The 101,080-nt window shown below is 36.4% G+C and overlaps 1 protein-coding gene across 1 annotated transcript; it reads left to right on the top strand.

Moving 5' to 3' along the window:
* The first annotated feature begins 336 nt into the window (after positions 1–336).
* On the top strand, positions 337–96,783 carry LOC150086310 (ER degradation-enhancing alpha-mannosidase-like protein 1). Its single transcript, XM_090373826.1, has 12 exons — positions 337–1,060; positions 20,849–20,921; positions 26,669–26,772; positions 35,438–35,609; positions 46,350–46,533; positions 53,883–53,974; positions 54,104–54,186; positions 62,558–62,678; positions 71,219–71,463; positions 74,365–74,461; positions 87,656–87,838; positions 96,608–96,783. The coding sequence occupies exons 1-12, from the start codon at positions 687–689 to the stop codon at positions 96,698–96,700; spliced, it is 1,821 nt and encodes a 606-aa protein (XP_090229952.1). The 5' UTR covers positions 337–686; the 3' UTR covers positions 96,701–96,783.
* Positions 96,784–101,080: the final 4,297 nt, after the last annotated feature.

Below are 101,080 nucleotides of genomic sequence, written 5' to 3'. Positions count from 1 at the left end.
ATGTTTAACATACTCCAAAATCATCATCTCGATCTCCCCCTCAGAGAGAGAGAGAGAGAGAGAGAGAGAGAGAGAGAGAGAGAGGACGATGGTGATTCTTAAGTTAATGAATTCAGTTTATTGCATTTTGCAAATTATATACAAACTGATAAAAAATAAATGAATGAAAACTCGTATTGGATTTCCAATTTTCTGGTTATTGGTACGACTTTTTCATTCATTTTTTCTGTTGAACTTTGATTCGTTCTTAATTTATATAATTTAGCTCAAAAATTTCAACCCTCCTTCGCCTTCAAATCATGAAGGCGCATGGTTGCTCATTTAGAATTTGCTTCTATTAGGTCATGTTACGTGTCATATGGTACTTGGAGTAGATTGTGCGTGTGTCGTGCAGAGCTGTAGTATGTGGCAAAGTTGTATTTGTTGTGATGGCTCATTTTAATCAGGTGGTAGAGAAGATCATTCATTATGCGAAGTGTAGTTGAAATCAAGATCTTTCTAATTGAAGTTAGGCATAAAACGTTACTTTCCTTGAAATCTAGGCAGAATGTATTCCAGCTGATATTTTGATGATTGTCCTTTCGAACCTGTAAATGTGGAGTACGAAGAATGTATTTGTTATATTCATAGGGCTACTTTTTTCTGGAAGTCTCATTGAAAATTGGTGTCAGAAATGATGAACGACTATGAAGGCTTACATTTTCTCTTCCAACTTTTTCCCGCTGTTGTTATTAGCTGTTCTTAGCCGTTTTGTATTAATTTTTCAGCTTCAGTGCCAAGATTGCATGCTTCACGTTGAAGCCCGATGTCTTGCCAAGTCCACAACTTGTATGCAAAAACATATTTTGAATACCAGGTATGCATACGATATCTTCCTAAGCAAGCCTGGAATTTACGAAAAGAAGTATGCAAAGTTTCCAGAAGAATTGCGGTTATACATGTTAGATGAAACTCGAAAAATGTTCCAGTTTGGGTTCGACAATTATATGAAGTATGCATTTCCTAAAGATGAATTGAATCCAATTCACTGTAATGGCCGTGGGCCCGATTATGATGATCCGTAAGTCCACAATGTATTATTTGCAAATTTTTCGTCGACATTTAAATTAAAAATACGTATTAATATTTTGGAAGTTTAATTTGATCACCAAACAGTGTATATATACACTGGTGTTCAAAGAAGGTGCATCACTAGGAATTTCACATTTGTAACCATTTTTCACGATGTTATGTTACATTAATGACTAGTATCACAAATAGAAATATAAACAAAAGGTATTTATTAATAGTTAAGGCAAAGCTAAGTAATATTTGACAAGTGCTCTCAAAATATTCCAAAATGAGCATTTCCAGCCATACAACAGTTTTGGTAAACACAATATCTATGGCTGAAACGTTATCAGAAGCCCCAATATGCTTCGGTTTATTGTTTTAAATGGAAAACAAAATGAAAAGTTCACCAGGTGCAAACTAATATTAATTGAACCACCTCTGGCCCTGATGACAACAGCAGACCGTTGAGGCATTGACAAGATCAGTTTCTGAAGATAATCAACTGATAGTTAGTGGTTCCAAACACGAATTATGGCTTCCTGAAGTTTACGAAGGGTCTTTGGTTTCTTTCTGTCAACTGTAGATTCCACACGATGCCAACAGTTCTCTGCAGGATTCAGGTCTGGCTGGGCTAAGAGTTGTAATGGACTGTTCTTCCAACCATTTTTTCACCTGTAACAAATGTAATCCCATTACTGTCGAACCTCTAATGCAGAAATGAAGCTAAAGTAACTACAGAAGTGCTACTTACACGTTTCACCCGATGACAAGGAACACAGTCGTCCTGAAAGATGCAGTTACTTGGCAGGTTGAAATGGTCTCTATTATGGTTAGCAGCAATTTGCCTTCCAATATAGCCAGGTATCCATTGGCATTTACGTAACTTTTTATAAACTGCAGGTGACATAATCCGCAATACGAAATGCACCTCCATGTCATTTGGCTGCTAGGAAATTTCACTGTAGACACCATACAGTCTGGATAGTATTCTTCACATCTACGGCAAATAGTTTGTCTCCCATCAGAGCCATGCAGGTTGAATTTCTTCTCATCCGAGAAAATAATTGACTTCCATTGCTTGGGGGTCCATTTGACATGCTCCTTACACCAAATTAATCGGGCCTTTTTCATTTTTTGTGTGAGGAGGGGCTTCTTTGGACAACAGGCTACAAGTCCATTTTTGAAGAGGTGTCTTCTGACTGTTACTGCACTTGCTACCATTCCTGTATGTTCTTCCCATCCTCTTTTCAGCTCAGACGAAGAATCTTTACAATTTTTAAGGCATAAGCACTTCAAAATGCAGTCCTGTTTTGGTGTAGAGACTCATTTACATCCAGTTTCTTTTTTCCTATCACAGAACCAGTATTCTTGATTTAGGAAAGAAATCTACTCACTATCGACTGATTACAAGACACTATAAACAATGTGACAGGAAGAATATCCTTCCTCACCTAAAGCAACAATAGCACTCTTTCTTCATGGTGTCAACTGCACGTAGCTCGCCATCCTGATACAAGCAAGGAATGACTGCAACTCTTGCAGTGTGTGCTTATATAACTGAAAGTAACAGCTGATGCAATATTATGTCATCACCTACGCGTGCCAATCTTATCTGATGCAATCTGTAAGAAATTAGCATTTTTTGCATTAGCATTAGTTGAGGCATATAATGCAAGAAACCAAGTATATAGCATCGGCCAAGAAAAAAAAAAAAAAAAACCTTCCCATTTCACTCATCTGGCCACTCCAAATGTTTGTCTATTTCAGCCTTAAATTTATTTAAGCTATCAACTACCCACTGGCTAAAGGCAAATTGCCAAACATCTATTCTACAACTGTCTTTCTCAGTTTGAATCTATACCCCCTCAGGTTCTTAATCTGAGCAAGCGGAAGTATCCCGTCAGCATTGAGCCTGCTCAAACCATTCAAGGTCTTATACACCTCGATCAGATCACCTCACTAATCTCCAGATGCTGCAGCTTGCAGAACTTAAGTTTTTCTTCATAAGTGCACCCCTTTGTTCCTCTCACCAATCTTGTTGTTGTCTGTACTTGTTCTAGCAAATCTGCATCCTTCCTAAAATGAAGCCTCCAGACCTGTACACAGTACTAAAGATGTGGCCTGACCATTGCCTTATACAAAGGGATAATCACCACCTTGTCTATGCTAGCAAAATTCCTATATATCATTGACAAAACTCCATGACCTGCTCTGGCAGCCTGTCTGCACTACTTAGAGAACTTCATATCTGACTGCACAATTACCCCCAGGATTTTTTCATTCTCCACCTCCCTGAGTGTAGTACCACACAGTTGGTACATTTTTCTTGGGTTACTGTTACCCATATGGAGCACTTTGCATTTGTCAATATTAAACTTCAGTTGCTACTTCTCAGCCCATCTGCCTAACTTTTATAGTTCCAGTTATTATTATTATTAATATCCAGTTGGAGTAGCATACTGTCTTCACTGTCATTAACACCCCTGCCAATCTTTGTATCATCTGCAAACTTGGACATTAAGCCTGATATATCTTCATCGATATGATTGATAAATATACAAAACAACAATGGGCCCAGAATAAAGTAAGTATATGCCAAATATTGCCATATACTTAAGTTATTCGATGGCAATTACAATTTTAAGGGGTGATGCACTTTCTTTGAACACACACTGGTGTGTTCAAAATATGTGTTCAAAGAAAGTGCATCACCCCTTACAGTACCAGCCAAAAAAAAAAAAAAACCATGACACCTCCCATTTCACCTATTCATTCCCTCCAATTGTTTGTCTAGTTCTTCCTTTAATTTATTAAAGTTATCAACTTCCACAATGACAGATGGAAGTTTGTTCCAGCAATCAACCACTTGCTGGCTAAAGGCAAACTTCCACACATCTAAATCTGCAACCTTCCTCAATTTGAATTTGTGCCCTGCCCCCTTGTGTGGTCTGAGCAAGAGGAAGAATCCCATCAGCATGCCCTCATGAGTAGCACTGCCTTCCTCCCCACACCTGGTGGAAAATACCCGAGTTTGAGTCCCATCGATGACATGAGGAATTTTTATGGGACTTTTTCACAACATTGTTGAGTTAGTTGGTCTTAATTGAGGGTAGTATGTTTCTTCTCCCGGAAACTTGTGTTTTTCGTCAAGCAAACAGAAAATTGACCATAGAACACATGCAATTTATAGGCACTACACATGGAGCAATATGGCCTTAGTTGCTAATGCTCATAAAACCCCACTATAACAACAGCCCATCAGCATTGAGCTTGCCCAATCCATTCAAAGCCGTAAACACAATCAAATCAAATCGCAGGTGCCTAGTCTCCAGATGGTGCAATTTGCAGAACTGAAACCTTTCTTGGTAAGAGCACCCCCTTTGTTCTGCTCACCAATCTCGTTGCCCTTCTCTGTACTCATTCCAGCAGCTCTACATCCTTCCTAAAATGTGGCCTCTGGATCTATATGCAGTACTCAAGATGTGGCCTGACCATTGCCTTAAAAAAAAAAAAATTCCCACAGATGTGGGAAGTTTTTTTTTTTTTTTTGTCTGATGCTTAATAATCTTTCCCTTTTGCATCATACTGCTACTACCAAAAGTAATGGAGCAATCCTTCACTTTCAGGAAACTGCAGTGTGATTATTAAGTATGCAAATCCCATAAGGATTGAGCAGGCTCAATGCTGATGGGATTCTTCCTCTTGCACAGACTGCAAACATGATGGGGAAAATTTCAAATTCAATGAGGATGGTTGCAGAACAGATTTGCGGAAGTTTTCCTTTAGCCAGCGGTACTTGATTGCTGTTGGACAAACTTCCACGTGTTGTTGTGGAGGTTAATAGCTTAAATAAATTCAAGAAAAAACTAGACAAACTATTGGAGGAAATGAATAGGTGATATGGGAGGTGTTATTTTGGCCTATAAAAGTAATCGGCAATTAGCTTGGAATTCATTTCAAAGGTGTATTCTAGATAATGAGCTCATGCAAAGCTTTATCAGAGGGGAAACAGTAACTGGATGTTATGTGGGAAAAATGTGTGTTGTTTTCACAGGAATTAAACATTTACAAATCGACAGTTAACAGTAAGCTGAAGAAATAGAAGCATGAGCTGATGGCTTTGTCTGGTACATTGCTGTACTAGACCAGGCCCATCAGCACACCAGTGGATGATAGAGGCATTGGATGGACCATTAATCCCGAGCCAGGTTGATTACCATTAACCTAGGAGCATGTCAACAATTCTTTATGAGAGGAAATCACAAAGATTCCCTTAATAAGTTGACCTCAGACAGTTGGCAGAACTGGGTCAGCCATAGGACTAAGAGCCATCACTGAAACACCTGACATAATGGGTTAATATGCTCTTAAGCCTGACCCAAATGTGAAAAAAGAAATGTCACTCATTACTAATGCAGATAGTGGGAGTATTAGATATTGCAGTAGTGGCGGAACATGTACCCACACACACACACACACACACACACACACACACACACACACACACACACACACACACACACACACACACACACACACACACACACATAGTTCAGGCATAGTCAGATATATGCACACATCTGTCTCAGGAATCCATCTGAGTGTGCCTAGAGGACAGTTTCATTCTGATTGTATTGCTCCATCAATGATGTTTAGTGGTAACAGTGTAATTGTATGGCCTTGGTTTACGTGGTTTGTACTTGGTCCAATGTCATTGATGAAACCGTGAATGCAGCTGGCTATTATGAACATTCTGTACAGGTTTGCCTAGCCTGCATTATGGAAGTTCTTTGGAAAATTGATGACTTTGTATCAACACAAAGCCATCAATTCTCCAAACATTAAATTGTAACGTGGTTCCATGTCATAAAGCATGTTCACAACAATGGTTTAAGGAGAATAATGTGGTGAACCATTTCTAGCTCAGATCTGAATTCACTCAAATCCCTTTGGGATGTTTAAGAAAAAATTGGATGGGGAGGAGCAATCTAGGCCTGCTCCAGGCCTGGATATTGTGGGGGCAAATCTAAAAGGAAAACAGGAATTCGAGAGGAATGGGTATAGTAAAGCTGTTTGCCTTAGTATTCAAGGCAAAATGCTTGCTCTGGTATCCTGTCCCCGATTGTCTGTTAACTCTTGAACTTCATATTTGTATTCTTTTGCATTGTTGAACAAGGTATTCTAAACTCTGTGGACCATTTACAAGATCTAGTGATTTGGCAGTAGGTTCCTTGGTGAATTGAACTTCTGATTTCTGGTTGATGACTTTTTAGTCTTTTATGTTGCATTTTGCAAAGAATTCCTTCTCATTGCAGATGCATCTTCTTTGGAGGGTCTTCTTGTCTAAATTATTGGTGTAAATTGACTTGTACTCTTTGTGTCATCCTTGTTTGTAGATGGATCCAGACACTGTCAACAATCCATCATTCCATGATGTAATTGTGTGTATTATTACATTCACCCAACATGAAAAAAAGAAAATAAATTCTCACATGCATTTCAAGGGGTAAAAAAAGGAGGGGCACTAAGGTATTGTGGATAACAAAATTAGTTAAAATAATTAATTAAATTAGTGTATCATGGGTAACAGCCTTTGTGTTGTCATATCACAATATGAGATACTGCAGTTATATGGTAACAATATATTTTGACCACACTTTTCTATTATATCAAACTTATATAGTGTACTAAAGCTTAATTAATCAAGCTTATATAGTGTACTAAATGTTAATTAAGTACACCATATAAGCAGCATATATCTGTTAAATATTTTATGCTTTTTTTTTGCCATATTTCGGCAACAGTAATTCTTTCATTCAAATAGAACATAATTTCGTGTTCATGTTTTACCATTGGGAAACCATTATCAGAAAATCTTTCTTCTATTCTTTTAGTTTCTAACCAAACAAAGAGAGCAATATGCCTGGTTTCTAAAAAGATTTTATATGTATTAGCTGACTGAAGATATAGGCCATCAGCGTCCGAAATTGTAACATTAACAATGTGTGTATCATAAGCTGAGTGATTCTGTCATTGCAGAATTATATAAATTCTATCAATTTACTTATTTATAATAACCCACTGACAAAGAACCATGATGTTGGTTTATAACACACAGTTTTTAATTTAATCAATCAATAAATAAAACTCTAGTTAATGTGCATTGGAATGTCTTTGTTTTGTTGTGCTTATTATTGTAATATTGTTAGCAATGAGAAATTGGATATGCCAGTTAGTCTGATAATGAATAGTAAAATAGAAACAAATAAACATGATCTATTGACTTTCACGGCATTTCGAAATTCTTGTGGATTTCGACAATATGATTCACAATGTTTCAAAATATGATTTCACCATGTTTCAAAATCCTGGCAGAAAAACACCATGAAAATTGGCGTCTAAATGGCTGGATTATTGGAATTTTTTTGTAAGGTTTTCTTTCTAACTTGTTTCAATAAACTTGACCATTTTTTTCCTCAAAAATTTACCTGGAGTGTAGTATAATTTAATCTCTTATTAGAAGTAGAAATTTATTTTGTTGCTCTTTTACAATTTGCACTATAATGAGGGATGGCTTTGGAGCACTGGGAGAGGAATTTACCAATGTACCATGGTAAATGTTATCATGGTGAGCAGTACCTGTTAGAAGGTGACAAAAGGCATCAAGGGATTGGATTTTCCAACAAAGGACAGCTGAAGTGGGGTGGAGGTGCTCATATGGTTGTTCTGTTTTTTTATTTTTAACGAAGCCCCATACACAAAAGGTATTTTGTGTAAGGTAAGCCCCATACACAAATGTACTACTACTACAATAGTAGTAGTAATGGCAAATGATGCAAGGAAGCAAACTTTACATAGCATCAGCAAAAAAACAAAAAAAAAAACTAGAGTTCACCCATCAATACCCTCCAAGAATTTGTCTAGTTCTTCCTTCAATTTATTCAATCTGCTTCCACAACAACAGATGGAAGCCTGTTCCAACAATCAACCATCCACTGGCTCAAGGCAAACTTGCGCACATCTGTCCTGCAACCATCCTTCCTCAACTTGAATTTTTGACCCCTCATGTGGTACCTCCGTAGCCAGGTGTGCAGGAGCAGCAGTGCGTAGCACACGCTTCTTGATTAGACTGCGGTTCGAGCCCATGACCACCAAATATGGAGGATGCAGAAAGGTCAGGGAATGACCACCGCATATCCCCGGAGCAATATGGCTTTAGTTGCTAATGCTCCTAAAAACCAAATAACAAACAAACAGACCCCTCGTGTGTAGTCTCAGCAAGAGGAAGAATGCCATTTTGCAGAACTGAAACCTTTCTAGATAAGAGCAGCATTTTGTTCCCTTCACCAATATAGTTGCCCTTCTCCGCACCCATTCCAGCAGATCTGTATCCTTCCTAAACTGAGGCTTCAGACCTGTATACAGTACTGAAGATGTGGCCTAACAATGGCCGTGAACAAGGGGATAATCTCCTCATCCCTGCTAGCAAAGTTTCATTGACAAAATCCCATTATGGTAGCATGTTTGCACTGCTCAGAGATTTCATATCTGACTGCACAATTACACCAGGTCTTTTTTCATTTTACACTACCCTGAATGTAATACCATACGGTTGATAAGTTACTCTGGGATTACAGCTATCCATATGCTATAACTTGCATTTGTCAATGTTAAATGTTTATTGCCATTTCTCAGCCCATTTGCCTAATTTTTTTTTTTTTTTTCCCTTGACCTTGTTGCAGTAGCATACCTACACCACTGTCATTAACTATCCTGCCAACCTTTTTATTTGTATCATCTGCCAACATCTTTTATTACTTTATGTCACTGGTTAAAGAATTACTTCTTTAACCAGTGACATTAAGCCTGATATAACTTCATTAAAAAAATATTTTAATGATTAAAAATTGCTTCGTATTTTATTGAAAACAACAACAAAGGGCGCAGCACAAAACCCTGGAGGACTACACTAATAACATTAGTGCACGAAGAGCAGTGCCCATTGATAACCACTCTGTCTTTTAGCATTAGTAGAGGCATATGATGCAAGAAAGCAAGCTTATACAGCATCAGCCAAAAAAAAAAAAAAAAAATTCCAATTTGCTCCAAAAGTTTTGTCCAATTCTTCCTTGAATTTATTTAAGCTATCAACTTCCACAACGACAGATGTAAGTTTCTTCCAGCAATCAACCACCTGCTGGCTAATGGCAACGGCGTAATCTGAGCAAGAGGAAGAATGCCATCTGCATTGAGCTTGCTGAAACCATTCACAGTCTTATATGCCTCAATCAGATCACCTCACAATTGGCTAGTCCCCAGATGCTGCAATTTCCAGAAATTAAGCCTTTCTTGGTAAGAGCAACCCTTTGTTCCCTGCAGCAATGTTGTTGCCCTTTTCTGTACTCATTCCAGGAACTCTACATTCTTCCAAAAATGAGGACTCCAGACCTGTATGCAGTACTCGGGGTGTGGCTGGACCATTGCCTTATACAAGGGGATAATTGCCTCCTTATCCTTGCTAGCAAAATTTCTGCATATAATTGACAAGACCCCATGTGCTGCTCTGGTAGCCTGTCTTTACTGCTCAGAAAACTTCATAGTTGTCTTCTTCCACTTAACCATCCCTTTATCCATAGCAGTAACTTTCCCTTAATGCCACACTGTTCCTTTTTGCACACATGCAGTACCTTGCATTTGTCAATGTTAAACTTCAACTGCCCTTTCTCACTCATTGACCCAATTACCTTAGATCATGTTGCAGTAGCTCACCCTTATGACTGTTGTTAACCACCCTGCCAAGGTTGGCTGGGTGGTTAACAATCTGCAAACATAAACATAGACATTAAGCCTGATATACCTTAATCAATATCATGGATAAATATTGAAAACAACAATAGACCCAGCGCTACTTCTAGCTAACAATATTAGTCCACGAAGAGCAGTGCCTATTAATAACCACTCTGTCTTCTTACACTTAACCACCCCTTTATCCATAGCAGTAACTTGCCCTTAATACTACATTGCTCCAGTTTGTACAGCAGTCTTTTAAGTGCAACAGTATCAAAAGCCTTCCTGAAATCCAAGTAACCTCAGGGGCTCACATCTAGTGAGTATGGGCTTGGCATACCCAGGGTCCTGAGCTGGATATCTTCATTCTTTTCTTTCTTGGTGATTCCCTTCTACTTCTGACCCCCTCTCTCTCCCCCAGGGCAAAAAAAAATTTTGGCTGGTGCAGCAAAAGCCTCAGGCTTCCTTGCACCATATGGCTAACAATAATAATAATATGATATCAAAATTCTTTTTTGCATCCAGTTTCTTGGTCACTGCAACATAGTAACCTATCAGATTGGTTAGACAAGACCACCCCTTAACACACCCATGCTGTGCCTGAATTATTACTGCAGTCTTGTCTAGATGATCCCGCATTACTTCTTTAACCAATGAATCCATTATTTTCCAAGGAACAGACATTAAGCTAACAGTTATGTATTACTCTTGTTTCCTTTTGATCCCCCTTTATGAATTGGGGATACATTTGCACATCTCCAGTCTATAGGGATCTTCTCTGAACCTAAGAATGTGCTGATAATTATTGCTAAGGGTTTGTTTATCTCCCTTACTGTCTCCCTTAATATAAGTGGATAGATTCTATTGACTGTAGCCACCTCTTTTATGTTCAGCTTCAACAATTTCTCTTCCACTGTCCTTTCATTTATAACAGTCATTTAGCTCCCACATGTGTGAATGTAGATGCAAAGTACTTATTTAATTTATCAGCAACCTGAGCAGCCATCTATCCTGCAACCCAATGTGATTAGATCCCTTCCTTCTACTATTAATATAAGCATAGAAGTCTTTGCTGCTTTTGTTTGCATTCTTTGCCAGAGATTTCGCATAATGTGCCTTATGTTGCCTAACCTCCTTTGTGATTTGATTACAGATTAATTTATACATACCATAGGCATCTGTATCACCTGATAGTTTATATGCATGGCATGTACTTTTCTCTGCCACATGTCTCAGTAGTTCATCTGATATCCATTTAAGTCTAAGCCTTGAACAGTATTTCTTCCTTGATATGATAAGCCTAGTAGCTTCTATGATTACTTCCCCGAATGCCTCCCATTTAGAATTTGCTGTTGGTAACATCATCAGTTGCTCCCACTGCATAGAATTTAAAGACTGCCTTATAAAAGCAAAAACCCTTCCCTTTACCCTTGATGACAGTTATATCTTTAAGTAAATCCCAGATCAGTGCACTGTAATCACTGCCACCTAGTGGTTCTTTTATTTGCAAATTCCTAATACATGAATTATCACTGCTGATAACCAGATCAAGGGTATTACTTCCTCTTGTTGCCTTTCTAACATGCTGCTATAGAAAACAGTTATCCAAGAAACCTACAAGTTTTGCTAGTGTGTGAGTGATCAACCCACAAATTCTAGTTAACATCTGGACATATAAAATCCTCCACGTGTGAGATATTCTTATTTATTGGTCCACTATTTCTCTGTATAAGCTCTTTGGTATACTCATCACAGTCATTAAGCAGATAACACACTCCAACTGTCAGTTTTGTTTTCCCAGTGCTTACATCACATCAGACCGATTCGACATTGCACTGATCACCCATGTTGACTGGATGCACTGCCTTAGATTTAATATGCTTCTTAACCTCTCACCCTTCCTGTCTGTCTTTCTTTTATACATTGTACTCCCCTCATTCAAATTCATGTCTGAGTGATACCATGTCTGTGCTGTCCTTACGTCTGCATCTGATGACTTAATCAGTACTTCAAATTCATCAGATTTATTTACAATTCTCCTATCATTAGTTTTCATGCAAGTATACATGCACATATTCTTACTCTTATTTACTAACACAGCCTATGATGTATTTACTTGTTCCATGATGAACCACAGCTGGGCCAGAAATTTCTGACACGTTGCTTTCCAGGCTGCTGCATGTTCCAATAAAAGCAGTGTAAGAACCACTTTCTCCTCTGCTTGCAGCTCCAGTTTATCTATTAGTCTGTGTATCCCCTCCCCACCAAGCTAGCACTTTTCTGACCCACTTGTCACTGCTTCTGAAGTTGAAGCAGTGGGAGCTGGTGAGATCACTGCTACTGTGGAAGAGGAAAAGTTGGTTCTATGGGTATGAAATTCGACAGTGAATGGATGCTGATTGGTTGAAACATGTTCAGACTGGTTGAATATAGTTCTATAGAAGAGGCATGCACTAGAAACTGTTTGTGAGACAGAGTGGAAAGACTGTAAGAGATGGGTCATTAATTAATCAGGTCATTAATTAGTCATTAATTAAAGAATGAAAAGAAAGAGGACAGCCTCTTTTGAATGGAATTTGGAAGCTTGAGAAAGCTTTTCGGCGCACACATCCTAGATGTGTGAACAGTATTCCTTGGTAGGGCAAAAAAAAAAAAAAAAAAAAACACTGAGTTTTCCTTTTCACTCAGTGTTAGTTTTTAAGAAAAGTAACACTGAGTGAAAAGGAAAACTCAGTGTGTGTTTTTGATGCAGAGGTTGTGATATTTGTGATGTGCTTATGGAGAGAGAGAGAGAGAGAGAGAGAGAGAGAGAGAGAGAGAGAGAGACTCCATTGGGGAAAAAGCCATTACCAAATTATGATCAGAGGTGCCTAGAGAAGGGTTGCTGGTAAGAAAAAGATCAAGTATCAGGTGTGTATTTAGAATTGTCTGGTATTCTGCTAAGTAAATGAAGCTATGTGAGGTCATTAATAACTGCAAAAGCCTCAGGTAGGGTTCCAAAGGAAGTAAATCAAAAATTTCTGAATGATTAAGAGAGTTTGGAGAATGATAGAGGTAACAGATGAATTTGAGGTAATAGGGGGAATGAGATTTAAAGTTGCAAAGTCTCTGAAAAGAAATCAGAGTGGACATACACATATCACCTTTGAAGTGAAAGGAATCATAGTGCCGATACTTAGGGCAACTGAGATGAGCAGTGGTTGAGGCAACCAGTAATTAAGATTCTGTCAGAAAAAGTAAGTTTGACTTGGCAGATTGTAGATAGGATGGATATCATTGAGACTGGAACTGAGACCTTATATATTTGTGAAACAGATGAGAAAGTTTTTGGGAGACTTACATCATTTTTGCAAATGAATTTATCTATGAATTTCAACATTTGTGATCCATTCAGTAGATAAAGTAAGAATGAGGGAGGGAACGTGTTATGTGAATGATTGGACATAGAAACAGCAAGATACATCCAGCTCTTTGATATAAAGCTGCTTTCACAATGTCTCCCATACACATACTGCGTGGATTCCCTACAGTCAGGCACCTCCGTAACCAGGTGGGAAGAAGCCACAGTGCATAGCACACGCTTCTTGATTAGACCGGGGTTCGAGCCAGTCACCACCAAATACGGACGATGCGGAAAGGTCAGGGAATGACCACCGCATATCCCGGAGCAATATGGCCTTAGTTGCTAATGCTCTCAAACAACAAACAAGCAAACCCTACAGTCACCAGCTGGCAGATTTGTGGAAGCGAGATTATTACAGTAAGTCCCTGACTTATGTAATCCCAAGTTAAGTAACTTCGGACATACGTAAATTTTTTTTTCACCCAAAAATTTTTTTTTTTTTTTTTTAGGATTGTAAAATTTAAAACAGTAAAAAAAAAAAAAAAAAAATCAGTAATGACAAACACAGCATGCACAAATTGCACAAGTGAGACACAGAGTAAACAAGCTTAAAAAATAGGAATGAAGAGAAGATTCTGAAAATTTGTTTTTTTATATGATTGAAGATTTCAGTGAGGGTTACATTTTATCATAATAACATAAAAACCCACAGAATTCCAGCTATTGGTACTATTACAAATGCAGTAAGATCGAGTTTACTACCTGTTTATAATAGATTGCAACGGGAAAGCCCAATGAACCAGAAACTGCAGTTTGTTTTTATTGTTTTATGGTAGTGACTTCCAGAAATGTGCTTTAGTAAAATGTGAGCTTGTGTGAGGTGATAACCTTGTGAAGTTCTTTACAGAAAATTTCATTTTGACCGTTATCATAGTGCTGACCAAGAGAATAAGTGACAGCAGTACTAGTAAATCTACCAAGAAAAGGAAAGCAATCGATTTGGATCAGAAAATTAAAATAATAAAGGATGTACAAAAATGGTCAAACATTAACGAGTATCGCACAGAATTTAGATTTGTCATTGTCAACAGTGAACACTGTTGGCACTAACAAATCTAATAAAGGACAAAGACAGAATACGAGAAGCAGTGAAGGGACCGGCACCAATGAAGTTAATCATAATAACCAAAGCTGCAAAATACTTTTTACAGTACAATAACATGCTTTTTTTTCTTATTTTTATGTTTTCTTTTCTTATGTGCCACCCTGGCTACTTTCACTGCTGTCCCCCGATAAAGTTTTAATTGAACTAATTAAAAATATAACTGTTTTTCTTCTGAGGATGTTATATGGTTTTTGTAATTTTGGCATATCAGGGATATAATAGCAGCAATATTTTATTAGCCATTCCAGAGTTACATAAAACTTGACTTACATAAGAAGTCCTGGAATGTACCTCTTACATATATTGGGGACTTACTGTATCTAGCTGATCCAGATGCTCCTAGACAGCTATCAATAGGTTTGGTCCAGTGGGCACTCTAGTGGCTGGTCTGCAAAAACAATTTTAGAGCTGTACTTTATGCAAGTTTTTGCTGGCCGGTGCAAACTTAAAAAAATCGTGGAAACATATTTTGCATCCCGTAGGAATAAATGGAAGTATCATGAAAATATCGTAATGTGAGCCCAATAACACATTGGTTTTTTTTTTTTTTGGTAATTCGTTCAAAGACCTTGGAAGTTGAAAATTTCGCTATATAACTAAGTTATTTATCTCTCTAAAAGGTAATTTTTATAATAGAAATTGCACTACACTTTCATATGTTCCATTATAAGAATCAATTTTGAATGCCTTTGCGATATTTTTCTAAAGCATATTTCTGGAACTCACTACCATAAAACAATTTGCAATTTCTGGTTTATTGGGCTTTTCTGTTGGCACAATCTATTATAAATGGATAGTAAACTCAATCTTATTGCATTTGCAATAATACCGATAACTGGAATTCTGGGGGTTTTTACATTACGGTATTATGGTGAAATGAGTTCCTCTTCACTGAAATCCTCAAATCATATAAAAAAACAAATAAATTTTCAGAATCTTCTCTTCATTCCTATTTACTTATTACAATGGTGACGGGAAAGGGACCAATGGAAAGTGCAAGTGCTGGCAGTGCTAGGAAACAAAACAAAATTGATTTAGAAATGAAGATGAAAATGATTAAGAAGTATGAAGCAGGACAAAGTTTGTCATCTATTGTACGGAATTAGGTCTCGCTGCTTCAACAGTGAATACTATTTTAAGGGACAATGTGCATATAAAAGGACATGTTAAAGGATCAATGCATTTAAGATCAGTGATCACAAAACAGCGTTCAGGTGCTATATCGAAGAAGGAAAAGCTATTAATAATATGGATGGAAAATCAGATTCAGAAGTAAGTGTCCCTGAGTCCAATGGGCATTCAAGCAAAAGCAAGAAGTATCTATGAAGATATTAAGGATAAGTACGGCAAACTTCAAGCCAAGTTCGTGGCAAGCAACGGGTGGTTTAATAGGTTCCAGCATCGCACTGGTTTCCAAAACATTAAAGTATGCAGTGAAGTTGCCAGTGTCGATTTTGCAGCTGCAGAGAAATTTTGTGACTTGTTGGAAAAAACCCTTCTAAATCTCTACATCCCTTAACTTCCATGGCTGCGTGCTTATCAGCTAGAGTTAATTCTGGCAACAATGCTCAAAAGGTAAAACTTCCTGACATTATGCCTGTCTCCTCTCTCTTTTTGTAATTTTATACACTTTTGTAATTTTTCCTGCGTATGAACAAAAAAAAATGAATAAATAATTCTATTTACATGTTTGTTGAACATTTCTTTTTTGCTTCAATCAAATTTGTGAGTGCTGCATAAGCATTTAGATTTAGGGAAATTCTGACTTACGTAGAGTTCCATGGAATGCAACCCTTACGTAAGTCGAGGAGTGGCTGTATTATCCTTAAATTCTCATAAGGAGTAATCACATAGATTCAAAAATGAGGAGTATGATGACCACAAATTCTACTCTAAAACATTCATTTTTTTAAAATCAGAATATCAATTTGAGATTATACTATCATGAAAATATTCAACCATATGTTACAGTCCCCTGGGAACTGTAACATATGGCTGAACATATGGTTCAGTGGTAATGACAGGAGAAATTAAAGTAGCTTGCATAGGGGGGAAGGGGAACACTTGACAGTACACATTAAAATTATCTGATCCAGCCTGATACAGAGCTCTGCACGTTATACTGTATGTGAATCAATGACTAACTGCACACCGAAGCTTAACAGTGTCTAAAATTATCACTCTAGATTGGCTATGTCATACTTCATTATTAAATGGATGGAATCCTATGACAGAAGTTCTTCCTCAGTTTCTTTTTGAGTGAAATGATACTGCTCTATAGCATATTCCATAATGCTATAGGACAAGGCAAAGGTGTGGCCTTTTTATTGTTGCACTATACACTTTAACATTTGGTGACCTTTGCTCATCATAGGTTTCTTCCAAATTAAACTATTATTGATACACAGTATTGTATTAAGGTAGAATGGCACTGGAAATAGTAAAGACATAGAGTTTATAGTTGTATTTCTCAGATTTTTTTTTAACCTACTGATCTGAGGAAGGAAAGACTAGCAACTTGTGCATAGGAAGAAGCTTATGAGCTGTTACTATCAGTTATAGCAGAGGAACATTCATTGGATGTTAAAGGAGGATTATTTAATCTAATAATCTTCATTTTTCATTCATATTTAAAGAATGGTATTGTTAGCGGGGATGAGGATCTGTCATTGACAGAAGAGGGTGGGTGTAAGGTTGAGAAAAGGAAAAAGTTTGTGTGGGAGGGGGGGTAAGCCTATCCTATTTTAATTGTAGTTGGAAGTTCTTCTGTTGGAAACAGATCTCTAAATATGATGTAAAGGCCACTAGATTAGCCAGGATTACATTTAAACCAGTACAAATACTACTACACTTCCTCTTACATGTGATGCTGGGTTAAATTTATTCCTGGATAAATCAGTCTATTTTTAAATCAGGTATGTGTAAACGGTTGCTTTAGATTGCAATACACTATACAGAACAGTGTTTTAAGGCTTATTATTTTAAAATGTTTTCCTAATATCATCATCATCATCAGCCATTTTCAATCCACTGCATGATGAAGGCCTCTCCAGCAACTTTCCAGTTCCTTCTGTTTTTAGCACTGGCCATCCATTTACTACCCACAAACTCATGAATTTCATCTACCCATCTCCGCCTTTGTCTTCCAGGTTTTCTTCTAGCTCCTCTTGGGTACCATTCTGTTATTTTCTTAGTCCATCTGTCATCATGTCTTCGAGCTGTGTGTCCTGCCCAAGACCATTTTAGTTCTTTAGTTTTGATAAGAATGTCCTTTACTTGAGTTTCTGCCTAATCCATTTGTTTCTCTTCTTATCTAACAGTCTGATTCCCAATATAATTCGTTCCATTCTTTGCTGTGTAGTTCTCAGCTTCTCTTCCATTCTTTTAGTGAGTGCCCAAGTTTCACTTCCATAAGTCATGGTGGGGAGTATACATTGGTTCATTATTTTACATTTCGACAAACTGGAATATTGCTCTTCAGTATGTGACTATATTTCCTGAATGCTATCCATCCAAAATTTATTCTTCTCTTGACTTCCAGCCATTTATCATTATTACAGCTAATAACTTGTCCCAGATAAGTATATGACTCCAAGTTTTCAATTACTCCTCCTTCAATCATAATTTTCCTTTCTGTGGCATACTTGTTCATCATTACTTTTGTTTTAGCCATATTCATCTTTAGTCCAAAATCCTTACTAACTGTTCATAACTGATTAAGATTTTCATGTAATTCTTTGGGATCATGGCTTATGACCACAATGTCATCTGCAAATCGTAAATGGTTTATGTACTCTCTGTTCACATTGACTCCTTTCTGTGACCAGTCTAATCTTCTGAAAGCTTCCTCAAGGGCAGCAGTAAACAGCTTCGGAGATATTGTCTCCCCTTGTCGAACTCCTTTCTCGATTTTAAATTTCCTACTGTCTTTGTCTAGTCTAATAAAGGAGGTAGCATTCTCATATATTTTCTTCAAAATCATATGTGGGGTATCTATGCCTTGTCTTTCCAGTGCCTGAAACATTGCCTTATGCTGTATGGAGTCAAATGCCTTTTCATAATCCACAAATGCCAGGCATAATGGTGTTTTATATTCATTTGCTTTCTCCATTAGCTGTGATATTACGTGAAGGTGATCCATAGTTGGGAATCCAGTCCTAAAGCCAGCTTACTCTTTCAGTTGATTCTCATCAGATATTCTTTCTAATCTGTTAGTAATGACCCTTGTGAACAACTTGTAGATGTGGGATAACAAGCTAATTGGTCTATAATTTCCAATTTCTGATTTATCTCCTTTCTTATGCAGCAAAACTATGATTGCATTATTCCACTGCTTAGGCATCACACTTTTTTAATGCACTTTGTGAAGAGCCTTGCCAGTTTTGTGTTATGTCTCTTCCTCCTAATTTTAACAACTCTACAGTAACTTCATCATCTCCCAGGGCTTTCTGATTCTTCATTTTCTTCAATGCATGTTATGTCACCTTGTGTGTGTAGTGTGAGCATATTCCTGATGTTCTACCTCATCAGGAAGAATATTGGGTATGTCGTATGTGTTGCAATCCATCTTCCCCACTGCTGGCATCATTCCCTCGCTCCTTGTATAATTCTCTATAGTAGTCTTCTGCTATTTGAATTATGCCTTCTCTGCTGTTTATAAGTACACCATCGCTATTCTTCAGTTTCAGTATCATTTGTCTTTCTGTATTACTGCTCATGGCTGCTGATTTAAATCCTTTGTTTTCCCTTAATGCTTGTTCTACTTTTCTTGTGTTAAATCTTCTTATGTCCTCTCTGAGTCTCTTTCTAATGGCTTTGCATAACTCAGTATATTCAATTTTTTCCTTGTCAGTGTTTATCTTGCTCTTCATTTTTTGCCTTCAGTTCCATCATAACAAGTGTTTCTTGACCAATTTTTTCTTCTTTGGATTTCTTTTTCCCTATAGGTTTCTTGGGCTTTATCACTTTCAGAAAGTTGTTATATTCCTCGTTGATATCTTGGTCGATTTCCTAATATACTCTGTAAGAAACTGCACATTTTGTCTAAGGCCCCCAAATTTATAAATTTATCTGACCCAATAGGAGCTCCTCTATTATGATTAATTTTTGAGCATGACAGAAACAACAGATTTCCTGCTTTCTTTATGTTGGGTTTCTATAATTACTTTAATTATCTTCATGAAAGATGGAGCTTATCACCTGCTGCTACTAAAATCTCCCAGTGAACTGAGAGACAGGATTACTTTCACCGTTGTCCAATTAACTCCTAATATGCTGCTTAAGATGCAGCAGTGAATTGAAATTTGTTGGTAGTCTGCCAGATTATCTATGCCACTGTATTGAGATCTATAAACCTGATTTACTTCTCTTCGTTTGAATGTTATTTTCTTCATTTATGTCATGCTTCCTTGGTCATCAAAATGATTCAAGGAAGATAGTTACGTAGTAGCATCACCCCCACTCCCAAAAAAAAAAAAAAAGTAACCAGTATCACCTTTCATTTACATATTTCTCTCAAGTATTTGTTTAGACTTTAAATTTAGATAAACTTCCAATCCTTTTTAAAGAAAGGCAAAAATTTTTGGATATTATTTTACAACATTCCCTCTTAAAGATGCCCTCAGCATTTAACATACTCAACTCTTTTAAAGCCTTGGACAACTATGATGTCATTGCATAGATGCTTGCTTTCCAAACAGTAACTTACAAAACTTCAGATGCCTCGTTTAATAAACTTTGCCGTATGCTTAGAAATTTACAAAACTGCTTTAGAGTATTTGTTGTTCAGCAATATCCCAAGCTGGGATGTTGTTGAGTGACAAATACTCTAAGCTTGGAGGGTACAGCCTGTAATGTTAAATTACAGAGGTAATGAGAGAAAGTATAATTTTAGTATTAATATTGGCAATGATGCAAGGAAGCAAGCGTATACAGCATCAGCAAAAAAAAAAAAAAAAAAAAAAAAAATGGAGAGATGGCCACATCACCTGCTTATTCCTGACAATATTTTGTTCAATCCTCCCTTAAATTTATTCACACTGTCTACTCCCACAATGCCAGATGGAAATTGGTTGTAAACAATCAATTGCTCTCAAGCTAAAAGTAAATTTTTGCACATCTACAATACATCCTATCCCACTTTATGCCTCCTTATGTGTATTGTCTAAGCATGAGTAAAGATGCTATCATCATTTATTTTACTCAATCCATTCAAAGCCTTAAACACCTCGTTCAGGTCTCCTCATAGGTACCTAGTTTCCATACACTGCAATTTCTGGAATTGTGACAAAAAGGGCACTGGTCTAAACTTATCTCCCCATTTGATGGTTGTATATTTAATTTGAATAACCTTTGGGTACTTTTATTAAAATTTCTAGTATTAAATGGATTCTGAATTTGAGTTTAGTAAAGCATGTTCTGTTTGGTAATAAGGGATCAATTTTGTTGCTCAATTATATTGTAAATATAGAGCATAATTTTATTCATTTTTTTGCCCCTAGGTCCAACATCAATATAAATGATGTTTTGGGAGGGTACAGTCTAACTCTTATTGATTGTTTGGATACTCTTGCTGTAAGTATAATACTTTTCTCGTATTCAAAACAGATAATGATAGAAATTATATAAAATGATTTAATTGCTGAAAATTTTTATTTAAAGATTGAATATTTATATATGACACTGATCTGGTAATTCTGTAACACTTTAATCTAGTGACATTCATACAAAAATCTGTAGTGGTGAATCATCTTGATCCTTTTTTGATGGAGATTTCTCAAGTTTTTGGTGGAAAAACTAAAAGCTCTTCTTCAAATATATTGATATCATATACTTGGATTTCAGGAAAACTTTTGATACTACTGCTCATAAGAGGTTGCTGTATAAATTGGAGCAATGGGGCATTAAGAGCAAGTTATGGCTATGGATAAAATGATGGTTGAGTGGGAGAAGACAGAGTGATTATCAGTGGACACTGCTCTTCATGGATTAATGTTATTAGTGGAGTTCCACAGGACTTGATGCTGGGCCCATTATTATTTTTTATTTATTAATGATATTAATGAGAGTATATCAGGCTTAATATCTATGTTTGCAGATACAAACTTTGGTGGTTAAGGTATACTGCTGCAACAAAGTCAAGAAAAACAATTAGGCAGATAGGTGAGAAAAGGCAATAGAAGTTTAACATTGACGAATGCAAGGTACTGCATGTGGGTAGCAGTAATCCCAAAGTAATGTATCAACTGTGGTACTACACTCAGGGTAGTGGAAAATGAAAAGGACCTGGGGTTAACTGTGCAGTCAGATATGCAGCTCTCTCAGCAGTGCAGACAGGCTACCAGAACAGCCCATGTAGTTTTTTTCATTGGAATTTTGCTAGAAGGGATAAGGATGTGATTATCCCATTGTATAAGGCAATGGTCAGGCCACATCTTGAGTACTGCATACAGTGTTGGAGACTCATTTCAGTAAGGATGTAGATCTGCTGGAACAGGTACAGAGAAGGGCAGCGAGATTTGTGACTGGAACAAAAGGTTGCTCTTACGAAGAAAGGCTTAATATCTGCAAATTTCAGTGTCTGGAGACGAGGCACTTGCGAGGTGATCTGATGGAGGTGTATAGAGCCTTGAATGGTTTCAGCAAGCTCAATGTTGATAGGATTCTTCTTGCTGAGAATACACATATAAGGTGGTATAAAATCAAGTTGAGGATGGTTTCAGGATAGATGTGCAGAAGTTTGCCTTCAACCAATGGGTGGTTAATTGCTAGAACAAGCTACCATCTGTTTTTGTGGAATTGGACAGTTTCAATAAACTCAAGGAAGAATTAGCATTAGCAGAGTCATATGATGTAAGAATGCAAGCTTATGCAACATCGGCCAAAAAAAAATATGCTCCCATTTCACTCCTCCGTTCATTCCAAATACCTGTCCAGCTCAGCCTTCAATTTATTCAGGCTATCAACTTCCATAACAAAGGATGGAAGTCTGTTCCACCAACCAACTACCCACTGGCTAAAGGCAAACTTTCACACATCTATCCTACAACTGTCTTTCCTCAATTTGAATTTATGACCTCTCAGGTGATTATTCTGAGCAAGAGGAAGAATCCCATCAGCATTGAGCATGCTCAAACCATTCAAGGCTTTATTCACCTCAAACAGATCACCTCGCAGGTGCCTGGTCTCCAGACACTGTAATTTGCAAAATTTAAAGCCTTTCTTCGTAAGAGCAACCCTTTGTTTCATTTACTAATCTTGTTGCCCTTCTCTGTACTTGTTCCAACAGCTCTACATCCTTCTTAAAATGAGGCCTCCAGACCTGTATATAGTGCTCAAGGTGTGGCCTCACCATTACCTTATACGAGGGGATAATCACCTCTTTATCCTTGCTAGAAAAATTCCTGTATATCATTGACAAGACACTATGAGCTACTCTTGCAGACCATCTGCACTGCTCAAAAAACTTCATATCTGCTTGCACAATTACCCCCAGATCCTTTTCATTCTCTACCACTGTGAGTGTAGTACCACAGAGTTGATACGTCCCTCTGGAGTTACTGCTTCCCATATGCAGTACTTTACATTTGTCAATGTTAAACTTCATTTGCCACCTCTCAGCCCATCTGCTCAACTTTTCTAGATCCTGTTGCAGCAGCAGCGTACTGTCATTAGTGCCCTTAACAACCCTGCCAACCTTTGTATCATCTGCAAACTTGGACATTAAGCTTGATACTTTCATCAATATCATTTATAAATACAGAAAACAACAATGGACCCAACACTGAACCCTGAGAAACTCCACTAATAACATTAGTCCATGATGAGCAGTGTCCATTGATTACCACTCTCTGTCTTCTCCCGCTCAACCACCCCTTTATCCATAGCAGCAATTTGCCTCCAATGCCACACTGCTTCAATTTGTGCAGCAGTCTACAATGTGCAACAGTATCAAAAGCCTTTCTAAGATCCAAGTATATAATATCAAAGTTATTCCTTGCATCCAGCTCTTTTGTGACTGCATCATAGTATCCAATCAAATTGGTCAGGCAAGACTTTCCCTTAGCAAAATCATGCTGTGTCCGAGACCTTGTCTAGATGATCCTGCAGTGCTTCTTTAACCAGTGCCTCCATTAATTTTCCTGGAATAGAAGTTAAACTAACAAGTCTATAATTACTTGTGTCGCCCTTTGATCCTCCTCCTTTGTGAATTGGAGTCACATTTGCACATCTCCAGTCCATGGGCACCTCCTCTGAGTCCAAAGAAGCTCTCATAATTATGGCTAAGGGTTTGCTTACTTCCTTTGCTGCCTCCTCTAATATAACTGGATAGATCCCGTCCACCCCGGGTGCCTTTTTATGTTTATCTTCAGCAATTTCTCCTCCACTTTCCTCTCAGTTATTACAAAATCATCTAGCTCACTGCCAGTGTTTAACTCACCTCTGGCATTCTCCTCCATGAATAACTCCTCATGGGTAAATGTAGATGCAAAATACTCATTTAGTTTGTTAGCCACCTGAGCAGAATCATCAATAGTTGAACCATCAATATCCATTGGACCAATCTGATTCATCCCTTTCCTTCTAGAGTTTACATAGGTAAAGAACTCTTTGTTGAGTTTCTTTGTATCCTTTGCCAAGGATTTCTCATAATCTGCCGTTGCCTGCCTAATCTCCTTTGTGACTTGGTTACAGACCAGCTTATATCTATCGTAGGCTTCCATGTCATCCATTAATTTATATGTATCCCATGCATTTTTCTTCTCTGCCGTATGTCTCATTAGTTCATCTGACATCCATTTGGGCTTAAACCTTGAACAATATTTCTTAGTTGGTATGTAAAGCCTAGTAGCTTCCAAGATAAATTCTTTGAATGCTTCCCATTTTGAATTTGCTGTTGGTAACATCGTCAGTTGGTCCCACCATATAGAATTTAAATACTGTCTCAGACCACCGTAATTGCTTTTACAAGAGCAAAAATCGTTCTCTTTACCCCTGATGGTAGTTACCTCTTTGAGTAAATCCCACTTCAGCACACTGTGATCACTGCCACCTAGTGGTTCCTTTATCTTCAGATTCTTAATGCATGAAGAATCACTACTGATAATCAGATCACAAGTATTACTCCCATTAGTTGCCTCCCGAACATGCTGATGTAGAAAACAATCATCCAATAAATCCACAAAAGCTTTGCTAGTGTGTGAGTGACCAACCCACAAATTCCAGTCAATATCTGGGAAGTTAAAATCCCCCATTATAAGACTCTGTGATTTACTGGCCTACTCTATTTCCCTATACAGTTTCTTATTATACTCATAAGTGTAATTAGGTCTATAACACACTCCTACTCTCAATTGTGATCTCCCAATGCTTATGTCACACCAAACTGACTCGACACTGCACTGCCCAGCGATGTCGAATGGCTTCACTTCCTTGGATTTTGTGTGTTTCTTAACTAATAGCATAACCCCTCCTCCCTTTCTATCATGTCTATCCTTCCTGTACACATTGTACTCTCCAAATTCCAGTTCTGCCTTCCTTATATCTGTGTGACACCACGTCTCTGATATCCCAACAATATTTGCCTTTGATGTTCTTAGCAATACCTCAAATTCATCAAATTTATTTACCAAACTCCTAGCATTGGTGTACATGCAAGTATACATGCACCTGTTCCTATTCTTAGCTACATTAACACAACCCATGTTTACTTGTACTGCAATGACTCCCAGCAATCTCTGAAATATCCTGCATCTTGTTTTCCAGGCTGCTGCTCATTCCAATAGAAGCAGTGCAAGAATCACTTTCACCTCTGCCAGTGGCTACTGTTAGTCCTTGTATCTTCCCAAGCTAGCAGTTTTCTGACCCACCTAACGCTGCCTCGATAGCATCAGCAAATATTCTTGCACCCTTTCTATTTAAGTGTATTCCATCCCTGTAGAAGCAGTCTCTCCTGTTAACAAGTACAGACCAGGCTGAAAAAAATTCTACCCCTTGAGCCTTGTACAATCTTTCCAGCGCCGAATTGATTGACAAGGCTCTCATCATATACTCCCTCCTATCGTGTCTGGGCAGAATTGCAGTTACTTTCGAATTGAACCCTAATTCACGGCTTTTTTTTCAATGGTGACCTGTAATTGTGCCAGTCTCCTACTCTTAATATCATATATGCCGTGTACAACAATATCACCTTTTGTGCCATTGAAAGATGATATCTGCTCTACAACGTCATCACCTTTGCCCCTGACAGACATACCCTGGTTCTGTTCCACCTATCCCTTTTACACAGCATGTTCCCTGTTTCCCTGACAATAGAGTCACCAACAACTACTAGTTCCTGTGGGACCAGTGTATTCTACCTTGGGGGTTGCCACTGTGTTGCGTGATTAAGTGCAAGCTCTGGCATTGATGTGGGCAGCTGAGAGCTTAATGGGCCCCTCAATTTAGATCCTTCGAAGGCATCCACCCTGTCCTTCAAGCTGTCATAAAGGCCCATAATAACGCTGAGTTGTTGCCTCATTTCCTCACACTCCTTACATCATGCACACACAGACATTCCCCCCCCCGGCAATATCATGTCCCATATCTGATTGCTCCACAAACATCAAGCAAGCAGTGCATTTTGAAAGGCTGTGATTCAGAGGGCAACTGCCCCCCACCCCAGTTCTCAATTAGAAAAACTATTGGAGAGGATGGATAGGTGAAATGGTTTTTTTTGGCTGAATCTGTATAAGCTTGCTTTCTTGCATCATTTGCCACTATTAATACTAAAATACTTTGTTTTATTGTTCTCAATGACAAAACAAATTGGCAAATAGAAATATTTCTAACCAACCTTAAATTTTTCCTTCCAATTTTTTTTCCTGTCTAGAATCTTGACTTCCTCAGATTTATTATATAAATTATTATATTAAATAAATATAAAATATTATATTTATATTATTAATTTATTATATTTTAGTTTATTATATCCACTTTATTTTACTTAAATATCAACTTTAAAATAGTGATAAATGCATATAACAGCAAAATATGTTCTATTTAACTATGAAAGTATATACGATTGCACAGGGGTTAGATTAGTTAGGCTGATTTATTGCCTGAAAACCGGAGAAATCCAAAAACTAGCAACTTTCAACTCCTGAAGGTTGCTGGTTTTGGAATTCTGTACCTATACCTACATCTTTTTGTTTTCTTAATTAATTCTATAGCTATATCTTGAATCCTGTAAATAAACTGATTTTGAATTCAGTGTATCGATTTATGCATAATTTTCACAAATTCTTCATATATGAATTTTTCTTACCATTCCTCAATTTTAGGTAATGGGCAATGTTAGTGAATTTCAAAATGCAGTCAAATTAGTGCTGGAATATGTCTCGTTTGATAAGGATAGCACTGTTCAGGTCTTTGAAGCTAATATAAGGTAAGGAAATAAATTGCAGAAGTAGACTGTTTAGGGAAGGGACTGTTTATACTTGCAGCCTTCATTAAGGCTGCAAGTATAAAATGCCTTGTTCCTATATTCAATTAGATTGGTTGCTTATTCAAATTCTTCCAAAGTTTTATTACAAGACATTTATTTCCATAATGCATAGAGCTTAAAATTAATTCATCCGATAGCAAGAGCTTGATTTAACATCTATAAGATGTGTGGGGATACATTGTTTTACCAGCCTTTTTTTGTGTAGAAGTATAACAGCCATAACCCAAGAAAATCCCATATACAGTAGACTTGCAGAATAACGGCACCTTTGGGGATTCAGGGTGCCATTATTTTTCCATTATCTAGAAAGTTTTATTTTTAATATATTTAATGCAGAAATAATGAGGCAATTTTATTAAGTGCACATAAAAAACATAAACATATTGACGATCCAATGGTATATTCTATCATTAATACATTCCTGCTTACTATTTTCTTTATTATATCAAGTTTGGTCAGCACAGTGGTATATCACCATCTTCTCCACACCAGGTGGAAAAGCCCTGGTCCGAATTCTATCGATGAAGTGAGGAACTTTTATGGGCTTTTTTCACTCCATGGCTGAGTTAGTCAGTCTCGGGTGTAGATAGCAAGGTTCCCCCCCCCCCAGAAACTGGGGTTTTTCGTCCAGCAAAAACAGGCAAATCGAACAGATAACACATACAATTTACAGACCCAATACACATGGGCATACGAATTAACTTTCCAGGTGACCCTAATATAATTCACTGGTGTGCAAAATTTAAGAACCAGTCAGGTTTTCACCTGTAGCTTCTCATAGGGGTGGCCTGGATATGGGAAAAGCATACCAAAGGAACCTCGTGAAGTACAGAAATAATGAAGGAAACAACACCGACACAAAACAGAAACAAAACGGTACAGAGGGACTTCATTCAAAAATGGCAATATAGCACCGGCTGCCATGATACAGATGCATCATTGCCAAAGATGGAACAAAGGGAAGAGATGGTCCTCAGTAGGAGATCTGGCCACCCCTAATGTCTATGCAGCTTTGCACCGCCTGTCCATACTTAGAACAATGTTGTTGATAATTTCTTGCAGTAACATCATCCATTCCTCTGTCAGTGGCGTCTTCAGCTGGTGAACATTTTCTGGTGGGTGTAGACGTGCCGCTAGGTGTCTCCCCAGAGCGTCCCATATGTGTTCGATCGGATTTAGATTGGGAGAAATGGGCAGGCCAATCCATACGAACAATGTCCTCACTTTCCAAAAGCTGCAGTCAACAGCATATCAACAGCTGCAGTGCGATGGGGTGTGGCGTTATCATCCATAAACACGAACTTGGGGCCAATGGCACCTCGGAACAGATGCACATGGGGAAGGATTACCTCAGTACAGTAGCTTGCACTGGTTACAGTATTGCCTTCCAGTATCTGGAATTGTGTATGTCCCTCCAAGATAACGTCTCCCCAGACGAGAACACCTCAACCACCATATCGATCCCTTTCAGTGATGTTTGCGGAGCGATACTGTGTGCCAATCTCTCACCAGATTAGCTGATGTCCAGAATCGCTGCTGAGACTGAATCTACTCTCATTACTAAAGAGTACCTTAAGTAAAGATTTTGTGTTTGTAACCTTTAGAAATAGTGTCGTCCTTAAGTTTTGCATACCAGTGTAGTTTGGATTAGCATTAGTAGAGGCATATTAGTAGAAAGCAGGCTTATACAGCAACGGCCAAAAAAATAAAATAAATAAAATAAAATATATCTGTATGATATTTATTAACTTTAGGAGCCACAGTAAGGGGTTTTTAATTTAAAATAAATGTAAAACAGCAGTATAATCCGAGATATAAGTACAGAATTCACTTTCAAAATGGCAAACTTAAACAAATACAGTAATTGCATGAATTGCCGTTTTCTTTTTTCGGCTGTGCTGTTTGTCTTGCAATTTAATGAACTAATTCATAGTTAAAGAAGCCTTGTGCTTCAAAGCAATCTTAGTATTTGCCTATACGTGCACTCCTGTTTTCTGTTCTGTTCTGTTTGTTGTATTGCATACTCCAGTTGATCTTTTGTCTACAGAAACTTGAATCCATGCTTGTTGACTTCCCACAGAGACTAAATAGTTACTGTGAAAAAACAAGAGAAAACTGTTCTAAGTAGTTTGTATGTTGCTCCCTTGTTCTCTTTCATAGGAAATTCATAGAATTGTGATAAATGAATTTTTATAAGAAAATTGTTGGTTTTATAGAAATTCGCTGAAAAATAATTTGTAGCTGTGAACGTAAAACTTCATATTCTTTTTCTTTTTTTTCAAAAAAAGAAAAAAATATTAATACATGACTGCTTTATAAACGTTTGGTAAAATTGTGAATAAATGCGATGGTTTTATAGAAAATTCTTTAAAAAATAACTTCTTCTAGCGTTATAACCCGAGGTGGGTCTTAGCCTTCTCAACGATGTTCCACCAGTAAGCCCTCCCAGAAGTCAAAGTTCTCCAACGTCTTATTCTCATGGTCTTTAAGTCCTCTTCTATGTCATCCATCCATCTTTTCTGTGGTCTTCCTCTATCCCTCCTACCGATAGGTTTCCATTCCATTATCCTCTTAGTTGTTCTGCTGTCATCTATTGTCATAACATGTTCCAACCAGGCAAGTCTCTGGTTCTTCACAAATCTGATGTCTACACCCTGAATAAGATTGTCAAGTTCGTGGTTCATTCTGATCTTCCAGGATCCATCAACATCTTGTATGGGCCCAAAGACGTTTTGCAAAATTCTACGCTCGAACACTCTCAACAACCGCTCATCTTTACTCGTTAATGTCCAAACTTCACAACTGTATTAAAACTGTATTAAAAACTTCATAGTTTTTAATACAAGATTATTAAAAAAATATTGGTTTTTTCATATCTTCTATTATTATTATATTGGCGCCTCCGTAGCCAGGTGGGAAGGAGCAGCAGTGCGTAGCACATGCTTCTTGATTAGACCGGGGTTCGAGCCCGTCACCACCAAATGTGGAAAGGTCAGGGAATGACCACCGCATATCCCGGAGCAATATGGCCTTAGTTGCTAATGCTCCTAAAATCCAAAAATAACATAATATAATATCTTCTATTAAGCTGTGTGGGTCATTTTTTGTAATGCACTAGGAAGTTTTTGGAGCATCTGGTGTATTATCTTGTTGCTTCTGTTTTACTAGCTGTGACTGGATGGCTGCTGAGGCTATGCTATTAGTATTAGTATTGTAAAATTATGAGAGGAAACAAGGTTTTGCAGTGTTAGTGGGGTGCAAAAGGGGATGTAAACAGTGCCCACCTTCATATTATATGTCTATTTCTTTTAAGTATTTGTCCAATTCCACCTTAAATTTAGATACAATTAAGACCATGGGAACATGATGAAGAACTACTATACAGAAAGTTGTAGAACTACAGGAATATCCTATTAGAAAATCCCCAGAGAAAAGAAAGGCCATAAGCAATTATGTGGAATGTGTTGTTAGGGTTACAAAAAACTTCAAATTCTTACTTTTTTTTTTTGTATGCTAATGCTGCTAGGAGTATAGTCAATAAATTTGGATGAATTTGAAATACTGATTAAATTAACTATGTTGGCATAATAGGAATATCCCCATCTCTTCCCTAATGCCCATCTCTTTCATCATGCAGTATGACTGATGACTTTTGAGGTTATGATGAACATCATGGCAAGATCCAATCTTCCTTACATTTCTAAGGTATACAGCCCTAAAACGGTGTTCGCAGGCCAGCCGCTAGTTAGTACACCGGACCGAACCTATTGGTAACTCTCTAGGAGGCTTCCGGATCAGCTAGTGTGTAATCTTGCTACCTCTACTCTGCCAGATAGTGACTGGAGGGAGTCCGAGTAGTGTATATGTGGGGAGGCATTGTCGAGGCCACGCTATGTCAAGGATCTGGGTATATTTTTACCATGTAAACGCCATATCCAAAAATTTCATTACTTCATACAGCTTGCCCCACCCACTTTTTCTTACTATTGAATACACCATGAATTGTCAAACTAATAGAGCAAGCTTATCTGCGAAAAGATCTAAACCTCCTAAACACTTCCTAGTTCATTTCACAAATAAACGTGGTCTCAATTCTAATCTCAACGATGTTCATTTCCACTTGCAGTCTGCCAAACCCCATGTACTTTTTCTGACAGAATCTCAGTTATTGGTTGATTCAACTACAGCTTATCTCAGTTGCCTAAATTATTCACTGTATGATTCCTTTCACCTCAAAGGTGGTACTTCCTAGTTCATTTCACAAATATACGTGGTCTCAATTCTAATCTCAACGATGTTCATTTCCACTTGCAGTTTGCCAAACCCCATGTACTTTTTCTGACAGAATCTCAGTTATTGGTTGATTCAACTACTGCTTATCTCAGTTGCCTAAATTATTCACTGTATGATTCCTTTCACCTCAAAGGTGGTACTTGTGCATATGTCCGTTCCGATATTCCCTGACAGAAATTTGGTAATTTGGAATCTCCTCATTTCGATCTTCTCTGGCTTAAAATCTCTCTACCTCATTGTGTTAAATTCATCTGCTGTCTCTACCGTTCTCTCAACTCCACTAATCACTTGGAGCTCTTTGACTTCCTCTTTGCAACTTGACTTTCTCCAGTCCAAATTTTCTTAAGAGTGAGATAATTTTCCTTGGTGATTTTAATGTTCACAACTGCAGCTGGCTTCCGTTTTCTAGTCACACCGACCCAGCTGGTCAAGATGCTGAGGCTTTTGCCATTTATAATGACCTTGCACAGATTGTACATTTACCTACAAGAATACCAGACAGTCCTAACCATACAGCCAACACCCTTGATCTTTTTCTCACAAACAACCCTTCTAAGTACACAGTCGAATTAAATGGTCCTTTAGGTACCTCAGATTACAACTTGGTGATTGTCTCTTCTCCAATGGAGCCTTTATCTCACGGCTATTCCCAACCTTGTATCGTTTGGCATTACAAGAATGCAAAACTTCTGATGCCAACGTTTGCTCTGATCGTGTCAGAAATTATTCTTGTAGGAATGGAATCCTTTATTCCACACTCCACTTTAAAATGTCGTCCTTTATCTAAACCTTGGTTTTCCAATAAATGTGCTAAGGCTGTTCAAGAGAAGAATGTTGCATATCGTAATTGGCTTGTTTCTAATTCTTCAGTTTCATTTTCTGCCTACACCAAAGCTCGCAACAATTGTAAAGCAGTTATTAATCAGTCCAAACTAGAGTTTGAACAGGCGAGCATTCTGGTCTCTTGCCAAAGCTATTGGCCGCAACTTTTGCCCATCTCTGCTCCCACCTCTGTCCAAACCAGATGGTTCTGTTGTCACTTCAGCCAAGGATAAAGCATCCCATTTTTCTTCCAACTCATGTATTAATGATCTTCGTAAAACACCTCCCACCATTCCCAACACGCTCCATTCAATGCCTCCTGTGGTCTTCCGTCAAGAGGATGTCAGAAGGATTTTGACGAATCTTGATGCTAAGAAAGCTCCAGGTCCTGATGGTATTTCTCTGCTTGTTCTCAAAACCTGTGCTCCTGAACTTACTCCTGTTGTTTGCCACAAATTTGCTCATATCCATCCAGTTCCTAAAAAGGTGACAAGTCCCTCCCATCCAGTTATCGTCCCATTGCAACTACTTCTATTCTTTCTAAAGTAATGGAGAAATCAATTAACCACCAACTCTTAAAGTACCTAGAAACTGTCAGTGTTGATCCACTGGTGATATTCTGGCTTGGCTTATGTTACCCATTTATGGACAAATTCAATGGAAAAGTTCGGTAAAACACAAGCAGTTGCTCTTGACATCTCAAAGGCTTTCGATCATGTTTGGCATAAAGGTCTTCTAAACAAGCTTCCATCTTATGGTTTGCCAACTGTTTTTTGTAATTGGTTATCCAGTTTTCTCTCTGATCGCTCAATGAAGGTGATGGTAGATGGCTCTGCCTTCTAACTTCTCTACTACTGCTGGTGTCCCCCAAGGTTCAGTTCTTTCCCCCACTCTTTTCCTCCTGTATATTAATGACCTTCCATCGACTGGAAATCCTATCCATAGTTTTGCTGATGATAGCACATTGCCTCCCACTTTTCATTTTGAGAAACCTTGTCCTGTTCAATCAGCTTCAATTTCTCGAAAATCTGCTACCAATTCCTTAAATGCCGATCTTCAGGTAATTCTCCAGTGGGGCAAAGACAACTTGCGCACATTACAATATTTGTAATGTGCTCTGCATATAAAAAACTTGGTTTCCTCTTTTGATCTCAGCGTTACTTTTCTTCCAAACAGCTGTTCACTCTGTGAAAATCTGCCCTACCATGGAATATTGTTCCCACATCTGGGGTGGTGCCCCCAAAACCTCTCTCAGTTAGGTTAATTAATGACTCCTCTCTAATAGAGTCTCTCCACTCTCTGTCTCATAGATGTACTGTTTCTGCTGCATGCCTTTTCTACAGATACTTCCATGGGCACTGTTCTTCTGGATTGGCTTCTATAATTCTTGCTCTTTCTTTCAAAACAGTCCGAACACGTGCCGCCACCAGCCAACATCCATTTACTGTCCAACTTCAAACTCACTGAAGCAACTTTTCATCTTCCTCATTTATTCATTCAGTTGCCGTCTTCTGGAACAACCTTCCTTCTTACGTATTTCCTGAAAATTAGTCTACAGAAGTTCAGGTCAACAAATATGTTCTTTCATCTTCTCAACTCCAATCCGAGCACGGTACTAAGTACTATAGGTTCTAATACCTCTTGTGTTTGGGGTTTTCATAAAATAAAAAAATATATATCAGAAATGTGGTGTCATTCTAATATATATTGGATGCACAAGTTCATATGATAAATGCAATGTTTACAGGAAAAATGCCCATAACAGAAGAAGAGGAACCATTATGTTTTTAATTGCAAAGCACATAGGTTCAATAAGGGGATATCCTATAGATATAAAATATTTCTATAGTACTAAAATATTGATTCTGTCTGATGTGACCTTATGTGACAGGGCAAGCAAAATTGATAATGTGCCATAGACCAATTGAGTGATGAATGAATATGATGATAGTTTATATAGATAAATGTATCTATATTATTATGGGGTACTTAAAATTTTCCAGCGAAAGACTGGGACCTGTGGGTGAGTCACTATCACATCAGTAGTATATTTCTTGATCAATTAGATAACTACTTCTTATATCAACCTGTGAATAATACCACTTGAGAACAGTATTGACCTTGTTTTTATTAAGGATTCAACTGATGTTGAGAACTTTTTCATTATAATGGTTCCTTAGGACCACTAATGGGTAGTAATCATAATGTGGGACATTTCTAAAGGGATATCTGTTGCCAAGGGTAAAAGGGAAAGTTTTTTTTTTAATTTTTACGGGACGTTGATGGTCATGGCCTTAGGCAGAATAGTTGGAGAATTTAATAAGTGCATATGGGAAATGCTCAAAGAAGTAATTGTAGAAGCTATTTGTACTTTTATACTTTTAAAGTGGTAACTGCAAAAGCCACCTATTCTCATGACAAGAACATGATTGCCCATGTACTTATTATATAAATTTTTTGCAAAAATTAATATAATTAATAAAATATAATTATTATATTGTAACTCACTGTTTTTAATATAATTTACCTGTGGAACTTTTGGATTTTATAAACCACTGTAGCTTTCTGTTCAGGAATATGCCATTTTGTTATTTTTGTTTCTTTCTGTTGGCAATAAAGGAATTGAAAAAAAAAAAAAAAAAAAAAAAATTACCAACTGTGAATTATACAGCATTGTGATTTTTATTCGAAAATTTGAATTATTTGAACTGCATTCAAAAATTGAAACTGACTCTATCGGTTTCTTTGGCAGTAAATTTTCTCATTAGAATATTCCAGATTTTTCATAAGGTATGAATTACAGAATATTCTGACCTACTGTAGTGTTCACACAGTAATAAGAAATAGTTGTATTATGAGGTGCTTGAGCCTTATTCTTTAGCTTAGGCCATGGTTTCTCAAACTAAGGATTGTGATAATGGGCACCGGCAGGATATTTTGCAAGGTGGTGTATATGGGAATGTGTATGATGAGTTTACATAGAAAAAGAATTGATGGCAATGAAGATTTTATGAACGCAACTATATTGAAATTTGCAGAGAAGCTGAGAATATCGCAATTTTTATTTAAAGATAATGACAAAAATTAATAGGGTCTAATTTTTTTTTAGTTTTGATAAATTATTCGAATTAATGTTTTACTTTTTTTGTAAAATTTTGTATTGTTTTAATGTTTCAATAAATTAATGAAAATATTAAATTGTGTATTACTTCGAAATCCAAGGTGATGCACTTGGACCACCTTGCACCATGCTGCCGTTTTCCATGGTTGTTACACCTCGGATGATTGTGAACAGCTTAGAAGAGAAGGATCATATATTTTTTTTAACATTGAAGTGTAACTTCTGAAGACTTCTTAACATTAAAATCTGACTGAACTTCTGCAATAACATCTTTACTTTAAATAAAAATTCACTTTGTTACAAATTGTTGATGATTTGATTGAATACAGTGTTATTTGATTGACTGTTTTTTTTTCTCATTTTTTTCAGAATTCTTGGATCACTTCTTTCGGCTCATTTATTAATGACAGATCATAACCAGCCATTTGGAGACCTCATGCCAGATGGTTATAATAATGGCCTTTTACTTCTAGCTCATGATCTGGGGAATCGTTTACTCCTAGCATTTGAAAACACAAAGACAGGGATACCCTATCCAAGAGTAAGTAGCTTTATGCCTTTTGCAGAAAATAATGATAGGGAGTACTAGATTTATCTCTTTGTAAGATTTATCTCAGAAGATAATATTCCCTATATTTAATTTATTCAGTAATTAATCTCCAGTGTTAGCTCTGTTTAGCAATGTAGACAATTTCGGGCCAGTGCCAGTAATAGTCAGGCTAGTGGCACTAGGACACAGTAGAGTTTAGAGGGGATGAGAACAACTCTCAGTTCTCACTCCTCTAGACTGAGACTGTGCACTACTAGTTTATTTTTAGTTTAAATCAGTCATCATCATCATCGGCCATTTTCAATCCACTGCAGGATGAAGGCCTCTCCAGCAACTTTCCAGTTCCTTCTGTTTTGAGCACTGGCCATCCATTTACTACCCACAAACTCATGAATTTCATCTATCCATCTCTGCCTTTGTCTTCCAGGTTTTCTTCTAGCTCCTCTTAGATACCATTCTGTTATTTTCTTAGTCCATCTGTCATCATGTCTTTGAGCTATGTGTCCTGCCCAAGACCATTTTAGTTCTTTAGTTTTGATAAGAATGTCCTTTACTTGAGTTTACTGCCTAATCCATGTGTTTCTCTTCTTATCTAACAGTCTGATTCCCAATATAATTCGTTCCATTCTTCGCTGTGTAGTTCTCAGCTTCTCTTCCATTCTTTTGGTGAGTGCCCAAGTTTCACTTCCATAAGTCATGGTGGGGAGTATACATTGGTTCATTATTTTATGTTTCAGACAAACTGGAATATTGCTCTTCAGTATGTGACTATATTTCCTGAATGCTATCCATCCAAAATTTATTCTTCTCTTGACTTCTAGACATTTATCATTATTACAGCTAATAACTTGTCCCAGATAAGTATATGACTCCACCTTTTCAATTACTCCTCCTTCAATCATTATTTCCCTTTCCGTGGCATACTTGTTCATCATTACTTTTGTTTTAGCCATATTCATCTTTAGTCCAAAATCCTTACTAACTGTGCATAACTGATTAAGATTTTCTTCTAATTCTTTGGGATTGTGGCTTATGACCACAATGTCATCTGCAAATCGTAAATGGTTTAGGTACTCTCCATTCACATTGACTCCTTTCTGTGACCAGTCTAATCTTCTGAAAGCTTCCTAAAGGGCAGCAGTAAACAGCTTCGGAGATATTGTCTCCCCTTGTCGAACTCCTTTCTCGATTTTAAATTTCCTACTGTCTTTGTCTAGTCTAATAAAGGAGGTAGCATTCTCATATATTTTCTTCAAAATCATATGTGGGGTATTTATGCCTTGTCTTTCCAGTGCCTGAAACATTGCCTTATGCTGTATGGAGTGAAATGCCTTTTCATAATCCACAAATGCCAGGCATAATGGTGTTTTATATTCATTTGCTTTCTCCATTAGCTGTGATATTACGTGAAGGTGATCCATAGTTGAGAATCCAGTCCTAAAGCCAGCTTGCTCTTTCGGTCGATTCTCATCAAGTATTCTTTCTAATCTGTTAGTAATGACCCTTGTGAACAACTTGTAGATGTGGGATAACAAGCTAATTGGTCTATAATTTCCAATTTCTGATTTATCTCCTTTCTTATGCAGCAAAACTATGATTGCATTATTCCACTGCTTAGGCGTCACACCTTTTTTAATGCACTTTGCATTAGCATTAGTAGAGGCATATGATGCAAGAAAGCAAGCTTATTCAGCATCAGCCAAAAAAAAACAAAAAAAAAAACAACCACTACTCCCATTTCACCCCTCCGTTCGTTCGAAATACCTGTCCAGCTGAGCCTTAAATTTGTTTAGGCTATCAACTTCAACAACAAGAGATGGGAGTCTATTCCACAAACCAACTGCCCGCTGGCTAAAGGCAAATTTCCGCACATCTATCCGACATCCGTCCTTCCTCAATTTGAATTTATGCCCTCTCAGGTGATTATTCTGAGCAAGAGGAAGAATCCCATCGGCATTGAGCATGCTGAAGCCATTCAAAGCCTTATACACCTCTATAAGATCACCTCGCCGATGCCTAGTCTCCAGGCTCTGTAATTTGCAAAACTTAAGCCTTTCTTCGTAAGAGCAACCCTTTGTTCCATTCACTAATTTTGTTGCCCTTCTCTGTACTCGTTCCAGCAGCTCTACATCCTTCTTGAAATGAGGCCTCCAGACCTGTATACAGTACTCAAGGTGTGGCCTGACCAATGCCTTATACAAGAGAGTAATCACATCCCTGTCCCTGCTAGAAAAATTCCTGTATATCATTGACAAGACACCATGAGCTACTCTTGCAGCTCGTCTGCACTGCTCAGAGAACTTCATATCTGCCTGCACAATTACCCCCAGGTCCTTTTCATTCTCTACCACTGTCAGCGTAGTACCACAGAGTTGATATGTTGATGTGGGGTTACTGTTTCCCATATGTAGTACTTTACATTTGTCAATGTTAAACTTCATTTGCCACCTCTCAGTCCATCTGCTCAACCTTTCCAGATCCTGTTGCAGCAGCATAGTATCAGTAGTGTCCTTAACAACCCTGCCAACCTTGGTATCGTCTGCAAACTTGGACATTAAGCCTGATACACCATCATTAGTATCATTTATAAATACAGAAAACAACAATGGACCCAACACTGAACCCTGAGGAACTCCACTAATAACATTAGTCCACGTTGAGCAGTGTCCATTGATTACCACTCTCTGTCTTCTGCCACTCAACCATCCCTTTATCCATAGCAGCAATTTGCCTCGAATGCCACACTTCTCCAATTTGTGCAGCAGTCTTCCATGCGCAACAGTATCAAAAGCCTTTCTAAGATCCAAATATATAATATCAAAGTTATTCCCTGCATCCAGTTCTTTTGTGACTACATCATAGTATCCAATCAAATTGGTCAGACAAGACCTGCCGTTAACAGAACCATGCTGTGTCTGAGCTATAACTGAATTCTTGTCCAGATGATCCTGCAGTGCTTCTTTAACCAGTGCCTCCATTAATTTTCCTGGAACCGAAGTTAAACTAACAGGTCTATAATTACTTGTGTCAGCCTTTGATCCTCCTTTGTGAATTGGGGTTACACTTGCACATCTCCAGTCCATGGGTACCTCCCCTGAGTCCAAAAAAGCTCTCATAATTATGGCTAGGGGTTTGCTTACTTCCTTTGCTGCCTCCTTTAATATAACTGGATAGATCCCATCCACCCCGGGTGCCTTTTTTATGTTTATCCTCAACAATTTCTCATCCACTTTCCTCTCAGTTATTAGCAAATAATATAGCTCACTGCCAATGTTTACTTCACCTACGACATTCCCCTTCCTGAATAACTCCTCATGTGTGAATGTAGATGCAAAATACTCGTTTAGATTGTTAGCCACCTGAGCTGGATCCTCAACTGTTGAACCATCAACATCCAGTGGACCAATCTGATTCATCCCTTTCCTTCTTGAGTTTAAATAGGTAAAGAACTCTTTTCTGTTTTTCTTTGCATCCTTTGCCAAGGATTTCTCATAATCTGCCTTTGCCTGCCTAATCTCCTTTGTGACTTGGTTACAGACCAACTTATATCTATCATAGGCTTCCATGTCACCCATTAATTTGTATGTATCCCATGCATTTTTCTTCTCTGCCATATGCCTCATTAGTTCATCTGACAACCATTTAGGCCTGAACCTTGAACAATATTTCTTGGTTGGTATGTAAAGCCTGGTAGCTTCCAAGATTAGTTCCTTGAATGTTTCCCATTTTGAATTTGCTGTTGGTAACATCATCAGTTGGTCCCACTGTATAGAATTTAAATACTGTCTCAGACCATCATAGTCGCCTTTACGAAAGCAAAAACCCTTCCCTTTACCTCTGATGGTAGTTACCTCCTTGAGTAAATCCCACTTCAGCACACTGTAATCACTGCCATCTAGTGGTTCGTTTATCTGCAGATTCTTAATGCATGAAGAATCACTACTGATAATCAAATCAAGAGTATTACTCCCTCTAGTTGCCTCCCGAACATTGTGAAGAGCCTTGCCAGTTTTGTGTTATGTATCTTCCTCCTAATTTTAACAACTCTACAGTAACTTCATTTTCCCCCAGGGCTTTCTGATTCTTCATTTTCTTCAATGCGTGTTCTACCTCATCAGGAAGAATATTGGGTATGTCGTATGTGTTGCAATCCATCTTCCCCACTGCTGGAATCATTCCCTCGCTCCTTGTATAATTCTCTATAGTAGTCTTCTGCTATTTGAATTATGCCTTCTCTGCTATTTATAAGTACACCATCACTATTCTTCAGGTTCATTTGTCTTTCTGTATTACTGCTGATTTAAATCCTTTGTTTTCCCTTAATGCTTGTTCTACTTTTCTTGTGTTAAGTCTTTTTATGTCCTCTCTGAGTCTCTTTCTAATGGCTTTGCATAACTCAGTATATTCAATTTTTCCTTGTCAGTGTTTATCTTGCTCTTCATTTTTCGCCTTCGGTTCATCATAACAAGTGTTTCTTGACTAATTTTTTCTTCTTTGGATTTCTTTTTCCCTATAGGTTTCTTGGGCTTTATCACTTTCAGAAAGTTGTAATATTCCTCGTCGATATCTTGGTCCTGAGCAGTCTGCAGAAGTTCAAACTTGTTCTTAAGTTCCAGTACATACTGCTTTTTCTCCTCTTCTGTTATCTCAAAGACCTTTGTATTATTTACTCCAGTCAGTTTTTTTCCTTTCCTTTCTTACATTTATATCAAGTGTACACCTTACTATTCTGTGATCACTTCCAACATTTACCTTATTCAGGACGGTAACATCATTCACAATATATCTTCTGTTAGTGAGGATGAAGTCGATTTCATTAGTTGTTAATCCATTTGGTTGTTAATCGCTTTGTTATCCAGTTGTTAATCCATTTAGTTTAAATCAGTATGTAGTGCTTAATTGTATAAGTAGGACATGGCTTCAGTCTGTGCATAACATTTAGCATTGTTATGTACAGGCTGTTAACATCTGCACATGAACGAGGCAAAAATTCAAATCAAGGAAGGATGGTTGCAGAACAACTTCTAGCAATCAGCCACCTTATTTTTTTTGCCAATGCTGTATAAGCTTGCTTTCTTGCATCATTTGCCACTGCTAATGCCAATCCTTTTTTGGGATCTTGTTGGTAGGAAGCAAACACTGAGTGAATGCACTTAGTAGAAACTTATTTGCTCAATGCTGTTTAGATTGAGGGTGTTTTGTAGCTCTCTAGTAGACCTTTGCCCTCAGTTCACTGAGTGTTTAAAGTTTCTACAACATCAAAAAAAAAATTAAAAAAATCAAACATCCCATTTATTGTGAATATTTCTCATCATTCGATTGTCAGGTCATTCACTTAGTGTGTACTTCTTCACTGCAATGAGATCACAAAAAGGTTTGAATTTATGGCATGGGGAAAGCCATACATATTAAATAAATAGCAATATACTTCTCCATTGGTGCATTTCATTTTTATTTAAAATGCATAGTGAATACCAAGGCACTCGTGAAGAATCTGCACAATATGAGATCAATACACTTAGTTCTATGCAGTGCTGCATACAAACTGAGGCTATGCCTTACTTATACAATTTAACTCCAGGGGATGACAGGGTCACATCTGAATATGGGCTTGGCACACCCAGGGTCCTGAGCTGGATATCATTTTTCTTGTGATTTCTCTCTCTCTCTCTCTCTCTCTCTCTCTCTCTCTCTCTCTCTCTCTCTCTCTCTCTCTCTCTCTCTCTCTCTCTCTCAGGGTAATTCATATATTTTTTTTTTTCATTGGTGCAGCATAAGCCTCAGGCTTCCTTGCACCCACCATATGGCTAAAATAATTGTTTTATAGCTAGGGTTACCATACCTCCTGATGTGACTGGAATAATTCTTGTATTTGAGCTCTTGTCCCAGTCAGTCCATAACTTTTTCCCAGTTTGTAATTTTTTATCCTCTATTTTTAACTTTCTTTCTCAGTGTTTGAAATTTTGCATCACTGTTGTGCTTGATATTGTCAAGTTACATTAACTGGTAGGGAAGTTCGACTTTAACAAGTGTAAGGCCAACTGCCACTTTGTCTGAGTTTGTCACTGCATTTGCATGTAACATTGCTTTGTGCCTGTTGAGTGTTGTGGCTTATTTTTTCTCTGAGAACAACAGTTATTTTTAGTACGAGTTTCAGTAATTATGACATGTCAAAAAGAAAGTGTGAAGTTCCTGATGAGATGAAAACAACTGTATTGGTGGCTGGAACAACGTTGGATGTTACAAATTGCAAATTTTACAGGAGAGCCAATTTAATGGGAACACAATAAAAGCTACATAGTTGTCAAGGAAATCTCACATCCAACGTTTTTCCATTGTAATAAACGTTTTCCAACAAAGGCAAAAAAAAGAAATAGAATTTTTTTTTTTTTTTTGAAATTTTTAATAAAAACACAGAGGAAAGTTTAATATTGTCCACAATTACATTGAACACTTACATTAGAATTCGATAAAAAAACATCGAATCAAGTGAAATGAAATTTAAAAAATTAAAATTAAAAATCAGAAATAGCACACACATCAGATCCAAACATTAAAATCGGATATTCTCATGCACTTGGAATATTTTCATAAAACTCGCGGTATGTAGGGTCCATTAAGTATTTTGTCATGTCCATAAGATCTTTCTTTTTCGCTTTTGAGATTGGAAGAGGGGCTGAGTATAATAGTGGTAGTTCACAGTACTTAATCACCTTCGGTTTCGCTGGGAAAACAGGGTCATGGTGCCATGGCCTCAACGTGTTGTGTGTCTCTCTTAAGTTGAGAGTAACTGGGTCATCTGCAGTCATCTTCAACCACACGTACTGAGTGATCTTCATTTCTGTCTTGATTTTTCTGGGGGCAATATAGTTGAGATCTTTGAAGTCGGCCTGGCTCATTTCAGTGATCATGAAAGGTCTGTTTATCTTGGCATTTGCAATGACTGACTTCCAGTCTGAAGGGACAAGAGGTTTGGCCTTTTTTTTAGCACGCTCAATAAGTGCAAAGTCCCTGTCACAGGGCAAAAAAACTGTGCCCCGTGATTAAAAATTTTTGATGTATCTCAGTGAAGTAACGTAATGATATCAAGTACCGGTACAACTTAATGATGTTCCAGTTGTTATTCTGACCTGTGCAGCGGTCAGACCACACAATCAGTTTTCTTTCTTGGCCAATGGGTAGAGGCTCGTATGATGAGGTCACATATTTTAATATGCACGATCCAATTTCTTTAGATCCACGCTTGGCTAAGCTTTCATGCCATAAGAGCATGTTAGCCTCATTTTCTGTCATATTGTGAATGCACAAGTTGTACGTCGAATATTGGCGCTGATAGTAAATATCAGAGTGCGTTAACATGGGCGTAAATAAAATCTGTTGTAAGTCAATGCAAAGTGTGACGAAATTCGCATTTTTTGAATCATTGGCAAGGGTTTTATATGCTTGGTCAGCCTTCTTGTGATGAATAAGACTTTCTTGTTCAATCTTATTCCGCTCTTCTTCGTTGTGAGCTAGGATCAGGCGGGCACAGTTTTTATCGCACTGTTTGCAAGTATCTGACCGCGGTGCACCAAATCGCAAATTGAACTCTCTTTTGAAAATTTTTCTGTACTTTGTGGAATTTGCAGGACTGTCAGGGTACTTTTCTTGAAATAGGTGATACATTTTAGTTAAGTTTAAGTCAGGGCTCAAAAAAAGTTTCGATGAAGCATTTCTACTGTAGTGACTAACTTCAGTTGGGAAAGAAGCAATATGCTGTCTGATATTTGAGTTTACAGCTGCATCAACAGCATGTGGACGGCCGAAATGCAATCCCCTTTTATCTTTCAGTGCGACCTCCCCGTCTTTCATTTTTTGTTGTAATATCTGTACTCGTCTCAGGGAAATAGTAAATGCGTTGCAAAATGTCTTCTGCAAACAGGCTTCCCATTGAGACTATAATCAAAACCAGCCAATCGTGTTGAAGTCGAATCTGTTTTATTTGGAAGTCTTCTTTTTGGCTCTCGTAAGTTAATTAACTTGAGCAGCAAAAGGGTTTGTTCATTGTAACTTACCTCGTGAAACTGTCGGAATAAATCAAGGACCCATGGAAGGGTGAGGTCACTGCACCCTGACTTCTTGCACTTTGGTAAACAACCTCGAGGACTGGACGGTGGCTTTTTATCTGGAACAACTTTTCCCGTACGCCGATTCACGTAACTTTTACCACTGTCTTTCAAACATTTACGCTTTTTGTCTTTCCACTCCGCAATGTTCAACACCCGTTTACGATTGTTAATACTGTCTAAGTCACTATTAGATACCTGCATTTTAGCAACAAACTTGACAGAACTGAAACCAAAATGAATTGTAACCTCTGGCTCACTATTACACATCCAACGTTGCTCCACAACCTGAAATCGAGACATGCCCTCTTTAAACCGATTTATCACTATCTACCGGTGAGTTTGAGAACTAAAACTTTACACATTTTGATTCAGCAAGTCACAACCAATGTTATTCCACAAAAAAAAGACTTTGCCAAAATAGTCACATCCAACGTTGTTCCAGCCATCAATTCAACTATTCTTTTTTAAAAGAAGTGGTTGCTAATCATGATGAATGTTCAGTGTATATTAAAATTCTAAGTAAACCCTGGTGGACATTTCTGCATCAAAGCCCATCTGTGAATTGCAAGGCATAAATCATTTGTAGAAACAATGATATCCTGCTCTTCACTTATTTCACAGTTTTCATGAATATTTTTGTCAGTGATAATATTTTTGATATGTTGTGTAATATGCAATATATTTAAAATAAATAATACAGCGCACACTAATTATTGTAATCATGATAATGTTATCATTTTTATGACATCCTAATCAAATGTATACATAGAAAAATTGCTGCGTATCATAATCAGGCTTTGGTTTGTGTTATTGCTTCTTTTGCCTCATCATGGTTTCTGCATGTGCAGCAGAAGTGATTGCATAACATCCCGATTTGTTCTTGAATTCTGACACTTTGTGTGGCTGTTTACTGATGTTGCTTCTTACAGTTTTTCAGTTTCCAGTGGCATTACTCTGAAAGAAAGTATTGTACTTCTACTCTACATGTGGCTGTTTTACAGTAGAGCATTAACCTTTTTCTAATTCTTGATTTTAATATTTTCTTTATTCGTTTTTAATGGTTTGTATGGATTTCCAGAAAGATAACATTTTCATTTTTATTGATAACTTTCTTAAAGAAATAGTAGACAGTCAAATTAAAGTATTTTATATTGCTTAATTTTCATATTTTCTTTCTATGCACTTCCTTTTTATGCACACATTTTCACTGTGCATTAAACAACACTGAACAGCTGCATTCTTCTTCCATTAGTTATTGTTACCAGTAGTTTATTGTTATCATTTTAGCTGAATCCCAAAGTGATCACAATAAGTAGCATCCACTGTATTTATAAAAAGCAAGATTATGGATTGGGTGGGGGGGGGGGGTTGAAAGGGTTGTTCTGATTTTACATTGGCTTCACATGTTGCCCCTATATAATATATGAAGAATAGCACATTGTGTGTGTGTCACCACTTCCTTAATGTAACTTCCCAGAATTCCAGGATTACAATTTGGAGATTTAAAAATATGGTAACCCTATATGAGGCCTTTGCCTTTAATTCATTAGTATTTAATCTTATTTAGCCCCTGAGAAAGAGGCCAAAATAGACAATGTAACATGTGACATTCTGTAATTTAGTTAAAATGCATTATTTTTTCTCTAGTATGATGTGTTCTTTTGATTATTTGCGAGTTTTGCAATGCAGAACATACCTTTACATAAAGTCAGTCTTTATATAAAATGATCTTTTACGGATACGTCATTATCAGTTATTGTTAAGGCTTCTATTTCTGAATCAGTAAGAAGTGGAATGAACTACCAGTTCTGATTTGGGAGCTAGTTAAATGAATTAAAACTTAAAAGGGTAATTATTTGGAGAGTATGAGTCTATCTGCATTATAGATATGGTTTGTATGTCTGTGGCTTACCATCATTGCCAAGACTCATTAGCTCTATTTTGACATTGATAATGATTTTGATTATTAATACTTTTCACTTTTATCCTTAAAGAAAATGGCTGGAATTCTTGTTTTCTTGAAATGAAAACAACTGTCTCTGAAGAGTGTGTGCCTGCGCATGCACGCACACGCGCACCTACTTTCATGGCACTCCAAAGACTGGCTGAGTGCACATATTTAAACCAAACAGATATGTATTAATTCAATTATCCCATCTTCCTGTATATAAAAACACTGCTTCTTTCAATGCCATTTACAAAGGTCCAAAACATTTTTATTCTACTATGTATAAACAAAAATAAGAAGACAAAAATAAGAAGACAAGCAATTTATTCATAAAAGTTTTAAAGGAATCAGATTCTAATTGGAGAGGGTATGGTGGAAGGAGAAAGAAATATATATCACCAAGTAGTTGCATATTGTCCACTCAATTCTGTTAGTGATTATTATGTTATTAAGGTATCTCCATTGCTCAACTCTGCACATTTTAGCTTTTCATTTCATTTAAGCCCACTCCATTCCCCTTTTTTTTTATTATGACATTAAGTTCTTATAAGAATTTATTATCATAATAAATTTTTAAGTTTAAGAATAATTTACAGTCCTCTGAAGTTCATTAAAACAAGAGTTTATTATTTATATAATTTTACAATTAAAATATTAAAATAATTATAATTTCAGGTTAATTTGAGGCATGGAGTACCAAAGGACAGTGCTACTCATACATGTACTGCTGGGGCTGGTTCACTGTTGTTAGAATTCGGTATGCTTAGTCGCCTTTTAGGAGATCCTGTATATGAAGGAGCTGCAAGACGAGCTGTAAAGTCATTATGGCAACTTCGTGCCAAAAGTACTGGTCTCTTAGGTTAGTGTTGTATTATGAAAATTAGCATTAGTAGTGGCATATGATGCAAGAAAGCAAGCTTATACAGCATCAGCCAGAAAAAAAAAACACTTCCCATTCACCTCTCCATTCGCTCCAAAGATTTGTCCAGTTCTTGAATTTATTTAAGCTATCAACTTCCACAATGACAGATGGAAGTTTGTTCCAGCAATCAACCACTCTGCTGGCTAAAGGCAAATTTCCACACATCTATTCTGCAACTGTCTTTCCTTAATTTGAATTTATGCCCCCTCAAATGCATAATCTGAACAAGAGGAAGAATCCCATCAGCAATTAACTTGCTCAAACCATTCAAAGCCTTAAACACCTAAATCAGATCACCTCGCAGGTGCCTAGTCTGCAGGTGCTTCAGTTTGCAGAACATAAGTCTTTCTTGGTAAGAGCAAATCTTTGTTCCAGCCACCAATCTCCTTGCCCTTCTCTGTACCCGTTCCAATAGCTCTAAAATCCTTCCTAAAATGAAGCCTGCAGACCTGTATGCAGTACTCAAGGTGTGTGGCCTGACCATTGCTTATACCAGAGGTGGCCAAAGAGTCTATTGCGATCTACCAGTCGATCACGGCTTTAATTTCGGTCGATCACGACGAATTTTAAATACTGTATACAGTCATCTCTCGATTTTCGCGGTCAGATATACTACCAAAATTTTATATTATGCAGCGGGTTTACCTACCTGCCCGTTATTTTATTTATTTATTTTTTTATGAACTTCAAAAATAGGAATGAAGAGCAGATTTTTAAATTTTATTTTTGTTTTTTTTGCATGATTGAAGATTTCATTGAAGGAGAAACACATTTCACCACAATAACATAAATTCCAAAAAAAATTCCAGCTGTCGGTATTATTGCAAATGCAATAAGGTTGAGTTTACTACCTGTTTATAATTTGATTGCACTAACAGAAAAGCCGAATAAACCAGAAAGTGTAAATTGTTTTTATTATTTTATGGCCGTGACCTCCAGAAATAGCTTTAGAGAAATATCACAAAGGCATTCAAAACTGATTCTTATAAGGATATAACCAAACAGAGTAATAAAAGGTGGTGTGTTTGTCTGATTATTTTGGAAAGAATTTCCTCATTCGGGAATCCTCTTCATCAATTATCCTACATTATCTGTTCAGATAGAATATTTTCCCGGTTCGCGCAACTTAGTGTTTTAATCGGTAAGCATTGCTTTTGCTAATTTAATAACTGGACAAGTATGTATATGTTAATTTAATACCTTTTGATTTAAAATGAATACTACGAAAAAGAGTAAAACATATCATTTTCATCAAGAGTGGGAACAAGAATACTTTTTTTGTAATGGTGAAAGAAAAATGTTGCTGTTTGATTTGCAATGCTTCTGTGGCTATACCCAAAAAAGGAAATTTAGAAAGGCACTTCAACGCACTCCATTTAGAAGAACTTAAATCCAGATTATTTGTGCAACAAAATTTCTTCATGACACCTAATTTACAATCTAAAGCAGTAACTGTAGCATCATTTAAAGTGAGTCGTCTTCTTGCAAAAAAATGCAAATCATTTTCTGATGGTCAATTATATCAAAGATGCATTTTTAGAAATAACAGATTCTCTTTTTGAAAATTTTAAGAACCAAAATGAATTTAAAAGTGCCTTTCAAGATGTGCAATTATCTCGAAATACTCTGATGCGATGCATCGAAAAAAATGAGTAAAAATGTGAGCGAACAACTGCGTGCTCATATTGCTAATTGTGTGTCCTTTTCTTTACAACTGGATGAAACTGCAGATGTCAGTGATACAGCTCAGTTGCTCGTTTTTCTTCGTATAGTTTTCGATGATTCTGCCACTAGAGAAGAACTGGGTATGGTTTCGTTAAAAGAAAGAACTAGAGGTCGACATCTTTAACTCATTCAAAGATTTTATTGAAAAAATTAAATTACCACTATTTAAGCCCGTATCAACAACAGATGGAGCTAAAGCAATGACAGGGCATCTTAACGGATTCATCGCATTGTGCCAAAAGGATGATGAATTCCTAGATTTTTTGAGTTACCACTGTATCATCCACCAAGTGTTAGCCAGCAAAAAATTAAATACTAAAAGTGTTATGGACATTGCTTTCAAAATCGTGAATTCTATCAGAGGACAATCTCTTCAAAGGAGGCGCCTCCGTAGCCAGGTGGGCAGGAGCAGCAGCGTGTAGCACACGCTTCTTGATTAGACCGGGGTTCGAGCCCATGACCACCAAATACGGAGGATGCGGAAAGGTCGGGAAATGACCACTGCATATCCCGGAGCAATATGGCCTTAGTTGCTAATGCTCCTAAAAACCAAATAACAACTTCAAATGCAACTTGATGAAAATGAACCAGATCTGATATTACACACAGATGTGAGGTGGCTGAGTTGGAGTAAGTTTCTACAGAGATTTCATAATTTGCTTAATGAAATTTAAAAAAAAAAATTGTTGATCAAAGGAGGGGGGGAAAGATGATTATCAGCAGCTACAAGATACGGAGTGGTTGTGTGATCTGGCTTTTTTGGCAGATTTTACCAGTAAATTAAGTGATCTGAATTTGGAATTACAAGGAAAAAATAAAAATGTGGGTGACATAATTGATTAGTAGTATTTCTGCATATAAATATCAATTTTTGGCAATGGCTAAGGATCTCAAAGAAAAAAAATTCGATCATTTTGCAGATATGCAAGATCATTTGCAAAAATATCCTATTTTTGAATTTAATAGCGAGAAATATGTTTCTGAAATTGAGAATGTTGTGGACGATTTTGAAACCAGAATCAGTGATTTTAAAACAATTGAAGACATTGTTCAATATATTTCTTATCCGTTTAATGTCTACTTAGATATGAAACAAATTGCAGAAAAAATCGCTGTGATTTTTCACAGGGAGAATATATTATTTTAAAATGAAATTATTACATTGCGAAATGATATCTTCCTAAAAGCCAGATCATCAGAAAAAGACTTGTGGAAATATGTTTGCCGAGAAAAGTACCCAAATGTAAAAAAATGCAGTGAACTTTTAAATTGCTGTTTTGCTCCATATATCTATGTGAATCGGCCTTTTCTTATTTGAAACAAGCAAAGACGAAGAATCTCTCTAATCTTATGGACTTTCATGCAGAAGATTCCTAACGGTTGGCCTTATCGGAGTATATCCCCGATTTTGAAAGCTTGGCAGATGACATGAAGACACAAACTTCACATAAATTAAAAATTTAAATATATGTTAATTTAAAATAAGAATTCTGAATTGTATTGAATTTTAAAATTTATAAACAACATTTTTCAATATGTGTTGATTAACTTTTTTAACCTTGTGCAATGAAATTTTTGAGATGGTAGATCGCAGCACATTTTGAAGGAAAAAAGTAGATCGCATCACAAATTAAGTTGGCCACCCCTGCCTTATACAAAGGAATAATGACCTTGTCTCTGCTAGCAAAGTTCCTGTATACCATTGACAAGACATCACGAGCTGCTCTGGCAGCCTCTCTGCACTATTCAGAAAACTTCATATCTGACTGCACAATTTCTGCCCGTTCTTTTTCATTCTCCATTATCCCGAGTGTAGTACTGCACAGTTGGTATGTTACTCTGGGGTTACTTCTACCCATATGCAGTACTTTGCATTTGTCAATGTTAAACTTCAGTTGCCACCTCTCAGCCTATTTGCTCAACTTTTCTAGATCCTGTTGCAGTAGCATACTGTCATTATGTCATTAACAACCCTGCCAACCTTCATATTGTCTACAAACTTTGATATTAAGCCTGATATACCTTCATCAGTATCATTAATAAATACAGAAAACAGCAGTAGACCCAACACTGAACCCTGGGGGACTCCATTACTAACATTAGTCCACAAAGAGCAGTGTCCATTGATTACCACTCTGTCTTCTCCTACTCAACCATCCCTTTATCCATAGCAGCAATATACCTCCATTGCCACACTGCTCCAATTTGTGCACCAGTCTTCCATGTGCAACAGTATCAAAAGCCTTTCTAAGATCCAAATATATGATATCAAAATTATTCTTTGCATCCAGTTCCTTTATGACCACATCATACCATCCAATCAGATTGGTCAGACAAGACTTCTCCTTAACAAACCCATGCTGTGTCTGAGCTATGACTGAAGTCTTGTCTAGATGATCCTGCAATGCTTCTTTAACAAGTGCCTCCATTAATTTCCCTGGAACAGAAGTTAAACTAACAGGTCTGTAATTACTTGTGTTGCCCTTTGATCCTCCTTTGTGAATTGGTGTCACATTTGCGCATCTCCAGTCTATGGGTACCTAACCTGAGTCTAAGGAAGCTCTCATAATTATGGCTAAGGGTTTGCTTACTTCCTTTGCTGCCTCCTTTAGTATAACTGGATAGATCCCTTCCACCCCACATGCCTTTCTTATGTTCAATTTCAACAATTTCTACTCCACTTTTCTCTCAGTTATTACAAAATCATTTAGCTCTCTGCCAGAGTTTGATTAGCTTCTGGCCTCCACTTCCCTACAGACCCCCCTCATGTGTGAATGTAGATACAAAATACTCATTCAGTTTGTCATCTACCTCAGCAGCTTCATCAACAATCGAACCATCAATGTCAGGTGGACCAATCTGATTCATCACTTTCCTTCTAGATTTCACATAAGTAAAGAAGTCTTTACTGTTTTTTTTTGCATCCTTTGCCAAAAGGTTTCTCATAATCTGCCTTCGCCTTCCTAGCCCCCTTTGTGTCTTGATTACAGACTAGCATATACACCGATGAGACAAAACTTTGACCACCTACCTAATATGATGTTGGTCCTCCACGTGCAGCCAAAACTGCTCATACCCGGCGAGGCTTGGATGCTACAAGATTTCTAAATGTGTCTTGTGGTATCTGGTACCAACATGTAACCAGCAGATCCTTTAACTCCTGTAAGGTCCGTGGTTGAGCCACCATAGATCGGAGTTGCTGTTCCAACACAAACCACAGATGCTAAATGGGATTGATGTCTGGGGAATTTGGATGCCTGGGCAATACTTGGAAGTCTTCCTCATGTTCCACTAACCAGTCTCCAAAAATCCGGGCTGTGTGGCATAACGCATTATCCTGCTGAAAGACGGCACCGCCAGAGGGAAAGACCGTTGCCACGAAAGGGTGTACCTGGTCAACAATGATGTTTAGGTTGGTGGTAGATGTCAGAGTGCCCGGCACATAAATGACAAGACCCTGGGTATCTCAGCAGAACATTGCCCAAGATACCGCTGCTACCGGCTTGTTTTCGTCCCAAGGTGCATCCAGGTGCCATCACTTCCCCAGGTAAACAACACACATGTACCCAGCCGTCCACATGGTGCAGCAGGAAACATGATTAATCAGACCAGATGACCTTCCAATCACTCACGGTCCAGTTTCGATGCTCGCATGCCCATTGTAGGCGCTGTCGCCGGTGAACCATGGTTAGCATGGGCACTCTGAGTGGCCTGCGGCTACGCAGCCCCATTTTCAGCAGGGTTCGATGTGCTGTGTTATGACATTATTCCCATCACCAGCATTCCATTTACTGGCGAGTTGCACCACATTCGCCTTTCTGTTGCCACGTGCCATCTGGGAGAACCTTTGCTCACCTCGAGCATTGATGAGCCGTGGTTGTCCAACACCTTGCCAGCGGTTCATAGGTTTTCCCTTGTCGGAATACTTTCGGTAGGTACTAACCACATCTGACCGTGCCGTTTCAGATATGCTCTGATCCAGTCGTCTGGCCTTTACAATATGGCCTTTGTCAAACTCGCTTAAATCCACTGGCTTTCCCATCTGAAGAACAAGAGTAACACTGATTAACGGAGCTCAGTATCGGCTGTTTTTTATGCCATTTCCCGACCCGCACATGTGCCGTAGTTGACCTGCAGTTGCATCGATTTGCATAACGACTTGCTGGTCATAATGTTTTGGCTCATCGGTGTATCTACCATAGGCTTCTGTGTCACCTGGTAATTTATATGCATCCCTTGCATTTTTATTCTCTACCATGAGACTCATTAGTTTATCTAACTTCCATTTAGGCCTAAATCTTGAACAGTTTTTCTTAGTTGGTATGAAAATCCAGTAGCTTCCAAGATTACTTCCTTGAATGCTTCCCATTTAGAATTTCTGTTGGTAATATCATAAGTTGGTCCCACAGTATAGAATTTAAAAACCTTCTGAGACCACCATGGTCACCTTTTATGAAAGCAAATGTTGAAGGTCATGGGCTGTATGGTCCACAACCTTCATTTGCAGCACACAACCAGTTCTTGGAAAACAGGTTGTGCGCTTCAAGAATAGTTCCTTACCATTAATTATGCATTTTTCAAAATATAATGTAATTTTTATTAACATTTATATTTACTATTTAATTTTTATACCTTTAATAATTAAATATGGAAATCCAATAGTTATTACATAAAACTGATAATGTTCTTATTATATAGTTGTAATAATATTGACATTATTTATTGTAGTTGCATCATTACTAATATATAGTTGAATTCCAAGACAAACTGAAGTCTGTCTTAGGCATTATAATTGCGATATCTCATATTTTGGAAATCCTTCAAAACGGTTTGCCCTCTTCTATATACTTTGAATGGGTACCAAGTGGTACCCATTCAAAGTATATAGAAGAGGGCAAACCCCATTAGAGAAGAATGATACCTAACGTACAAATTTCTTTTTGGTTTGCCTTAAAATTTTACTGTATAGAAATAATGCAATAAACAATGTACTAAACAGTATCACAATTTGAATTTTGCATAATTTGGAGATTTCTGCCCTAAAATTTTTATTAATCTAAGAAGTACACCTTTTGGCATCTCCCATTATATAAATAAGTCAACTGGGTCATCAACTCTCATACTTCAGGGTACCTCCTTGCCCACTGATGAGACCAAATAACTTTGAGACAGTGCTGTTTGGGTGTTGGTACTCAACTGAGAATAAGTAACAGTATACTTCACTAATGGGGAAGTTTTACTTATTCAAAGTATAAGGGAAGGCAACTCGTGAAGGATTTCAAAAATGAGATGTTATAGTATTAAAGTCCTAATGTACAGACTTCAGTTTTATCTTAAAATTCAACTATGTAGTAATGATGCAATTGCACTTAATGTCACAACATCAGAAATATCTATCAATTCATATAAACCTCTATCAGTTTATTGTGGTTGATATCTGAAAATGATTTTATGTACAATTATTGTAACCATTTTATTAATAGATTATTTAATAGAGTTATTAGTTTAAATTTATAGTTTAGAGAACTAGAACTGCTGATATACATTGTAACATTTTTTAGGTAACGTTGTAGATGTCCAGACAGGAGAATGGGTGGGAAGAATGAGTGGTATTGGTGCAGGGTTGGATTCCTTCTATGAATACCTATTAAAAGTAAGCCTTAAATTATATTATAGTTTCTTTGCAAGATATGACTATAGAGTTTTTTGTAGAATGTTTTAATTAGTTAATCTACATATTAGCCGGTGGACTTTTTTTAATCTAATTTTAAACTTATTGCAGTCGTATGTTCTCTTTGGTGAAAAAGAGGATTACTTGATGTTTAATGAGAGCTATAGTGCCATTAAGCAGTATATGCGCAAAGGGTAAGTTCTTTTAATTTTTTTTATGTGTGATATGGATTTTTTGAATAAATATTTAATCCTCACTTCATTTTTTAAATGTTTCATATATTGTGAACCAATCAGAAATTTCTTGAACTTAAAAGATTTAGTAAAAAAATACTTTTTTGTAATTTAAATCTTTTAGCTTTACTTATTTAGTTAGCAAGGAGATGGAAGTTAATTTGTTTCCAGATCAGAGAGGCTTGCCTTAATTGTGTGTGGCTTCAGATTCAAATTCAGTTATAAGAACAGAATTTTCATATAAGGAACAATTAACATTTAATATAAAATAGCATCATCAAAATCTGTTATACCCAATGTACAGTCACTATGGAGTGATCTATGTACTGGGTATAATAATACTCCACATTGTACCTGTAGTAACCAGTACACCTTACTGATCACTATGGTGTACAAATCAGTCCTAGATTATTAGCTTTGTATTCACTATTTTCTTCCATGCTATCCATTTGGTCTTTGATTTTAAACCATGGCTAGAGTAAGCCCTCTTAATTCTAATACTTGCTTGACACCATCAGTTCACCTCCCTCTTGGTCTCCTTTTAGACCTATTACCATTCATTTCTGTTTCAAGTGTCTGTTGATCTAATCTGTTTTTCCATCCTTCATATTCCCATACCATCTTCAGTTCAGTTCACTTACGTTTGAATATTTGTTACACCAAGTTTTTTTATTTTCCCACTTGTGATATCTCGCCATTGCTTCCATCTGTTAATTCCACTTATTTTTCTTACAACTCATTTCTGAAAATTATAATTTTTCATCAATTCCCTTATTTCTTACCCAGTTCTCAGGCTTAAGCTGTTGTTATAAGTAGCTAATTTTTCTTTTGCTCCAAATTCCTATGTTTCTGACTTTATGCTTATATCCATAAGTAATCTTCCATCCATTCAAGGCTGTTCTTAGATACACAGAATTATTAACCTACAATATAAATTTTTCTTGTCTCTTAACATTCATAACTTTTTGTTTTTGTGTAACTAATTTTCATGCTATCTTCTCTTCTCATGCTACTTTTATCTATTTTATTTATAGATTCTTGTGAAGATTTTGCAGGCTACAATTTAACAGCAAAATATCATATGCAATGATAATGATGCAATTTTAATGTCTCCTATACTAAACTTTGTTAGTAACTTACATTATTTTGTAAGTATGGTGCATTCCTATCTCATTCCAGATTTAATCTTAGCACATTTTCTAATGCTTCCTTCAATCCTCATTGCAGATTTACTGTTTTTATAGAAACTTTTTATTTCCCTTAAATCATTATTAGCATTAGTAGAGACATGTGATGCAAGGAAGCAAGTGTAAACAGCATCAGTCAAAAAAAAAAAAAAAAAAAATCCCTTCCCATTTCACCTGTCCATTCACTCCAAATGTTTGTCTAGTTCTGCCTTGAATTTATTTAAGCTGTCAACTTCTACAATGACAGATGGAAGTTTGTTCCAGCAATCAACAACCTGCTGGCTAAAAGCAAATTTCTGCGCATCTATTCTACAACTGTCTTTCCTCAATTTGAATATATGTCCCCTCAAGCAATTAATCTGGGCAAGAGGAAGAATCCCATCAGCACTGAGCTTGCTCAAACCATTCAAGGCCTTATACACCTCAATCAGATCACATCGGAGGTGCCTAGTCTCCAGACACTGTAATTTGCAAAACTTAAGCCATTCTTCACAAGAGCAATCCTTTGTTCCAATCACTAATCTTGTTGCCTTTCTCTGTACTTGTTCCAGCTCTATGTCCTTCCTAAAATAAGGCCTTCAGACCTGTATACAGTACTCAAGATGTGGCCTGACCATTGTTTTATACAAGGGGATAATCACCTCCTTATCCCTGCTAGAACAATTCCTGTATATCATTGACAAGACACCATGAGCTACTTTTGCAGATCAACTGTACTGCTCAGAAAACTTCATATCTGACTGCACAATTACTCCTAGGTCCTTTTTATTTTCTACCACCCTGAGTGTAGTACCACTCAGTTGATACATTATCTGGGGTTACTGCTACCCATATGCAGTACTTTACATTTGTCAATGATAAATTTCAGTTGCCACCTCTCAGCCCATCTGCTCAACTCTTCTAGATTTTGTTGCAGTAGTGTACTGTCATTAGTGTCATTAACAACCCTGCCAGCCTTCGTATTGTCTGCAAACTTAGACATTAAGCCTGATATACCTTCATCAATATCATTAATAAATACAGATAACAAAATGATCCAACACTGAACCCTGGGGTATTCCACTAATAACATTAATCCACAAAGAGCAGTGTCCATTGTTTACCACTCTGTCTTCGCCCACTCAACCATCCCTTTATCCATAGCAGCAATTTGCCCCCCCCCCTCCCAATGCCACACTGCTCCAGTTTGTACAGCAGTCTTCCATGTGCAACAGTATCAAAAGTCTTCCTAAGATCCAAGTATATGATATCAAAATTATTCTTTGCATCTAGTTCCTGTGACCACATCATAGTATCCAATCCAAATTGGTCAGACAAGACTTCCCTTTAACAAAACTATGCTGTGTCCGAGCTATAACTGAAATCTTGTCTAGATGATCCTGCAATGCTTCTTTAACCAGTGCCTCCTTGGCGCATTATAGCCTCAGTTGCTGATGCGCCAATAAACCCCAAACCAAACCAAAACCAGTGCCTCCATTAATTTCCCCAGAACAGAAGTTAAGCTAACAGGTCTAATAACTTGTGTTCCTCTTTGATCCTCCTTTGTGAATTGGACATCACATTTGCACATCTTCAGTCCATGGGTACCTCCCCTGAGTCTGCGGAAGCTCTCATAATTATGGCTATGGGTTTGCTTACTTCCTTTGCTGCCTCCTTTAATATTACTGGATAGATCCTATCCACCCCAGCTGCTTTATGTTTATTTTCAACAATTTCTGCCCCATTTTGCTCTCAGTTATTACAAAATCATTTAGCTCACTCCCAGAGTTTAATACACTTCTGGCATTTACCTCCCAAAATAACTCCTCATGTGTAAATGTTGATGCAAAATATTCATTCAGTTTGTTAGCTACCTGATCAGGATAATCAACAGTTGAACTATCGATATCAAGTGGTATATATCAGACCAACAGTTGAACTATCGATATAATATGGTATATATCAGACCAGCTTATATATACCATAGGCTTCTGTTCACCTGTTAATTTATATTTATCCCATCCATTTTTCTTCTCTGCCATATGTCTGATCAGTTTATCTGACATCCATTTCGGCCTAAGCCTTGAACAATATTTCTTAGTTGGTATGAAAAGACTAGTAGCTTCCAAGATTAATTCTTGGAAGCTACTAATCATCAGCAAATTCTAAATTTGCTGTTGGTCTCACTGTATAGAGGCGCCTCATAGCCAGGTGGGCAGGAGCAGCAGTGCATAGCACACGCTTCTTGATTAGACAGAGGTTCGAGCCCGTGACCACCCAATATGGAGGATGCGGAAAGGTCAGGGAATGACCACCGCATATTCCCCGGAGCAATATGGCGTTAGTTGCTAATGCTCCTAAAAACCAAATAACAAACAATCACTGTATAGAATTTAAAAACTGTTTCAGACCACCATAGTCACCTTTATGAAAGCAAAAATTCTTCCCTTTACCCCTGATGGTAGTTACATCTTTGAATAGATCCTATATCAGCACACTGTAATCTCTGCCACCTAGTGTTTCTGCAGATTCTTAATGCATGAAGAATCACTACTGATAATCATTCTTGATAATCAGATCAAGAATATTACTCCCTCTGGTGCCTCCTGAACATGCTACTGTAGAAAACAATCATTCAATAAATCCACAAAAGCCTTGCTAGTGTGTGAATGACCAATCCACAATTTTCAGTCAGTATCTGGGAAATTAAAATCCCCCAGTATAATGTACTTTATACTGGGAGATTTTAATTGATGTACTTTATTTCTCTGTACAGTTTTTCATTATTTGATTTAGAACTCGTAAAACTTGAATGATAATACTTAATCCAACGTTAACATCAAAATTCAAAAATTTTAGCCACTATGAGAAAAAGAGTCCAGACAGTGAATAGACTAAACCTAAAAATAAGCAGTATAAATCTCCAGTAGTGCTTTTTAACTGACCTGATTTTGAAAGATTAGCAGATTTGATTACAATTTGTAGCAAAGACAGTAAACACATCCTATGTTTCATACTCAGTTTTACCTGGACATGAAAAATAGTTGTGTGTGTGTGTGTGTGTGTGATTTTATTTGTTAAATTTAAAAAAAAAATAGTCATGTAACTGAAACAAACTAATAATTCAGAAAAGAGTCCTGCGCAATAATGAATTGCCTTTTTGGAAAAGGACTGTCTGAGAAGAAGTGAATCTATGAAGATATAGAGATATTACATAATGATTTTCCATCATTCATACCATTAAGAACTGGCCTGCCAAATTCAGAATCATACTGTCACCAAAGGGTTAGATCCAGATTACTTGTTACTATGCCAACCATAAAAAAGTTAGTGCTGTTCTTGACCTGATTTTGAAAGATTAGTAGATTTGATTACAATGTGTAGCAAAGACAGTAAACACATCCTATGTTTCATACTCAGTTTTACCTGGACATGAAAAATAGTTCAGCAAATGGGTACCAAAACATTTGAATGTAGATGAAAAGAGGATGAATCATGCAAAGACAACCCTTTCAAAATTTTAACAGGATTCAAACAAGTCTGTCAGCCAATTGGTGATGACGAATGAAACTTGGGTTCATTATTATGATCCAGAGACCAAACAACAGTCCATGGAAAAGTTTCATGAAAGTTCTCCTCACCACAACAAATTAAGAAGGGTGCCTTCAATTACAAAGGCGATGCCATCAGTTTTTTGGGCAAAGAAGGGATAATCTTCGATTACCTTCAAAAGGGTAAATCTTTAAGAGTAAATATTATTCTTCCTTGATGCTGAAATTTTGAGCAAAGGCCAGACTCTTCAGAGAGATACTCTTCTTGTGCTGTTGCACTCCCAGTCACAAACCATAGGTACATTTATAAAATTTTATAACTTAAATCAGTGATTTAAGTTATAAATTGTTAGACCTATCCTATGCAAAAGGTATTGTACCTTTGGATTGCTAACTGCTTGTACTAAAAACAATCTAAAAGGGGTAACACATTGAAACAAATAATGACATGTGTTGAAGAAAGTGGTTAGGGAACCAAAATCTATGAGGATCTATGAGGCAGTGTTACATCAGGTGTGTAGTCCTTGGTAACCATGTTGAATTAAAGTACAGCAGATTCTAGATTTACCGGGATCAGATTAACCAGGACACTTCAACTCCAAATAATAATAAAATAAAATAAATAAATACAATCAACCAGAAATCATAAAATTCAAGTAATAACTAGAATAAATATAAACAGATGTGTTGCAAGTCGTAAATAAGCGACAAGAAGTGGCTTTATAAGTCGTCGTTGGGAGATTATTATCTTTCAGCCCCCGCTGTATTCACACCCACAGCTAAAAAAAAAGGAGACCAAATGTTTAGTTTGTTTTAGTGCGCCGCATCGATTGTTGTGTTCCACCGCTAAAGGACAAAATTTTTGTTATTTATGTCAGGGATGTCAGAATTTTTTTTTTATAGTAACTATTTTATTTTTGTTTAGAAATTGCAAAAATGATGGGCAAATGCAAGAGTTGTGCTTTCAATTAAACAAAAACTTGAAATTATTCAAAAGTTTGAAAACTGCATCCGTTAAATCTCTAATGGAACATTATAATGTTGGTGACCAAACCATACGTGACATTGTAAAAAATAAAGGGAAGCTATTAGATTTAAAATCAACATCATAACAAATAAATGCATGTCCAATAGACGCTAGTCGTGTTTTGGACACGCAAGTAGTGCCTGGTAAGTTTTTTGTTTTTGTTTTTTTATCTATTGCCATATTTTTTATGTAGGTTGCTGAACATTTTTTGATACTGTAAGTCCCCGCCTTATGTTGCTTCAGACTTATGTTATGTTATTTATATACAGTAAATCCCCGCTATTCGCGGGGGTTACGTTCCTGAGAAATTCCGCGAATAAATACCGAAAACGCGAATACTGAGTTATGGCTCCCATAATAATAAAGGGGTTCCGTTCCAAAGTATGAAATATATAAGAAAAACTAGTCTAAAATTTGGTCTATGTTGTGTATTATATGTACATTCATAATATGACTATGTACATAGACAGTACATGGTAAAATGCAAGCATATGGCATTGAAATGAAAATAAAAAAACAATTTAATATTAAATGTAATATTTATTAGAAATTTCAAACAAATCTTTCAAACTAGCGCCTTTGCTAGCAAAAAAACTTATCCCGCCAGTGCTCACCAGTTTCGCTAAAAGGAGTTTTGTCTTTTCACGAATGATGAGTGAACTTAACGGAATTTTATTTTGAGTTCGGCCTTCTATCCACAGATTTAAGGCTTTTTCCATATTTTCTAATTTAACATCACGAGTTACAGAGCAAATTTTTGAAGCAATTAGCGCGTTTTCACGGACACTAATGGCAGATTTTTTCTTCCAATTTTTTGATTGATTGTACCGTTGACTCATTGATTTTATAATGTTTTGCCACTGAGGAGACACTTTCACCATTAGAAATTTTGTCTAATAACTGAATTTTATTCGCTAATGTCATCACCTTCTTTGATCTTTTCACACTTCCCTTGTTATTCGTAGCCATATTTTTATACGGGTTAGAAAGAACTTGTCCACAATAAAGTCACTTTCTTCCGTTAACACACTTGAAAAAGTCTGTTTTACACTGCAAAACGGTAGATTTAACACTTTTGTAAGCATATCAATTTGTAAATTGATAAATTTATTCAATTTATAAACATATAAATTAAAAGCAAACGACAAAACCTTCCATGACAAGCGCATAACACATACTGAACAAGGATTAGCGAGAAACATCCACGCTTGCGATTTTGTCACCCCTCTCCCCCCACCCACTGAGCGCTGTTTTGATCGGGAAAGATAATTTTAGCCACGCCCATGTTTTTTTATGGCGGAAAATGTTCACGGCACTTTAAAATTCACATTTTTTTTTAGGTTTCATTTTATATTAAATCAGCGACCGCAAATGCGCGAAACCGCGAATACAGATATCGTGAATAGTGGGGGTTTACTGTATATATTTTTTCACATGACTGACGGTTTCAGTGAAGGGATACACATTTCACCATAATAACGTAAAAATCCACAGAATTCCAGCTATCGGTATTATCGCAAATGCAATAAGATAAAGTTTACTACCCATTTATAATAGATTGCACTTAATTTTTCATTAAGTGCAATCTAAGCCCAATAACCCAGAAAGTGAAAATTGTTTTTATTGTTTTATGGCAGTGACCTCCAGAAATGTGCTTTAGTAAAATGTGAGCTTGCGTAGGGTGATAATAGTGAGTTTTCACCTTAACCCTGTGAAGTTCTTTTCAGAAAATTTAATTTTGACCATTATCATGGTTGCTGCCTAAGAGAATAAGTGACAGCGGTACTAGTAAATCTACCAAGAAAAGGAAAGCGATCAATTTGGATTAGAAAATTAAAATAATAAGGATGTATGAAAATGGCCAAACATTAACAAGTATCGTGCGGAATTCAGATTTGTCAGTGGCAACAGTGAACACAATAATAAAGTAGAAAGACAGAATACGAGAAGCGGTGAAGCGATCAGCACCAATGAAGTTAACTATAATAACCAAGGCTACGAAATACAAATCAGTTTTTGCGGTACAATAACATGAATTTTTTTTCTTCCCTTTATGTTTTCATTTTCTTATGTGCCACTCTGACTACTTCACTGCTGTCCCCAGATAGTTTTTAATTGAACTAATTGAAAAATATATAATTATTTTTCTTCATTCTTCTGAGGATATTATGTATTTTTTGTCATTTTGGCATATCACGAATATAGTAGCAATATTTTATTAGTCATTTCCGAGTTAGTTACGTAAAATTCGACTTATGTAAGAAGTCCTGGAACATATCTCTTACGTATGTCGGGGACTTACTGTATTTTTGGATTAACCGGGAACTTTTTTTTTACCATCTATCCTGGAAAATCGAGTCTACTGTATATTTTTCTAGACGATTGTTTCATTCTTTCTGTGATAGGCAAGGCTTTTCAAATATCCTTTATGTATACATGCATGCCACACACACGCGCACACACACACACACGCGCACACACACACGCGCACACACACACACACACACACACACACACACACTAGAATATACCTATCATCTCAGTATATGGTTTGTTATTTTTTTTAAATTAAAGTTTATATATTCTAGGAGGCCTCATTGCAATACTGGATGTGGGGAGCATCCCTTATATGTGAATGTTAACATGCTCGACGGCTCCACTCTTACGTTGTGGATAGATTCCTTGCAAGCTGCATTTGCAGGAGTGCAGGTATGATGGATTTAAAAAAAAAAAAGAAAAAAAAAAGTTAGTTACTTTTCAAGAGATTCTCTCTCAACAGATTACATCTAAGATAACCCTATTATAAAAAAATTGTAAAAATCTTTTCAGTTTTCCAAAAATTAGAAAGTTGTATTTTTCAAATTGTATTCAATACCAATTTTAGCATATTGAAATTCCAGCTTGGTAAACCCTTAAGTCAATATAGATTGATATATCTTTAAATATTATTCAACTTTTGGGTCAGTAACAGAGCAGGTAACTGAAGAGTTATTCTTCTTAATATAAGAGTAACACTATATACATATGAGTAACAACTATATAGCTGTCTATATTTGCCATATATTTATGGCAAACGGCACTGTTTCGAAGCTTATTGGCTTCTCATCGGTGGTTGGGCAGGATCCCTGTTGTTGCAATAGTGAAAACCCAGTTATGAAGTATGACTCCATAATATGAAGGATACCTGTGGTGTTAAGAAAGAAGCACTGAAAAATATGTAACTTATCCTTGACTCTGCCGTGTTGTTAGTGGACTTGACAGGTTCCACTCAGAATATAAATTTCAAAATTTATCTATATTTATAGATAAATTTTGAAATTATTATGATTTTCGCAGAGTAATTGCATGCAGTGAGCCTGTTGGGTTGTGGAACCATTTTTCTTATTATTTTTAACTTGTAATAGCTTTACCTAGCTGGTGCTACAAATCTTGAAATTGTGCTTGTTTCTGGTTGATGGTTACTTGCTTTTAGGTGCCTATAGATATTTATACCATATACAACTCCTAAACAAAAAGCTATTATCTCATATTGTGCTCTTCCTTCACAATGAGTTGCCATGTATTGCACTACCTCGAATAAATAAAGCTTCACTAATATTATCAAATATTAGTAGTATCACATAATATTATCGAATACCAGAAGGTGTACATGAAATATTATCACGTACACCTTCTGGCATCTCTCATATTGTGGGATTATCTTCACAACTGGATTGTCATGTCTTCAATACCAGGGTACTTGCCCACCCACCAGTGAGAGGCCAACTAGCCTTGAAACAGTCACCAGGGGGAGCCTGATATTCACGGAGAATAGGTAACAACAGTCTTCGCTACTGGGGAAATTTTGCCTATTTGAGTTTTTGAGTGGTGCAAGTTGAAGGAGTTACTGTCCCTTTCATTCTTCTACATTGTTTCTTTTCTTCTTCCAATCCTACTATAACTTTCCCTCTACTTTTTGCTTTTCTAAGTCTAATAGGGACAAGTGGATAGTAGAGTTATTATCCCACACATATACAAACCAGGCTTGAAACGGTGCTGTCTAGGTGGTGGTGGTGCCCACTGAGAATAAGTAACAATAGTCTACTCTTTTAGTGAGGCGCCTCCGTAGCCAGGTGGGAAGGAGCAGCAGTGTGCAGCACACGCTTCTTGATTAGACCGGGGTTCGAGCCCGTCACCACCAAATACGGAGGATGCGGAAAGGTCAGGGACTGACCACCGCATATCCCGGAGCAATATGGCCTTAGTTGCTAATGCTCCTAAAAACCAAAAACAACAACAACTCTTTTAGTGAAGCATTACTTATTCGAGGTAGTGCAATACACGGCAACTCGTTGTGAAGGAAGAGCACAATATGAGATACAGATAAAAAGATGCTCTTCACACTACTAATGGTGTTTTTTGTTTAAGAGTTGTCTATGGTGTGTTTACACCAATATTATAGATTATTATGCATTCCATCTTTAAGAGTATAATAAAGAAGATTAAAGCCTTGTTGCATTTAATTTTACTTAAATAGATATTTATTGAACTCTTGATTTGGGATATGAAGCAATGTTTACTGTTTGAATTTTGCACAATTAATTGTGCACTAAATTGGAAATATTTAAAAAAAAAATTTTAAAATGTAAGTGAATAATAGTATCTTACACACACACACACACACACACACACACACACACACACACACACACACACACACACACACACACAATATAAGTAATAGGTACAGGAGTGGTAATAAGAGAAATATATGATGGAATATAGACCTGGGTTACTACTATGTAGAGTAGAAGGCACCCAACAACTATAAATAAATAAATGCTAGTACGTTATGCTTTTAATGTGGAGAGAACAGCAGGTAGTGTAATCAACCAACTGGTTAGATAACATAGAAAGGCAGTCATAAAATAACACAATTCGAACCTGCAACAAAAAGTCAAAAATATTATATTATAAGTATTTAGTGAGTGCTGTACTTCAAATGATTTCAATGTCGTTAATGAGGGCCAGCCATCAAAACCAGTCAAAATACAGCAAAAAGTAATGCCTCTGTTTCTAACATGAAATATATGTAGCACATGGTAAAAAGATACCAGGCTTTTTAGTTTATTGTTGATGTTCTGAAGTCATGTTAATCGTAATGCTAATGTATATATCATGGCTGACCCGACAGAGGCGGAGAAATGATAGATAATAAGGAATATAGGCAGTAAAGCAATACTAAAAATCATTGAAAGTTGAAATCACAAGATGGAGCAGACGGTCAGGAATCGTACTTACTGATTTCGCAAGCCGGAGAAGAGGGGACGGTCGCCCGGTGTGCTGCAGTGAGGGAAAGAAATGCTACGTGCACGTTTCAATGACTATATGGTATGTGTGTAAAAGTGATCTCAGGCATTGGAAAGCAGTAAGACATATGGGGTTGATGGGGGGATTAAACACAATCAGGCCACGTGTCCCAGGATAGGGGAGAAGGCATAATGTACAAAATAGCTTGAAAAAGATGCTGAATTTTGTATGAGGTGAAGTCAGTATGTATAGTAGTAAAATAGCATCTTGATATTGCTTTCGAAACCTAATTGTGCACAAGAAATAAAAGATAGGGATTCAGAACAGTAAAAAGTAATGTGAAGATGAGAGGGATTAGTAGTGCTAAGGTAGTCCAGTGTTGCTAGCCTGTTTGTGAAGTAGGACCCTGAATGTAATTTCTGGAACTGTCTCATGTGTTTAAGTCAGTAATGTTAATAATGGCAGAGGTAGACCATTACCATTTAGGTTTTATTACCAGTCGTGATGAAAATATAGTTATATATAATATAAATATATATATATATATATATAAAACGAAAAAAAAAAAAAATACTCCTATGATAACCAGTCGGTGGGCACAAGTTTTCTAGACCATGAAACACCAAAAAGGTTAAGGGGTATTGCCTATACATTATTTACACAGCCTGGATGTAGAGGATGTCATTATGCTAGTATATTTGTAATATCTAGGGGTTGGTTAATTATATTTTTATATTTTAAGATTTGGAATGCTTTGTTAAAGTGGTAGTGAAGGTAGGCTGTCGGAAACATTGTCCAACAGCTTGTTATATAGGGTTATTATATTATGCTTTCTCAGTCTGTTATTGTTACCTATGTTAACTATTTTGATACATTGTGAAATAATGTTTGCATGAACTTTTTTTGAGATATTAGAGTGCCAGTGTGTATAGCTGACAACATTGAAATTGAAGGAGTCTCTTTTATTGTAGATGTTGACGGATGTTTGTGAGCCATTAATATTAATATTCAGATCTAGGTAATTTGCTGTATGGTAGTTGTCATTGGTTTTTTCTAGAGTCAGTTCTGGAGGGTAAATGTTGGCAAACTGTTGTATGAAGTTGGTACAGTTTATTACCAGTAGGTCGTCAATGTATCTGAACATTGATAGTTCAGTTGGTAAAGCAGTTTCGGCATAGTATAAATAAAGGTTGGTAGGGACACAGCTAGCTGGACTACCCATTGGCTTACCTTTGATCTGTAGGTAGATGGTTCTTCCATCAGTAATATAGTTGTTTGCAATGCAGAGGTTGGTTAAGCTGTTCCAGAATGTTGATTTGCAGTTTATCATGTGACTGTAGTTAATGTACAGTTTGTCGAGGACTATTTTTAAGTTTGGTAGGTCTATTCTGGTGAAGAGGCTGTAAAAATCGTACGTTGATATACTGGTGAGGTTGTTGGCTTTTAATGCTTCTATTACAGGCTGGTTGTTATAAATAATTCTGCTATTTGGTAATGTGTTTAGGATGGGTTTCAGAAGTAGTTCTAAAATCTTGTCTGGTTTGTGTGCGTAGCTATGTTTACATGAGGTGACGAATCTAAAACCTGTAGGATTTTTGTGAAATTTGGGTATAAAATAGATGTATGGTAGGTTATAATTGTTAAAGTTAATTTTTAATTTCTTACTGAAGGCAATAAGCTTCTTTGTGATGATACTATTGTTGTTGGTTATAGGTTTGTATGTGTTACTTGAGTTCAGTTCTGTATTTAACGTATGGTAATAGAAATGTTTGCAGATAAATGCAAAATTGTTAGGGGCTTTATCTACAGTAGTTATTATAAAGTGCTTATGCAGTTCAATTAGGTGCTTTTTGATAGTGGAGAAATTGTATTTTTTACCAGAGGCAAGTGTGGCATCATGTACAGCTAGGGTTTGATAATTATTGAGTAGGTCAGTGAGGACTGAGTTTATCCATATTTGGAAGGCTTCTATGGGTGTATTATATTTGTACGATAACTTAAAGCAAAAGTTGAGTAAATTGTGATACAATTTACTCAACTTTTTTCACCTTAATTTGTTTTTTCACCTTAATTTGGTTGATATATTGGTGCAACCTGAATTTGAAGCCATGAGCCATGATATTTTTTAGTTCTTCATTTGGTATAATGTCTAGATTACCAGTGATGATGTGTCCAAAATGAGTATTGACATAGGGTTTAAGATGTGGTTGGTTGCATATGCAACTGTTGGAATCTGGTATAAATTTATCTAGATTGGTGGCCAAGGTTTTGTAGTTACATGCTATCAGTCCAAAAGGCTTTGAGTGGCTGAATCTAGATATTATTTGTAGGTTGTGGCAGTGGTAGGTAGTAGATCACAGTGCATGTTGATGCACCTATTGATGTTAATTTTGTCCAGATTGGTAAATGTACCTTAATATTAAGGTGGTATGCTGTTTATTACTATCAATATTGATAGTTTTTAGTCTAAATTTACAGATATCTGCAATTAGGTGGAGTAAATGCATAGATTTAATATCTATATTATGGATGAATCTATAGAGTGCTTTTAGAACACCAAGTTTAGTGCTGAAAAGCAGGTTATGGATTTTCTGTACTTCTATATAACGGTCATCCCATTCAGAGATCAACTGTGAAAAGTTTCCTAGTTTATAGGGTTGTTTGGACTTATTAATTTTGGCTTTAAATTTTTTGTGAGGTTTGGGTTTATTTAAACCTTTAATAATTTGGAATTTGTTATAGATGCATATATCAGATATATTGCTGGAGATGATGTAGTGGTTAAATTTGTTGTTAAGTCTTATGGGTAAAGAGTTTTTAATTTTAGCATGTATAACTCTTCTAATCTAATTCTTGAGCAGGGGTCAAATATATGTGCTAGTATTGAGATATGGATATTTGTAAAGGGATGGACTTAGAAGTGTTTATACTCAATTTCCTGTTCTAAGTTTTTATTACACTTATTATGGTTGCAGTAGTTGTTGATGTCAGACCTGTGGAGGTTGAGTCTAAGGTGTAATTTGTTACTGGTTTGTCAAACATATTTCATATTGCAGGTGAGGCATGTAATGGGGTATATTTTTGCTGCATTTTGATTGGTTTTGATGGCTGGCCCTCGTTAACGACGTTGAAATCATTTGAAGTACAGCACTAAGTACTTATAATATAATATTTTTGACTTTTTGTTGCAGGTTTGAATTGTGTTATTTTATGACTGCCTTTCTATGTTATCTGTTTGTTATTTGGTTTTTAGGAGCATTAGCAACTAAGGCCATATTGCTCCAGGGATATGCGGTGGTCATTCCCTGACCGTTCCGTATCCTCCTTATTTGGTGATCACAGGCTCGAACCTCGGTCTAATCAAGAAGCGTGTGCTACGCACTGCTGCTCCTGCCCACCTGGCTACTGAGGCGCCCTATGTTATCTAACCCGTTGGTTGATTACACTACCTGCTGTTCTCTCCACATTAAAAGCATAACCTACTAGCATTTATATATACACGCAGTATACAGTTTTCTTTTTTTTTTTTTTTTTAACTATTTATACACATAATCAGAACTTCAAATTTGCTTGAGCACATGCACATTCGAAATTTTGCATGTTTAACTTTTTTTTTTAACTGCAAAATGAATAATAATATCTTATTATGAAGTCTAAAAGACTAATTATTCATTTTATCAATTTTTAACATTTTATTCTTATTTCTAAATTTGTCATAATTTGATAAAGTTGTGAATTGTTACAATTCCTGATGCTGAAGACTTTTTTTTTCTAATATCATAAAAGTGATGTTCCGACAGATTGTTTCTTTTGTAATAGGAGTGCTTTATTCTGAAGATTTTAATTATGTTGTTATTAATACAAAAATGTTGAAACAGTAAGAAGAAAGCTCACTTAAGTCAACTTTCACTTTCAATTTCCTTAATGTACATGCAATTATAAGAAAATTATAGAGAAATTAATAATAATGATGATAGCATTTAGTATTTCAGTCACTGAGAATGACAGGTAGAATGCTGATTGTATTTTGGATACATGCAATGGCTCATCATAGTTCAGTTGTTAAGGTGGTTTGTATTTTATATTGTAAATTTCTTGTAATCTTTAATCATTTGCTTTCTCTCCTATTATTTCTCTGCCCAGATTGTCTTTAACATCATCCCTTCCCATTATGCATATGTTGTATATTCTTTTAAATCTGACACCAAATCATCTGTTTTATTCCATATTCTATTTGGGGAGGAGACTGACCATAGCCTAATAGCAATTTGCAGGAATAGGTTTCTGCATGTCACCAGTTCAAACCTACACTTATATCACAAATATGCTGTGTGCACTTTGAGTGGGAACAACTTATGGAAACATATGACAAGATATCTAAAAGATATTTCTTGGCTAAATGCCTAAGAGTATGAAGGGGTTTATTTATGAATGGGTAATGCACACACATCATTTCTACTACCAAGGTAGTTTTAATGCATCATTTTAATTACATCTCATATTGTGAATACCTTCACAACAAGTTGCCATGGTATTGCACTACCTCAAATAAGTAACGCTTCACCTATGGAGAGGCGCCTCGGTAGCCAGGTGGGAAGGAGCAGCGGTGCGCAGTACACGCTTCTTGATTAGACCGGGGTTCGAGCCCGTCACCACCAAATACGGAGGATGCGGAAAGGTCAGGGAATGACCACCGCATATCCCGGAGCAACATGGCCTTAGTTGCTAATGCTCCTAAAAACCAAATAACAAACAAACATCACCTATGGAGAAGACTAATGTTACTTATTCTCAGCGGATACCACCACCCAGACAGCGCCATTTCGAAGCTTATTGGCATATCATCGGTGGGTGGGCAGGTACCCTGGTGTTACAATAGTGACAACCCAGTTATGAAGTATGACTCCACAATATGAGGGATGCCTGATGGTGTTCGTGGTTTAATCTAAAAGATATTTCTTGACTAAATGCCTGCGAGTATGAAGGAGTTTATTTATGTACGGGTAATGCACACACATCATTTCTACTACCAAGGTAGTTTTAATGCATGGTTTTAATTATACCTCATATTGTGAATACCTTACTCATATTGTGGAGTTATACTTCATAACTGGGTTGTCACTATTGCAACAACAGGGTACCTGCCCACCCACCAATGAGAAGCCAATAAGCTTCGAAACAGTGCCGTCCATAACATTAGTCTTCTCCATAGGTGAAGCATTACTTATTCGAGGTAGTGCAGTACCATGGCAACTCATTGTGAAGATATCCACAATATGAGATATAATTGAAATAATGCGTTAAAACTACCTTGGTAGTAGAAATGATGTGTGTGCATTACCCATGCATAAATAAACTCCTTTGGGTGATAGGATATCTCTAGGTGGCAGGTGCTATTACCAGCTGCTACTTCTGATCAGTGAATCCAGATTGAGAGTGGTAAAATTTGCCATCCTTAATTTGAAACTGTTCTTAAAGTGCCATTTGTGTAAAAACGACTAACCAGTCTCATCTTGGTAGATAACTGTGGGATTGTCATCTTGGGGTTTTTTTTTCCTCCCTCTAGTTGCGATAGTTTCTGTGGTCTGATTGTTGCTTGCTCAGTAATATTTTTCATTCCTTTTTGTTTTCCCATACTATGATATGATGTTTTTTCACATCACAGTATCACAAAATGAAATATCATTTTTCTGTGATGTTTCATTTTGTCTTAACTGTCCCACTACCATTTTGTAACACTGCTTCTTTTGTACTTGCTTTTTCAAAATCATTAATTTGTGCTCGTTTTCCCCTTCATCATGACCTCTGTTTTCATAATTTTAATCGTTTGCATTTCTTCTGTATTTTTCTACCATTCCAGAAACCTTTTTATAGTTTTGTCAGATATTTATAAATAGCAATTGAACTCTTGCTTTATTTAACCTGCAAAAAAAATTTATAATTTTATTTTTAATGTATAGGTTCTGAATGGAGATATTGAGGAAGCAATTTGTGCCCATGCTCTCTATTATTCCATCTGGAAAAGGTTTGGAGTTCTTCCAGAGCGCTTCAATTGGCAGAAAATAAGTCCAGATTTGCCTTTTTATCCACTTCGTCCAGAGTTAATAGAATCAACATATCTTTTGTACCAAGCTACAAAAAATCCCTTCTATCTACATGTAGGCAGAGATATTCTTATGAGCTTGAACAACTATACAAAAACAGAGTAAGAAAGAAATTGTAATATCTCATCTTGCCACTTTCATGATGTAAAAGACTGTAATATATGTATTTAAAAAAAAAAAAAAAAAACTTAATTTTAGATTTTGATAAGAAAATAGTTTTTTTCCATTGATTTATAACTTTTGAATGAAACAAAATAGCTAAAGATGTGCAGAGCTCATTAGTCGCGAAATTTAATTCATATTCACTTTTAAAATTCGAAGTTTGAGAGATTATGGTATTGGTATTTAGTATTAGTCACATGGTGTAAGAAAGTCACAGGTGTTTGCTTCACTAACAAAAAAAATTAAATAAAATAAAAAAATAATAAAATAAACTACCCCTACTGATGTGATTCTCTCCTTACTTGTTGAGTTGACTGACATTTGAATTTCCCCAAGCTACCAGCCTCAACCACCAATAGAGGCAACTTATTATAGTAATTAACAACTGACTGTTTAAAAGAAAACTTCCTACAATGCACTCTAAGCCTCTTCGAGTTGGAGTAATTTGAATTTGTTGTCTGGCATCATTTATAGCCATGAAAATTTCACCATTTATCTTATTATTCTTTCTGAGCCTTGGATCTCAATCAAGTCCTGATCTTAGTGCCTAGTTACTATACAGTGGGATTATGACCTCCCCATCTCTACAGCAAATAATTGATAAATCATTGATAGGAGACCTTGGGTCTTCTTGTTGCCTGTCTGCATAACACTGCATGGAGCTCTTCATGTCTGCAGATATCATAATCCCCAAATCCCTTTCTTTGTATACTTTTTTTTCTTTTTTTTTTTTTTAAGTAGAACCACATCAAGTGTATAAGTTACTTTGGGGTTGCCCAAGCACATTTTACTGCATTAACACATAGTTGGCACTTCTGTGATCATCCCTGAAACCTATCTAAGTTCCTGTTGAAGTACCTCTTGGTGCTTATCATTAGCTACTCTTATCATTATCTGCAAATTTTGACATTATACCCTCTATCCCTTCCTCGGTGTCATTTAAGGTAATCAAAATCAACAGTGGTCCCAGTAACAATTCTTTGGGACACTTCTCAGCTCTATCTGAAGAGCAATGATTAATCACAACCATCTGCCTCCTCTCCTGTAGCCACCTTGCAGTCCATATAAGGATCTTACCTATGATCCAAACATGTTTCAATTTATACAGTGCAGGACTGAGTCATATACTTTGCTGGTCTAAATACCTAAATAAACAATATTAAAATTATTTCCTACACCCATCTAATGAGTGACTGTAAAAATAGCTAAGCTTATCTCTGTACGGAACTGTTGCTGTAGAATATCGTTTCTATCTATATATCCCTGCATTGTATTGATCATTGCCTCCATGATTTTATCCCTGCCTAAAGTCAGACTAACTTGGCTGTAGTTGCTCACTTTGCTCTTAGAATCACTTTTCTGGATTGGTGAGGTGTTGGCAGTTCTCACATCCAAAGTTCTTTTAATTCATCTGTGAAATTGTTCTGCTTTAAACAAACACAAAATAATTATAAACCACATCAAGACCTTAAAAGAATACTACAACAGAATTGTACACATAGATATTGAAGTAATACATTTGAAGTTAGCCAAAGCTTGCATTTGAACTCATCTTATTAGTACTGCTGGCAAAAATGTTGCTAATGAAGCATTAACATGAATGAAAAGTTGTTTGACCTAGGTGAAAAGAAGTTAAACTATAACTGATATAAACTAAAATGATCCTCCATTTAAAAAAAAAAAAAAGTGCACATCTCTCTCTTAATGTTTTGTCAAATAAAGGCTCATTAGTTCTTGAGTAGTTTCCTGAAAAACCTTGTTAATTAGGTGGAAGTAAAATAATTTTAGGGGTTGCATCCTTCAAATGAGCAAGGATTAAATAGCATGGGGTCTTTAAGACTTCCTTAGCAATCACCAGTATTGATATAGTTGTAGAAATTGTTCTAGCCCAAATATATGAATTGCTCGTTTTATTATTATTTTATTTTATGATCACTGGGGGGGGGGGGACTTCAATAAGATTGCTTGCCATCTTATTTTTTTTGGAGGTATAGCAATTTTAAAAATGACCAGTTGAGTCAATAAAAGTGAAGTAGAAAACACTAATTGTTTTTATAAGTAAGATTTTTAATTTGATGGTGTGACTAGAAAACATTTAGATAGCTCTTATTTGCTTCATAATATAATTTCAAAATTTAGTGCAATGATAATCAGAAATGATCAATTAGATTGAAAAATTAAAACAAAAAATTAAATCTTTCTGTAATAAGTTTTTTAATAAATTACCACAAACAACCACTTTGATAAAAAAAAAAAAAAAAAAATTCATTTAACACCCAAGTACTGTATTTATGATTATTATATTTAGTATACTGACAAGAAAAATTCACCAAAAAATATTCATATGTACCCACATTATAAATTGAAGGTTAATGTGTGACCAGTTAGGTTACATTTTAAGTTTATAAAAATAGATGAACAAGTTAGTGCAAAGCATCATTTTAGTTGTAGTAAATCACCGAAGTAGGTGAAATAGCATCGTTTTTGTTACATCTCATGTTGTGAATGCCTTCACAACAAGTTGTCCTGATATTGCACTACACTGAATAAGCAGTGTTTCACCAGTAGAGAAGACTAATGTTATTTATTCTCGGCAGATACCACCACCCAGACAGCACTGTTTCGAAGTTTGTTGGCCTCTCATTGGTGAGTGGGCAGATACCCTGATGATACAATGAGTACCTACCCACTCACCAATGAGAGGCCAACAAGCTTTGAAATTACCCCGTGAAGGCTGGCTGAAATAGGATTAGAATTAACATTGCTAGTCATTAGGCTACTTTATATTAAAGTTCCTAATCCAAGCATGAAAATCATAGGAAATTGTAATTCCTTTATAGGTGTGGATATGCTACTGTACATAATGTCTATGATAAAAGTTTAGAAGATAGAATGGAGAGCTTCTTTCTCAGTGAGACATGCAAGTACCTGTACTTAGTAAGTATATTAAAAAGCAGTTTTTTTTTTTTTTTTTTTCGATTACTTTGCTTGAAATGAGTAATGAAATTGTTATTAAGATTACTTTAACAGAAGAATATGATTTCTGATGAATAGGAAGAATGATTTCTAAATGCAGCGAAATTGCCACCAAACTTATCAATATTTCATTAGTTTATCTTTTAAGATTTAATATTATAAATAGGGGCTCCTTTATGAGTTTATTTGTATTATCTATTAGTGTTGTTATTCCGAGACTCCTTAAATGCCTTCTCAAGGTGTTAGCGAAATATTCAAGGTTGATTAGATAGTAGCATTACATATGGACTAAATCTTGTGTTGGCTATCTAGCTTCTCTGATTATAATGATGGCAGATCTAGTAAATGTTCAGTTAATGTTATATAGAAGGGCCACAAACACTTTCCACACTGGAAAGCATCGGTAGACATGCCTTTGAGTAACATATGTCTGTTTTTGAATTCCACTTCTAATTTATAACTTCGCTTTCATCTGGCTGTAAACTAATATATAAGGACATACATTTATTAGCCTAGACTGTTTAAAGTTATCCTTACTGTAGGGTATTTGGCATACGTGGTACCCAACTACAGTTTTCACTGATAAATGCTTAATTTATTATTATTTATTTTAGGTAAATTTCAAAAAAAACGAACATATCTTATAATGTAGTTGGGAAAGGGCATTACATAGTTTCTGTCCATAAGGTAAATTATTTAAAGATTAAATGCTCAAGGCATAATATGATATGGGTTTAAATTAACTATATAATATTGGCATAAATACACCATAGTTTACCCATAAATTTAACTAACTACATACATAGTGTAAAGGCATTGCTTAATTTTGTCTCATATTGTGGCTGCCTTCACGACAAAATACCAGGTATTGCGGTACTTCAAATAAATAATGCTCCTCTAGTAGAGGAGACTACTGTTATTTATTCTCAGTGGGCACCACCCACACAGCCGTTTTGATTCTAGTTGGCTTCATCATCATCAGTGGGCGGGCATGTTACCCTGATAATGCAAACATGCCATCACAGTTGCAAAGTTTTTCCACAGTATGAAAGACGCCAAATGGTGTACAGAATGATACAATATTTGAAAATTAAACAATGCCTTTACACTACATATGTAGTTAAATTTATGGGTAAACAATGAGGTATCTGATATTTTATAATAAATAAGGTGAATTATATACTATATATAACAATAATAATGGGGGGAGGAATGGAAATTCTGTTCTGCCTCATACATTTATGATATGACGATGGGGTTCAGTAAGCATCCTGAAACGTTACCTGCTAACAATTTAGTGTAGAAATCGAGTTAGTGTTCCATATGAGTCCAATAAAACCTATTTTGTTAATAATTTCATGTGGTATTAGTAATGGCCACATAGTGTGAGGAAGCCTATGGCTTATGCTGCACCAGCCAAAAAAATAATAATAATAAAATAACAAAAAAATACATAAAATAAAATAAAAAGAATAAAAACGAAGAAATAATAATAATAAAAATTAATAAGAGAAAGGAAATGGACAACCTGCACATTTCCCTCCTCCCCTAGGTAATTATCCAGCTGACCTTTGAATTTCCCCAGCTGTCAGCCTCTACCACCCATGTAGTTAACTTATTCCAGTAATTTATAACTTGCTGGCTGAAATAAAACTTCCTGCAATCCAGTCTAAACAACTACCCCAGTAACTTGAAATTATGGCCCATAGTTCTAGAATCATTTGTAACCATGAAAATTTCATCCTTATTCATTTAATCATTATAACTGTGAAAATTTCATCCTTATTCATTTTGCTTATGCCTCTCAGAGCCTTATAAAACCTCAATCAAGTCCACTCTAAGGTTCCTAGTTTCTAAGCTCTGCAACCCACATATTCAAAGTCTTTCCTCATACGCACGCCTTTGGCCGATCTCACTAGACGAGGTTACCAGTCTTTGGACCCTTTCAAGAAGAACAATGTTTTCTTTAGGTGCTGTCTCCATACTTGAACACAGTATTCCAAGTGTGGTCTAACAATAGCCTTATATAATGGATTATGACATGCTTATCTCTACTAGCGATTGTTCAATAAATCATCGATAGGACACCATGGGCCCTCCTTGCAACCAGTCAACAATGCTCAGAGAATTTCATATCTGACCGTATCGTAATGCCCAAGTCTCTTTCCTCCACTACCGGCTTTAGTTCAACTCCGTCAAGTGTATAAGTTATTTTGGGGTTTCTGTTCCCCAGGTGCAATACCTTACACTTTGCTGGATTAAAGCATAGCTGCCATTTTTTTGATCATCTCTGAAGTCTATCTAGGTCATTCTGAAGAAGCTCTGCTTGGCGGCAATCATTAACTACTCTACCAATATCATCTGCAAATTTAGACATCACACCCTCTATCCCTTCATCGATGTCATTTATGAAAATCAAAAACAACAATGGTCCTAATACTGATCCTTGTGGAATCCCACTTCTCACATCAACCCAATCTGTGGAATAACCATTTATCACAACCGTCTGCCTCCTGCCCTGAAGCCACCCTGCAATCCATCTAAAGATTTTCTCTGTGATTCCAACCTGTTCCAGCTTATAAAGTAATCGCTCATGTGGAAGTCAAATGCATTGCTGAAATCCAAATAAACAACGTCAAAATTATTCTCTAAGTCCAGCTCTTGAGTGACCCTGTCAAAATAGCTAACCAGATTAGTTAAACATGATTTTTCCTTTACAAAACCATGCTGAGCATCCTTCAGAATTCCATATCTATCTAAGTGATCCTGAATTCCACCCTTGATCATAGTCTCCATGATTTTCCCTACTCCTAAATAGACTAACCGGTCGGTAATTTCCTTCTTCACTCTTAGAACTGCCCTTATGTATTGGAGATACATTGACACTTTTCCAATCCAACAGAATCACTCCTGAGTCCAGTGATGCTCTCATAATTAGCTTCAATGGTTCAATGAACCCACTTGCCATTATGATAAATGCTATCAACCCCAGTAGCCTTACTGGCCTGTAGGCTAGAAAGTTTTTTCATTAAATAAACGTGTGAAATTTCAACATCATTAATTACATTTTTTTCAACTACACGACCAGAATTTCTCATTGATGTAAAAGGTTTTTCTTCTGTAAATAAAGTAATAGTAAAATAATGGTATAATAGTGTCATTTGTTATTATGATATATAGTATATAATTAATATACAAGTTAGTGCAATTGCATCATTTCATGTCATAGCCAACTACTTAAGTAGTTATAAATTGGCATCATTAAGTATATCTCATATTGTGAATAAGCTCTGAAATGGTGCCGTATGGGTGATGGTATCCACTGAGAATAAGTAACAGTAGTCTTCTCCTATGGTGAAGCATTACTTATTTGAGGTAGTGCAATATTATGGCAACTCGTGGAAGTATTTACAATATGAGATATACTAATGATGCCAATTTATAACTACATAAGTAGTTGGCTGTGTACTGAAATGATGCAATTGCACTAACTTGTACATTAGTTAAACTCTTTACATAACCTGAGGCTTTAGCCCTAAACTATACTGTAATATAGTATATAATTTACTTATGTATCTTATTCCGAAAAGATACATTAGTAAATTATCAACCTAACAAACAATATATAATGTTTGTTAGGTTGAGCCAAAGTAGGCCCTTTTCTTTCTAATGCTTGTTTGACATCATCAATTCATCTTCCTCTTGTCTATCTTGAGACCAATTACTATTCATTTTTGCTTCCAGCTACAGTTTTTACTAATAATGCGTATTTTTTTTTTTTTTTTCATTTTGTAGATTTAGGTAAATAAAAAAAAAAAAAAAAATCCTAATGTATCTTATTCCATAAGTATAATAATTGTTTGTTAACAAATGCTGTAAATTGCAGCCTTTGGTTTTAATTCTGCTTTTTATAATGCAGTTTTAAGACTGTTTTAGCCTATTCAGCTGAGAGTAGGGAAGAAGTAACAAGATTGATCAAAAATTTGTATTTTCAAAAATGAGAGCTAAAAACAAGAGGCATTAACAGGATGCAATGGCAAGACCACATTACAAATGAGGAAATAGGAAAATACCTTGGTAAAAAATATCTATCCAGGCATTGGGGGTTTTATTTTTTTTTTGGCCAAGAACAAAATCAGCAAAAAATTAAAAAAAGAAAAAAAAATTTTATGACCTGCAACATATTATACTGGACTATTCAAAAAGAAGTAAATATGATAAAGAAAAACACACAAGATAATCGATATATCATTTATTGTGTTCTGAATGGTTATATCAGATATTTGATTTGATTAATTTATTTTTATTATAAAAAAAAAAAAAAATTTTTTATTTTACTCAATGAACAGAATGAGAGCTGTGGGGTACCAACCACAGCCCTCGTTTTATTCTGATCTAATCGAAGATAAGTGAAGGTGGTATTGGGTATACTAGTATTAGCATTAGTAGAGGCATATAATGCAAGAAAGCAAGCTTATACAGCATCAGCCAAAAAAAAAAAAAAAAACCCTTCCAATTTCACCCATCCATTTGCTCCAAATATTTATCTAGTTCTGCCTTGAATTTATTTAAGCTGTCAACTTCTGCAACGACGGATGGAAGTTTTTCCAACAATCAACCACCCACTGGCTAAAAGCAAATTTCTGCACATCTGTTCTACAACTGTCTTTCCTCAATTTGAATTTATGTCCCATCAGGAAATTAATCTGGGTAAGAGGAAGAATCCCATCAGCATTGAGCTTGCTCAAACCATTCAAGGCCTTATATACTTCAATTAGATCACCTCACAGGTGCCTAGTCTCCAGACATTGTAATTTGCAAAACTTAAACCATTCTTTGTAAGAGCAACCTTTTGTTCCATATTCACTAATCTTGTTGCCCTTCTCTGTACTTCTTCCAGCAGCTCTACATCCTTCCTAAAATGAGGCCTCCAGACCTGTATACAGTACTCAAGGTGTGGTCTGACCATTGCCAATTTCACCCATCCATTTGCTCCAAATATTTATCTAGTTCTGCCTTGAATTTATTTAAGCTGTCAACTTCTGCAACGACGGATGGAAGTTTTTCCAACAATCAACCACCCACTGGCTAAAAGCAAATTTCTGCACATCTGTTCTACAACTGTCTTTCCTCAATTTGAATTTATGTCCCATCAGGAAATTAATCTGGGTAAGAGGAAGAATCCCATCAGCATTGAGCTTGCTCAAACCATTCAAGGCCTTATATACTTCAATTAGATCACCTCACAGGTGCCTAGTCTCCAGACATTGTAATTTGCAAAACTTAAACCATTCTTTGTAAGAGCAACCTTTTGTTCCATATTCACTAATCTTGTTGCCCTTCTCTGTACTTCTTCCAGCAGCTCTACATCCTTCCTAAAATGAGGCCTCCAGACCTGTATACAGTACTCAAGGTGTGGTCTGACCATTGCCAATTTCACCCATCCATTTGCTCCAAATATTTATCTAGTTCTGCCTTGAATTTATTTAAGCTGTCAACTTCTGCAACGACGGATGGAAGTTTTTCCAACAATCAACCACCCACTGGCTAAAAGCAAATTTCTGCACATCTGTTCTACAACTGTCTTTCCTCAATTTGAATTTATGTCCCATCAGGAAATTAATCTGGGTAAGAGGAAGAATCCCATCAGCATTGAGCTTGCTCAAACCATTCAAGGCCTTATATACTTCAATTAGATCACCTCACAGGTGCCTAGTCTCCAGACATTGTAATTTGCAAAACTTAAACCATTCTTTGTAAGAGCAACCTTTTGTTCCATATTCATTAATCTTGTTGCCCTTCTCTGTACTTCTTCCAGCAGCTCTACATCCTTCCTAAAATGAGGCCTCCAGACCTGTATACAGTACTCAAGGTGTGGTCTGACCATTGCCTTATACAAGGGGATAATCACCTCCTTATCCCTGCTAGAAAAATTGCTGTATATCATTGACAAGACATCATGAACTATTCTTGCAGACTGTCTGCACTGCTCAGAAAACTTCATATCTGACTGCACAATTACCCCCAGGTTCTTTTCATTCTCTGCCATCTTGAGTGTAGTACCACACAGTTGATACGTTACTCTGAGGTTACTGCTACCCATATACAGTACTTTGCATTTGTCAATGTTAAACTTCAGTTGCCACCTCTCAACCCAACTGCTCAACTTTTCTAGATTTTGTTGCGGTAGTGTACTGTCATTAGTGTCATTAACAACCCTGCCAACCTTCATATCATCTGCAAACTTAGACATCAAGCCTGATGTACCTTCATCAATATCATTAATAAATACAGAAAACAACAATGGACCCAACACTGAACCCTGGGGGACTCCACTAATAACATTAGTCCACAAACAGCAGTGTCCATTGATTACCACTCTATCTTCTCCCACTCAACCATTCCTTTATCTATAGCAGAAATTTGCCCCCTATGCCACACTGCTCCAATTTGTACAGCAGTCTTCCATGCACAACAGTATCAAAAGCCTTTCTAAGATCCAAGTATATGATATCGAAATTATTCTTTTCATCCTTGTGACCACATCATAGTATCCAATCAAACTGGTCAGACAAGACTTCCCTTTAACAAACCCATGCTGTGTCCGAACTATAACTGAAGTCTTGTCTAGATAATCCTCCAGCACTTCTTTAAACAATGCCTCTATTAATTTCCCCAGAACAGAAGTTAAACTAATAGGTCGGTACTTACTTGTGTCACCCTTTGATCATCCTTTGTGAATTGGGGGTCACATGTGCACATCTCCAGTCTGTGGGTGCCTTCCCTGAGTCCAAGGAATCTCTCATGATTATGAGAGGGTTTGACTCAGGGTTTTCTTACTTCCTATGCCGCCTCCTTAAATATAACTGGATAGATCCCATCCACCTCATGTGCCTTTCTTATGTTTATCTTCAACAATTTCTGCTCCTCTTTGCTCTCAGTTATTACAAAATCATTTAGCTCACTGCCAGAGTTTAATACACCTCTGGCATTCCCCTCCCTGAATAACTCCTCATGTGTAAATGCAGATGCAAAATACTCATTGCTTGTTTGCTACCTGAGCAGGATCATCAACAGTTGAACCTTTGATAACAAGTGGACCAATCTGATTCATCCCCTTCCTTCTAGAGGTTACATAATTAAAGAACTCTTTGCTGTTTTTCTTTGCATCCTTTGCTAAAGATTTCTTGTAATCTGCCTTTGCCTGCATAACCTCCTTTGTAACTTGATTACAGACCAGCTTATATCTACCATAGGCTTCTGTGTCACCTTTTAATTTATATTCAATGCATTTTTCTTCTCTGCCACATGTCTCATGAGCGCCGCTGTAGCCAGGTGGGCAGGAGCAGCAGTGCGAAGCACACGCTTCTTGATTAGACCGGGGTTTGAGCCCGTGCCCACCAAATACGGAGGATGCGGAAAGGTCAGAGAATGACCACCGCATATCCCCAGAGCAATATGGCCTTAGTTGCTAATGTTCCTAAAAAAAAAAACAAAATAACAATAATAAATAAATAAATAAATAACATGTCTCATCAGTTTATCTGACATCCATTTAACCCCAAAACCTTGAACAATATTTCTTAGTTGGTATGAAAAGCCTAGTAGCTCCCAAGATTAATTCTTTGAACTTCCCATTTAGAATTTGCTGTTGATAACATCACCATTGGGTCCCACTGTATAGAATTTAAAAACTGTCTCAGACCACTGTAGTCACTTTTACTAAAGCAAAAACCCTTCCCTTTACCCCTGATGGTAGTTACCTCTTTTGAGTATATCCCACATCAGCACGATCCCTGCCACCTAGCGGTTCCTTTATATGTAGATTCTTAATGCATTAAGAATCACCATTGATAATCAGATCAAGAGTATTACTCCCTCTAGTTTCCTCCTGAACATGCTGCTGTAGAAAACAATTATCCAATAAATCCACAAAAGCATTGCTAGTGTGTGGTTGACCAACCCATAAGTTCCAGTCAATATCTGGAAAATTGAAATCCCCCATTATAAGACAATCTGATTTACTGGTCCACTCTATTTCTCTGCACAGTTGTTCATTATACTCATCAGAATCATTAAGCCTATAACACACTCCTACTCTCAGTTTTGCTTTCCCAGTGCTTATGTCACACTAAACTGCCTGAACACTGCACTGTCCACCCATGTCAACTGGCTGCACTTCTTTAGAGTTTGTTTCTTAACTAATAGCAGTACTCCTCCTCCCTTCCTGTCCTGTCTATCCTTTCTGTACACATTGTACTCCCCAAATTCCAATTCTGCATTCCTTATATCTGTGTGACACCACATCTCTGATATTCCAACAGTATCTGCCTTTGATGTTTTGACCAACACCTCAAATTCATCATATTTATTTACCAAACTCCTAGCATTGGTGTACATACAATATATATGCACCTCTTCTTATTCTTAGCTATCCTAACACAGTGCATGTATTTACGTGTTCTGCGATGACTCTTAGCAGTCTCTGTAATCCCCACACCCTGTCTTCCAGGCCGCTACTCATTGCAATAGAAGCAGTGCAAGAATCACTTTCACTTCTGCTAACTGCTACTATTAATCTATTAGTCTGTGTATCCCTGCAAGCTAGCAGGGATACACACCTAACACTGCCTCGATAGCATCAGCAAATATTTTTCTGACCCACCTAACACTGCCTCGATAGCATCAGCAAATATTCTTGTACCCTTTCTATTTAAGTGTATCCCATCCCTGTAGAAGCAGTCGCTCCTTTTAACAAGCACAGACCAGGCTGAGAAAAATTCTACACCATGAGCCTTGCACAATCTCTCCAGGGCTGAATTGATTGACAAGGTTCTCATTATATACACCCTCCTACCACGTCTGGGCAGAATTGCAGTCACTTTCAAATTCAACCCTAACTCGCTCCTTTTTTTCAAAATTGACCTGTACTTATTTAAGTATTTCTGCTGTTTTCCTACTCTTAGTGCCAACTTGTACAACAATATCAACTTTTGTGCCCTTAAAAGATAATTTCTGCTCTACAATATTATCAACTTTTGCCCCTAGCAGACATATCCTGGTCCTGTTCCACCTGTCCTTTTTTCACAATATATTCCCCGTTTCTCTGACAAGAGAGTCACTGACAACAACTGGTTCCTGTGGGACCAGTGCATATAGATAGGATGAGAGAAGGGAGATTAGCTTAACAGATATTGGAAGCAAGAGTGAACAGTGATAGGTCAGAAGGTAGACCAGGAGGATGATGGATTGGTGTCAAGCAAGCATTGGAAGAAAAAGAGCCTACTTTGGCTTGATCTAATGATCTAACAGAAAATAGGATAGCATAGAAGAAAATAGTGAAATGGAACACTGATATAGTAGACCAGAACTACTAACCTGTACTAGCAGTGGGTGTACCAGTCACATAGTACCGTATTTCCCCATGTATAAGACGCACCTTAATTTTGGGGCCCAAAATTTGAAAAAAAAAATGTATTACATAAAGTTATTGAACTCAAGTTTTATTCATCATAAAATTCATACAACTCATCACTGTCAAAATTCCCATCCATTAGCTTGTCCTCATCTATGTCTGATGACAAATCACTGTCTTCATATATTGCCTCGTCCCCAGTTCCATCTATGGCATTCGAAATGCCACACTTCTTAAATGACTTGACAACGATCTCAATCTTGATATTATCCCAGGATCTTTTCACCCAGGTACAAACTTCTCCTATAGTTGGTTTCTTCACTCTTCCTACTGGTGTCAAATTGTCCCCAGAAGACTTCATCCATTGGTTCCATTTGTCTCTCATGGCAGCTTTGAAGGGTTTGTTAATGCTGACATCAAGTGGTTGGGGGCTGGGATGTCAAGCCTCTAGGTATGATGGCAAGTTTTGTTTTTTGCTCTGCAGCAATCTTCTTTGTATTTTTTGTTATGTGTGCCCTGAACTGATCAAGCACCAAAAGGGCAAGTTTGCATAAGAGCCCACCTGGTCTCCTGCTCCAAACTTTCTCAAATCAGATCTTCATCCCATCCTGATCCATCCAACCCTTGTCATGAACGTGGACAATCACTCCTCGAGGAATGTTTTCTTTTGGCATTATTTTGCGTTTGAAAATCAGCATAGGAGGCAGCTTGGTTCCGTCGGCACAACAAGCTAGAACAACTGTATAATGGCTCTTTTCATGTCCACTTGTCTTCACAGTTAGTTTTCACCCCCTTCTTATCAACAGTTCTGTTACTTAGGACATCAAATTGAAGGGGACTTCGTCCATATTTGCAATCTGTTCCAACTCAAACTGATGTGTCCTCCGATATTGAATGACAAAACGATGAAATTCAAGGACCTTCTGCTCATAGCTTTCAGGCATCTTTTGGGCAAGTCTGATGTGTGTATGCATACTTAGTCCATTCCGTTTCATGAACCTGAAGCACCAATTGTGCCCTCCTTTGAAATCAGTAACTTCTTTTTCATCAGCAATTCTTCTTGCCTCATGCTGAACCATCTTTGTGGACACAGGAATTCCAATTGCCCTTCTCCTCAATCCATATCATTAATTCCCTCTCTAAATCAGGCCATTTTGCTGACTTGCCTCTAATGGCCTTCTTCTGCCGTGGCGTTTTCAGTAGGGTTTCTTCTTCTCGTAGCTAGTCTCAGATTGTTTTCTCAGTTGGAGGAGGAGGACCAAACTTATATTCAGCAGCACGATTTCCATTCACTTTTGCAAACTGGATCACTTAACTTGAATTCAGCACTGTACAAAAATCTTTTCTGAGCCATTTCTGGGCAGAACGTGGCAAAACGTAACCTAATATACCGGTAACAAGTGCAAAACAATGAGCGCAAAGACAACAAGTGCAAAAAAGTTGGAAATGCAAGTAAAAAAAATCTACAACCACTGTATAAGATGCACCCAGTTTTTAGACCCCAAATTTTTCGAAAAAAGGTGCGTCTTATACATGGGGAAATACGATAATTCCAAAAATGTACGAAACTGCACACAATTTTATCTTGTTCCAGTTATTCCTGAGTGAGAGAATATGGTTGAAAATTCTCACCATCAAAATCTGTCATGCCTAGTGGTTGTACCAATTCCACAGTGGCAGAATCTGTCATGCCTAGTGGGTATACCAGTCACAGTGACTGTACACCCACTAGGCATGACAGATTTTGATGGTGAGAATTTTCACCCATATTAATTCTCTCACTCAGGAATAATTGGAACAAGATAAAATTGTGTGCAGTTTCATAGATTTTTGGAATTAAAAATTAAATTCCAGACATCTGAAAATAAATTATTTCATCACTGTGGATTTGTTAATAAATGAAATTTTTATTATTGGTTACAAGATAACCCTTACTAGATGCACCATGCTCTGCTTCATTCTCTTACTTTTTTTTGAAAAGTAGCTGTACAGAATGTTCATTACAGAAGGATGGTACCACGATAAACTTTGAACCCATTTTTCACCCTTGAACAAAGGGTGAAAAATGGGTTCAGAGGTGAACAAAGGTTTTGAATCATACATCCTGATATTTAGGATGTATGATTTCAGCAGGGTAGGAGTACAGTCTGTACTGTTAATAGTAGCAATAGAGTTACTAAGGAATGAGTTTCCAAAATGGATTATTTCTTAATTTGATAATTCAGCTTGGCCTACTTGATACCTATAGTCCTGACTTTTTCTTATGGGGGAGGGTGGAGCATTACAGTTGCATTTACCAAACACACTCACTCACAATCCAAAATCTGAAAATTCAAGCATGCAAAAAAATAAGAGGAATATCTCTGAGGAAAGAAACAGATGAAATATCTCTGAAACATTGGACAAAAATGTCTTACTCAACAATGGGATCACCTCTCATCTCTGCCAGAGCAATTGCACAGTTGTAGGAAGTAAAACCATTGAAAAAAATCTGAGTCAAGTCGTTTAGATTAGTAGATACACAATTACAACTATATCAGTCACAAAATTGGTTACTATTTTTTTTTTTTTTTTTTTTTGTGATGTCAAAACTCAACCACAGGTGATACTGGTCTAATGTGTAATGTCTGCTTATTATCTCCATTTGAACTCACCTGCTAATCCCCCCCCCCCGCAATAAAATAAACAATTGGCCAAATCCATATGCAATTTGTGATTGGCATGGACCACTAACTGAAATTGCTGAGCTATGGCATATATTTTAGTTAAATTAAATTTCTATAATTTTTTACTGCCATAAGGTTTTGTATCTCAGTATAACTTCAAATTTATAGATTTCTTTGGGTTTTAACCGAAAACTCTATTCTGATTAATGCTAGTAAAACTAAATCCTTTTTTTTTTTTTTTTTTCTCAAAGTAATTCATATTTTGTTTCATGGTTACCATTATTTTCCTCTGAATGATTCTTAACACTGCAAATTCTGAAACTGATCTACCATAGGGTGTTTTTCACATGCAGAATATTATCCCCCCCCCCCCTAACTCTCAAGAATCAATCCTTCCACTTTGTTCAAAACAAACTGATTGATTTTCTTAATCAGTGGCACTCTTTGTCAAACTTACTCCATCTATACCACAGACATTTTCTTCTGTGTGTCCTTCCACTGATTTTTCATGAAAGTTGTCCTGAACACGCATCTGCCATCCCACCACTTTCTTTAAAGTTGTGTTGATCAACCACCATCCATGCAAAGTTTGAGTCCAAACTCAAATAACTTTTCTTCTTTATTCATGAATTCATTCTCTTATATTATTTGGAGAATATTTCCTTCATATGTATTTCCTGAAAATTGACCTACAGAAATTGTCAAGTGTTAGCCATTTGGTTTCCTAAACATGAGGTTAGGAAAGCAGAAAAAAATTAACATTGGATCCATCCCCATCAATAGTGTGGTGCAGTGGTGTTTTTTGTAAGAAATTGCCATTAAAAAAACTTGATCCCTTTCATCCTATTAAGTTTACTTCTTATTTTAAATAAACTTTTTTAGAGAAACAGCTCTTTTCATGTAGAATGGAAAAGTAAGCAGTTGGTTAAAAAAAAAGGGACTGTTTAAAAATTTTCAGCAAACAAGAAACTAAATCTGTTTAGATATTATATTTTTAGAATCACATGAAAATAAAAATTTGGTAATTTTAATATAGTAGAATTTTTGTTAAATTTTGTGTTATTATTTAAACAGTTATTTGATGTTGACAATCCAGTAAACAAAAGGGCATCAGAATATTTGTTTACAACCGAGGGGCATATTTTTCCAATCCTTTGGAAATACCGTTTAAAAACGTGGCAGACTCATGAGTTAAAAGAAAGGGAACAAAATGAACAAAATGAACATGGTATCTGCAGGAATATCAGCCAGACATGTGTAAGTACATTTACTTATTTTGGTTAATTCTGTTTTAGGCTTGGAAGTTAAGTTAATAAACATCACCTTGATCCAAAGTATAGCTGTGTTTAGAAATTGGGCATCAGAACTGTAAAACCCATGTTAATTGATATCAACATATATATTTATATTGATTTCAATATAATTGATATGTTTTAAGCATTATGGTCTCTTACCACATCTATTGGCCACATCTTTCCCCTTATGTCTCCCTCTATCTGTTGAAACCTGATGGTTCCATTGCCACCTTAGTTAAAAAAATAAAGCTCACGTGCTTGCATCCTACTTTTCGAGAGAGAGAGAGAGAGAGAGAGAGAGAGAGAGATCGAGATCTTTATTGCAACACAGAGATTAGTGATTTACATAGTAGTGCAGTTGCAACTGCTCGTCACAGTGGCCAGGGGTTAACAATCTAATGTAAAGACAGTTGCCTGAATAAACCAAAAAATAAATAAATAAGAGTACAATAATAATGAATAAGTTAAATAAAGTATTAGAAAAATAGAGAAATTAATTGGATATGCTAAACATTAAGTGGGTGTACAGAACATTAGTCACAAAATACATAACGTAAGAATATAATGTACATTGAATAGCATAATTTTATACTATACATTGAATTGATTAAGGGAATACATTGGACTAGATCAGGACTAGAGTTATAATAGCGGTTGCTTTGGCCACCCACTACGGATATTCTCTTTCTATATTGTCGATCCCGACTAAACTTGTTGAAGTCGACATCTAGATCTTGGATGCATGATAACATCTGCCGAGGAAGGAACTGGTCTGACAGGTGAAGGCATGTTTGAAGAGGGAATCACTGGTGGGGAAACACAACTAACTCTGGCTTTCATGATCTTGGTGAACCACCTCCACCATTCCCAGTACGCTTCACTTAATTCCTCCTGTGGCCTTCCATCAGAAGAATTTTGAACAGTCTCGCTCCTGATGGTATTTCTCCAATTGTTCTCAAAACTTGTGCTCCTGAGCTTTCTGCTATTCTTTGTTGTCTTTTTATACTTTCTTATTCCACCAGTGTTTTCCTTCTGCTTGGAAATTTGCTCATTTCTAGCTAGTTCCTGAAAAAAAGGGTGACAAATCCCTCCCATCCAATTACTGTCCCATTGCACTTACTGGCGCCTCCGTCGCCAGGTGGGCAGGAGCAGCAGTGCAATGCACATGCTTCTTGATTAGACCAGGGTTCGAGCCCATGACCACCAAATACGGAGGATGCAGAAAGGTCAGGGAATGACCACCGCATATCCCCGGAGCAATGTGGCCTTAGTTGCTAATGCTCCTAAAAACCAAATAACAACAACATTGCATCTCTTATCAATTCTCTCCATTCTTTTTTGCTGGATATGATTCTGTAGGTGATTCCATGGGCACTGTTCTTCTGAATTGGCTTCTATAATTTTCCTTCTCTCTCTCTCTCTCTCTCTCTCTTCCAAACTTGTCCAAACATGTGCCACAACTAGTCAGCATCTCAAACTTACAGAACCAACTTTTCTTCTTCCTTATTTTTTCCTTCAACTTCCATTTTCTGGAAAAATCTCCTTTGAAGCTTACTTCTACCATTTCTAAAATAATGGAGAAATCAATTAACTGCCAACTCTTAAACTATCTAGAAACTTTCCATCTGATTAATGATTGCCAGTATGGATTCCTTCAGTGTTGATCCACTGGTGATTTACTGGCTTATGTTACCCATCTATGGATATTATCTCCATTTGAACGCGTGATAAGCCCATCTCTTACCAAGTCCTTGACTTTTCAAAGAGTTTTGATAATGTTTGGCACAAAGGTCTTATAAATAAGCTTCTGTCTTATGGATTGCTGACTGGTTTCTGTAATAGGGTGCCCAGTTTTCTCTTTAAACTCTCACTGCAGGTGATAATAGACAGTGTTCTGTCTTCTAACTTCTCCACTAATTCTGGTGTTCACCAAGGTTCAATTTTTCTTTCCACTTTTTCCTTATTGTATGCTAATGACCTATTGAATGGAAGTGCTATACATTTCCATATGATGTTAAGACATTGCATTCCACCTTCCAGTTTGAGAAAATTTTTGTGCACAAAACACATCTTGAATATTCTCCATCAATTCCTTAAATTCTGATCTTCAGGGGCAATTCTCCAATGGGGCAAAGATGATAACTTAGTTAATTTCAGTTGTTCTAAAACTTAGTCCTATTTTCTCTCACAAAAAGGATTCTTCTCCTATGCTTATCTTCAATGATGACACTCAGATTTCCAGACAAGGTCATACGGATTACCTTGACTTGTAATCTATCTTGGCATAAGCACATCACTAATATTTTTTTCTCTATATGTAAAAAAACTGTTTTCTGTTTTGCTCTTGGTGTTTACTTTTCTTCTAAACAGCTACTCACTCTGTACAAATCTCAAATCCCCCCCCCCTACCATGGCCCATCTCTTATCAATTCTCTCCGTTCTTTTTTGCTGGATATGATTCTGTAGGTGATTCCATGGGCACTGTTCTTCTGAATTGGCTTCTATAATTTTCCTTCTCTCTCTCTTCCAAACTTGTCCAAACATGTGCCACAACTAGTCAGCATCTCAAACTTACAGAACCAACTTTTCTTCTGCCTTATTTTTTCCTTCAACTTCCATTTTCTGGAAAAATCTCCTTTGAAGCTTAGTTCTTGAAAATTACAGTCTACTAAAATTCATGTCTAATGTCAAATATCTTTTATCATCTCACCTTCTGACCCATGCACAATACTAGGTACGTTAGGTTCTAATACCTTTTTTGTTTGGGGTTTTCATTTAAAAAAACTATCCTTGTATATTTTGAAGTGTATTTAAAATGAATTATATAAATGGCACAAACATGGCTGACTGGTCGTAATGAACATAGTTACATAATCTGTGTGTTTAGTTCCACATGTTAGTGTTATCATTATTTATGATATATGTTGCCAGAAATATTTCTTCACTAATTATGTAGAACAGCTTACAATTGGGCAAGTGAAGTTGACTACCATAGGCATGCTCTCTTTCCAATTTATCTGGTAGTGTATCTGCTATGCTCAGGGTTTGTGGTGCCAGTCCATCACTGCCAGATTATTCTTTCCAAACCAAGTCAACACACACACACACACACACACACACACACACACACACACACACACACACACACACACACACACACACACACACACACACACACACACTAAGCTTTTGTAATAGAGGCATTGTCCCATCGAAAAGTAAAAATTTCAGTGAAGCAAATTTGTGTTGGCCTTTTGGCAATTGTAAATTGAGTCCTACTTTTTACTTCTATAACTTTACTTCACTGTATGTCAAATAGCAATAAATTATGCTAAAACAATGCAGTGCAAAAAATAAATAATTCTCTTGATTATGTTTATTGCTGTTTTAGGCATTAGCATTAGTAGAGGCATACTATACAAGAAAGCAAGCTTATGCAGCATCAGCCAAAAAAACTCCCATTTCACCCCTCCATTCGTTCCAAATGCCTGTCCAGCTCAGCCTTAAATTTATTTAGGCTATTAGCTTCCACAACAAAAGATGGAAGCCTGTTCCACCAATCAGCTTCTCGCTGGCTAAAGGCAACTTTTCGCACATCTATTCTACTATCTTTCCTCAATTTGAAACTGTGCCCCCTCAGGTTCTTAGTCTGAGCAAGAGGAAGAATTCCATCAGCATTCAGCTTGTTCAACCCATTTCTTAAACACCTCAATCAGATCACCTCGCAGGTACCTACTCTCTAGGCACAGCAATTTGCAGAACTTAAGCCTTTCTTGGTAAGAGCACCCCTTTGTTCCCCTCACCAATCTTGTTGCCTTCTTTGTACTCGTTCTAGCAACTCTACATCCTACCTAAAATGAGACCTCGAGACCTGTACTCTAGGTGTGGCCTGACCATTGTGGCAAGGCACTCTAGGTGTGGCCTTGTATAATGGGATAATCACCTCCCTGTCCCTGCTAGCAAAATTCCTATATATCATTGACAAGACTCCATGACCTGTCCTGGCAGCCTGTCTGCACTGCTCAGCAAACTTCATATTTGACTGCACAATTACCCCCAGGTCTTTTTCACTTTCTACTTCCCTGAGTGTAGTATCACACAGTTGGTACGTTTCTCTTCAGTTATTGCTACCCATATGCAGTACTTTAGTTTTTTTTTTTTTTTTTTTTTTACATTTGTCAAAAGTACTTCTTTTTATCTTTATTTTTTTACATTTGTCAATGTTAAACTTCAGTTGCCACTTCTCAGCCCATCTGCCCAAATTTTCTAGATCCTGTTGCAGTAGCACACTGCCATTACTGTCATTAACAACCCTGCCAACCTTTGTATCATCTGCAAACTTTGACACTAATCCTGATATACCTTTATCAATATCATTGATAAATATACAAAAGAACAGTGGACCCAACACCGAATTGTGGGGAGCTCCACTAATAACATTTGTCCACGAAGAGCAGTGTCCATTGATTACCACTCTCTGTCGTCTCCCACTCAACCACCAAATACGGAGGATTCGGAAAGGTCAGGGAATGATCACCGCATATCCCGGAGCAATATGGCCTTAGTTGCTAATGCTCCAAAAAAAAACAAAAAAAAAAAAAAAAAACAAACAAACCCACTCAACCATCCCTTTATCCATTGTAGAAACTTACCCTTAATGCCATACCTCTCCAATTTGTACAGCAGTCTTCCTTGTGCAACAGTATCAAAAGCTTTGCTGAAATCCAAATATGGTGGATTCCAGTTATTTGGGCCACCGGTTAATCAGGGCAGCTGTTTATTTGGGGCAAATCTTAAAAAACAGAAACCAATCAAGAAAATAGCCAGGGTTTACTTCGCTTAATTGGGACAGCTGCGGTCTCCTGCCGTTTAATAGGGGCAGGAGACTGCAGCACTGGAGATTACCCTACGATTGTCTCCAATGGTACCACGTGTTTTGGTCGAAATTCTGGAGGTCACAACCATAAAACAATAAAAACAATTAGCAGTCACCTGTTTATTGGGCTTTTCTGTTAGTGAAATCTATCATAAACGGACAGTAAACTTGATCTTAATGAATTTGCGATAATACCAACAGCTGGAATTCTGCGGGTTATTATGGTGAAATGTGTTTACACTTCCATGAAATCTTCAATCATATAAAAAAATTAATTTTCAGCTCTTCTCTTCATTCCTATTTTTAAAGCTTTGTAACTCGTTACTCCGTTCTCACTTGTGCATATCGTGTTACTTGCAATTTGTTTGTATGTGCCATGTTCTTCGTTATTGATTGCTTATCTTTTTACTGTTTTAAATTTTAACCCCCACCCACAAATGTCAGTGAACAGAAATGTCAACTAGTTTGTATGTACATATTACAGTATGTATTAATTATTCCAATTATCACGTATATTCTTCTGATTTTCATGTATCATTTAATTTTTTTAATTGGTAAGATTATAAAGGGTAAATCTGTGCTTAATATATCTTTGCTTTTATAGCCTGTGGATAATATTCCTCCTATTTTCGCTAATTAGAATTGCTGTTTAATAGAATTAAAATTCAATTCACAAACGTGATCACAATGACTGGCACTTACTGCACATCGTATAGTGAATGGTACTTTACTATGTTGAGTTCGTCGTAACATGATTTGATTGTACAGTGAATCAGTTGTAGGGGGGGGTACATTGCATTTTTAACTATGCAGCTGCTTAACCGGGCCAAAATGCACTAGCCCCGATGTCTCCCAAATAACCGGGAACAGACTGTATATGATATCAAAATTATTTTTGGCATTCAGTTCCTTTGTGACCACATCATAGTATCCAATCAAATTGGTCAGACAAGACCTCCCTTTAACAAACCCATGCTGTGTCTTAATTATTACTGCAGTCTTGTCTAGATGATCCTGCAATGCTTCTTTAACCAGTGATTCCATTATTTTCCCTGGAACACAAGTTAAACTAACAGGTCTGTAGTTACTTGTGTCACCTTTTGAACCCCCTTTGTGAATTGGTGATACATTTGCACACCTCCAGTCCATGGGGACCTCCCCTGAGTCCAAGGAATCTCTCATAATTGTGGCTAAGGATTTGCTTATTTCCTTTGCTGCCTCCTTTAATATAACTGGATAGATCCCATCCACTCCAGGTGCCTTCCTTATGTTTAACTTCAACAATTTCTCCTCCACTTTGCTCTCAGTTATTACAAAATCATTTAGCTCCCTGTTAACTTTTGATAAACTTCTGGCACTCCCCTCATTGAATAACTCCTCGTGTGAATGTAGATGCAAAATACTCATTCAGTTTATAATCTACCTGAGCATGATAATCAATAGTCAACCCATCTATGTTAAGTGGTCCAATCTGATTCATCCCTTTCCTTCTAGAGTTTACATAAGTAAAGAACTCTTTTCTGTTTTTCTTTGCCAAATATTTCTTGTAATCTGCGTTTGCCTGCCTAACCTCCTTTGTGACTTGATTACAGACTAGTTTATACCTGCCATAGACTTCTGTGTCATATGATACTTTATATGCATCCCATACATTTTTCTCCTCTGCCATGAGCCTCATTAATTCATCTGACATCCATTTAGGCCTAAACCTTGAACAGTATTTCTTAGTTGGAATGAAAAGCCTAGTAGCCTCCAAAATTAAGTCCCTGAAGGCTTCCCATTTAGAATTCAACGTTGGTAACATCATCAGTTGATCCCACTGTACAGAATTTAAAAACTGTCTGAGACCTCTGTAGTCACCTTTACGAAAGCAAAAGCCCTTCCCTTTAGCCTTGATGATAGTTACATCTGTAAGTAATTTCCACATCAGTACATTGTGATCACTGTCACCCAGTGGTTCCTTTATCTGCAAATTCTTAATACATGAATAATCACTGCTGATAATCAGATCAAGAGTATTACTCCCTCTGGTTGCCTTTCGAAAATGTTGCTGTAGAAAACAGTCATCTATTAAATCTACAAAAGTCTTGCTAGTATGCGAGTGACCAACCACAAATTCCAGTCAGTATCTAGAAAGTTACAAACCCCCATTATAAGACATTCTGATTTACTGGCCCACTCTATTTCTCTGCACAGTTGCTCATTTTTCCTTTTCCAGTGCTTATTTCACACCAAACAGACTCAACACTGCATTGTCCACCAACATCAATTGGATGCACTTCCTTAGATTTTTAGTTTCTTAACTAACAGCATAACCCCTCCTCTCTTCCTGTCCTGTCTATCCTTCCTGTACACATTCTGCTCCCCAAATTCCAATTCTGCACTGCTTTTATCTGTGTGACACCACGTCTCTGATATCCCAACAATATCTGCCTTTGATGTCTTGACTAGCTTATCTATTGGTGTACATGCAAGTATACATGCACCTGTTATTACCCTTGGTTACCCTAACGCAGCCCATGTATTTACTTGTTCCACTATGACTCCCAAAAGTTCTGGAAATCTCCATTACCTTGCTTTCTAGGCTGCTGCTCATTCTAATAGAAGCAGTGCAAGAATCACTTTTGCCTCTGCCTGCGGCCACTGTTAATCCATATGTCCTTGTATCCCCCCAAGCTAGCAGTTTTCCGACCTACCTAACACTGCCTTGATAGCATCAGTAAATATTCTTGCACCCTTTCTATTTAAGTGTACCCCATCCCTGTAGAAGCAGTCTCTCCTGTCAACAGGCACAGACCAGGCTGAAAAAAATTCTACCCCTTGAGCTTTTTTGGTTTTTTGAAAAAAAGTATCTGCCTTAGGATACTTTTTTTCCCCTCCAGTGTTAGCAACAAAGCTTGGGCTTATGCTCATTTCTGAAATTACATTATAATTAATGAAATAAGATCAAAAAGTAATAACATCACCACCCATTAGGCATTAAAATCTTGGCACTATTGTATATTTTGGCTGGTTTCACAGCTACTGGTTTGTCACCAGACAGTGTATCCCCAATTAGCAACCTTCTGCCATATGAAGAACAGTATATCAAATATAAATGAGTAGTCTTGTGGAAGAAAAACTTCTAATTGAAAACATAACTAATAAACTCTGTGTTTAATGAGTTGACTCATTGCCACAATTAAGTTAAGGAACATTGTTATATTAGTTATGTTCTCTGCATTATGCTTAACTTATTATTTAAAATATAATGGAAGAGTGTTTATTATCATTTGCTTTTGTTAATATTTACATAACTTTCATTGCATTTTCAATATTAAAGTTTTTGTTCCACATTAGACTTGGTTGTGATTCATTTAGACTTACTGTTTACTGTTCAACACAAGATTGCTACTTGAGTCACATTAATATTTTTAATATTTGATGATGCGTCAGCAGCTCTGAAACCAATCAGAGTATTGCTTTTAAGTTTTTAATGAATACGACCAATTAGCTTAAAGAATTCATTAAGCTAATTAATGGGAAAAGAAGTAACCGAGCATAACTTTTGTTAAACTCTGAAATTGTAAGGACACTAAGTACTTTTTAAAAACACACTTCTAGTAAATTCATATGGTGGGAATGTAATATGAAGAAATAAAAATGAGTGAAACGAAGTTATGCTAAACTGAGTTTCACTAAGATGCCATTTAAAACTTTGCATATATTTTTTAAACTGAATTCATGTTTTAATGAAAAAAACATTTGTTTTTATTTTATTTGTCACCTTATTTCAATCTAGTTTATGCTCATTTAGTAATTTACTCAATTGCTTTTGTTCATTTCCTCACTTTATGTATTTTTCTCTTGTTACAGTGTGATCGGATTTCTGAAGAAAGGCAATATTTTCTTCCCCTAAAGCCTTTGTATTTTATGCAGATCAGTAGAGCACTTGGTTTAGAAGATTGAATCTGTTGATTGGAAGTTGTGAAACCTTGCAGGACAAGGAGTAAGCAGGAAAGAAAATGTTTGGTACAGATTATGATAACACATTCCATTCTGTGATCAGATGATAAAGAATAACTTTATATAGGAATAAAAGTGATGTTAAAAAATTTGTCACTGTTATTCTGTTTGGGATATTATTTTTATACAAATAAGCTAGAATTTGTAATTATTTCTTGGGAGCTCAGAATGAATTATATTACTTCTCTGCCGTTTTCTCCCCCACTTTCCAGACATTTTTCATGTGATTGTACATCCTACCTCACTTTTCTTCATACCAACTCTCTAGTGAGATAAGGCAACATCTGTTAAAGCCAAGGCCTGCAGATGTCAGAGATCTCATACTGTATTTTTCATCTCATCTCATTATCAATGGAAAGAATGCACTTGTTACAGTCAGCACATGTATTTTTTTCAAAATTTGTTCAGATTTTATAGATTCTTATTCATGTCTATCCTGTATAAATAGTTTTCAGTGTTATTTGATATTACAGTTTAATTTGTTTTGTATTATTTCATATGACCATGTGTTTCCTTGTACTGACTAAATTTCAAAGAAGTTTTAAAAAATTTGTTTATCCCCTTAGTTAGGAATAGTTTTGTATATTGGCATTCATATTTTTACATCTTGATGTCTCTCTACTTCTTTTGCTACTTTTTCCTCTTTCAAAATGAAATAAATTACTGAATAAAGTTAGGGTCAGATTCTGCCACAAGGGTGATAGTCAGTTGCTGTGCATTTCAGGCTTTTGCTTTTGTCTGTAGTCAGTTTGCTAAGTTTAGCTCAGTTTGATATTAAAACTTGCATGATTGGACAAGAGTCATTGGTATTAACCAGCAGGCTGGTGAATGAGTATTTCTGTGTATATGAAATGTTTAATATAAATGGATATATAAAGATTATAAATAAGTAAATGGTATATAAAGAATATAAATAAGTAAATGGGATATTCCAGTTTATGGATTATGTGCTATACATATCATTAATAATTTTAGCATTATTTATAATTAATAATAAATATGCAAGTTAATCTGGATTTTGAACTGATTTTCTTCTCTTCCCCATCTCCTTTCCCTTCCCCTTTACACAGAATGTGGATATTGTCCCAAAGAAAATTTGTCATCTAAATTGTACGTGTAAATGCATGTTTGTTAATTTTCCATAATTAAAAAAAAAAATTAATTTCCTTTTTTATTGGCTAGTTATGTTATTAGTTCAGTTTCATGATGCATTATTTCAAAATATATATTTTTTTCTTTTCCAAGTTTCCTTCTTTTTTATATAAATATAACCTCAGTTGTAAGTAAGTATTAGATATTGTTTAATTGATAAAGATCTTTGATTAAAATCTACAGTATTACATATGTCATCATCAGTATGGCTATTGCAATGAACGATGATGAGCTACATCATAATTCTTAAATCAAAGAAAATGCGTTTTTACAAATCGAGAATTTAAAATTTTGTTCATAAGAAGCTAATGTATTGATAGTAGGAGCCTGCTGAGATTTTTTATTATGCAAATAAAATTTCTGAACTCTACAGTTACAGAAAAAAAAGTGTTTTCTGAAAAAAGTAGTTTCAGAAAAGAAAGAATTGATGTATCGGATACTACTTTAATGCTGTAACTAACCAAATTTCTTCTGTTCTGCTAGGATACTACAAAAAGAGAATACTTAAAAATGTACTTGTTGGTATTAATATGTCAGAATTGGTGTAAATTCATCTTAAATATTCCAGTTCAAATATTTCTTCTGTTCTGCTAGGATACTACAAAAAGAGAATACTTAAAAATGTACTTGTTGGTATTAATATGTCAGAATTGGTGTAAATTCATCTTAAATATTCCAGTTCAAATATTTCTTCTGTTCTGCTAGGATACTACAAAAGGAGAATACTTAAAAATGTACTTGTTGGTATTAATATGTCAGAATTGGTGTAAATTCATCTTAAATATTCCAGTTCAAATACTACTGCCTAGAAAATGGAACTTTAATACCTTCTTCAGTTTAGTTTTACTTTTTTTTGTGTTTGTGTTTGTTGATGGTGGGGAGAAGAATGAAGAAATGGCAATAGGGTCTGCTAAATTACACTGGTTAAATTAGTCAACACTATTAGAAACAAATTTAATCTGTGAAGAATTACAACAGCAGAATATGCATAATATTACAGGATCTATGATCTCTTGATCACATACAATCTTAGTCATAACTGGTTGAAAAGGGAAGTGAATAATAACAGCAACTTATACTTCTAATTGTGGCATCATACATCAGGCAGGTGTGTAAATATTAAATATCACTGACAAAGGATTATTGGAATCATTGCTGCTGGAATCATTGCAACCTTTGCTGCTGGCTTGACTCATAACCTTTATAAACCAAATTGAGTTAATCTGGAATGGAGAGGACAAAGACATTTTCGGGCTTTATTCTCATCATGACTAAATTCATCAGCTGCTGGCAGAGGCCACTTGAAAAAAATACTTTGGTTTTTCTTCTGTCAAATCAGATGAAAATGGTTCTTAAAATCAGGTGGTTTCCTCCAAGTGGATTAAAATCCCTATGATGCACATATACTTCAACATGCAGTTAATGTCAGAAGAATTTGTGAATGAGAGAGAGCTATTTTGGTTTCAAATTGTTAATGCAAAACAATTTGAAAATATTCATAATGTGAATATTTTCACCAAAAGAAAGAAATGATCTACATGTCCTCATCACAGAATAGAAAGAACTGGAGAAAAATATATTGTAGATGGAAATTGATCCACAATAATAGTTTTTTAAAAATGCTCATTAATATAAAATTGTCTAATTACCTTAATTAGGTAATTTTATTTTGCCTCTGTAGCCGAGTGGTCAGGAGCAGAAGTGCAGTAGCACACTCTTTGAGTAGACCGGGGTTCAAGCCCCTGACTGCTAAATATGGTCGATCTGCCAACCCGCACTGGACCAGTATGGCAGATTATGGTCCATTTACCTCAACATGAATTGTTGAGGGGAGCTTCCATCCTGAATTGGGTTGATAATGGCTGCAGTTTACCTTTTGCTACTTTTATGTTGATAAATAGACTGTATACAAGATTAGTCAATCCATTGTTAATGATATTTCTTAGCCACTTCCCTTTTATGCCTGTTATGAGTAGAGTTGCCTATGATCAAGGAATTGATGTGGATCCTGTAAGCAGCACAAAAGGTTTTCAGGGTTCAGCAAATGTATGAAAATTTAAATTTTGATATTTGTAATTTTGTAAGTATTTTTTAAAAAATTACTACTAATAATAAATATATAAGTCTGTGCATGTCAAGTAACAGTAGCGTAGATAACAGTGGAGGAGGGAATAGGGAAAGCAAATGACAGTCACAAAAATAAGTCTGTACATGTAGCTAGCATCTGTTATATTGTTGTGTTTAAAGTTATTAGGTTTCCAGAAAAATTTAGGCTTGTGAAAATGCAATGATTATTTTGGTTTTGTAATGTAATTCTTCACAGAATAAATTATTTTTCATTATTATTGTGGTATAGTTGTAATTTAATTGGCATACTGTCTATACTTTTAATATTTCACTCTCTATACTTTTAATATTTTACTTAACCATTACAGTGAAAACTTTGAAAATGTTAAAAATAGGTATTGTAAATTGTAATTTAAGATGTGTTGTATAACTTTACAATTAATATATTCATAAATATGCCAATGTGAAGTTCGAATGTTTCAGACTAAATTAACCTCAATTCTCTTACTTGATATGAATATATTTTATCTGCATAGCAATGTACTTTAGAATCTTTATTCTAGAATACATTATTACCAAAATAGTCCTTTGTTATCTAACATGTTACCATATTACAGGCTCTAAAACTAATTTTATTAGCATTAGAGACAAAAGGTTGTGTTTAGACTTAAATATTTAAAACCCCTTTGCTAAGAGGCATAAGAACTTGCTGTTAATTTTTCTCTAAATATATTTTTAAAAATTTGGTTTTTCTATGATCGCATTATAATTTCTTGATATATATATATATATATTTTTTTAATATATATATTTTTTAGATTAGTTTTTGGCCCCCAACCCCTCTATTCTGCAGAATCATTATCAGCATTTATAGCACTACCCAATATGTTTTTTTCCGATAAGCATTTTTTTAACTGAATCATTTTTTATATAAGTGTAAAACAGATTTATTCATTTATTGAAAATGTTCTTCCATCTTTTCATAAAGAGCAATTTTTAGACTATTAAAATTTTATTTTAAATCTGACATTTCAGTGAAATTCTGTAGTTTAAGAATCGTAAATTCTGCATGATACAAGAATACTTTAAATAGCCTTGCATCAT

The sequence above is a fragment of the Mastigoproctus giganteus genome, chromosome 5, assembly GCF_048544385.1.
Source record: "Mastigoproctus giganteus isolate SK-2022 chromosome 5, ASM4854438v1, whole genome shotgun sequence".
Classification (NCBI taxonomy): Eukaryota; Metazoa; Arthropoda; class Arachnida; order Uropygi; family Thelyphonidae; genus Mastigoproctus; species Mastigoproctus giganteus.
Note: the sequence above shows the minus strand (reverse complement) of the source record. Positions and strands in the feature narration are given on the sequence as shown.

Bases quoted from the DNA above. Each gene is read 5' to 3' on its own strand.
- LOC150086310 (XM_090373826.1), top strand. From the start codon at position 687: ATGAAGGCTTACATTTTCTCTTCCAACTTTTTCCCGCTGTTGTTATTA. The intron at 20,922-26,668 runs GTAAGTATAATA...CCTCAATTTTAG, and splicing joins ATTGTTTGGATACTCTTGCT to GTAATGGGCAATGTTAGTGA. The intron at 46,534-53,882 runs GTTAGTGTTGTA...AACATTTTTTAG, and splicing joins CAAAAGTACTGGTCTCTTAG to GTAACGTTGTAGATGTCCAG.